At 31.1% G+C, this 143,453-nt stretch overlaps 14 protein-coding genes, 1 long non-coding RNA gene and 1 pseudogene across 26 annotated transcripts; 7 read left to right on the top strand and 9 right to left on the bottom strand.

The window, feature by feature from the left end:
* Nucleotides 1-14,093: 14,093 nt before the first annotated feature.
* Nucleotides 14,094-16,734, bottom strand: LOC100819022 (BAG family molecular chaperone regulator 3). Of its 2 annotated transcripts, none has more exons than XM_041010616.1 (4): nt 15,806-16,734; nt 15,178-15,434; nt 14,883-14,942; nt 14,094-14,762 (listed from the first exon to the last, which is right to left on the bottom strand). In XM_041010616.1, the coding sequence occupies exons 1-4, from the start codon at nt 16,065-16,067 to the stop codon at nt 14,364-14,366; spliced, it is 978 nt and encodes a 325-aa protein (XP_040866550.1). In that variant the 5' UTR covers nt 16,068-16,734; the 3' UTR covers nt 14,094-14,363. The 2 variants fall into 2 exon arrangements, with proteins under 2 accessions (XP_040866550.1, XP_006599634.1); XM_006599571.3 differs by having other exon boundaries at nt 14,883-15,029; nt 15,806-16,720.
* Nucleotides 16,735-28,920: 12,186 nt separating this feature from the next.
* On the bottom strand, nt 28,921-31,422 carry LOC100818492 (BAG family molecular chaperone regulator 3). The gene is made up of 4 exons (XM_041010615.1): nt 30,524-31,422; nt 29,933-30,189; nt 29,647-29,793; nt 28,921-29,559 (listed from the first exon to the last, which is right to left on the bottom strand). Exons 1-4 carry the CDS (start codon nt 30,780-30,782, stop codon nt 29,173-29,175), a joined length of 1,050 nt encoding a protein of 349 aa, XP_040866549.1. The 5' UTR covers nt 30,783-31,422; the 3' UTR covers nt 28,921-29,172.
* Nucleotides 31,423-40,863: 9,441 nt separating this feature from the next.
* LOC100817953 (protein COFACTOR ASSEMBLY OF COMPLEX C SUBUNIT B CCB2, chloroplastic) lies at nt 40,864-46,670 on the bottom strand. Of its 6 annotated transcripts, none has more exons than XR_001385436.3 (7): nt 46,339-46,670; nt 46,006-46,124; nt 45,812-45,883; nt 44,355-44,498; nt 43,625-43,778; nt 42,465-42,642; nt 40,864-41,426 (listed from the first exon to the last, which is right to left on the bottom strand). XR_001385436.3 is itself a non-coding variant. In XM_003548172.5 (7 exons), exons 1-7 carry the CDS (start codon nt 46,508-46,510, stop codon nt 41,416-41,418), a joined length of 864 nt encoding a protein of 287 aa, XP_003548220.1. In that variant the 5' UTR covers nt 46,511-46,670; the 3' UTR covers nt 40,864-41,415. The 6 variants fall into 6 exon arrangements, 4 of the variants coding, with proteins under 4 accessions (XP_003548220.1, XP_040866547.1, XP_014624286.1 ...); XR_005889076.1 differs by having other exon boundaries at nt 40,864-41,340; XM_003548172.5 differs by having other exon boundaries at nt 42,465-42,656.
* A 48-nt stretch (nt 46,671-46,718) lies between these two features.
* Nucleotides 46,719-53,908, top strand: LOC547529 (probable transcriptional regulator SLK2). 2 transcript variants are annotated; one of them, XM_003548171.5, is made up of 10 exons: nt 46,719-46,801; nt 47,802-49,077; nt 49,279-49,410; nt 49,699-49,747; nt 50,323-50,537; nt 50,622-50,690; nt 51,361-51,461; nt 52,311-52,404; nt 52,528-52,597; nt 52,772-53,908. In XM_003548171.5, exons 2-10 carry the CDS (start codon nt 48,064-48,066, stop codon nt 53,665-53,667), a joined length of 2,640 nt encoding a protein of 879 aa, XP_003548219.1. In that variant the 5' UTR covers nt 46,719-46,801; nt 47,802-48,063; the 3' UTR covers nt 53,668-53,908. The 2 variants fall into 2 exon arrangements, with proteins under 2 accessions (XP_003548219.1, XP_040866546.1); XM_041010612.1 differs by having other exon boundaries at nt 46,738-46,801; nt 47,869-49,077.
* Nucleotides 53,909-55,718: 1,810 nt separating this feature from the next.
* LOC100816886 (probable transcriptional regulator SLK2) lies at nt 55,719-62,630 on the top strand. Of its 2 annotated transcripts, none has more exons than XM_003548170.4 (10): nt 55,719-55,875; nt 56,675-57,836; nt 58,051-58,182; nt 58,479-58,527; nt 59,149-59,363; nt 59,451-59,519; nt 60,045-60,145; nt 60,999-61,092; nt 61,222-61,291; nt 61,472-62,630. In XM_003548170.4, exons 2-10 carry the CDS (start codon nt 56,865-56,867, stop codon nt 62,377-62,379), a joined length of 2,610 nt encoding a protein of 869 aa, XP_003548218.1. In that variant the 5' UTR covers nt 55,719-55,875; nt 56,675-56,864; the 3' UTR covers nt 62,380-62,630. The 2 variants fall into 2 exon arrangements, with proteins under 2 accessions (XP_003548218.1, XP_014624285.1); XM_014768799.2 differs by having other exon boundaries at nt 55,758-55,875; nt 56,599-57,836.
* Nucleotides 62,631-66,191: 3,561 nt separating this feature from the next.
* LOC100786763 (F-box protein At4g00755) lies at nt 66,192-70,747 on the bottom strand. 3 transcript variants are annotated; one of them, XM_006599567.3, is made up of 7 exons: nt 70,441-70,747; nt 70,234-70,349; nt 69,677-69,828; nt 68,965-69,375; nt 68,670-68,845; nt 67,169-67,287; nt 66,192-66,706 (listed from the first exon to the last, which is right to left on the bottom strand). In XM_006599567.3, exons 3-7 carry the CDS (start codon nt 69,810-69,812, stop codon nt 66,430-66,432), a joined length of 1,119 nt encoding a protein of 372 aa, XP_006599630.1. In that variant the 5' UTR covers nt 69,813-69,828; nt 70,234-70,349; nt 70,441-70,747; the 3' UTR covers nt 66,192-66,429. The 3 variants fall into 3 exon arrangements, with proteins under 3 accessions (XP_006599630.1, XP_040866545.1, XP_003549121.1); XM_041010611.1 differs by having other exon boundaries at nt 70,234-70,734; XM_003549073.4 differs by lacking the exon at nt 70,234-70,349 and having other exon boundaries at nt 70,441-70,734.
* A 2,217-nt stretch (nt 70,748-72,964) lies between these two features.
* On the bottom strand, nt 72,965-76,902 carry LOC100816360 (F-box protein PP2-A13). Its single transcript, XM_003548169.5, has 3 exons — nt 76,323-76,902; nt 75,994-76,112; nt 72,965-73,745 (listed from the first exon to the last, which is right to left on the bottom strand). Exons 1-3 carry the CDS (start codon nt 76,650-76,652, stop codon nt 73,325-73,327), a joined length of 870 nt encoding a protein of 289 aa, XP_003548217.1. The 5' UTR covers nt 76,653-76,902; the 3' UTR covers nt 72,965-73,324.
* Nucleotides 76,903-87,158: 10,256 nt separating this feature from the next.
* On the bottom strand, nt 87,159-90,139 carry LOC100815823 (1-aminocyclopropane-1-carboxylate oxidase homolog 1). The gene is made up of 3 exons (XM_003548168.5): nt 89,481-90,139; nt 88,491-88,812; nt 87,159-87,613 (listed from the first exon to the last, which is right to left on the bottom strand). The coding sequence occupies exons 1-3, from the start codon at nt 90,008-90,010 to the stop codon at nt 87,356-87,358; spliced, it is 1,110 nt and encodes a 369-aa protein (XP_003548216.1). The 5' UTR covers nt 90,011-90,139; the 3' UTR covers nt 87,159-87,355.
* A 215-nt stretch (nt 90,140-90,354) lies between these two features.
* On the top strand, nt 90,355-92,489 carry LOC100786237 (pentatricopeptide repeat-containing protein At1g62910). Its single transcript, XM_006599565.4, has one exon. The coding sequence runs from the start codon at nt 90,539-90,541 to the stop codon at nt 92,285-92,287; it is 1,749 nt and encodes a 582-aa protein (XP_006599628.1). The 5' UTR covers nt 90,355-90,538; the 3' UTR covers nt 92,288-92,489.
* Nucleotides 92,490-93,070: 581 nt separating this feature from the next.
* Nucleotides 93,071-95,999, bottom strand: LOC100814764 (1-aminocyclopropane-1-carboxylate oxidase homolog 1-like; annotated as a pseudogene).
* Nucleotides 96,000-96,835: 836 nt separating this feature from the next.
* Nucleotides 96,836-99,155, bottom strand: LOC112999813 (1-aminocyclopropane-1-carboxylate oxidase homolog 3-like). The gene is made up of 3 exons (XM_041010610.1): nt 98,134-99,155; nt 97,974-98,060; nt 96,836-97,329 (listed from the first exon to the last, which is right to left on the bottom strand). Exons 1-3 carry the CDS (start codon nt 98,139-98,141, stop codon nt 97,176-97,178), a joined length of 249 nt encoding a protein of 82 aa, XP_040866544.1. The 5' UTR covers nt 98,142-99,155; the 3' UTR covers nt 96,836-97,175.
* A 3,064-nt stretch (nt 99,156-102,219) lies between these two features.
* On the top strand, nt 102,220-104,746 carry LOC102665115 (uncharacterized). Its single transcript, XR_418909.4, has 3 exons — nt 102,220-102,895; nt 103,350-103,450; nt 104,092-104,746. It is a non-coding gene; the product is annotated as an uncharacterized lncRNA (long non-coding RNA).
* An 8,504-nt stretch (nt 104,747-113,250) lies between these two features.
* Nucleotides 113,251-120,246, top strand: LOC100814235 (probable methyltransferase PMT16). The gene is made up of 6 exons (XM_003548165.5): nt 113,251-114,384; nt 116,946-117,156; nt 117,868-118,168; nt 118,629-119,021; nt 119,126-119,203; nt 119,676-120,246. Exons 1-6 carry the CDS (start codon nt 113,701-113,703, stop codon nt 119,905-119,907), a joined length of 1,899 nt encoding a protein of 632 aa, XP_003548213.1. The 5' UTR covers nt 113,251-113,700; the 3' UTR covers nt 119,908-120,246.
* A 2,411-nt stretch (nt 120,247-122,657) lies between these two features.
* On the top strand, nt 122,658-123,445 carry LOC102664846 (stamen-specific protein FIL1). The gene is made up of 2 exons (XM_006599564.4): nt 122,658-122,968; nt 123,287-123,445. The coding sequence occupies exons 1-2, from the start codon at nt 122,698-122,700 to the stop codon at nt 123,295-123,297; spliced, it is 282 nt and encodes a 93-aa protein (XP_006599627.1). The 5' UTR covers nt 122,658-122,697; the 3' UTR covers nt 123,298-123,445.
* Nucleotides 123,446-127,974: 4,529 nt separating this feature from the next.
* Nucleotides 127,975-133,616, top strand: IQD57 (protein IQ-DOMAIN 57). The gene is made up of 4 exons (XM_003549070.4): nt 127,975-128,509; nt 131,801-131,998; nt 132,431-132,496; nt 132,610-133,616. Exons 1-4 carry the CDS (start codon nt 128,087-128,089, stop codon nt 133,354-133,356), a joined length of 1,434 nt encoding a protein of 477 aa, XP_003549118.1. The 5' UTR covers nt 127,975-128,086; the 3' UTR covers nt 133,357-133,616.
* Nucleotides 133,617-139,840: 6,224 nt separating this feature from the next.
* LOC100813345 (RHOMBOID-like protein 2) lies at nt 139,841-143,015 on the bottom strand. 2 transcript variants are annotated; one of them, XM_003548163.5, is made up of 5 exons: nt 142,476-143,015; nt 141,348-141,511; nt 141,007-141,170; nt 140,388-140,638; nt 139,841-140,121 (listed from the first exon to the last, which is right to left on the bottom strand). In XM_003548163.5, the coding sequence occupies exons 1-5, from the start codon at nt 142,769-142,771 to the stop codon at nt 140,007-140,009; spliced, it is 990 nt and encodes a 329-aa protein (XP_003548211.1). In that variant the 5' UTR covers nt 142,772-143,015; the 3' UTR covers nt 139,841-140,006. The 2 variants fall into 2 exon arrangements, with proteins under 2 accessions (XP_003548211.1, XP_040866543.1); XM_041010609.1 differs by having other exon boundaries at nt 141,007-141,511; nt 142,476-143,004.
* Between the last annotated feature and the right edge of the window lie 438 nt (nt 143,016-143,453).

Below are 143,453 nucleotides of genomic sequence, written 5' to 3'. Positions count from 1 at the left end.
TTAATTTTCATGCTAATTATAGTTTATTGAAATTTAGTTCATGTATTGAATATTTGATTTTTTTTATTAGACATATTTGATTGTGTTAATAATGTTTTTGATTGGTAATTAATTGATTTATTGAGTATATTTAGTTTCAAAATTTATTTAATAAAAGACATACTACCACTTTTCATAGGTTAATTAAATCAAACAATTTTTTTTTATCATTCTACTTGTGATTTTTTCTCCTTTTTTATTTTCATTTTCAATTACTTTCTATATAAAAAAATATCTATAAAAATTTGAAAAATTATATAAATAATTAAGAAAATTACCATGAGCCTATATTTAGTTTAATTAAATCTCTAAATCTTATATGAATTTTTATTTTATATAATACTTTAATTATTTTATTAATTTTTCTGGAATATATTTATAATTACAATAATCAATTATCATGTGATCAAAATAATAAATAAAATATTTTATTTATTAATTGTGATATAATTAAAATATTAAGAATATGCAATCAATTACAAGTGTAAAATATAAAAACATGTGTGTAAATCATACTAAATATAATTAATTAACAAGACATGAAATTCTATTGTAATTAAACGACTTTGATTAATTTTGTTATCCCAAATCAGACATGAAAAAGAGATAATTAACTTTTTTTAAAAGAAAGTTTAAATGAAATATACAATACATTTTTAAATATAAAAAATTATTCTTATAAATCATAAAATATAAATTTAGTATCCGGGCAATATACAGGAAATTAAGCTAATAATGTTAACGTAAAATTGACTCTAAGTTACAAAAGTTGATGCTACATTTGACTTTCGTGTGAGTCAAATGTCGACCTCATGCCCTATGTTACTTTTGTAGTAGCTGTATATGTTTTAGTGTCGACTAGATACGATGTAGTTGGCGCCAAAGTAGAAAAATGATTGTATGGTTGATGTAATAATCATGACAATCACACGACATCTCATATGAATTACTAATTTGATTTAACAATCGTGTGATAAAATATTTTATCACATGATTGATTTGAAATTTTTTCTAGTGATAAAAGATGAGGAATTATAAAATATAATTTACCACAAAATTTACAAGTAATACTTTACATCATGTTAATCTTATTAATAACATGATAAATCATGTAATTTGTTGGACCTTGTGGCCTTAATAATCTTAAGAGGGATAGGTTTAGAATACAGAAGAAGTAACAACAATCAATTTAACAATGTTTTTTAAACATGCAAGACACAATTGATTGCAACAAAATAAATAAGATAAGGGAAGAGAGAATACAAACACAGTTTTATACTGATTCGGCCACAACCTGTGCCTACGTCCAGTACTCAAGCAACCCACTTGAGATTTCCACTATCTTGTAAATTCCTTTTACAAGTTCTAAACACACAAGGACAATCCTTCCTTTGTGTTTAGAATTCCTTTACAACAAGAGACTCAGAGTCTCTTAACCAATCTTATTGAATAAGAAGAATGAAAGAAGAATTCTCTCTTCAAGAGAAGAATATTACAATAAAAGATCATGTAGGAATCCTTATAGATTTTGCAAGTGTTTAGCCAAGGATTTATTTTGAGAGAGCATTTGATAATGAAGTTCTTTTGGAATCTCTCTCATTGTCTTTTGAGAGGATAAGACATTTTTGTCAAGCAAAACTCTCTGCATAAAATTCGTGCCCAAGTCACACATATATATAGGCCTTTGATGGCCATTCAAAATTCAAATGATAAGATGTGACTGTTGACGATATTCCTTGAAAATCCTCTCTGGTAATCGATTACAGAATTAGTGTAATCGATTACACAGTTGTTTTTCTTGAACAGTTGTGACCCTTCATTTAAAATTTGAATTCCCAACGTTCAGAGTCTCTGGTAATCGATTACATATGATGTGTAATCGATTACACACTTTCAAACCATTGGTAATCGATTACATGTGTCTTGAATGACTTGAAACCTTTCATTGTGAGGCAAGGCTTGATCTTGAAGAAATCTTGAATCAAAGCTTTGTTTGTTGAAACAATCTTATATTAATCTTGAAGTAAAATGAGCCTTGTTTGATTCTTTTTTTTGACATCATCAAAATCATGTATACATACATTCACATAATTGTCACACATCATCAATTTAGATTATATTTAACAAAATTAGTTAAAAATTATAAAATTAATTAATAGTTAAAAATTGAAAAATTAATTTATTAAATTATAAGTATTTGATAAATTTAACTATTAAGTTAATTGAAAAAGTATAAAATAATATAAAAATAATAAAGTCATAATTTATTTTAAAAAAATAATTAAAAAAATTAAAATATATATATTAAAAATAAAAGAAAAAAAATATAAAAAATTAGAAATTAAAACCTAACGTTTTAAAAAATTTATTTCAAGTGAAGTAATACTTTTTAAAGAGCTAGAAACTATTATAAAAAAATTTATTTATCGAATAATTAAATAAATTTTTTAACTAATAAAATATTAAAAATTAATTAAAATATTTTATCAAAGATAGTCTTCCTTTACAATAGGGAATAAAATTGTTAATAAGGGAAATATATATATATATATATATATATATATATATATATATATATATATAAAAGTTTTGTTTAAGAATTAAAAGTGATTTTTAAAAAAATTAGGTACAAAACATAATTAACTATTCGTCTTTTTAAGATGTATATTCATTTTATTATCTTAATTTTCCCTTAAGATTGTTTATTTAGAAATATATATTTATGCAATACTGATCATTTAAAGAGCCTGAGAAAAATAAAGATCAGGAAATAAAATTAACAAATGTGATCGTTGAAGATTTTTATATGTAATAAATAAATTATAACAGTACATTAACAACTCATGCTTATCGGTGTGGTTTTGCTTCAAAACTATGACACGTGCTATGTGTAGTAGGAGCCTAAGCCTATGTATACGATTATTACGAGATAATAACATATAAATGCGGATTGTGGTTGAAATTCCTCTTGCATTAATATACTATAATGATTATGATACGATATAGACAAAACTAAAGCTGCATGGATCTGCGTCCTGTGTTAGCTCACCCTACAAAACAAGCAATATATGTACATCGATCCTTTGCATGAACATAATCTAACTTATCTTACACTGATCCCTAATAGCATATTCCTCCAAACCAGTATGGGGGCTGGACCACTAAAACCAAGTAAACCTAAAAAGTATCTGAACTTTCAAGTATAGTTAAATTTATCAACGGTTGGCATCATTTCATAGGAGAAGTTAATGTTAGTTTAATTTATTACATCATTTTACACTAAATACTATATATATACATAGATTTCTGTGCAAGCCTGACTTGTATGTAGATAGATGCCTACCTCATTTACAAATTTAATTATATAGTAATAGTGGTATAAAAGTTAATCATCATCAAATGTCACTATTGTTTTCATAGTCATCTCACTATAGAGAGAGAGAGAGAGATAAAATTAAAATCAACTATCATGATCGTGATTTTCGTAATCATCTCACTATTAAACACGGGAAAAAGTGACCCATTACGTGGTGAGTGGCAACAACATAGGTAGTGGCTCCCTCTGGTGTAGACATATATTTATCTACGGAAAATTAAGCATATAGTATATATCTATTGAGGGTTGGGAATCAAAGGTATTAATTGGTCAACAATCAATGGTTGGAAGAGAAAGAAAGAAAGGAAGGGTTCAAGTTCAACATCTAGGTTTGGTCGCTTCTGAATGTGAGACAGCTGCGTTTTCAGGGTTTTCTTTGGTAAACCACGTTTCCGTGTCAACTTGGAAGTTCTAAGTACTTCTGCTGAAAGTGGCATACACTGTTCCTTGATGGCTTACATGTGCAGCCTTTTCCACCAGTGCATTGCACCTATTGAAAAGGGGACCAACTCACCGTTTTCTCTTTCAATTTCCTTGTCTCCTGATTGGAATAGTAACATAAATTTAAGGAATTTATAACATGTTGCTTAGTTGATAATCTTGTTTATCAAGAATATGATAAGTTTGATTTCTAATTTTTTGTACAATAAAATATTCATTAGAAGAGGTTAATTTTTTTAAAATAGATTTCAGTATTTTAAAAAATTAGTTATTAATTCTTGATCGAGAAAAATACTCGAATTCAACCAAAAATAAATAAATAATTTAATTTGTCATTAAAATGGATATATAAAATATCAATATAGAATATGATAATTGGTAAAGAGTTGTGTTTCTTAAATATATGGTTAAAAGATTTTATCTTCACGATATGTGCATAAAGGAGTACATGCGGAGAAGTGTTAACATCTTAAATCAACTTCTGTATTTTGAAAAAATAATCTTTAGTTTTCAACTGAAAAATACATAAGGCAGCCAAATAAAAAAGAATGTGTAAAAAGAAAAATTGAATATAGACGTAATTGTCTAGGATTTGAATTGAAGTGTTTTAGTGAAATATTTTAATTTAGACGAATGATAAATGTTGTTATTTTTTATTTATATTTTTAATTTAAAATAGACAAACTCAAATTTAAGATTACTGTTTTGGCTTCTTGTTAAAGATGATATTTATTATTATAATGGGATACAAATTTGAATCCACTATTTGCTCATCAACAGTGTCTAATACCTTTTGTATCATCATGGATTACATAAGATTGTTAACTGTAATTGAACTTGGTGCAATTTGTTCATACTATAACATGAAAAAGAGTGGAGTCTGAATCAACTAAATCACTAATCTCACATCTTGACTGTGAAAGGAAGACATTAAATTCAATCTCATCTGCTGATCAAGACACGATATCATTACTTTTATTCCTTTCTTGTTATTAAGAAAACATGTTTCTTGTTAGAAAAACATCGACCCATGCATTTGAAAAGCTTCGGCTGTAAAGTAAGACGTAAGTATAAGTCATTATTGACTTGTCTTTAGATTCATTTAAATTCAAAGCATGATTAAATAAAAAATTCACAATTTACTTCATATCTAAGAAAATAACAGCTATAGTGATTCTCAGAATATTCTGCTTAAGAAAAATCAATTTCAAATGTTGGGACGATTTAAGAGCTGGGATCCAGAGATAGAGTTTATGAAAGGAAAATGACTTGCTAGGCTACATTCCCCCACGTTGTGTTTAGGCTTCATTGAAGCAACTGTAAAATCCTAATTATTTATGCCAAAAATGATCCACTTAAAAATATCAGTTACCTATAAAATTATTAAACTCACTTATTTAGCTCCACAAGTCCCAAGACTAAGGGTGTATTTAGAATAATTTATTTAGAGCTTAAATTATCTTATAACATAAGTACTTCTGTAAGCATTTGGGATAACTTAATTATATATAAAAATAACTCATAATGTGACTTTTAAGTTTTTTACATTTTATTTCAATGAACTATTTGGGATGCTAATGAAAATAATTAGTTGGAAATATGAATTTTTTTATAACAATCTATGAAAATTAATCTCTAATAGATACTAATAAATTATAAGAATATAAAATGAGAAATGGAGAAAAACGAATATTCCACTAGCAGAGGAGGAAATGGGAAATCAAATGGGTTCACTAGCAGAACCTCAGCAGCAGCCGCAGAAAACTTTTAACATCAATTATATGCCTGCTGTCAGGAATGACTAGGGTTTCGATTTCAAAGTGACCAGTATTGCTGCACGTTAAATGCATTCATTGTTTTATACTATATTTGTTTGTATATGAGCATATTAATTTATTATTATGTACTACATGCAATTAGTTTATATGATATTGGTTTTGAATATTATATATATACTTTTAAAAAAAAGTAATTTTGTATTGAAAAACCATCTCAATAAGATTGAATTATTAGTACTAAAATAAAAATAATTTGAAGAACATTTCATAATCAATTACGTATTTCACACATACACTTATGCAAATCCAATATATTTAAACAACAGATATGTATATCTCTGCACCCTTTTAAAAGTTATGGATCAGTAGCAGTACTATTTATTCTTAGGGGTGATGATTTTGGATAGGGAAGTGGCAATGACGGCTTAAATTGTTTCCATTCTCTCTTTGTGCACAAAAATGTACAGTGTTTATATAGAGAGTAGAATAGTTTTGTGAACAGTGTGAAAATTTGTTGACTATAGGTATAATAATAATAGGTACGCCATCATAAAGATCTTGACGAGTGAAAAGAATGCTTAGTACTCTTCCCTATATAGGGAAAGTCACCTAACTATTTTGCTGCTTGATATATATGCATGCACTCTTTGCCCTTTACACGTTAGAGGTAGTAATTAAAATAGAAAGTTCCTTTCCATCGTCTATAAAGGTTTTGAGCTGTGTCAAAAAAAAAAAGGCTTTTAGCTGTTCGATGACGATCACCTGCATTAAATAAAAGTTGAAGGATGATGCAGTTCTTAACTTCTTATCGAACAATTCAAAGTTTTTTTTTTTCACAATTTACATAATTATTTCATGAAAAAAAAATTCAGGATGATCGAAAGTTTTTTTGAGTAAGTGATTTTCACTCCCTGTAGTTTAAGGCATTTGGTTTATTTTTTGCTTAATTACATTTTTATTTAACATGATATTATAATTGTGTGATTTTGATATCTAAGTTTCAATTGTCTCAATTGAATTTTTCATGTTTTCTCTCATTTATAATAAGTAGTCTTTTTATATTGCTTTCATTTAATATTTGAGTCATTAATTTCCTAAAAAAAAAGGCATTCCTTTTGCTTTTTCATAATTTACTCACAAAATCACCTATACAACAATAAAGTTAATATAATCACAACACCTTTTTAGGTTATTAATTAAGTTCATATATTTTGTTATAGCTACTGCTTTGTGTCTATTTATTATCCTGTCATGTTCAATTTGTCGCGTAAACCAATTTCATTAAACACTTGATAGAATCAAGATGCATGGAGAGACATAAATGTAAATATGAAAAAAGTTGAGGAACTCATGCATTGGCCCAATTAAGACATAGGAGACTAAAATTGTAAAATCATGATGCTTAAAAGAGTCTAAATTATCGTATTAACTTAGAAAAAACTCCATATTACTCTTTTTTTAAAATATTGTAAATAATATAACTTTCACCATTTCTTTAAAATCTGAAAGCAAAAAAATAAATAATATCCAAATTAATAGTGTAGATATTTTTAACTATTATTCAATTACAAATCATCACATATGATAAAATTATTAATTTTTATAATTTTTACTTGAAAATTTATGCTAAAGCTAAAAAAAATTTATTGATGGATAATATGAAATCTTTTACACTGAAAATACATATCTATTAAACTCAATCAGAAAACTTGATAAGAATATTGAGATGATATTCTTATAATTTTAATAAAAGCACAGCTTAAAAGAAATTAAAAACAACTAGCCTCTTTAAACTTTCATATTCCTGGTGATTTGACTGAAGGATTTCAATTATAGAGTAACCAATACAATTAGATGTTAGCAATACTAGAGGCAAAAGGTATATATGCTTAACGAGAAAGAAAGAGTTCCATTCTCTGAGAATCAAATTTTGAACCACCAACTCGTTATATGTTTTTGAATTTGTCAACCATTTAATGTAAGAATAAAGCCAACATGGATTTTAAAAAAAATTAAAGGACTTAAAATTCGAATCGAACGTCCCAGTGAGGAATACATGGAGACTCTTCAAAGAATGCACGTGTGTTTGCTCCTTTTTGACAGAAGATGGAAAGTAATTGTGGAAAACTCAGATATTTTTAATAATAAAAGAGCATATATGCTTAACGGAAATGCTAAACATCACGAATTTTTTTAATAAATCTCACTTCAATTCAACTTGGCGTGCATTTATATATTAAAGATAATTCTCTTTATCCCTGTCACTCATCAATCTCCACCTCACAGTGATTGGTAAACAAAGCTTCCGTAACACTTTTATAAAAATAGAATTTACACCAACAAAAAAAAAGTTCCATCCATAACTTTGGTTGCTAAGATAAATTTTTATTATAAATCGTTCGCCTATTGTGTTTGAATTCAAGATATTTGAATTTGGTATTTTACTTATAACAACGAACGGGTGGAATGTAGATATAATAATCTAATGATTCCAACCAAAGTGATATGCTTCTAATGCAAATGCAGAAAAAAAATCAGATGAGCCATTTCTCCCTTAATTTTTAGCGCTAAAATTGTTTTTACCAACTATTAAAATTTAAAATTGATGTATTATTAATATTTAAATTAATTTTTTATTAAAAAATTAAATTCAAATTAACTAATCCTAAAATATTTACCAAAAAAAATCCCCTAAAATTTCACATCAACATCAAAATCTTATTAGTAAGTTAAATATCTTGTGCCAATATACCAAATTCAAAACTCATTATCAATAAAATCTTTTAAGTATATCTATAAGAAAAATAGAATCTCTTTAGAAAATTTTATTTTAATTTTTTTCTGTTGAAGTAACAAATATAAATTTTAAATAATAACATATTAATATTTTATTTGAACAATAATAATATAATAATATTTAATTTAAGAAAAATGTACATTAAAGCGGACTATTAACTAATGATAGATATATCTGTAAAAACAACAAACAATATATTATTAATTGATTTTTTATTAAATTTAAAATACTTGAAAAACTTGCTAATTCAAAGCCCCATCTCTCCGTGAGTTAATTGAAGGCTTTAAGCCCAATAAGAAGTGGGTTGCACTATATTGTCAAATAACTTTGTTTATTTGACAGAATATGGATGGTCAAATAACTAGTAACTCATGTAGTGGATTATAACGAAATTATGATCTTGTATAATGGAGATAAGTTCCTTTTTGTTCTTCAATATGAACGAATCATATTGAAGATAAAAATCTGAACGAATCATACAATCGGTTCCTTGGAAGTTGTAAGATTCCATAGAGTTCCACTTAAAAAAATTTAAAAAAAATAAAAGGTTTCTACAGAGAAAACAATAAATGTTATTTTTTTATAAAACAACAATTTTAATTCTTAATTCGTTTTTTATTCGCAATTTTTATGTGGAGAGATTTATTTATTTTCGTTTGGGTTTTTCGAACCAAATTTCTTAATTTTATTTTGGTAATACAAGGTTCTATAAACGGACTATGCATAGAGGACACAAGATGCTTTTTTTTGTTTAAGAGGAGCCCGAGCCACTAATGAGATGAATCCAAGTTTTAATAGGACTTTGGGAATTGGTATTCCAACTACCACTTTTACTATTTCCACTATCACTTTTTGAACAGTAGTAAAAATGGACAAAAGTGTCCTTCTGTGACTTTTCCCCCACCCCTACCCCTTCCCCTTCCTTCTTCCTCCTTCCTCCTTCTCACCACCATCCCTTTCCCTCTATTGTCTCTCTCTTCTTTTCTCTTCTCCTTTCCCTTCTCATATGTCTCCCTCTCCAAATTGCTCTTTCCCAACCCTTGCACCCAATTTCTCCTTTCTCATTCTTCTATGGTTGTAAGATTTTTTTTCCATTTTTTTATATACACAACAAAATCATACTTCTGTTAGGGTTGAAAATCACATTGAAATCATATTTTATCATTTTTTTTGTTTTAGAAAATATCACAACGAAAGTACAATTTCATTGTGATTTTTAACATATAACACAATGAAATTACGATTCCATTGTATTATTGGATGAATAGCACAACAAAATAATACTTCTGTTGAGTTGTTTTAAAAAAACATAATGGAAATATGATTTCATTGTGTTATTTGGGAGTGGAATCAAATAACACAATAAAATCATGATTCCGTCTTGAATCATGTTTTCGTTGTGCAATTGGAGAAAAATAACTGTGGAAGTACGTTTTCATTGTAAAGGGTACAACATAACACATATTTGTGACTTCATAGTAATATTTTTATGGTTTGACCAAACAGTTTGATGTTTATTGTTATTTTTTCCCGAGGAAAACTCCATGGAAACATAAGATAAATGGCAAAGCCCAAATGCAATGAAGAGGAACACAAGCTTTATCACACAAAATGGGTACCATGACTTTTTCAATCATTTCACGATTGATGAGGGAGGTTGATTAGTTGACAATTGATTTTATATTTATACATGTTGCGGAAGTGAAGAAAAATATTTTGTTTTTAGCTTTTGCAAATCAAGATGATTTGTTGCATTGGGTTTGAAATTTCGGGAAGAGCCTTAGATTTGTTGCAGTGGGTTCGAGTTGTTTTAGTTAACTCCTCTTTTATTAAGTATTGTTATGTGTATTCATTTGACACTTGGTAAAACTCTAGTTAATGTTATTATTCATTTAATGTGAACTATAAAGTTTGATAATGTTGTAAGTCATGACACTTGGTAAAACCCTGATTAATGTTTTTATTCAGTTAATGTGGAATATAAAGTTTGCTAATTGTTGTGAAATTTCATTACACACAATGCATCAACAAAAAATATAACTATGGAAACACATTTTTATTGGACAATTTCTCAACTCAACAACCTTGCATAAATAAAAATGACTAAAAAATAGTATAACAGAAACACATTTCTGTTGTGTAACTATTAAAATGTACAACAAAAACATATTTTCACTCTTTACAAATAAGGAGTGAAAAAAATTAACCGAATCATAATTTTACTATACACTTAAATAACAAAATCATAATTTTGTTGTTAATTATTTTTTCACCCTATTTGCAAGACGGAATCATATTTTTGTTTTTTTCCTATCAAAGGGCTATTTGGATGCATCATAAAAAGGCACCCAAGTACATATTACCAATAACAAATTTAGTAGGATCAATAACAATACCCCCATCTACCATATGCTTCATCCAAACAAAACACATTGTATTCATTACTGTTTGTCCAAAACTATATTAAAAATCAAAAGGACGTAAGTGGTGCTGATGAAGTTCAGGCCAGGCTCAAACGAGGCAAAAAAAAATTAGTTTGATTTGGGACTTATGCTTCCAGCACCTAAAAAATGTTTCCTGGACCTTTTTTAACCTTCTAAAAAGGTTAATCCAAAATATAATTTTATATTTTTTATTGGAACCAGAAACAATTTATGGAGTGAAGGACGCATTGATTTTGTTTATGATGTGAAATGCTTTATCACCATTTTTGAAAACCTTAGACATGTAAGGAAGAATTGAAAGGTGAACCTAGACATTGTTACCTAAAAGGAAAGAACTTAGTCTTTAGATCATGAAAGTGAGTTTAATCCTTTGAGGAACAATTGAATTAACAAAGAGTTTAATGAAGCTAGAAATCATTTTAATTAGATACATCTTTATATTCTAAAAGGAAACAAAGATTACCTTAAATTATTTCACCTTCAAAGAGAATAAATTAGAAAGCATACATAAAAAATTAATCCAATAGAAAGTCATTGAGTGAATCCCCAATCTTGAAAGTTTCCTCTTATTAATTGATTTCTCCTAAAAAAAATGTTTAAACCATAGATATTTTTGTGTGAAAATAATTTTGTTTGAGTTAAGTAGGACCACTATGTGTAACAAAAAAATTTCTCCAAGTATTTTATGCAATTGTATACCCAACTCCTAATTTTAATTGATTGCTTTTATTTGAATTTCCAATCTCAAGCAATTTCAAACACAAATATTTTCTACCTCTTTATTTCTTTTGGTTTAGTTTTCATTGAATAGCATGCACCCCAAAAAAAACATTGAATAGAGATAATTTACTAAAAGAGGAAATTATACAAATCTTCCTTAAGGTTTTAAAAAATTATACATGTATTTCCTTCTTTTTCAAAACCTACACAAACCTCCCATAAGATTTAAGAAAATTACACATCTTCCTTAATTTTTAAAACCCACACAAATCTCCCTAAATGTCACCCAAACATTTGACACTAAGAAAATTTTGATATAAAAAAAATAAGTTACAAAAACTTCAATCAAGTTATCATTCCAAAAACCTATAAGTCAAATGAACACCGTGAGTAATAAAATCATTAAACCAATCTCACTCTAGTAAATTTATAAGTCAAATAAACAATTATAACTTTCAAAAACCAAAATGAAATTACTCTAATCAAGTCATTAATGACCTAACGCACAAAATCTGAATCAATTTTATACCAACAATAATAATATTAAATCTAAATATATTTTAAAAACAGAAAAAAAAAACATAATTTTTTAAATCTTTAGAAAGGTTTGTGTAGATTTCAAGAAATAAAAAAATATATATAATTTCTTTAAACCTAAACAAAAAAAATTGTATAATTTAGTCTTTACTAAATCAATTCCTAACTTTCAAGGAGCAGTTTGGTCATGTGAACAAACCACCCACAGCACGAACCTTGTACTTTGTTATTTCAAGTTCATACAAGATTGTCTTTTGCAGATGTCATTCCCGGGGAGGATTGCTTTCTTCCACATTTGTGTATCACGATCATTACCTACAAAAAAGTTGATGATTCTATAGGCTTATTAGGACAAATATGTTGATGCTCTCTACTACGTAATCATTGCATGAATTATTGTTGGTTTAAATTAAATTGCAGTGCATCAAACTCACGAACTTATTCTTCACTCCACCGTTCTCACGACCTTTGCTTGAGGTCAAAGAAGGAAACTTTCTAATTTTGGAATAGCCTGTGTAGAGAGGGTAGCATTAGCCAACTTTCTGATTTATTAATAGTAAATTTCTAATCCACAGTTATCATTTCATCTTCTCAGCTTTCAAAACACTTTTTCGTGACTTGGCTTCCTATCATTGGACGGATTAGTAAAAAAAACCCTTTCATAGATACGAGTCTTTTGGCCAGATATGTATGCGCCAAAAATTTGTTATTATGTTGCTTCACCAAAAAATAGCAATTTGTTATCATTTCATCTTCTCAGTTTTCAACCAATGTTTGCTTCACTAAAAAATACCACAGAAACCTATAGCAATCATAGAGATGGAAAGAAAGCAAAGGCATGCTTTAAATGGCATAAGCAGTTCGAAACAATTCAAGACAGTTCGGTTTAGTTCGAATTCAACTGTCTTAGCTACAAGTGCATAACTGCTTATTTCATATATTTAACTGTTGAATTATAATGATATACTATCTTATAAATTTTGAAAAAATTGATCAAATATAAATATATCATCAAAGCCTGGTTTTTGTAAAGAAGGTTAAGGGAAAACACAAAGAAAGAGAACAAAGGGTGTTAACATGCAGAACAAAGAGTGTGAGCTTGATTTAATAAGCATTGACAGTTGCATCTTAATTGGTGATTGAATTAATAGAACCATAATGTAATTTAAATTAAGCAGAAAACATTTTTATAACCCAAACTAATAGAGCAATAATTAAGGTGCACTGAAGAGTAGGTTGCTTGGAGAAAGAGTTGGGTTATATGTCTAATTTTTCAAATTGTGATTTTCAGCTTTTCTGAGGTGGATATGAAAATTTCAATAATTACCATTAACATGAGCCCTGCACTTTGTTATTTCAGGTCCATACATGATTATTTATCCAGTAATCATTCCCGGGGAGGATTGCTTTCTTCCACATTTGTATATTACGATCATTACCCACATAGAAGTTGATGATTTTGTAGGCTTACTAGGATAAATTTCAATGTCTCTACTATGCAATCATTGCATAAATTATCATAAGCAGTTTAAATTGCACTGCAGAAAGCTAAGCAAACTGAAACAGGCTTATTGTTGACCCCTCCATTCTCACGGCCTTTGCTTGAGGCCAAAGTAGGGAAAGTTTTAAATGTGGAATAGCATGTGTCCGGAAACGGTAACATTATCAAACTTTTTGATTTGTTAATAGAAATTTATAATCCATTGTTATCATTTAAACCTCTCTGCTTTTTAAACACTTTTTGCACTTGGCTTCCTATCATTGGATGGATTAGTAAAATCCTTTAATAGATGCTAATCTTTTTCTCACTTGTAGTCCCCACAAGAAGCTAAGATACTAATTTGTTATCTATGTCATCAACCAAATGGTCCAATGCTACTTCACCAAGAAATAAATGGGACTTTAGACTCTGAAATTCAGATGTGGTTAAATCCTAATGTTTCCAATAACAAAGTGGCAAATGCTTATAATAATATTACATATATCCATCAAAAATAGGCCCATACATTTGGTAAATGAATTCGGTGGACAACAAAATCACAGAAATTTATCTTCTTTTTTTTATGATAATCACTATCATAGCAATCCCATTTATTTTTCAAGTAAATGACAGATTATAAGGGGGTTGCTAAACAAATCTAAATACAGAAAAGAATGTAAAACATATAACACTCCAAGTGGAAGACAAACCCAAATCACATCCACACAAGTAAAAGCACGTGATATGGTACTTAGTCGAAGAATTCCCAATTGAACTTGGGAGGACCTGAATTATTGGTCACTGAGGAGGGTGGGGATGTGGATTGCACAGGGATTAATGGTGGGACAGAATCAAACAACTCCCAATTTGTGGTAACTACAACTCCTGAGGTGGAATTCCTTGAGGGTTGGTGTTGTTGCTCTTGGTATAGTTCCAGAGAATTCTCATTTGAGTTCCTTGGTTGTTCTTGTTGCTGCTCCTGAATTGGTACTAAGGCTAATCTATGATGTCCATTTGAATACTTTTGTTGTTGCCCATTTGAATGCTTCTGTTGAGGCTGCACTGGGGCATGGTCTCCATTGCTACTAGGCATAGAATTCTTAACTTTCAGCACATCAAGAGTTTCAACATACTTTTGAACTCTTTTTACCTTCAAAATTAATGTTTCACTGCCATTAGAACCATGAGTGCATAACCAAATGCAATTTCAGATATACTAATAAGTAATAACACAAAAATAAGTAAAATGCACCTAAGTCTCCATCATTACCTGCATCTTCCTTTGTAGTTTCACATCCCCATCAGCCATTATACCATCCAATTTGAGCAACTGATTCATCAATAACTCAATCAGATTATGCACATCTGTTTCCACAACTTTCCCACCTTTGCTAATAATTGACTCAAAGGCTGATACCTAACCAATTCCAATCACTTATCAGCTTCCAACTACTCAAGCATTTAATACAATCTCACCTCAATCATAATTAAGTGTTCGAAAATGAAAAGAAAAAATTCACAAAAAAAATAATAATAGTAATATCAATAGCAAGCATAATACATACCCTCCCTGCAAGTCTATCTATTTCCAAGCTGATTTCTGAGATCGACTTTGCAGCTTTCTCCATCTTAGCATTCTTTCTTCTCTCTAACAACCTCTTCTCTTGACTAATAGGGTCTTCCATTAGCACTATCTTGGATTTGTCCTTCACCCCAACCATGTCAAGAAAAGCCTTTGAATCCCTCTCCTTGTCTTTGTATAACAGCTTTTGATCTTCATGGTGTAACCCAGTTGGCCCAGACAGCATTTTCTTCAACTCCCCTGCAACCCCAGAAATTAAACACATACACAATAACCGACATAACCAAAAACAAGAAAGGACAAAACTTAGACACAGTTCCTTGAGTGCTTTTGGTATTGTTCTCAATCAGAACCGGAGTTTCACCCCAGTAATCTATGTTGACATTTAAATTTAATGCGAACCTTTATTACACAAATTACATGGAGAAACTCTAATTTCAATCAAAGAACAGCAACAGCACCAAAAACGCCTAAACATATGTATCTAAGTTTTGTCAATCAAGAAAAAGGTAAAGAAAACCAAGAGAGAACATAAGAGGCAAATAAATATAAATAACATTAAAACTTGAAGAAAGAAAAAAAATAAATTAAATAAAAGAGTGAAGTGTTACCAAATGTAGCTTGTGAACTAATGTTGACTTCATGGTAAATTGAACCATACTTGACCCTAACTCTAATTGTGGGCACAAGTGCTGGGTTCCGATCAGAGTCAGCAGTTCTCATCTGAACCAGCATTCCACCTGGCCTCATCTCCCATTCCTTGGAACCAGGCTCAGATCTACAACCACCTGAGCCTCCTCCATTCATGATGGAAGAAAGACCATTTGTCCTATTATTATTGTTGCTACTACTAATATTCTTCATCTTCATCATCTTCTCTCACTTTTTCACTTTCACAACTATGCCACAGCAAAAGGGTCTGTGATGAACAAAACACCAGACAGAGAGGCTTAGATCTCTGAGGACTCAGATTCTCTACCACCCATGACAGAAACCACAGTGACCCAATTCACCAAAAGTCTGCTAGAACATGTCTCAGAAACCTCTGACCCCAGCATTCCTCAAGTCCACCACAAGAGAGAGAAAGACACGGGGGGAAAACAACAAAAACTTTGAACTTTAGAGAGAGAAAAAGAAAAACATGGACTAATCAATGGCTTATGAGGAAGAAAAACTCCAACCCCTTCAAAAGCTGAACCTGCCAAGGGTCAAAGCACGGATCTTTAGACCAAAATGTGGCTGAAACAGTGAGTTTGAGAAATTTACAGCATAATATTGAACATGGAAAAATGAAGAGCTAGAATAATCTGAAGCTACGTTTTTTAATTTCTTTTCTGAAGGGTATAGAAGAGAAGAGGTTGGAAGAAAGAAAGAAGAGAAACTAGAGAGTGAAAGAAGAATTGCAGCGATGAGGAATTGATTCTCCCTTGCTGTTCTGGAGAAATCGGAGGGAGAAAGTGGTGAAATGGAAACACAGAAAAATAATAATAATATAAAAACGAGTGGCCAGCTAACTATGCTGACACCCTGTGATATTCATATATACTATGCATTTAATTAATTAATTTAAATAGTTAAGTTTTTAATAATTGTCCTTAAAAAATATCATATGATCAATTATTCTTTTGTTTCTTGTGCCCGACTAATGAAATGAAGATGAAGAAGCATCTCACGCTGATCAAATTATAATTATTTTTGTTTACTTTTTAGATCATTTTGACTTTGTGCAAGTCTGAAATAATTTGTTTTGAAAATAATTAAAAGTAAGGATGCACTTAATTTTAATTTTCACTTCCCTTATGCTAATTAATATGTACCATGTGCAAAGTAACCTATTCTACACTTTAGAAAAAGCATCATAGTAGTATAAAAATAAGAATTAACAATTTAAATGAACTGACATTTTTATCTTAAAAGTGACATTAATTATTTACTTTTAAATATTTTTATTTTCCTTATTAATATATCCCTATGCTATTGGAGAGAAATTAATTTCACTCCAAACATACTTTTAATTAATTGACGATCATTGTAGTGACAAATTAATATTTCTTTTATAGGTGATTTCTCTTTATTAAAAATTTGTTTAGTCCATGATAATTTTTTTGAAAAAAATAGAAGAATTAAGTTATGTATAAATGAAAAGAAAAGAAAAATAATGGTTGGAAAGAAAGAAAAGGAGCCAGCAAAGCCGGCAAAGCAATCTTAATTTCTTCATAAATGGTTAAGAAAACCGACGGAGGGAAGTGAATTGTGTTGTGTTAGAGTTCTGGTGCTGTTTGGTTCAGCATAAAGATGTTGTGCCCCTTGTTATCTGGATGACACGTGTCTTTGTAGGGGTAGATAGGGAATTTAGGGATAGACCAATCATTGTTGTTGGGCAGTGGAGAGTTATCTTTTGATGAGGGGAGTAGTTCAAACAGTCAAGTTTTACCCGCCAAAGCCTCTCATTGGTCACTCGCACGTGTGCTGTCCCTCCTTGCAAAAGGACCAAGTGGGGTGGGTAACTTTTAACCCTTGGTGAAAACTTGAAAGTGAAACCATCAAGAGTTTTATTACTTGCTTCTAGGTGTTTTTTATTAGTACATGCATATACACGTGCTGTTTCCTTCTTTTATGCCTTTTTTTGTAACAATAGTATAATTTAAGGATCAAAACTTTGCTTTTGAACCAATTAAATAGTAAGCCATACTCCTACTTTTCATGTTTTAAAATTACAACAGGGAAAAATAACCATTGACCCATTTGTTTCCTGTATTTAAAAATTATTTTTTGTTTTTGAAAATAAATAAAAACAGGAGTATTTTTTAAAAAATTTGTAAAATTAATGTCTTTCTTTTAGTTTTAAATACCAAAAATTCATAACAATTCTAAGTTATTTTGATTTTCCATTTTAATTTTTCTATTATTATATTTTTCTTGCACTTCTACATATTTTTCTCTCATTTTCTAAAAAACAGTTTTTGAAAATTATTTTATAAAATATTTTAAAACATTAATAATAATAAAAACGCAATGAAACACAACTAGATTTAACACAGCTCATGATTTATTGTACTTAGAATAGTTTATAATAAAAAATATGTATTTTCTTTCACAATAATCAAAAGCAACCACACTATAATACTCCATGAGAACTAAGATCTATTACTTTGGGCAAATATTGCTTGTGTTTGAAATGTATAGTTTGTACAAAAGAGAATGATCAGATCAGTCAAAACTTATGTAAATATATATTAGAATATTATATGAGATCACCCACTTATTGTTTTCTGTGATTATATAGTACTTAACTAGAATGAAGGGAAGAATTCAAAAATGGAGGCCAAGCACTTTGGTCCCTTTCGATTCGGGTAAAATTTCGTTTTTGATGGAATTGCATGCCAATAGCTTCATTTAATGGAAACACTAGGTTAGCTTGTCTTTTACTCTATTAAACAGACAATTATGATATCTGTCCTTTTTTACCATTTTATAGTATTTTCAAAATTTCTGTAAACTAAACCACTTGTGCATGTCTTTCTCCATCGTCGGTTAATGGTATAATTGATTTAATTTGGACTAGTTATCTTTGTCGTTAATTAAGTCCAATACTTCATCCTCATCAATGCTCAATCTAATTGCGAGCAATGCAAATTTGTCCATAGAGTAGAGAAAACAATAAAGGGGTGTCTATATATATAATTGCATGTTATTTTTATTTAAAATTCTCACAATATTTTTTAACAATGAGAAAGAGATAAGAAAATAATAGGAAAATATAAAATAATTAAGATGAGTGTTGTGATTAAAAAAATATTATAAAAACATTAAATTAAAATGTATCATTTTATCAAATTGTTCAATTTCTTTTTTATGATGAAAATAGGGACTATACATTATCAATTGTTATTTATAGAACTCAACAAGTTTTGGTGTTTAAAAGCGAAATCGAAATGACAGGTCTTATTGATAAAATAGACAAGCACTATATTTCTTTTTGTTTCTTCATATACATTTAATAGTTTTATGCTATAAACAAAAATAAAAACATTTTCTTTTTGTGATTGAAGCATAAATATATAAGTAGCGTACAGTTAGTAAAATCTGGTATAATACATAAATTTATTTTCCAATGCAACCTAACCAACAAACTATTGGCTTTTGCTTTTTCTTTCAGAATCAAAGATATAAGACTTCATGCATGTAAGTAAAAATAAGAGGATGATGTTAATTTAGGTCTTAGATTATTGGTTAAAAAAATAAAAATATATATTTATTGTGTAAATCACAGGAAAATATTAAAAAAATTATAAATAACATAACTTTACGTATATCAATAAATTATTTTTTTAATTCATTAATCTCCGAATCATTAGTTAGCATTTGTCAAAATAAAAAAGCAACCTATATGAAATTTAATTTTAAAACTAAGTTCTTCATTTTTGTGAGATTTGTTAATGTTTTAAAGCAAGCTCTTGGAATGGAATATCTACTACTAATAGGTTTCTTAGGGCAAGAATAATTATTACTCTGATTGAATAAATATACCAAACCAAAATTGTGAGACAAGAAAAAGAAGAAGGACATCAAGGAATGTAGGTACACGTGGCGCGCATCGGAGGCATGACTAAGATACGAAAAGACAAGCAAACTACAGCTTTTTCGACATAATGTCACTGCTCAAATTCAAAGGGTGTCTCCTCCATTTAGGATCCACCGACAGTTTTGGCACGCGCGAGCTTCGTCGCACGTGAGAAAGTGCTACGAAACGGTGACGGTTCTACCTACTGTGGTTGTTGGCTAACTATGCATGCAATTGCAAATTAAAAAATATATTCTTTTTTCTTTTAAGTTTTGCACATTTTTTAATTTATATAATAACCAATACTTTAGCCGTTTAGCAGCCCTTAAAAAAAGACTATTATAACTACTACTACTACTCCGGAGTAATATTTTAGCTTTTTTATTATGTATAATGGTAATAATAATGAAGTTTGAACTTAAGCCCTCGTATAAACTATCAAGCTTTCATTATTAAGTTGGTATTAATGAATTTTAGTATTTTTTCACTTATGCATTGAATACTTCAAATGCTTATTTTTTATATAGCTAAAATTTGTAACGAGTAAATATTTTAAATATCTGGTAAAAAATATTTTAAATATAGAAATTATATTTAATTAAAATTCATAACAAAATAGATATATTTTAGTATATAAATTTTATTTTAGATTCACAATAAATAATTTAAATTATGATATAAATTTATTTTTGAAGAGAGATAAAAAAAATGGATTAAAAGGGATCAACAATTAAAAATAATAAAATATATAAATAAAGATAAAATGTACTTGGAGAAAATTGAGAGTTTTTTTTTTCTTTTGTTAATTGTAGGGACGCGGGTGTGAAATGCGCATTCAAATAAAAGAAGAAAAATTTGAAGAATTTATAAATGAGTAAGTAAAGAAAGTGAGGATCTCATTCTATAGGTTGTGTGTATTATAGTTTATAATATTTGTTTAGATTTTTTATTTGTAATAGTTATACTGAGATTAGAATTTATGACTCTGCATATTATTCGATCAAATCTCTCAATAAGCCATCTCTAATGAATCATTTTAGTTAGAGTTTAATTCTCATGCAATATTAGTGTAAAACCTTAATACTATGAACCAAACTTTGTATTTAAACTTCTAAGGTAATTATTAAAAAAAATTAATAAATTTATTATACATAGAAAGAAACACGAGTTTGTCTAACCACGTATTTTATTTCTTTTAAAAATACTATATTTTTTAAAAATTTATTATATTTTTAAGTTTAATATAATGAATTTGACACATGAGAGTTTATATTAAAAAAGTAGTAGGTGATTTAAAGAGTGATAAAAATATTTTTGACCATATAGGACCAAATAAAATTATATATTGTTATCATAGATTACAATATATAATTACACCACAAAATAAAGATGTGGGTGTATCTCTTTTTATATATCAATAAAAAAATATTTTTTAAATTTTTTTATATTATTATGTGAAGTAAAATAGATAGGTATGCAATTTAAGAATATTATATATATCATTATTAGTGCGTCTCGATCTGAGTATTAATGGAGATTAGATATATGCTTTTTCTAAGCATCGATGGGAATTAGTTCAAAATATAAAATTGTTGTTTAGGGGACTGGGCAGTTCACAATGAGACATCTGATGGTGGACAAGGTACCGTCCAATTGCAAATAACTAAAGACTTTATACACGAATTTTATGAAAAAAAATATACTTAGTTCCATAATATGTGATGTTAAAGATTTTTATATAAGTATTAAAAAAATGTAATTAATTTGTTAAGTTTTAAAGAAAATATTAGATAATTTTTTAATACATCTTTTATCTTTAATTAATGATTTGTTTTTATTTTTTATGTATTACTCCTATTAAGTACTTATTAAATATATTTTTAGAAAAAAAATTGATTTATGATTAATTTTATAAAACGACATATTTTAAAATAATTTTTTTAAGACGTCATATATTCTCGAGGTGGAGGAAATACAAAATTAGATTTCTTAACATAAAGTTAAATCACTCACTTATTAATAAGAGTTCATTTTAACGGAAGTAACTAACCTCTCACGTTCTAAAGAAAAAATACACTCAAAAACAAAACTGAATTCACTAATAAATATGATTATAATAACTTTGGAACACGATTTTCTTTTACTTTTTCCTTGCCTGGATAAACGTTGAGATCTAGAGTGTAGTTTTATACTCCTTCTTCCGTTCTTAATTATAAAACAATTTTAACTAATTTATGTCTTTTAAAAAAATAATTTATTTAATTAAATTAAATTAAATATGTCAATTATTAATATTATTATTTTAAAATTATTAATTTTTATTTATTTATTTATTTATTTATTTATTTTTCATTAGTATTTAAAAAGAGAATAATTAAGTAAAATATGTAAAATAAATATTTAATGTATCTAAAAATTAGAAAATGATTTTATAAAAAAGTGAAACAAATATTTAAAAAATATGTTATAATTAGGAACGAAGTGAATAACATTGAACCCCTATATCACAAATATTATGGACTTGGTGTAAATTTAAGAATTTTTAACAATTTTAGATGACTTAATTTCCTAATGATAATAGTCGTTTCTGATTATTGGCACCATGTTAAGATAGAAAGACGAAAATTGTTGATTAATTATTTTTTTATATAGTTCTCGATTTCACAATATGGTCACGTTTATTTTAAATTAATGACATTTTAAATCATTTCATGAAAATTATTTTTAAAAAAAAAATCTAGACAAAACACTATCTAAAAAATACTCTATAATTAACCTTCTAAACATAAAATAATTAATATTAAATAATATTATTGTACAGTTACTCTAGAAATATATTTCAATTTTTGTTTGCTAGCTACTAGCTTTAGAATTAACTTCTAAGTATAAGATTATGAGTGATTTTTAATGCATCAATGGTACTCTTATGCAATGCATCATTATACATTAAATTTTGCATTAAATTTATCTGTGTTATTATTTTTATAAAAAAAAGAAATAATAAAATGTAGATAATTTTTATTTAATGTCTCTTTTTATACAAAATAGTGTGATGTTTACAATAAGAGGCACCGGGGTATCAAGATCGTCAATGTCATAAAGCAAGAGGATTATGTACGGAAAACCTTATACATATTAAATTTTAAGCGATAATATGTTTGGTGATGAATTGATATGATATTACTCGTCAACTGTTAACATATAGCTAGTATATCTTATAATAAATTCTTATAAAAATTATACATGTTTAACATTTAAAAGAAAAATTAGAAAAGATGTATCAATGGAATCACAACGCTTGAACTGGTTTTTCTGTATATGCAGCCAACTATAACTGTTCATATATTTGTAGATATTACTTTATTTTATTTTTATAGATCACGAAAATAACAATTATATTACGAAACATCGTTTTAAGTTGACCCTAATGATCGATATGGTCAGTTATTATATCACCCTCCGTGAGTTTTCTTTTGTCGTCACTATATTATTTAGGGAGATAAACTAGAATGTAACAAGTCAAATTAATCTTTTATATTCATGACCAATCACTAAATTCATTTTTAATTATTGAAACATGTAGTTTGATACTGAGATAACTTGAATCTGCTGTAGTACTATTGTAAAATATAACTAATTTTCAAGCGTGACATAAAAAATTAAATTAATTATTATAATGTACACGTTAAAATGGGTTCCATATGAAAGATATACATAAATAAATAAATAATAAAAAATGCTTCTTATTACATAGACAAAGGGACTCAGTTCCATTATATTCGATTACCAGGGCATATATAGTTCCATGTGGAAGAAATGTATCACACACACATAAAGGTAAGAGAAAAATGAAAATTAAAGAAGACTAAAGAGAAAAAATAAAATAGAGGAAGTGCTTTATGGGACAATACTGATAAAGATAATAATAAGTTAGGTAGAACTAGAATGTTTGTATAGCTTTTTGTGCTAGCGTATGGTTAGTGTCGAAGCCATATGCATGTGTAAGCATGTGGAGTGGGGTGGACTGTGGAGTGTGGTCAAAGGGAAAACCAGAAACACAACAAGTCTTATAATTTAAGGGAATAACAAAGGAAACCTCTACAAGATGCATGTTGTTGTTGTTGTTGTTGTAAGGTGTTACTGTTAGTGATTTTGGCTTGTTTTTTGATTCACTATCACAACAACTACACAAAACTTGGAAACTTCTGCACTCACTTTATTTCTAAAAAACAATTTATCAATGTCCAAGGCAACAACATCACGGGCATGTCTAGGTTTCAGTCTGCTTTGTCCATTCTTCCACCCTTAATGATTATTAGTTGGAGTATGTGAGTAACAGTTTATTGATTGTCTATATCTTTCGTTGTTACACATATCACATGTACAAATATGTTTATTAATATGTATCGGTTCTCTCCCCACTACCAATTAGAAAATAATAGGGAGAATTTTATTTTGATTCTAAAGTATAACATAATTGGTTGGCAAAAGAAAGTTAGGATGATTGATAAGGATAAGTCTCATATCCTACAAATAAAGTTGTGCATAATTCGGTTTATAAAAATAATTTGATTTGAATATAAAATTATTTAAAATGATTCAATTAGATTTTTTCTTAAAATTGTTCGGATTTTGTAGGTTGGCTTGGTTTATTTTCTTTTTCACACCCTTGCATTGTTTGAATTGAACCATTTTATGCAAATAATTTTATTCGAATCTTTTTTATAAATTAATTTGATTCAATTTTATTCAAAACAAATTGATTATTATGGTTTATTATGGTTTGGTTTAATTTGATTTTAGAATAGTTAAATTTAATTCAATTTTTTACACACCTCTACCAATGAGGATGTAGGTTTCATTTTAAAATAAAAACTAGGATGTGAGTTTAAATTAAATTTCACCAAGAATATGAGAATTTTATTGGAAGTAATCTATAAACATATTTTTAATTACTATTTGACACGGGAAACTTATCTAGATCTTGATAAACTTTTAAAATTCAACTCACCTTAACTTTAACAAAAAAATAAAAATAAATAAAGGCTAGCATTTTTTTAGTGGATGAAAAATAACATGGTAAACATTTCACATAATGTATATATGGCTTTGGTTGGGATGGAAATTAAGCTACATTTTCTAGAATATTTTAACAAAATTTATCTTATGATACAAAACAGAGGGTTATGCATTTTGGAAAGACAACTTTTTCTCTTCATTAGTGAATGATTATTTGTGCTAAGTTTGATTAAATCGATATACACTTTGGCTCAAAGTGTCAAATTAAAGCGTTGTAAAGCTAAAGATATGGTAGGGTGTCTATGTACTTGCAAGTAGTACTGTCACCTTTGAAAAGAAGAATCTAACAACTTTTTTTTCACGAAATATGAAGACATAAAGAAAACAAAAGTAGAAAATCACCGAAAATAACATTATAACATAACAATAATCATAAAATTAGAAATAAACAGAGTATATAGACTAATTTTCGTCTTTCTGTCATACCTAGGGAAACTTAGGTTAAATAAAAACACTGTCGGTACAGAAATGTCCAAAAAAGAAAAAAAAATAGACCAAGAAGGGGGGGGAATAAAGAAGAAATCCTTCACTCTGACAAAGGAAAAAAGAGATGTTTGATTTCAGTGGACAATTCCTTTCTTTGTGATGCAGAAATAAATGACTGTGTACATGTAATTTGCAAACATTCAAAACACTGCAGGCCCAAGTGGGTACTTTTCAGATGTTTCAATGATCATGAATTGCAAAGACGTTTCTAATAAACTTGGAAATTTAAAATTTTCACCAAAAATGGTTGTTAATTGCTATGTATAACCAAAACCCAGCTGCTATGAAAATGATAGAACACCATGCAATTGCAAGGCTAAGATGCTTCCTTCCCATAAAGGCATGCCCTATGCCATTATCAATACGCAATTGGCGTCATATTATTATTATTATTATTAAGTCAAACACCCACCGGATTTGATGCTCACTTCCATTTTCCAAAAAATTGACATATTAACATTTTTTTCGGTCACAAATTGACACATCCACAAACAACAAGCTCTTCATCTACCACAACCATAAACAAATAATGCATATGGATCACACTTTTGGTTAATGCATGCTCCTCAATCTTTAAATTAAATGTAATATGCGTGACAATTTCTAGCTAGTCCCATATTAATTAGGCACACATACGCCTTACTTGTATATCTTATCGCTTACCTAAAAAGAAAATAGTTCTTTCTTTTTCATTTTGTTAATGAAGAAATCAAATTTGAATTTAAGGTGTCGGTAATACAAATTCTTATAACTTGTACTAAATTTCAATTTGGTTATAAAAAATGAAAGTTGCATAAAAAAAATACTTGAAAGCACTCGGGCATAGACTCATAGACACTCTAATTACATAAATGACCAAGTAACATAAAAATTACAGTTCTTGGAGGCAGATTAATAATAAACGTTTTCATATTTTCAACAACTTTGGGATTAACTTTCAAATTCTATAAATAGGAAATTAATAAATATATCTATTATTAATATAGTATGATATGATTGGTAAGTAATCTTGTTGTTAAATATGTGATTAGATTTTGATCTCAAGTTTACACCTATGAAAAATATTTAGTATGAGATATTGGTATCTTACATGCATCTTAGTATTTCGAGGAATTAATTCTTAATTCTCGACTAATAAATACTTCAAATTTAATTAAAAAATAACAATAAGTATATCTATCACATTTCAAAAATATGATAAAGTGTAATTATTTGGGTATTATGTAATGTTAGAAGGCAGAATATGTGAAAATTTATTTGTTTTCATATCATGTTTTCAAAAGCAAATTATAAAACAAGTTATTGAGTGTTTTATTGCACATGTAACACACTGTTAGTTTAACATAAATTTTAATATTTTTTGTTATCATCAAAATGTTTTTAGAAGTTGAATGATGCATATATGTCTTTGGTTACAACAAAGAGGTTTACTCCAATGAAGTGACATCTTTCACTTCACTGTTGCTCTTTTCTCCATCCTCTAGCATAGTTTGTATTACATTATCTTAGCAACTTGAAATCTTATTAATTTTTCTTGTAAAACAAACTCAAGTTAGTTACACTGGCTAGATATTGAAAGATCTTTTTTACACACACTACACATAATAACAAGTGCGTAAGAAATCTTGTGAAAACATTTCGAAACAAATAAAAATGTTTTTGAAAGTGTTTGAAATCATCAAAGGAGTAAAGATGATTTTTCAAAAGTTAGGACGATGTAGCATCACTATTTTATGTAGTGTAATAGAAAAATGTGATAAGAAAGAAAGAGAGAAATAGAAAGAAAAAAATGGAGGTGTTACAACAAATAAAATTGTAGAAAATCATTATTAAAAAATAAAATATACATATTGTGTGTATTTTTTTGTTTTTGTTTTAGGAGGTGATGTTATATATAGATATTTTTATGCATAAAATATATTCGCTAAAGATAAATATATTCTATGTGGTAATTATGGTGGATCTAAGTTTGAATACAGTATTCAATGACAATTCCAAAATAATCCAATTTTGCACGAAACTAAATAATTTGGTTTAAATCGACAGTTTGAGGATTGATGTTCAATTACTCGCAAGAAAATATAATTCAAAGAGCAAGCAATAATAGTGTAAGAGATTAACAGCTAAAAAAGCCTAAGGTTATGATTCTAATCATGCAAATAAATTTCCCAATTCCTAACCTAATCGAATTTCTAATTAATCTTGAATTACTGACTTCTCTAAAATTAGTTAATAGGTCTGATCAAACACTATTAGCAGTCTTTCCCCTAATTCAATTCCAACTTGGTCAGTTAGGGTTCAAATTTGGTGGAAGCATAAGTTCATAGAGAATGATTATAAATGAATAATCTGGCCAAAACCCCCTAAATTATGTTTTATCATTCGCTATTTTAATAGATTCATTCTAATTCCGTCAATCATAAGAAGTTGGTCACAAATACATAAAAGACTGATAAATAGAGTGGTAAATTCTAAAAAGAAATTAAACGTAGCAAAACAAATTAATTGTCTGATGAAAGACCAAATATCATTAATAGAAATTGAGGTCCATAAGTAGATTACATTGTAACCCAGAAAAGAAGAACCAAGCCAGCCATGGACATAGACAAGCAAATGAACAACCTCATACACATGAAGAAATTAAAAGAAGAGAGTTAAGAGATTTTACAATTCGAAACTCCATGATGTTATTCATGTACTTTCCTATCCTAAGAAGCTCCTTCGGAGTCACTCACAAAGTATATTTTAATTTCAAAAAAGAGTAAAAGATAAAATAACTTCCACTCCCTTCTTCTTTTTTTTTTAATTTATAACCAACTCTCTGACTTAAGGACGCAGACTCCAGGAAGACCATGTTAAAAGTAAGGACTTTTTTAAATTTGAATTTGCCAGGTACCTTCATGGATCAGCACAGCTTGCTCTTAGATAGAAGGAGGATCGTGTTTGAAAATTTGCTTTTATTTCAAGTCCATAAATGTTCATTTATGCAGTTGTAAATTACGATCATTACCTACAAAAAAAGTTGACTATTTTGTAGGCTTACTAAGACAAATTTCAATGCCTCTACTACGTAATCATTGCATGAATTATCATAGCCATTTTAATTGCACTGCAGCAAGCTTAGCAGATTGAAACACGCTTATTCTTCACTCCTCCGGCCTCACGGTCTTTGCTTGAGGCCAAAGAAGGGAATGTTTCTAAATGTGGAATAGCCTGTGTCCAGAAACACTAACATTAGCAAACTTTTTGATTTATTAATAGTAATTTCTAATCCATACTTATCATTTCATCTTCTCTTCTTTTAAAACACTTTTTGGACTTGGCTTCCTATGATTGGATGGATTAGTAAAACCCTTTAATAGATGCGAGTCTTTTTGTCACTTGTAGCCCCCACAAGAAGCTAAGATACTGAAAAACTGTTATTATGTCATCAACCAATGGTCCAATGCTGCTTCACCAAGAAATACAACAAAACCTAAAGTAATAATGGAAATGGATAGAAAGCAAAATCATTTTTAAATGGGATTTTAGACTCTGAAATATACCTGTCCTTAAGATGTGGCTAAATCCTAATGTTTCTATTAACAAAGTTACAAATGCTTACAATAATATTGTATATAATATATCCATAAAAAATAGGCCCATACAGGTAAATGAATTCGGTGGACACCAAAATCACAGAAATGTAACTTTTTTTATGATAATCACTATCATATCAACCCCATTTATTTCTGAAGTAAATGACAGATTATAGGGGTTGCTAAACAAATCTAAATACAGAAAAGAATGTAAAACATATAACACTCCAAGTGGAAGACAAACCCAAATCATATCAACACAAGTAAAACACTATGGTAATTGGTTGACGAATTCCCAATTGAACTTGTGAGGACCTGAATTATTGGTCACCGGGGGGTGTGGTGATGGGGATGTGGATGGCACAGGGATTAATGGTGGGACAGAATCAAACAATTCCCAATTTGTGGTAACTACAACTCCTGAGGTGGAATTCCTTGAGGGTTGTTGTTGTTCCTGCTCCTGAATTGGTGCTAAGGCCAATCTATGATGTCCATTTGAATGCTTTTGTTGTTTTTTCTCTTGAACTGGTCCCTGCCTTTGCCCATTTGAATGCTTCTGTTGAGGCTGCACTGGGGCATGGCCTCCATTGCTACTAGGCATGGAATTCTTAACTTTCAGCACATCCAGAGTTTCAACATACTTTTGAACTCTTTTTACCTTCAAAATTAATGTCTCACTACCATTATTAGCAAATGCAATTTGAGATGTACTAATAACACAAAAGTGAGCAAGTCTATACATTACCTGCATTTTCCTCTGTAATTTGACATCCCCATCAGCTACTATACCATCCAATTTAAGCAATTGATTCATCAATAACTCAATCAGATTAAGCAAATCTGTTTCCACAACTCTCCCACCTTTGCTAATAATTGACTCAAAGGCTGATACCTAACTAATTCCAATCACTTATCAGCTTCCAACTACTCAAGCATTTAATACAATCCCACCTCACTCATAATTAAGTGCTTGAAAATTATAAGGAAAAATTCAAAAAACATTAAAACAAATTAATAACCATAATACATACCCGTCCTGCAAGCCTATCTACTTCCAAGCTGATTTCTGAGATCGACTTTGCAGCTTTCTCCATCTTAGCATTCTTCCTTCTCTCTAACAACCTCTTCTCTTGACTAATAGGGTCTTCCACTAGCACTATCTTGGATTTGTCCTTCACCCCAACCATGTCAAGAAAAGCCTTTGAATCCCTCTCCTTGTCTTTGTATAACAGCTTTTGATCTTCATGGTGTAACCCAGTTGGCCCAGACAGCATTTTCTTCAACTCCCCTCCAACCCCAGAAATTAAACACACACATAAACACACAATAACCAATGTAACCAAAACAAAAAAGGACAAAACTTGGATACAGTTCCTTGAATGCTTTTGATGTTACACTACCAAAATAGATGCTTCACCTCAACAATCTAGGTCGACATTTAATGCAGACTTTTATCACACAGATTACCAGGTACCTTTATTTCTGATAGAAGAACAATCAGAAACACCTAAAAATCTGTATCTAAGTTTTGTCCAATAAGAGAAAGGTAAAGACAACCGACAGAAGAGAGAACATAAAGGGAAATAAATAACAATAAGAACTGAAAAAAAGTGAAGAGTTACCAAATGTAGCTTGTGAACTAATGTTGACTTCATGATAAATTGAACCATATTTGACCCTAACTCTAATTGTGGGCACAAGTGCTGAGTTCCGATCCGAGTCAGTTGTTCTCATCTGAACCAGCATTCCACCTGGCCTCATCTCCCATTCCTTTGAACCAGGCTCGGCTCTGTTACCATCTGAACCTCCATTGTTAATGATGGAAGAAAGACCATTTGTCTTATTGTTATTACTACTATTGATATTTTTCATTTTCATCATCTTCTCTCACTCTTTCACTTTCACGACTATGCCAGACAAAAGGGTGTGTGATGAACAAAACACCAGAGAGAGAGGCTTAGATCTCTGTGGATCCAGATTCTCTGCCACCCATGACAGAAACCACAGTGACCCAATTCACCAAAAGTCTGCTAGAACATGTCTCAGAAATCTCTGACCTTAGCATTCCACAAGTCCACAGCAAGGGAGAGAGAAAGACACGGGAAAAAGGAAACAAAACTTTGAACTTGAGAGAGAGAGAGAGAGAAAAAAAAGAAAAACTTGGACTAATCAAAGGCTTATGAGGATGAACAACTCCAAAAGCTGAACCTGCCAAGGGTCAACGCGCAGATCTTTAAGTCTAAAATGTGGCTGAAACTGTGAGTTTCAGAATTTTACAGCATAATCTTGAGCAAGAAAAAATGAAGAGCTAGATATACATATAATATGAAGACATGGTTTTTTCTGAAGGGGTAGAAGAGAGGAAAGATGAGAATCTAGAGAGTGAAAGAAAAATTGCAACGATGAGGAATTGATTCTCCCTTGCTGTTCTGGAGAAATCGAAGGGAGAAGAAGAAAATAATGAAATGAAAACAGAGAAAATATGAATATAAAAACGAGTGGCCAGCTACCTATGCTGGCCCCTCTGTGATATTCATATACATTAACCATTTAATTAATTACTTTTAAATCATTCAGTTTTTAATAATTGTCCTTAAAAATATCATATGATCAACTATTCTTTTGTTTCTTGTGCCCGACTAGTAAAATGAAGCAATTCATGAGCCAATGATCAAATTGTTTTTTTTTTTTTTCATTTTAGATCATTTTGACTTAGTCTTTGTCAGAATTAATTTGATTTAAAATAATTACTTAATTTATAAATATTTACACTTAAAAGACGTTCCTACAATAGTATAAAAATAAGTATTTAATTCTAAGACACTAACAATTTTATATTATTATTTAATTGTTATATTATTAGTTTTTATAATGACTATTTTAAAAATCAGACTTAAGATGAGTTTTTGGTATTGACAATATAAAAATATACCTATATCAGTTGAGGAAAAAAAATGCTCAAGTCATGCTTTCAATTAGTTAACGATAACCCAAATGAAAAATCTTCTACCTCTTTATTAACAACTTGTTTAATCCTCAATGAGAAAGAAAGAAAATGAAAATGGTGGGTGGAAAGGAAGAGAACGAGACAAGCAAAGCCGGCAAAGCAATCTTAATTTTTTCATAAATGGTTAAGAAACCGACGGAGAGAAGTGAACTGTGTGGTGTTATTGTTTTGGTGCCTTTGGATTCATCATAGAGATGTTGTGTCCCTTGTTTGCTAGATGGCACGTGTCAATGTAGGGGCAATAAGGGAATTTAGGGATAGACCAATCATTGTTGTTGGGCAGTGGAGAGTTATCTTTTGATGAGGGGAGTAGTTCAAACAGTCAAGTTTTACCCGCCAAAGCTTCTCATTGGTCACTCGCACGTGTGCTGTTCCTCCTTGCAAAAGGACCAAGTACGGAGGGTAATTTTTAACCCTTTGTGAAACTGAGATGAATCCAACAAGTGTTTGATTCTTTGATTACACGCTTCTAGGGTTTTTTATTAGTACATATACACGTGATGTTTCCTTCTTTTGTGCCTTCTTGTAAGAATTTATAATTGAAGAATCAAAACTTTGCTTTTGATCCAATTAAATAGGGAAAATTAACCATTGACCCATATGATTCATATTTTTAAAAATTATCGCAGTCAACCCAAAATTAAGTAACATTAAAGTAAATTTTAAAACACTTTTTATTTAAACAAAAAGAATTACATGTTAATATATGTGACTTTTTCTTTTTAACTAGCCTTACCATTACCATTGGATTGACCTTGAAATTATTTTTTGTTGTTGAAAAAAATCTTATTCTTTTAATAAAATAATTGATAGATAAGAGTGGTTTTTTAAAATCTATAATCTTTTTCTAATGTAAAAATCGAAGAATTTACCATAACTCAAAGACTCAAACACAAAATTTATAATCTATATACTAATTATAAGCAATATTTCTCATTTTAGTTTCTACTTTTTGTTAGAAAATTTTATCTTTAATTTTTATAAAATACAGTAACTACTATACTCCTTAAGATTTTATTTTTTTATTTAACTCGTTTTCATTCTCTATAAAATTAACTACGCTCACTTTTTATTAAACCTCCCTTCTCTTTCCTCCTTTATTTTATTTTATTTAAAAAAGTAGATAGACACTCTCCTAGCTTATTTTCATTTTGTTAATGAAAAAATCAAGTTTGAATCTAACATATCAGTTATATGAGAGTTTAATTATATGTACTTGTTTAAAAATAATAAAGTTATCATTTTTTTTATTCTGGCATACGGAATAGTAATGCTAAACTTAAAAATGCTAATGTTGGAATAACCATTGTTGTAAAGTTTTAATTGAAAAATTAATGGAGTTAAATAAATTATTTAAAAAGGAGAATTTTGAAAATTTCTAGGAATCAAATATAATGGAATTATTTTAGGAGGATTAAAATCAATTGAGTCAATATTTTGGAGGATCAAAATCATATTTAATCCATTTTAATAGAATAAATAATTTTATGCTTTTTTGATGTGTTTGTCTAGACAACTTTTATAAAAAAATATTTTTTTAAGAAACAATTTCTATCTCCTTAAAAAAATATTTTTTTTAAAAAATTACGTGTTTAAAATTACTTTTTTAAAAATTTTAAACATATTGGCCAACAAATGACCTAATAACATAAAAATTGAAGTTCTCATGTGCATATTGGATCAATTTATTTGAACTTAAAATATAAATAGTGAATTAATAAATATATCTATTACATATAAAAAAAAAAATGTTATCATTTGAGTATTACGTAATGGTTGAAGGGACATTATGATTGGAGGTGGGATTGCCTTGTGTCACTTTTGGATTTGTTGCACTTTATAGTCGTTAACATATAAGATCTGATGATATCATGATATTCAGCTATTTTGTGATGGCCATTAAGCACGTTGTGCACCAACTCATCCTTTTTCTTTTTTACAGCAGTACCAACTCATCTCAAGCGGATATATGATGGATTTTTATAATAAGCCATCCTTAAGAAAACTAAACTAAACTAAAAATCTTTTTTTCCTTGTTTATTATTCTGGTATATTATTCAAGACTTAAATCTCCCTCGGATAGGAGTGTTTATGGGTGTTAGTTTATGGGTCAACCCATTCAATTATATTGGATTAGTTTTTAAAGTATTAAAATTGTATTGAATTAAACTTAATTAATATATGATCATAAATAGATTGAATAACGAATTTTATTTTTTTAATTTGATCTAACTCCTATCATATAATTAAATTTATTATTATTTTAATTATTAAATACAAAACATATTAATTTTTAGTCTATATAATTTATTAAATAATTAAATTAAACTACTCATATTTTTTTCATTTTAAGTTATTTTTTATGTTTATCTTGATTTTATTTATATTTTCTTATGCTAATATAATATTTTATTTTTATCTAAAATAAAAATAATATATTAGCATTAAAATCATTAATTATATTAGTCAAATATTATTATAATTTGATTTTTTTAAAAATATATTTAGTTATTATATACTTATAAAACTTTAATAAAATTAAATTATTGTTCTAAAATTTTTTATTTTTTACTAAATAAAAAATATTTTTAAAAATATTTAGATTCAATTAATCCAATCCGTTTATTATTAGATTAGTTTGGATCAAATTTATATATAAAAAAAAATACATAAACCAGACTCAACTTAGTCCATTAAGTTTTAATCAAATTGGGTGACAGAATTAAGTTAAACCCGATCGAATTCGACCCTTAAACACCATACACTCAGCCTTAGTTGGATGCTTCAGCAAGAACAGGTCAATCCATCCCATAGCCTAGCCTATACGCGGGCTTTAGCAATTTCACATCAAACCTTCATCTTTTTAGATAAATTAAAATTTTAATAAAATTTATACGACTTTTGAAACTATTAAAACAAATTTAAAAAGTTATTAATTCTGAACAACAAAAGTGATTAATTAATCAAATCCAACAGAGGCTTTTACAATAAGCCTTGCAGGGAGTCACAAATTAACAACTTCTATTAACAGTAGTTAGTAATTACTAACTTAGGAGATATAAATAATTTAGTTCCAAACTTATCAATATTAATCGGTCTGACCAATTCAATTTAATATGTGATCAGGCATATTAACAACTTTTTTTTTTTTTGAGGGGGTATATTAACAACTTAAACTAGACCAATCAATCATAATTGAGTTAAGACGACGTGTAACCAGACATTTAAAAAAAATATGGAAAAATATTAATAAAAAATCATATAAGACTGAAATAAAGTTGTTGTACTATCTCAATATTATAGAATTATATAACATAAAAATTATAGAAATATAAATTATACAATATATATATATATATATATATATATATATATATATATATATATATATATATATATATATATATATATATATATATATATATATATATATATATATATATATATATATATATATATATATATATATATATATATATATATATATATATATATATATATATATATATATATATATATATATATATATATATATATATATATATATATATATATATATATATATATATATATATATATATATATATATATATATATATATATATAATGATATAGATTTGGGTTGGTTTGGGTTTCGTGTGTGCCCGACCTGATACCTAAATGATGACTAAACTGAATAATACTTCATCATACAATCATGAAGAGGCACTTGAAACTGCTTATATTTGCCTTGGCTAGACGCAAATGCAAAAATAGATCCATGTAAATTCTAAGCTCTTTGAAATGCAAAAGAAAAGGTATGAACATTTTTAGAGGGTTTCAAAATTTTTGTCAATGAAATCTCAAAGCTCGAGAGGAATGAAGATATCTTTCAAAAAATCTTGTTAGCAAAAACTGTAAGACTCGTCCTTATTGTATATGAAATTAAGACTATTTTCTATGCACTTTTCAATTGATGAAAATACTTTCATTCTTTCTTTTCCAATACTTTGTGCATGAAGTTGGAAAAGCATAGGTATTAAGTTTCTTGCACGAAGTTTAACTCCAATTTCGATTTTCATGATTGATTCATCCTATCATAAGATCAAATATGCATTCCATATTGGTATATTATTTGCTATTGACAATTGATCACCCCATAATTTTCTTTCCTTTTTTATTTATTTTGCAACCCCCTAGCTGAAAGAATTCTTAAAAAAGATATTAGTTATTTCCCGTTTTTAATAATTTCCAAGCATGTGTAACGTAATGTTATATACATCTTTGGAAGACCAAAATAAACACTAGTGCTATTTTTTTTATCACATGCAACACAACGTATGTAGGTAAGATAGAAGGATCTCGAAGACCCACCAAAAGAACAGAAACCTGGGATCTTTGAGAAACTGGATTTCCACTCAAAGAGTGCACAAAAACATCGGTGAGCCCTCCCTTCGTGTTTGGTTACCAATGTTGGAAAATGGAAATGAAATGGTGTTTCCAATGGCCATCATATGAGTAACGTGTAAGAACATTCCCTTTAGACTTGCTAAATAAGATGATGTTTCCAATTGTTGAAGCATGTAACAATTTGCCAATGACCAAGTTTGGAAATCACGCTGCCCAACTTTTGAATCAGTTTCAAATTCAAATGTTAAGTGTGTTCAAGTGACTCTTATTCACAAATCATGACAAATATCAATATGGTGTAATATGATTGACAAATAATCATGTCTCTTAAATATATGATGAGAGATTTGATCTCATGCCCGTATATATGAAAAACCATTTGTTGAATTAGTTCAAATTGTAACCATTCAAATATTAAATATATTCAAGTTAACTGTGTTAAGAAATCATGATATGTATTAACATGATATATTATATGATTGATAGATAATTTTATCTTTGAGATAGTGATCTCTTAAAGCATGTAGTTAGGGTCTTAAGAAATTGATCTAAACTTAAGTCTATGTGTATAAAAAATATTTATTGAGATTTTAATCTCTTAAATAAATCTTAGTAATTTGAGGAAATACTCTAAGTTGACCCATAAACAAATCATGACAAGTTTGTGAAATACAATGTCTTTACTTGCATTCAGCAAAATATATACTTTATCTTAGGGGGTGCCAAATTGAGCAGAACTTTGAATTATTTTTGTTTTTTTCCCATTCAATATCTCATGTTTAGTATTTTTGGCCGTTTTTGTTCTTTATTTCTGGCCAAGTCTAGTGTGACATATATTGATATTTGACTACTCACATTTGATATCACACATGGACCACTTGGCATCTGCTTCAAGGCAAGCCTGCCAAACATTTTGTCTGAATCACTGGCACAAAATCCCCACCTATAAAGTTCTACTCTATCAATCAATGAAAAGTCCTTCCTTAAAAACAAAGAGGGGAGAGGGGGCATATGCTCTACATGGTCGCGTAAAAATAGGATCTTCTCTTGGGGCAGAAGACTTGAATTCTCAAAATGTCCAAGAATTTCGGTTCCTGCTTAACATGATATATGCTGCATTTTCAATAGTATTTTGCTTTGATTCAATGCTAACAAATGTGCTCCATGCATTCTGCATCCCTTTGGGAAACTGATAGCAATAAATGAAGCAGCCAATGAAATAGGGGTGTAGCTTGTGGTTGAGGTTAATTTAATGCCAGAGGAATGAAGGCAGATGGTAGAAGCAATTTGTATACATTTCTTAACAAACACTTATTGATGAGAAAATTAAAATAAATTAAAGCAACATAATAAACCAAATCTTTCGCATAAATTAAAATTGACTCATGCATATCAACTTTTCCAGAATCTCTGGTCTAACTTTTTTGTAAACACTTAGTACCTGTTTGGATTAGCATCTGTGGTCCACGGATGATCAAATTTTCCTGTTAAGATGTACCAAAAGCAATTAAAAATTGCTTCTGTGATCCACGTTTAAATTGTGTGAATGGAAATCCAAACACGTAATTACAAATCTTACAAAGTTGAACATTCTTGTCTTAGTAGTAAGATTATACAATTGTAAAGCTGTCATGAGTTAGAAGCTAATCTAAATTTGGCCAAGGTGTTTTGCTTTGAGTTTCTCTTCTGATGCAATAAAGCCAAACCAACTTCTTCAAGTTGTCTTTAATCTTTAAATAAGATTGAATTCTACTAGGTCTGTGACTGTGACCTGAGGGTCCCCCAAGAAATGCCAATAATGAATATTGCTTACTATGTATGGTTTTGGGTTATCTATATCAGTTAATGTGAAGTGGTAACAAACTTAGAATTATTTAATCACATCTGCTGTCATCCATTGTGTCTTTGAATGGCGCAATTCAGCAGTCCAAGGCAACAGTTGTAATTGATTTTATGATTTCACTGACCCCTCCTTAATTCATGACAAGTTGGGACTTGTCACCATAGCAACTTTAATTAGTTGGCAAAATTTGTTATTTTATAAGATTCAATTAATTAGTTTATCAAGACTAAAAAAATAATTTATTTATTTAGTAACATTAAATTTATCTCATATTAATATTTTTTTTATAATTTTTTTTCTAACATTAATGAGATATGCTAGTATTCTTTTTTTAAATATTTTTATCAGTTTTAATTCTTTTAATCTTTCTCTCTATTAATATATTCGTTTTCAATTTTTATTGGCTATGCATGTGAATAATTAAGATTTTCAAAATACTCTTCATACAAGATAAAGTTAGACTCTTGAAGAGTTGAAGACACTAATATATTTCACTCACTATTTATTAAATTCAGAAAAATGACTCATTATTGAAGGTATTTTTCTAAACAAATAATTGATACAGAAAATATTTAAATCAGTTAGTATAAAAATCACCGAGAATATATATATATATATATATATATATATATATATATATATATATATATATATATATATATATTAAAATGCTTATATGAATTATTGGTGAGAGAAATATTACTTAGAGCGCAATTTGTTTTATTACAAGAAAAATACAAATGTTTTTTTAAGTGGGATTCTTGTGCAGATGACATTATAATGGATCATATCATTGAATCAATACTTATATATGATGTTTTATGTTGAGGTAATTGTATCCGTAATATAATACTTTTACCAATTAAATTAGCAATAGATTTATAGATTAGCTTTAAAAAGAGAGAAAATTACTATTTCATATTAAAAGAAAAATGCTTTTAGACCGGGCTTGAGATCCAATTCGTATAGTGAGTCACCTCAACCCAAATTACAAGTGTTCACTGAAGTCAATATTCACTTACAGGACATCTAATGTATTATATATAAGAGCAAATTACACACATCTTTGTTGTGTTTTGCACTTATTACATTCACCTCTCCTCATAGTTGAACTTCTATACAAATTTCTCCTAATTTTTATAATTTCATTACACATGCACCCTAACATATATTATATTTGTGTTGAATCTTTACTAACATAAGTGTCGAAGTGTTTTTCATGAGTATTCATCCTTTTTCATAGTCTTAGCCTAGCTAGAGAACTCACAAAATTCAGAAGATCTCATACCTCAATCCACTCAAGAGTCTTATTTATCCAACATTCATCAGAGTTCAGTTCCAATGAACAATTCACCTCAGACAAGTCAGCTTGGTCCATCTCAGGCACGTAAGAAAATAGGATGTATACTTAAATAACCTATGAAAGGCATATTTAATGTCAGACTTCTGACTTCAATAAAATAAGATAATGTTAGTGTGACGTACATCATACTGCTATCTTGTTAAATAATGATTCATTCTTAAATAGACAACAGAATTTGGCATGAAAAACGCGTTACTTGAATGGTCTGAATCATAAGTTAGTAGCTAGTAGGCCAAGATGATGACCACAAGATGAGAGACATTAAAAAGTTTCCCTGTTGTTATAACTTATTTCTGCTTTCTCTTTAATAGTTTCTGGTCAATGTAGTTATGGTTGAAGATTTTCGGATGAAACTTGCTCCTAAACCTGCTGTTCTTTTGTGGCTTTTAATTAATTTTAGTGTTGTCTGTTGCACCAACACTATCCATAGGAACAATATTGCTGCAACGAAACCCTGAAGAGTTTCATTAGATGGAAAAATATGTGATTCACCAACAAGAATGGAAAAATATGTGATGTCGGAGTAGTAACTAGTGAGATGATCATAAATTTGAATCCTAACCTTATCAATAGGCATAAGTTACGTTTTTTTTTCTGTTTTTTTTTTTTTACATTTAACCTATTTGTTTACATGTGTGTTATTATTGACCCCAACAAAATTGTTCTTGACTCCTATCAATCAAGCATAATTACTAAACTATCCTTCTCTACCCCACTTGCACTCACACAGTCATTTTTTTTTTTGGTAGAATTACAATTTCATTTTGTTACAATAAAATCATGATTCTACTATGCAATATTTCACATTTTTGTTGTATATTTTTTTTATAAAAAAAGATACTAAACAAAAGTGTGAATTCATTGTAAATTTCTTTTTTTAAAAATAAAATCAAAAAAGAATCACACTTTTATAGTATTGTCATGTTTTAACACCCCCTTTACAAAGGAATCAAGATTCTATTGTGTGTATTCTGTGATTCCGTTGTGAAAAAATTTATACCTCCTTTTGTGAAGTGAAAACACGATGTTAACTTTTCAGAGAATGATATCTTGGAATTTTGAGGATTGTAAGGACCAATAGCAATTCCCCTACAACATTCATTACAATAACCAAAATAGTCGTGCCTGTGTGGAATAACATCCTCACACATCTACTATAGATATCACATCAACATGTCCACATAACACATGCTGAAGCTATTTCTTATAGACATGGAGAGGTGACAATCTGCATTAAAGATCTAAACATACACTTAAAGCTACGTTTGGAAACCCATCAGGCCACCCTAAAAGTACGCTCAATGGAAAAGTGACAAAAGAGTTGCTAGCATGAATGAAAGTTCATTAGACAAATCAACAATGATCCAATGAAATTCATGAATGATTATTTCGTATATACAAATAGAACTCAGAGCTCATGCATCATGGAGCATTTTGTTGATATGGTGATAAGAGTATAGAGTAGCTAGTATGGGACTCGGACAAAAAAAACTAGAACATGGCTAACCCAAATTTCTTATATCATTAACAAGATAACTACAACAGGAAGACCAAGTTATATATATGCATAATGTTAATTTTTCAAATTTGAGATGCCTCCTTTGATTCAATGCGCCGACTTTTCCATAATTATTGATTCAATGCACCCACTTTTCCAAAATTCACAAGTACTGTTCATAACACAAAAACTGCCACTGACGACCATCCACATCCTAATTCTTGCAAATCAACCTCGCCATCACATATTCCACACGAGTCTTCATTTTCTAATTTCTTCCCTTAATTTAACCGAGAAAATCCGGATTTTGAGCTGTTAAATCCTATGCAATCCATTGCCCTGTATCACATAGATTTCATGCTTCATTTTCTTTGTACTCCAGATACTCTTGCATTGCAGTAGGTAATCAGATGGTTAAACCTTTCCTGTATATGGAATTGTATAACATATATGGTTCAATTTTCTAAACCAAGTAAAGCTTTCTCATAACCATACATGATCATAACCGTGCTAAAAACAAATTGATTGAGGTATTCAAATCCTTCCAATAGTAAAGATTGTACAAACATATGATATGGCCTAAAAGGTATCAACCAAATAAATGTTCTTTTTCTGTTTTTCATTATATATATATATATGTGTGTGCAAAGCTTTATTAGAAAATAGATTGCAAGAGGTACTCCAACCTGTATTCAATGATTTCACCAGGTTTTATAGAATTGACAGATAGAGACGAGCTAAAGGATCTATACACCAATCAGAAAAAAACAATGAGCCCTACCCTTTTTGGACTTATACCAAGCCAAAGATCTAACTTATATCAAGTCCAAAACACCATTAGAGTAAAAAAGAATACCCTGCAACACAACCTTGTTTCACATAATCCAAATAGACACCAAACCACGAAGAATGTTCTTTGTCTCTTTAATTTTTTATTCTCATCATTGAATTAGATTTACGGTTATGTCGCTTGTAATCTTTGATAAACAGAAGGCTTTGCTTATTAATTGCAAAATATTATCAATAAAAGAAACACATTAGGTGGGTGGAGAGAATACCTATATGCTAAATAGATTTACAGCTCATGGAACTTCAACTCAATTCTCAAGCATATATAAATTAAGATATAAGACAATGAGTTGTAAACAAACCAATATTTTCATAGTATTTCCTTTATATCTTGAAATCTACAAATCAACTAAATGATACAATTGAAAAACACATCTTATGAAATATTCAAATGCTTAGAATCATTTTCATAGAAGGTTGTAAATATGCTATAGGCCACCTATTTCAGTTTCACATGAGCATAAAAAAAATCCATTAGCTATACCAACAATAAAGCTACATGACAGTCATACATCTAAATAGGAAGAAAAAGGCCTCCTATGAAATCCAGACTTGTTTATTAAAAATGAAGTGTAAACTCTTCTACAAATCTTCAAACATGCTAATGCTATTACCTCTAAATTTGTTTGCCACGGCTGCAATCCAGGCTTTGTCTTTATTGCTAAATGCATATCTTGTAGTTGAGGCCAGCAGAATGAATCCCCCAGGTTTTTGCAAGCCAGTATCACTTTCATTAGAAACTTGTAACACTGGTTGGATTAGAAGACAGCGAGTCCCTATAGGTACCAGATCCTGAAATTCAGAATCTGAAGCATTCATCAAACTTTCAGATTTTTGAACAAAAGTACAGAACCATACAATGTTAAACATGAAGTGAAATTCATGCCAGTAAGGATTCATTTAATAAAGTAAGAAATTCATGCCAGTAAGGATTCATTTAATAAAGTAAGAAATTCATGCCAGTAAGGATTCATTTAATAAAATAAGAAATTCATTGCTAATATTATTAATTGCAGCCTTATATTTTCAGTCAAAAAAATTAAAGCCTTATATTCAGTTGAGTAATAAGTTTTTTCTTAGACTCGACTCAGTCAGCTAAAGACCCTTGTACAGAAATACATAGTAAAGATTTTTGTAAGAGTCGTAAATGTTTAGTAAATAACAAAACACAACAATGCACATATCTCCTAATAAGAGTCTAAAAGATCTACAATTTATGTGGCAGTTTCCATATGGCGTTCTACATCTTTATAAATATTTCCAGTTCCTGATTTTTTTTGTTGAATCAGTAAGTAGGGAAAGAAGGGGAAAGTCAGGAAAAAAGCTGAAGCACAAAATAGAACTTTAGCATATATATACTCCATCCAACCAGAGGCATAAAAAATATTACGATACAGCATTACTGTGTATTTGAAATAAAATCAGCTATCCTTTTCAAGTCAATGAGCAAAGGTTGGATAGGCATAGGCTTCATGATCATAATTTTCAATTTGGTCAAATACCTTTCAAGATAAAGGAAACACTTCATAAAATAACATGTTTGTTCCAGACAGAGTTGTTGTGGGATATAACCTTAGGTAAAAACATTTTTTCAACCACGTTTTAGTTTAAGATTTTAATTGGGCATATATTCTAGTTCTAGACAATTAAAAAAAATCAACTGAATGTGCAGATGCTTTTCTAGCTCCTAGCAATTAACTGGAAAAACCAGCTACTTTCATAATTCAGCTTCCATATACTTACTTAACCAAAACTTAAAAAATATTATCAATACCTGCATCTTGAGGAAAATATAGGGTGTCTTTCAAATCATATAGGCCAGCATTTTCAATTTTTTTCTTAAACCAACCAGGAAGAATTTCTTTTGATGTATCATCCGGTATGTTCCAGTATCCCCTTGCACATATTTCTCCTTGAATAAAAATTAGCTGAACAGATTGAAAATTGTGCAAGAATAAGGTAGAAGAATAAATGCTTAACAGCAGAAAGAAAGAGAGCAAGATGGAGAAAATGAATAGTAACTCTGGATTGAACTGATGAAAGAACATCGAGTTTGCTATGTATATTTTACATGATAACCTTTATCTACAATGTAAACATCTAACTGTATGGGTAGCTAACTTCTGACAAATCTAATCAGTCCTAATAACCTCTGTCAGCTCAGCAGGCTGAGTAATCCATATACTCTAGCAGAAATGACAAGCAATTTACACATTGATTACTTGACAAGTTTACCTTTTGAACTAGTAATTTCGAACTTTCACCTTAAACAAATATAGTTCAAATCAACACAACAAATATTATTGTATGATCACAACCATCCATATCATTGCCCCTTTTGGCTTTTTCCTTTTCTTCATTTTAGGGTAAACCTATCATATGTTTTTGGTTTTTCATTCACAATAAAAGTGGTATTTAAAGGTAACCTACAAATGAAAAACCCCAACAGCAATCAACCTACCATGAGTTTCTTTAAATTAATAATGATAATATACAAGACATACCATAGCTATGGCATTTGTATTGCACAACAGAACATATGATGCCCAAGCCAGGTCCTCCTTCAGGCCATCCACTCTATCTGTTGACATGACAAATATTTGCTCTGTACCATCCGGTATAGTCTTTTCATCCACTGGTTGAGCACCCTAACAGTTTCCCAGTTTGGGTTGAGGATCAATATCTTAAATGAAAAAATTCATATTTGAGCTCTATATATATTTATATTTACTTACATACAAAAGCAAGGTTTTAAAAATCAGTACATAACTACAATTGCAGCAACAGCATCAAGGTTTTTCACACCTCTGCAACCACAATTGCAGCTACATACATTGGCCACATTTGTCTGCAATTTTCAGCAATATTAAGGATTATGACAAAATTGCAGACACAACCACAATTTAAACCGTGAAAAAAAAAGTAGAGTTATTTAATTGTTATACATATCAAAAAGGAAAAAAGAAAAAGAGTAGTCTTCTTGAAACTGGAAGGCTGATGAATTTATGGAGCCCAAATAGGACGAAACTTAAACACGGTTTCTTAGGTGTTGATTGGATTAATCTCTAATCAAAATTGGAGTTTCACTTCCGTAATCTTCATAATCCTTAAATGCAAACTTTTGTTACCGATGTGAAACTCAATTCAAACCACCGGAAAACAACACAAACAATACTTATAGAACTGGATCTAAGTTTTTTCCCTCCATATATATCTCCAAGTCTATGGAGGGAAAAAACTCAGAGGTGAAAATAGGAGACCATATTATCCCTCAAGTCACACGGTTTAAATATCTTGGGTCTGTAATACAGGATGATGGAGAAATTGAAGGGGATGTGAATCATCGCATTCAAGCAGGATGGATGAAATGGAGAAAAGCATCGGGGGTGTTATGTGATGCAAAGGTACCGATCAAGCTAAAGGGAAAGTTTTATCGGACTGCGGTAAGACCGGCGATATTGTACGGAACAGAATGTTGGGCAGTTAAGAGCCAACATGAGAATAAAGTAGGTGTAGCGGAGATGAGGATGTTGCGGTAGATGTGTGGTAAGACTCGACAGGATAAAATTAGAAATGAAGCTATTAGAGAGAGGGTTGGAGTAGCGCCTATTGTAGAGAAGATGGTGGAAAATAGACTTAGGTGGTTTGGGCATGTAGAGAGAAGACCGGTAGACTCTGTAGTGAGGAGAGTAGACCAGATGGAGAGAAGGCAAACAATTCGAGACAGAGGAAGACCCAAAAAGACTATAAGAGAGGTTATAAAAAAGGATCTCGAACTTAATGATTTGGATAGAAGTATGGTACTTGATAGAACATTATGGCGGAAGTTGATCCATGTAGCCGACCCCACCTAGTGGGATAAGGCGTTGTTGTATATATCTCCAAGTCTAACTGAAATTATTAATTTTATTCAGGGTAGAAACGTTGAATTAATTCTACATGGACAAAGCTAGTTAATTACCTTGAGAAATTTACCAAGGTAAGGCAGCACAATCGAGAAGGAAGCCAAAGACAGACCCAAAACCTCTGTACTCTACACAACAAGGAAAAACACAACTGAAACACACCCCAGAAAAGTAAACAAACTTAACCAAACAAAAAAAGAAAAATATAAAACAAAAATGCAGTTCAGTTTCAATCTTCAAATTTTCTTACAAGCTGAGCCGGTGTAACAGTGGCTGAGTCAGACCCAAGAAAGTGATTCAAGAGCAGAAGTGAACCAAAGCCATAACCAATCCATCTGGGCAAGTAAGACTCATCCAACCCTGGAATCCCTGCACCAAAGCCAAAATCACCAATTCACACAAAGTATAATATTATATATATGGATAAGAAAAATTAGTTATTATGGTTGGATAACTAAAATTGATTCCTCTAAGTGTCATAACAAACTGATTAAAATTGATTTTATTTTAACCATGCATTTACCTACAGTTGGTTAAGTAAGATTAGTTATTTATTCTCTTGAGAGAGAGAGGAGAGAGAGACCCAATGTGAAGCGAAGAACGGAGAGGTTGAGTTGTTGTTGTTGTTGTTGCTGCTGCTGCTGCTGAGAATCTTGAAGACTGAAACGTGGAATTGTTAGTGGGAATTTTCTGAAGCTGGTTCTGGGGCATAGTAATGAGGAAGGAATGCAGGGTTTGAAACAGACTATGTTCATGTTTGTGTCTGGCTAACGTTTGCCAAAGCAAGCAGAGTTTGTGTGTGAGAAACACTTGGGTGGATAGAACCCCAACTATGAGTTGTTGGACACGGGTGTTCACATGTCGGATGGAGTTTGGATTCACTGGCCACTGCAGGTAACCTGATAGCCCGTGACCGGTTGAACCGGTCACTCCCCACTCTGATATTAATAAACTCTTCTCACTCCTTTCCTTTTTTTATTCTCTGCGAGTTCCCTAATTCCGAAAAGCGACGCTTCGCTTTCTTTTTTCAGCTCTGCGGTTTCTATGTGAGTAGTTCCTAAACGAATCGTTTTTGCCACTGAACGGTTCATTCAAGGGTTTTCAATTTTTTTTAACCTACTCATCCATCTTGAACTGAACCCTTTAATTTATATGTTTTAATTAAATTCCTATTTAGAGTTGTAATTTGTTTGCTTTCCTTTTAATCTTTTTTGTTTCTTTCTTTCAATTTTTGCTGTGTTGGGTTTAAGGTTTTCGTTTTCCGTTGTTTGGGGATGCGAGATGGGAGTTTCTGGTTTTTGGGTATTCTGAATTCGAAAAATGCTAATTCTTACGAATAAATCTTCGTCAAAAATCGCACCAGCGTGGTTCCTGCCAAATCTGATCCTTTCTTTTTCTTTTTTTTTTTATTAATACTTGTTATTTTTTTAGAATGTCATGATTCCACGTCACTTTTCGCGTTTTTCGTGCGTTTTTTCGTTGGTAACAAACCGCAATGCCCTTTTGAATTTTGGTGCAATTTGGGTTATTTTTTCTCTCTTTCCATGCGGTTTCTTTTTTAGGTCTTGCTATTTGATTTTTGGGTTTTGGGTTTTGGGTTTTTGAACGTGTGAATTGAGAGCTTTGGATTTTGTTTTTGTTTTTCTCTGATTTTGTATTATCCATCTTTTCATGGAGACCACTGTCCTAATGTTAATTAGAATTTGATTTGGGTTCTGATTTACTTTATGCATCCTCATTGTTTGTCATTGGCATGCACTATATTACAATCTTACCTTACTTTTCTCTTTGAAGCAAATTCCACTCTTTAGAGGAGGTAAAGCCGTTAGAATTAGGTTTCGGTTCATGAAATTGTTGGATTGGGATTTTCTTTCCTGGAAAAGGGTATTGGGAAATTATTCCATTTGTGGCTGCTTTTTTTTTTAAAAAAAAAATGATGCTATTCAAGAGTTTATTTGGTCATTTAATTTTATTAGTTTTAGCTGGATTTTAAGAATTTTCCTTGTGCTGATGAATATGTGTATGTCTTTTTTTCTTTGTTGTTAGATCTATATCGGCAATTGTCCAGTGTTGAGAAGAAAATAACAATTCTGGGTGCATTTGGTTGAAACAGGAGTTTGTGGATTTGTAAAAGATTGTGTGGTAGAGTGAAACTCAGATTTAAAAAAGAGAAGAAATACTATCAGGGGTTGATACTCAATCTGTCTGTTACGTGGAGTTCTCAAGCAATTTAAGAATATTTGAAGTACCAGTTGTGTCAGGCTCTGGTCAGTTACATAGATTCCAGTCACCAAGGGGGCTGCCCCCTATGACACCTTTGCGAGTGGCAGGTGGATTAACCCAATCATCATCAAATTCTGGAATTTTCTATCAAGGAGATGGGCAGTCACAGAATGTAGTTAACTCTCACTTAAGCTCATCTTTTGTTAACTCGTCTAGCACGGTTTCTGGAGCTTCTCGTTCAAACCTGGGTCCGGTTTCTGGGGATATGAATAATGCAGTTTTGAACAGTGTGGCAAACTCAGCACCAAGTGTAGGAGCCAGCTCTTTAGTTACAGATGCAAATTCTGCACTCTCTGGTGGCCCACATTTGCAGAGAAGTGCCAGCGTTAACACAGACTCATACTTACGATTACCTGCCTCACCTATGTCATTTACATCAAATAATATCAGTATTTCTGGATCATCAGTGATGGATGTTTCCTCTGTAGTACAACAGAGCTCTCATCAAGATCAGAATGTTCAACAATTGCAGCAGAATCAGCAGCAGCCACAGGGTGCTTCAAGTGCTATGTCTTTGTCTGCATCTCAAACTGGCCCTTCTATGCTCCAAATGGGTGCACAAATCCCAGGATCTTTCATTCAAGATCCAAATAATATGTCTCATCTGTCAAAGAAACCTAGAATGGATATCAAACAGGAAGATATGATGCAGCAGCAGGTTATACAACAGATTCTTCAGAGACAAGATTCCATGCAATTCCAGGGTCGTAATCCCCAGTTACAGGCTTTCCTTCAGCAGCAGCAGCAGAGACTGAGACAACAACAAATGTTTCAGCAAATGCCACAATTACACCGAGCACACTTGCAGCAGCAGCAACAACAACAACAAATGCAATTGAGGCAGCAGCAGCAGCAGCAGCAACAACAACAACAACAACAACAACAACAACAACAACAACAACAACAACAACAACAACAACAGCAACAGCAAGTGATGCAGCCCTCTTCTGTGGTCAAGCGTCCATATGACAGTAGTGTTAGTGGGGTATGTGCCCGTCGATTGATGCAGTATCTCTATCATCAAAGGCAACGACCAAATGTGAGTTCGGTTTAATTGCTGCATCTGCTTATTGAGATTCACTATATCATCCTTTTGTTTTTATTTTTTGTTAAGAGTAGTCCTTTTATTTCAGGAAAATAGTTTATTATGTTATATCTGAACACACTTGTTTTATATTTTGGCTACTTTTGAAGTTCTTGATTAGTTACAACTATTATTCAATTTTTCTTTTTGCTTCAGGATAATAGTATTGCCTATTGGAGAAAATTTGTGGCTGAATATTACTCTCCTCGTGCAAAGAAACGGTGGTGCTTGTCATTATATAGTAATGTTGGGCATCACGCACTTGGTGTTTTTCCCCAAGCATCTATGGTAAAACTAGTTATTTATCAAATTATTGTTGCATTTCTTGCTTAATAAATCAGATGATGCCTTCATAATTGCTAATGATCAATTGCGCATTCAAAATGTTAATAGATTGCATTAGCTTACATGTAATTGTTGACAACTCCTAATAATGCCTCTATACAATAGTTATATCTAAGGTAATTGCATTTGTTTTGTTTTCTATTTTAGGAATGCACTATTTTGCCCTTCTAATTTGTTAGTGCACTTCAATCTTTGATGAATGCATACTGACATGGATAGTACTTTGTTCAGGATGCATGGCACTGTGACATATGTGGTTCTAAATCTGGAAGGGGATTTGGTAAGTATATGAAAATATTGAGGCCTATCCCGCATATATGGTTTGAGGAGTGTGGACTTTCTCTATTTTCACTTCCTGTTCTCCCAAATTACAATAATATGTCATCTTGTCTTTACTTTATTTTTTGTTTTCAAAGATTTGTATATAAAACCAATTTATAGGATTTTTGTTGTTTTCACTATTTCCTATGCTTTTAAAATTAGGAAATGGAGTGAAACAATGATATTTTTTTAATCATTTTTGAAAAAAAGATTTGAAATCAGAAAGTGCTTTATCAAACCATGCTGGCCCTTATGTTGTTATCCTATTATGGTGCTGACTACTGCTAGTTATCATTTTCTGAATTGTAGCTTTAGTTTAAACCTAAAAGTTTGACGAAACTTACAGAAACGAATGTGGCCAATAATTAGTAAATCTTGTAACTGAGTGTTTTTTAGTGGGCAATAGTGGTAAATGTACAATTTGTATACTGCATTTACCTGTAAACTAGATCATTAACATGTTATTTCTTTTAAGTTTCTGATGATGTAAATCTCGTAATCTAATAATATGTCTGTTCTGGGTTTCATTTGCAGAGGCAACTTATGAAGTATTACCTAGACTTAATGAAATCAAATTTGGCAGTGGAGTAATTGATGAACTATTGTTTCTGGACATGCCACGTGAAATGAGATTCGCTTCTGGTGCGATGATGTTAGAATATGGAAAAGCAGTTCAAGAGAGTGTATATGAGCAGCTTCGTGTTGTTCGTGAAGGTCAACTTCGTATCATATTCACTCAAGACTTGAAGGTTACAAAATTGTTATTTGTTAAATATATTTTCCATTTGAACATTTTCTATATAATGACCTTGAATTCCTGTTAATTTGCACAGATATTATCTTGGGAGTTCTGTGCAAGGTGCCATGAGGAACTTCTTCCTCGAAGGTTGGTTGCACCACAGGTATGATTCTGCATTCTTGAATGCTTTTCACTTCTGCAGCCACTCTTTGTTTTGAATAGATGATGGGGCTATTTGGTAGAATATTTCTGTGAAGTAGATCCTTATTTATTGCCTGGTTTTAATCAAAAGTTGGGACTAACCTGGAGTTGTCTACTTTGTATCTTCAGCATATTTCCGTCGGAAATTCTGCATGTGCACATTGTTGTATAATTGACTCCTTGCATGCATGTATTCTTCCATCGTATTTCTTGTGATTGTATGCACAATTGAATACTGCCGAATGGTGACAAGTAGTAATATGGACATTTGGGTGTGGAAATTGGTATGCATCAGTGAAACTTTCTTTCTTATTAAGGTGGAGATCAAGAAAAGTAAAGGTGAACGCCAAAACCTGTTAGCTATTAATGATAGTCTTGGAAAATGAACTAAAAGGATTGAAAGGGAACCTCTCCTAAACCAGAGAATTATGAAGAGCTAGAATTGTGCCCTCTAAACTGATTCTCACCTGAAACACCAAGAGCCACCAGCTCCTTCTGTTGCATTGCCTCATTTCAGCACCTCTAATTACACTGATAGAGATAGTGCAATTCCAAATTTATATTTACTTAATCCTTGTAGCAATACTAGAGATATTGTTTTGGAAGCTAATTCATGATTCTCACATTTGCAGGTCAACCAGTTAGTTCAGGTAGCTAAAAAATGTCAAAGTACAATTGCTGAAAGTGGTTCTGATGGGGTTTCTCAACAAGACATCCAAACAAACAGCAACATGTAAGATTGTTATTCCTCAACAACTGTGTGTTTACTAAATCTGCCTTCTCTGATGATATATTTCTCTTGATTGCATGCCTTGGGATGATGTAATCTTGGAATGGTGCACCCTGTTTTTTGGCTAGATGGAGAAACAACTCCAGAAAGAATAAGATGATGCAAACTATATAGTTTCTACATATTTATCGGATTCTCTATGTTATCTTTTCTTTTTTGTTGGGGTGTGGTGTTGGTGCAAAAGTTGTTAGAGATAAAGTGATGCAGGCCCTTTTGGGCTTTACATGTTTTATTTTACTTTTTACACAAAAGACAACTTCAGTAAATGTTATTGAACATTAATTAGATTTTCTAACACAATATGGTAATTATAACACAGAAAAGGAGAAATGGAACCATGCTAAAAATGAGATAAAATACAAGTTATTGCAAGTCAATAACAAAAATTGGAAACAAAATGATCTTATAGTAGTATAAGATTTTCCTTTGTTGGCACATTTGCTTGCATTCTGGTGGTCCTCTAAATTAACATTTTTAGCACATACAGATGTTTAAGTCATGCAATCAAATTTTGACAAGGAGGTTATTCAAGATTAGAGCATCTCACTGCATTTTAAATATGGATTATAATTTGAGATTCTTCTCTTTTGTCTAAACTTTATAACCATATCTCCTAGTTGGGCATTCTATAAGCTTGCTTTGGTTGAAAAAGTATCTGATTAAAACAGTCTGTGTTACATTTACTAGTTCAATTAATAAGGAAAAGTACATTTATTCTGTTAAATGTATTTATCTATTTGTTTGGTGGGGTGAGACTGACTCGGGCTTCAAATAATGTTTATTTTGCATCAGGTTGTTGACAGCTGGGGGTCAGCTTGCGAAGATTTTGGAGATGCAATCGCTAAATGAGTTGGGCTTTTCTAAAAGATACGTGAGATGTTTGCAAGTATGTTGTTAAATTCTACTTCAAACTTCGAAGTTTCTGTTGAGTGTTGAGTAGTATAGAGAAAATTATTCATTTCTTATTCTATTAAGGCTTCTAATAGTTGCCTACTCCAATGGTTTACAGATTTCGGAGGTTGTCAATAGCATGAAAGACCTAATAGATATCTGTGCAGATCACAAAATTGGTGCCATTGGTAATTTTGCTTGTGGTTTTTATGACTATACCCGATTGAGTTCTAATTTTTATCTTTCTCTCTCATTGGACTCCTAATCTTTAGTTGTATGAAGCTGTTTCAATTTTAGATTTTTTGGAAATAAATTTGTATATTGTCAATGGTCTTTGTATATTGATCCAACATTTACTGCAGAGAGTTTGAAAAATTTTCCTCGTCTAGCAACAGCCTCAAAGGTCCAGATGCAGAAGATGCAGGAAATGGAACAGCTAGCAAATGTTCAAGGTCTGCCAACTGATCGAAACACACTCAATAAGCTAATGGCACTGAATCCTGGATTGAACAACCATATAAACAACCCTCATAATATGGTTAATCGTGGTGCTTTGAGTGGGTCAGCCCAAGCTGCTTTAGCACTGAACAACTACCAAAATCTTCTCATGAGGCAAAATTCAATGAACTCTAGCCCTGGCTCACTTCAGCGCGAAGGGTCCTCTTTCAATAATTCAAACCAGAGTCCATCTTCAGCTTTGCAAGGAGCTGGTCCTGCTTTAATTCCAGGCCCAATGCAGAATTCATCTGTTAGTGGTTTCCCAAGCCCCCGTCTACCCCCACAGCAGCAGCAACACCACCTACAACAGCCCTCATTAAGTGCAAATGCTTTACTGCAACAAAATCATTCACAGGGTTCCCAAGGAAATCAAGCTCTGCAGCAGCAGATGATCCATCAACTACTGCAGGAGATGTCAAATAACAACGGGGGAGTGCAACCACAGTCTCTTGGTGGACCCAGTGCAAATATGGCAAAGAATGCACTGGGGTTTGGGGGCCATTATCCATCCTTAAGTGGAGGTTCTGCCAATGTTACAGGAAACAATGGACCTATGTCAAGGAATAATAGCTTCAAAACAACTGCAAATAGTGATTCTTCTGCTGCTGGTGGCAACAATGGATTAAACCAGAGAACATCTGAGATGCCACAAAATCTACATTTGCAAGATGTGGTTCAGGATATTGGCAATGAATTCACGGATAATCCCTTCCTTAACAGTGATCTTGATGATAACATGGGTTTTGGCTGGAAGGCATGACTAACACAATCTTGGACATGAAATCGGCATATCATGTGTTGATGAAGTGTTTATCTTATTATCTTTGTACAGGACACTTTAAATAGATGCTGTTTTTTTCCTTGTTTTTCCCTGTTATTTTCTTGATGGAATTTGTTTGGACTCGGACTCGGACTCGAGTAGGTTTTTAGAGATTTTATTTGAGGGTTTTTGTCCTGCAAGTGTAATCTATTGGACAATTTAATGAACAGTTAGTTTATTATACGGCACTCACATTTCGTGGCAAGTTTAAATCAAATACCATTGATAGCACTCGCAGCGTTCCAAATAGGCACATTGGAATATTTGCCTCGTATTAAGCTTACATATAATGTGACATCTTAATTTGGGCTATTTATCTTAACCTGTTACATTGTAAATGCTTACTAATTTTTATTTCAATGTTACCACTCATCTTGATTTCTTAACTTAAATCCTATTTTTGTTGCTTATTTAATCAATTTTTACCAGAACAGATTTCTTAACTTGTTACACTTTTTTTTTTTATCTGTCCACTTAGCCCTTTTTTTTGGTAAAAAAATACGAAACTAGTTTCCGATGTTTAATAAGATTGACATCCCTTATGTCAATTAACTCCCCAATGGAAACTAATTTCTATTATGCATTTAAATTACTTTTGTGTAAAGTTTTTTTAATAATAGTTCTAATGAGTTAAGTTGTTAATTTTTTTTGTTACAAGTTAACTTGTTACATAATAGCAGTAATATATAATTTAGTGACACAAATTGCAAGTGTACGGGTGTCATTAAGTAATAAATTGTTATTTTGACAAGGATCGTGCATTTAGCTACGTAATTGTTGCTAATTTTAATGGGATTAAAGTGAGAATTAAAAAGTAAAATAAGAATTGAGATGAGAAAACTGCAGGTTTAGAATTTAAATTAGAAAGAGCAAATAATTAAAATGAATTGAAATTCAACTTACGAAGACTTCCAGGATTGAGATTCACACTGACAATAAATAAATTAAATCAACAATCTTTGTACTTTAGCGAGTTACTGTTGAAGGTGAATAAAAGTAAGGTACACTTTCTTCACTCTCGGGATACAATTAAATTGACCCCCACTCTCAAGGTGGGCTATGTACAATTAGACTCTAGTTAATGTATTATTTAAATTATACTTTATTCCCTCTCTATATAATAATTATTTTTTAATTGCATACAAATTCTAGATAAGAGCAATTCATTTATTTGGTGTACATAAGAGTAATTCATTTGTCTTTAGAAGCAAATGTTTTTAATATAAATATGTGCCGCAAAATTTATATTGTGAGTGCCATGGTTAACATTTGATTTCTCCCAAAAATTTTACATGAACAAAATTGAAATATTTTTAATTTAAGGAGGATGATTTTATTAATAAATTCTAAACATATCAGTAAGTTTTTATAGTATAATGCCACACAAATTTTTAATGTAATAATTTTTAGCGATAATAATTATTTAAAGTTTAATTAGTTAATATTTAAGTTACACACAAATTCTAGATAAGAACAATTCATTTATTTGGTGTACCTAAAAGTAAGTCATTTCCTCAAAAAAAAAAAAAGAGTAATTCATTTGTCGTTAGAAGCAAATATTTTAAATATAAATATTCCCGCAAAATTTTATTCTACCATTCAATGTTGATTAGTTTACAATATTTATATTGTAAGTCTTCTTGTTAACATTTTGATTTCTCCTTAAAAAAATTAAAAACAAAAATAAAAAAAAAAATATACCACGCCCCAAAAAATTGTAAGATAAGACATTGAAGGACTTTTACACTGGAAAAATACATTGGAGTTATGGATGTTGCGGGAAGAGCGAATATTACCTACCCACAGTTTCTCTCGTGCTTAAAACTTTAGGCCAATGAAAAGTCGCCACGTCATCAATGTGGTCTCCAAGCGTCTGCGGATCTATCACTCACCGACTAAGTTCCACAATCACTTTCGCGGCGCGTGTCTCAGTCGTGACCGGCCACTGCAGGTAACGCGATAGCGCGTGGCAGGTAAAAGCGGTCACCACACACTGTTATAAAACACCACTCTCTTCTCTCACATTTTCTTTTCTTTTTTCTTCTCTATGATTTCAATTCATTACACGCTTCGCTTTTTTTGCAGCTCGCAGAGTAGCTCTAAACGATTCGTTTTGGCTCTGAACTGTTTTGCGAGCTTCATTGGGAGGTTATTCGCTACTGATCGATCTCGAATCCTTTAGTTTTTTTTATCTTAATTTATTTTTAGAGAATTGTGCACAATTTACTTTTTTTTTCTTTCGTTTTTTGTCTTTTCAATTTTCGTGGTGTTATGTTTAAGGTTCGCGTTTTCCCGTTGTTTGGTGATGCGAGTTGGGACATTCTCGTATTACTTAGTAGTTTTTTATGATTCTGAATTGTTGTGCATGCCGGGAATGGAATTTGGGGCTCTTGTTTGTTTTTCTCAGTTCCTTTGTTAGGTTTTAAAATTTGATTTTGGGTTTTGAATGTGTCAATTCAGAGCTTCGGATTTTTTTTATCCCTAAAATGTTGATCCTTTTCGTGGAGATCATTGGATTTGGGTTTTGATTCACTTTAAATGGAAAAGTGAGTAGTTATAGCTTTCATGAGAAAATAAAGGGAGTGGATTTAGACATCTTAATGTTTTGTCACTGGCATTATAGTGTTAACTGTTACCTTACTTTTCTCTTTGAAGTGAAATTCTCTCTTAAGAGGAGGTAAAACTGTTAGAATTAGAATTTGGTGTGTTAAATTGTTGGGTTGTGGTTTTCCTTCCTGGATAAGGGTATTGAGGTGTTGGTCAATTTGCAGACGTGTTTGTTTGCTGATTTAATTTTTATTAGTTTTAGCTGGAGTTTTCCTTGTGCTGATGAATATGTATATATGTTTTGTTCTTTGTTGTTGTTGTTAGATTACTTAGATTCATATCAGCAATTGTCCGGTGTTGAGAAGGAAATAACAATTTTGGGTGCATTATGATTGAACAGGAGTTTGTGGATTTGATAGAAGGTTGTGTGATAGAGTGAAGCTTGGACATTTAAGAAGAGATAGAAGAAATACGATCAGGGGTTGACACGCAATCTGTCTGTTACGTAGAGTTCATGAGCTATTTGAGAATATTTAAAGTACCAGTTAGGTTTGGCTCTGGAGAGCTACTTAGATTCCAACCAAGGGGGGATGCCCCCCATGACACCTTCTCGGGTGGCAGGAGGGTTAGCCCAATCATCTTCGCATTCTGGAATTTTCTTTCAAGGAGATGGGCAGTCACAGAATGTAGTTAACTCTGACTTAAGCTCATCTTTTGTTAACTCGTCTAGCACGGTTCCAGGAGCCGGTCGTTCAAACTTGGGTCCGGTTTCTGGGGGTATGAATAATGCAGTTTTGAACAGTGTGCCAAACTCAGCACCAAGTGTTGGAGCCAGTTCTTTAGTCACGGATGCAAATTCTGCTCTCTCTGGTGGCCCCCATTTGCAGAGAAGTGCCAGTGTTAACACAGACTCATACTTACGATTACCTGCCTCTCCTATGTCATTTACATCGAATAATATAAGTATTTCTGGCTCATCGGTGATGGATGGTTCCTCTGTGGTACAACAGAGCTCTCACCAAGATCAGAATGTTCAACAATTGCAGCAGAATCAGCAGCAGCCGCAGGGTGCTTCAAGTGCTACATCTTTGCCTGCATCGCAGACTGGTCTGTCTCCCCTCCAAATGGGTGCACAAGTCCCAGGATCTTTCATTCAAGATCCAAATAATATGTCTCATCTGTCAAAGAAACCTAGAATGGATATCAAACAGGAAGATGTAATGCAGCAGCAGGTTATACAACAGATTCTTCAGAGACAAGATTCCATGCAATTCCAGGGTCGTAATCCCCAGTTACAGGCTTTGCTTCAGCAGCAGCAGAGACTGAGACAACAACAAATCTTTCAGTCAATGCCACAATTACAGCGAGCGCACTTGCAACAGCAGCAGCAACAGCAACAACAACAACAGCATCAACAACAACAAATGCAATTGAGGCAGCAATTACAGCAACAAGTGATGCAGCCCTCTTCTGCTGGCAAGCGTCCATATGACAGTGGTGTTAGTGGGGTATGTGCCCGTCGATTGATGCAGTATCTCTATCATCAAAGGCAAAGGCCAAATGTGAGTTCTGTTTATTTGCTGCATGTGCTTAGTGTTAAATCTATTTAAATCTATTTGAGATTCATTATATTATCAGTTCATTTTTGTTTTCTTTTTCAAGATTACTCCTTTGGTTTCAGGAACATGGTATATCTGAACACATTTGTATGTGTTGAGTATTTTTGAAGTTCTAGATTAGTTACAACTCTGCTGTTGAATTTTTTGTTTGCTTCAGGATAATAGTATTGCCTATTGGAGAAAATTTGTTGCTGAATATTACTCTCCTCGTGCAAAGAAACGGTGGTGCTTGTCATTATATAGCAATGTTGGGCATCATGCACTTGGTGTTTTCCCCCAAGCAGCTATGGTAAGTTTTTGCACTTCTCATTTATCCTTGTTTTTCTTGCTTCATAAATAGGGTGATGCCTTAATATTTGCTAATAGTCAATTGTTCAATCTTGCATTCAAAATGTTAATCGATTGCATTAGCTTATCATGTAATTGTTAACAACTCTTAAAAATGCCTCTATACCAAAGTTATGTCTGAAATTATTGCATTTATTTTATTTTCTATTTTAGGTCTACACCAGTTTGCTTTTTTAATCTTAGTGCTAGTGAATCTTTGATGAATACATAAATTGACATTGATATTTCTTTGTTCAGGATGCATGGCAATGTGACATGTGTGGTTCTAAATCTGGAAGGGGATTTGGTAAGTATATTGGAAATTTAAATATTTAGTCCTATATGGTTTGAGAAAACCTTTTTATATCTTCATTCACTGTTCTCATAATAATTACAAAAATTTTACTTTGTTTCCTGTTTTCAAAGATTTGTTTAAGAAACTATAAACTGGAGATTTGCTGTTTTCGCTATTTCCTATTCAAATTTCTAAAAATAGGAAACAGAGTGAAAACAAAGTGACATATTTGTGAATATTTTGAAAACAAATGAAAATGGAAACTGCTTTATTGAACCAAACCAAAGTGGCCATTGTGTTGTTATTCTATAATATGTTAATGTGAGAATTTAGTTTCATTGTAAAATTCCAATATGTGTTTAACTTTCTGGCTTATAAGTACCCTGTGAACTGGCCAGCGACCACATTCTTAATTGTAACTTAGTTTTAAACTTGAAAGTTAGACAGAACAAAACAAACTTGAGCTAAATGCGATCAATAATAAGCAAGTCAAATAACTGAGTGATTCTTAACTGAAGATGCATAATTTGTGCATTGGATGTGCCTGTAAGGTAGATGATTAGCATGTTATTTCTTTAAATTTTTTATGTAAATCTTGTAACTAATACTATGTCCATTGTGCATTGTGTACAGAGGCAACTTATGAAGTGTTACCTAGGCTTAATGAAATCAAATTTGGAAGTGGAGTGATTGATGAACTTTTGTTTCTGGACTTGCCTCGTGAAACAAGATTTCCTTCTGGTGTGATGATGTTGGAATATGCAAAAGCAATTCAAGAGAGTGTATATGAGCAGCTTCGTGTTGTTCGTGAAGGTCAACTTCGCATCATATTCACTCAAGACTTGAAGGTTACAAAATTGTTATTACAGTTAAATGTATTTTCTAGTTGAATCTTTTTTATAATGACCTCCTGAAATTCTTGTTGATATGCACAGATCTTATCTTGGGAGTTCTGTGCAAGACGCCACGAAGAACTTCTTCCTCGAAGGTTGGTTGCACCACAGGTATGATTCTGCATTCTTTAGAATGCTTTTCACTTTTGCAGCCACTCTTTGTTTTGAATAGATGATGGTGCTATTTGGTAGAATATTTCTTTGAAGTAGATCTTCGTTTATTGCCTGGTTTTAATCAAGTTGGGATTACCCTGGAGTGGTCCACTTTGCATGTTCTGAATATTTCTGTAGAAAAAATTCTGCATGTGTACATGATTGTATAATTAACTCCTTGTATGCTTTTATTCTTCTATCATATTTCTCGTGACTGTATGTGCAAATGAAAATTGGTGAATGGCAACAGTATATGGACATTTGGGTACAAAAATTGGTAGGCACTGGTGAAACTTCCTTTCTTATTTTATGAAGTGTAGATCACGGAAATTAAAGGTGAATGGTACCCATAAGGCACTAGGGGGTTTGAATGCGTCAGAGGCAAGGCATGAAAAAATGCACACCTCTCCGAAGTAAAGTTGATTGGTATGGCAATATAGAGGTTGATTTGGAAGCTAATTCAGATGATTTACAATGTTTCAGGTCAACCAATTAGTTCAGGTAGCTCAAAAATGCCAGAGTACAATTGCTGAAAGTGGGGCTGATGGGGTTTCTCAGCAAGACTTACAAACAAACAGCAACATGTAAGTTAATACATTGTTGTTCTTTAATGATTGGTGTATTTAGTAAATCCTCCTTAGCTGAGATATTTCTCTTTACTGCACACCTTATATGATGCCTGCTATCTTGAAATGGTGCATACTGTATTTTGGCTAGATAGATGGAGAAACAACTCCAGAAGGATATGATGCAAACTATATTTCTTCATATTTTTTAGATTCTCTGTGTGTTTTCGTTTTCTTGCATTGGGGGGGGGGGGGGGGGGGGGGGGGTGGCAAAGGGTGTTAGTGATAAGGTGATTGGGGCTCGTTTGGGCTTGAACATGTTTTGTGTTGTAATTACTTTTAACACCAAAAACTACTTCAATAAAATGTTATTAAGCATTTTTATTATTAGCTTTTTTGAACACAATTTGGTAATCGAAATGTAGAACCTTATTGTAAGTCAATAACCAAAAAACAGAAACAGAGAGATCTTATTGTAATATAAGATTTTCCTCTGTTGGCATATTTGCTTATATTCTGGTGCCCTTTTTTAAAAAAAAAATATATAGAGATGTTTCAAGTTATGCAGACAAATTTTGACAAGGAGATTATTCAAGACTATGAGCGTCTCACGGCATCTTTAATATAGAGTAGATTTTTGAGATTCTGCTTCCCTTTTGTTAACCACACTCTCTAGTTGGGCCTTTTATAAGTTGTTTGGTAAAAAATTATCTGGTTAAAACAGTCTGTGTTACATTTACTAGTTCAATTAATAAGAAAAGTATATTGTGTTACATATATTTATTGATTTGTTTGGTGGGATGAGCATAGTTCAAGTTAACAATTAAAACGACACTGGACCCAGCTTAAAATAATGTTTATTCTGCACCAGGGTATTGACAGCAGGGCGCCAGCTTGCAAAGATTTTGGAGTTGCAATCACTGAATGATTTGGGCTTTTCTAAAAGATACGTGAGATGTTTGCAGGTATGCTGTTAAGTTTGAGTTCGAAGTTTATGTTGAGTGTTGAGTGGTATTTACCATAGAGAAAACTATTCATTTTTTATTCTATATATTTTCTCTAACCTTATAGTTGCCTGCTACGATGGTTGACAGATTTCGGAGGTTGTCAATAGCATGAAAGACCTAATAGATATCTGTTCGGAGCACAAAATTGGTGCAATTGGTAATTTGCTTGTGGTTTTTATGACTATATTACCCTATTGAATTCTATTTTTTGTCATCTTTTTCTCCCATTGGACTCCTAATCTTTAGTTGTGTGAATCTGTTTCAATTTTAGGTTTTTTGGAAATATATTTTTATATTGTCAATGGTCTTTGTATATTAATCCAACATTTACCTGCAGAGAGTCTGAAAAATTATCCTCGACTAGCAACAGCCTCAAAGGGCCAGATGCAAAAGATGCAGGAAATGGAACAGCTGGCAAATGTTCAAGGTCTGCCAACTGATCGAAACACACTCAACAAGCTAATGACACTGAATCCTGGATTGAACAACCATATGAACAACACTAATAATATGGTTGGTCGTGGTGCTTTGAGTGGGTCAGCCCAAGCTGCTTTAGCACTGAACAACTACCAAAATCTTCTCATGAGGCAAAATTCAATGAACTCTAGCCCTGGCTCACTTCAGCGCGAAGGGTCCTCTTTCAATAATTCAAACCCGAGTCCCTCTTCTGCTTTGCAAGGAACTGGTCCTGCTTTAATTCCAGGCTCAATGCAGAACTCGCCTGTAGGTGGTTTCCCAAGTCCCCATCTAACCCCACAGCAGCAGCAACAACAACTCCTTCAACAGCGCACATTAAGTGCAAATGGTTTACTTCAACAAAATCATTCACAGGGGTCCCAAGGAAATCAAGCTCTACAGCAGCAGCAGATGATCCAGCAACTGCTGCAGGAAATGTCAAATAACAATGGGGGACTGCAATCACAGTCTCTTGGTGGACATAATGCAAATGGGAATATTTCAAAGAACACAATGGGTTTTGGGGGCCATACTCCATCTTTAAGCGGAGGTTCTGCCAATGTTCCAGGAAACAATAGACCCATTTCAAGGAATAATAGCTTCAAAACAGCTTCAAATAGTGATTCTTCTGCGGCCGGTGGCAACAATGGATTCAACCAGAGAACATCTGATATGCAACAAAATCTACATTTGCAAGACGTGGCTCAGGATATTGGCAATGAGTTCTTGGATAACCCCTTCTTTAACAGCGATCTTGATGACAACATGGGTTTCAGCTGGAAGGCATGACTAGCACAACTTGGCCATGTAATTGGCATATCTTGTTGAAGTGTTTATCTTATTATCTTTGTACAGGACACTTTAAATTTATGGGTTTTTTTATTTATTTTCCTCCTTGGTTTTCCCTGTCATTTTCTTGATGGAATTTGTTTGGACTCGGACTCGAGTAGGTGTTTAGAGATTTTATTTGAGTGTTTTTGTCCTGCAAGTGTAACCTATTGGACAATTAAATGAACAATTAGCTTTCTATACGGCACTTACATTTCGTGTCAAATAAGTTTAATCATTCCCATTGACAGCATTATTAACGTGACGTATGCAAATCAGTATTAACCTGAAAAGCTCAGAATAGCATTTCAATTAATCAAATATATGCCTTGAATTGCACTAGTTTCAGTGACAGACCCGAGGAAGAAAAGCATTTCAATTAATCAAATATTTGCCTTGAATTGCAGTTTCAGTGACAGACCCGAGGAAGAAAAGTGTGCCGTGTGCGTACTGTGGGACGGGTTACAGAAAAAATGAAAACAAGTGGTCTATTGCAATACATACATAAAAAAAACCAGGATAGTTAATGTGGTGCACGAAGTCTAAGTTTTGGACAGCCAAGGATTTTAATTGAAGGGAATGGAAGACAGTGAAGGGAATTGTTCAGTGTGTAAGGATAGAGAATAAGGGATACAAATAAAATAATAAAATAATAATAATTGATAATTATTTGGGAATTTATTTTTTCTAACATGATAGTTATTATAAGATAGAGGGAATAAACTATACAAAATGATACTATTACATGAATTTTCTGGTACATTGCCTTTCTTCATACATATACTATTACATAATTTAAACTAATAGCAAAAAATATATTATATTAAATGTTCTTAGTTAAAAATTCTTAATAAATAGTTGAATAATAGTAATCACATTAAGTGTTCTTTTAGTTAAAAATTCATATTAAATAGTTAAATATTTTCTTAGTATTAATTATATGGCTCAATTACTTAATTCATTAGTATTGAAGAGAATGATTAATTTAATTGATATTTAATAACAATAAATTTATTTAATTTTAAAAAATTATCCTTATCATTAATATTTCTCTATTTCTCTTTTATTTGTTTGTCATTACATTCTCTTTTTTAATTAGTAGTATTTTAGTTTAAATAATTAATATAAGAGACATTATTGAATGAATTTTATAAAAACCACCAAGCACCAAGGAGTAATAGTTGAATAACAACAGTAATGCATATATAAATATCTTTCATAAGCCTTTATGTATAGAAAAAAATAAAAATAAAATTGGGATAAAAAAAAGTTAAAACTTATTTTCTTTGCAACCAAATTTTACTCATAGTCTCCGGAGTTGTTTGAATTTTGATTCAATCCGGTGACTAGTTTCTATTTTAATCCCCACACCAAATTCGTAGCATCGACAGAAATTTACTCAGTTTTATGTGTTTCACTTATTACTAATAGATCAAACTCATAATTTTGTAATTTTTAATTTTGTAATGATAAAAAGTATGGTATAAAGACTTAGAAATTATGTTGTTAACAATCCTTTCTAGAATAAAACCATACTATCCACGAAACATCTTAATAACATTCCTATAAATAGAGTATTAGCTAGTTGCGAAAATTTTGAAATTAAAATAGCATTTGCTCGTAGGCATAATTGAAGCAACCGTTTCCCCACATAAAAAAAACAGTTTGCTAGATTTACGTTAGCACAAAGGTCTATTTCAGTAATTGATAAGTTTCAAATTATCCTTAATTACTAAAAAAAAAACTCATCTTTATAATGTTAAATGCACATTATAACAATCAATACATAATGCATACACTGTAATTGCAGAATATTATGTAAGAATTTGTTGTCCGTCCAACTTGATTAGAGACATAATCAGACAATCTGAATGTCAACTTATCAAATGAAAACATCACAAAGTTACTTGCAAGTTGCAGCTACTCAAAGATCATTTTACTACTATGTAAATCAAAGTGTACAAGTTGGAGAGAGCCTTGTGCACAATGATAGTCTTCTTAACATCTCGTGCTTTTCCCCTTCATTTACTTTATTACTGCAGCTAAGTGTCATGTCTCGTAATGATCTTGCATTCTGCTTAACATATCTTACAAATACAAATTCCCACTCAGAACCACCGTAATCTTTTAGACAGCACACTTTGAGGTGCAATAATGACATGCATCTAGGAACAAATTGGGGATAAGATAAGCTTTCATCAATGTTGTTGTTATGCTCATTAACAATTCTCCTCCATAATTAATTATAAGAACTTTTTATCTAATTTATGTTTTTTAAAAAAAGTAGTTAATTTAATTAATCATATTAAATATGTTAATTATTTGTATTATTACTCAAAAATTACATTTTTTCTTGTCCTTCTATCAATTTAATATTTCTCATTAATATTTAGAGAGATAATAATTAAGTAAAGGTATGTAAGAAAAAAATAATTAATTCATCTAGAAATTAAAAAAAAAAATCCTATAAAAAGTGGACAAATAAATTTATGAAAAAATCCTCCTCCAAGAGGGAACTGAGCACCAGAGAGAGAGGGTTGCATCTCTTTGAGAGAACACTCGTTGCAATGGGAGAAACGAGAGAATGTGACAGAGGAAACAAGTTTAGAAGAAATAATGTTACAATGAATGGAATTTATAGGCTTTGTTTATGCAGTGTCCACTCAACAAAGTGTAGATAGCCGCTTAGGAAACCTAAGTGCCATTCATCTTAGAACATGTGTAAGTGATTTGAATTGGATTAAATTTTATTAGATTTAGGTTGGTTGATTATCAGATTGGGTCATTAAAAAATAATCCCTTCTTTAATTTTTGAAAAGAAAATTCCAAACTCAAAAAAAGTAAGGGATAAAACACTGTATTTCTCATAAGAAAAATAGAAAAAGATAAACCATAAATATATTATTTTACAACTCAAATTGTTTTACAAAAGATAAGCCAATTAATGTCATTCCTTTGTTCCTCTGCTCCATGCCTCCTTCTATTATGGTTTTACAATTATGGTCGTGACAACTAGCAACTAAGATGATGCTGATTTTAGGAAGAAACTCTACTGCGGCCTGCTGAGAATGAGTGACTTTTAGAGCTTTCTAATTTTCATATTAATAATTTACTACTAAGTTTTAGTACATAATATATAATTAGTATTTTGTTATATTTGTTTTAGTATACCATGATTAGATTGGATTTTGATGAAGCCAAAATTTTAAACTAGTCACTCAATCCAATAACAATTAGATTTATACAAATAAAATAAATTTTAATCTAATGACCCAATCCAAACTATAAAATTCTAATAAAATGGGATGGAATCGAATTAATTGACAGACTCGGTCAGATCCACCTAAACACCTAATCCAAGAAAACGAAACGCATTTGCACCCGATTGCCATGAGAAAGCAAAAGTTTCAGAGTATGGCGTTATATGAATCAATTTTTTGTTTTTGGTCAACAAAATAGAATATATTATAACGTATGGGAAAGCCAATCAGTTACAAAGGAGAGAGATTTATAGACCTCCAATTGGTTACATAGCATTAAATGATTATAAGATTAAATTCTAAGTAACCAATCCCTACCAATATGACCAAAGACAGGAACAACATGATGATGATACTTACAATTATTTTGCATATGCACATATTTCATCATAGGGACCCAATCTGAATGGCATATTTTAAAGGTTCAAACAAGAGGATTGTCTGTATCAGTTGCCACCAGGTTGGAACACGTGATTATGTAGAATACGTGGTAGAAGTACTCCATCATCCTTCTTATCATCAATACAAATTTCGTTATCAATTCGAGCCGCCAGAAAATTTGTGTACAACCTATCCTTAATAACTAGCCATGAAGACAAGACTTATGTAACAGAAAGAAACAAATAAAGATGAAACTTTGCCTCTTCCCCCTACTTATTATTGTGCTCAACATATTCCATGCTATACAGATATTGGGACCAATATCTTCCATTTGAGAATGGAAGTACTTTATTACTTACATTTTTTTTTTTCATTGATCTTCATTATCAACTACAACAGGACCAGTACCAAGCAATGCACCCAAGAGAAATTGCTCCCAACGTCTCACACCCCTCTGCATTATGCTTGAGGTTATGGTCCGCAGGCGTGACGGATTACTCGAGTTGCTTCTCGGTGATGATGTTGGAGAAGACATATAACAATCTGTTTGAGGGCAGTATTTCAAGGTACACTTTCCTGACCAATGATGAATTTTGACATCAAATTCCGGAAAAAGCAGTCGTCCCATAACTTGAACATGAGAGATGCTGCACCATATATAGTAATCCAATTTATCAAAGATGAAAAACAGATCAGCAAACAGATGGCAATTGTTTCTCAAAATAAAAAATCATTCTACATTAGGAAATCAAGACAAGTAACTCGTGGACTGGAAATTTTGATCAAGTTAGAAACAACTGAAAAGCTAATTAAGATGTAGGCAATGAACTAACAAAAAGAACTCTTAAAGAAAGAAGCTAATTGACATGATGAAATTATTCAGCATCCAGTATAGATAGAAGTATTGCATTTCAATAAAATATTATCTGTTGTTGCATTAGCTTTCATCTTTCGAAGATAAATGCAAGGAATAATATGCTGAATTTCCATCAAAACCCGTGAATGGCATGGATATCATGAAAGAACAGATGGAAAGGAAAGAGATCAAGTTCTCTATTCTGATTCAGCGTTAAATTGAAAGAGAAAAACAGAAGGTTTGAGAAACAAACCATATATAGAATAATTCATCCATTTCTTGCTTTTGAACTCTACCCAACAGCTCAACTAGCAGTACACCTCCAATGCACAGAACAGGTTCAGGTAGCTTGAATTTTTGCAAGCGGTTTTCCTGTAAAGTCAGTATGTCACTAACCTATTGCAAGTGTCAAACACATGCATAGAATACTGTATTGTAAAAAAAAAAATACATTTTCAATCTAAAATGGATAAATGTCTAATCCATGCTTGCTATATTCAGCAGGTAAAACATGAGGTCACTCCGCCAAAAAAAAGAAAGAAAAAAAATAGACTTGAGTGATAATCCAGCGTTCATTTCATTAAATATTAACATTTGGTCACTTCATTCATCCCAACCTGCCAATTAATCAAACTGAAGATTTGCTATTACTAAAACTGTTACAAACCCACAACAGAAAGAACTGAGAAAGCTTGAGAGAAAGAGAACAAAATTGCAAGGGTTTGTTGAATCTCAACAGAAAAGGGATAGAATTCTGCTTCCGAGTTTCACGAGTTTTCCCTACAACAACGTGTTGCCCCTTTCACAACAGAGTCCCTATTCTGTTTCCAAAACTAACAAATCTGATTGCCCTCTTTTACCCCTCTTCTACTATATATACAAGACCCTAATGTTAACAATTTTATCCGCCAAACCACTTAACTATTTAGACATTACTACTCATGTGAGCCTATCAGAACCATAACCTCAACCTTGTCCACAATGGTGAAATTGGGGAACCAAGATCTGATAGTACTATAGTAGCCATATCCTTCACACTGTCCTTCCTCCCAGAATTACCATCTTTAACAATCCCCCCTTTTCACACACATTCATCTGTCAAAATCATGACCCTCATACTTACTTTGAGGCACCTAGGCATGAGACCAAATGGTAGGCCACACTGAAAACATCTACCCTTTTCCCTTCTGCCAAATTCCTGATATGACAGCTCCCTAGCTCGCTGCTTTGTTGTGTGTATCCCCTATGGCTACTGGGCTTATGAATGGTGGAGCACATTGTAGCTCTACTTCCCTTTTGCACACTATTTTTTTTTTCTGAATCATTAATTGAATCAGTGTTATTCTTGAATAAGCCCAACAAAAGTGTTCCCTGAACCAGAAAGGGTACCCGTACATCCACTATAGCTGCCCTGACTGATCCTGTTCTTGACATAAATTCTCCATCTGAATGATACCTGAAGTGTGCCTCAGATCACAGGACTCAGGTCCCAAAGGATGCAAGCAATTCCTCTTTGCTATCTAAAAGCAAGATTTAAGGCTTTCAGAATATTGTTAGCATTACTACCCAGTAATTAATATAGCTGCAGTCTGCAACTACCAACTACCAGTAAACCAAGAATGAGAATTTCATAAGTGGATGATTCCCAGAAAAAAGCCAGTAGATGAATCTCAACTTCAAGCTTCCTCTTCGTTGAATAAATTGAATGGATAAAAAAGAATATGCAAAACCTGCATTTTGATAGTGCAACTCACTTGAAGCATTGGAAATTCAGGTGATGTATATGTCCATATGAATTGATTATTGCCCAAGACGTGATTAGCAGCCATGTTGTCCACAGGACTCTCTAATTCCATTGGGTGTTTCGAATGGCCCATTCTGAATCGGACAGCCTTAGCAGAATATATAGGGAAGCCATGCTGAAAATATGCTGACAAGTAAACATAGATTCTTTGTCAGATGATTAAGCAAAAGTTCATGATCCTCAACATACCCATTTTTCAGATTAACTTGATACACAATGGAGTTTAATTTAGCTACCAGGCTAACCTTGGAATGGATGGACATAAATCTCCGTAACAAGACATAATTTTGAAGCTAGCTCATAAACTAAAGTCTCAGGAACAGAAGGATCGCTTTCCCCTTTGCTTGACCAGTATGATGCTCTATATTCAGTTCTATCCCCAGGCTCCAACGTATGTAGAATGCTTTCTTCAGGGTAGTTATCAGTGCTGGATGCACTAATGGCTTTTGAGATGCAATTTTTCCTCATAGGAGTAAGACCAGAAGCCAAAAATGCATAGACTCTATGATTTCTCTTATGAGACTCCCAACTTACATAACTGCCAAGAGTGTTGCTTAGTGGTTCAATAATGTTGTCAAGCTCAATTATATGAGCAACACCAGATATTTCAGGAAACATTTTCAAGCAAAGTTGCTTGCAGAGGCCATGTTCAATAACTGCAGAATATTTAGACTGGGTATTAATACCATATAAATAGCATAATAAAGCCAAAGAACAATGATTACTCAATGCACTATATTTCAAACTTCAAATAAAAAATCAGAGCATATCGAAAATAAAACATACAGGACAATATAGCATTATTTAACTTAAAAAATTTAGAAGCCATAACAAATTTAATATAGCATAAACAAAACCTTTCCAAAGAAATCAGCATTCAAGCAATATGCACTTTTTGGACAAAAAGTCAAAAACACAAACGCTACCACTACAAGTAATTAAACTCTAATGGCTTACCAAATCGGTGCCAAGAACTGGAAACAGAAGAAACCCGAATAAGATCACAAGGGTCATCCAAATGGGTGAGAATCTTGATTGACATGTCAGGTCCAAGCAACTGGATGAAATCCACTTTGTTTCTCACTTCAGACATTTCCAAATATCAAAGCCTGATAACAAACAGAACAGCCAAAGATCAATCATCAATGCCACCCATACTGATGCCAAAACACTTGGTGATTTGGAAGAAAATTTCTTCAAGCAACTAGCATTTCACCAAAAATCAATTAAGTTTGGTGGAATTTAAGGAAAATTCCACATAACGAGTTGAAATTATTTCCTTCATTAAAAATCATAGACCCTATCGCAATTAAAGCACTGGACATCAAAAACTTGAAAATTTTGACTACCCCAAAGTTTGGCAAGCAGAGAAATTGACTTAACGAATTGGCTACCCAAAAATTATTCAACTATACAAAAATTGTGTCACTTGAAAATTGACTAAATTATGAGCCAAAAAAGATTTTTTTTTTAAAAAAAAGGAAAATATCTAAACATGTCTATTTCTAACTTACTATTTTTCTTCCAATAAGCTTCCTACAAATCTGAACTGTCATGGCATTTCAACAAAGCAGAAAAGGGAACGAGATGGTTACTTTGGTCAGGCAATTAAATTGATGACCAAATAAAGCTACACCCAAGTAAGGAAACATGAGAAAGAGACTTTATATATACATACAGAGAGAGAGAGTTTGAAAGGTAAAATATGGAAAAGGGGTAACCTTTTTTTTCTGCAAAGAGAGTGATGGATCTGAAGATATGAGAGAGGTGGGAGAAAGAAAGAGGAAATGGAATGGTGGGAGCAGGTGAATGATGTTGGGTTTGGAACAGCTGTCTGTCAAGGACAGAGAGTGTTTGTAGTTGCAGATGAGAATGGGTCAACACTTCTCTAGATTTATGTGTGATACCTTTTTCAGAAGAAACAGAAACATCATCACGATGATGAATTTAGCGTAGATATTGTTGAGTAGAACAATCTATTTAGATCAATTTTAGCGTAGATATTGATGATGGGAACAATCAATTAATTTTAAGGCAGGTTCGTAGAGGATAAGACAGGATCGAATAAATTATTGTATACTATTTTGTTAATTCTTTATTGTACCATTATTTTATGAATAAATAATGGATATACTTACAACACAAAACTTCAATTACTGTAAATTACACTAAAATACACTTTTATGTTCTTTTTGTTATATTTTTTTCTTTTATCTTTTAAAAGTTTATTTTAATATTTTTATGTTTTTAAGGTGAATCAAAATTATCTTTTTATGATAATAATTGTTTTTGATTTGGAGACAAATTAATATGAGGTATAAAATTTATTTTATTACATTCATTTATATAAAAACGATGTATAACTTTTTTCTTGATATATTTATTTAATTCTTATAAATAAAAAATGTGATTTTTGCTTGTACCACTATGCTATTTGATACTATTAAAATATTTTATTTTTCATAAGTGTTTTGTTATAGTCCAAGCGTGATTTATTAATTAATTGTGATTAAGTTATTTTAGATTAATTAGTGGTATCAGATTTAAGTCTTAAAAAAATATTTTATGTTCATATCTATCTTACTCGAATAGAATTCCTCTATTTGAGAATACTTATGGTTTAGAAGAAAAAAACATATGATAATACAATCAACATGAAAAGGATGAAATTTGGGAGGGAGAAGTACAGAGGAAAAAATGTAGTTTTTTTTTTTCCAATTTTTTAGGTTAATTTATAATTTTGATTCTCATGCAATATTTAATTTGTGATTTTGATCTTCTTTTTTGTTTTTGCGATTTGAGTGTTCCTATTTTAAATTTTTTTGCAATTTTGGTTCAGTTTACAATTTTAGGTACACTTTTATATTTCAATTAATTAAATTATTTTTTATGCTATTGTAAGTGAATATGCTGTGTCTAGAATACAATTGGACCAAAATAAAAAAAAAAAAATATATATATATATATATATATGTAAAATTGAAGAATGAATTAAAATTGTGATTTTTTTTAAAAATAGAGGACCACAATTATAATAACAATTAAAGCAAGATGATAAAAAATACATATTAAAAATTATAGGAAGATTGAAATGGTAATTTAACCTTTTTTTAAAGAGAAGAATGTTGAAGAAACATATAAATAACAAAATAGGTTTTTGAGAAGAAGGACAAAAAAAAGGTGGGAAAGGTGAAAAAGAGAAAAAAGAAAAATTGAGTAGGATAAAATTGGTTTAATTACTCTATGGGTTTATGAACTTTTATTAAATTTTAACTATATCCTTGAATTTTTTTATTTTAATTGAGTCACAGATCTTGTATTTGTCATTTAATTAGGTCTTTGTATTTGTTTTTTTAATTACATACTGCATTAGGACTTAATTAAAAGTACATATAAATTTAAGACCTAGTTAAAATAATTAATAACTTAAATAATTCAGACATATAGAATCTAGAAGTTAATTTAACCGGTATTTTTTTTTTCAAATTCTGAGTTTTTTGGATCACAGACCATGTGATTGTATGATTAGTTGATTACAAAAATAATTAAAGTGATTTGACTTGGCTAACTTATCTTAAACAGTAAGTACAATATTCAGTGTATGTTTAGATAGTTTATAAATGTAAATTGAGAAGTGTATTGATTTGTTGTCCATTTTCGCTTCCTCTCGACAAGATCACCTTGTATCCTCACGACGTCAACATAAAAATAAAATATTATTTCCCTACAGTGAAAAAATCAATTATTCGTGTAATTTACAAAAGTATTTTTTATTTTATATGGAAGTAAAACACTATTAAAACAATTTTAAGTACATTATTTTTAAAATATTATTTATTATTAATTAAAAATTATTAAATTATAAAATATAAATGAGATTCATTAAATATAATAAAAATTACATTATTTAGTAGTTTTGCTTAAATTTTAAATAATAATAGAAACTGTGTTACAAAATGTATTATTAATACGTATTTTTGTTTGATATACAAAAGAAAGACATTAGTAAATTTGATAGAGAATGGTTTAAAATATGAAGGTAAAGAGAGTTGCCATTCTCACATTTCTTTTTGCTATTCCCATCCCAAGCTTTAGTGTATCTTTCTTATTCCAAAAATATCCTTTCCAAAGGAAGGAAGTGGGAATAGCAAAAATGAAGGGAAGGGGTGAGAATAGCAGTCCGAAGGTAAACAATCACAAACTTCACAAGTTACTCCATATTATATAACATTAAATGCAACAGTCAAAACTCAAAACTATTTCACATATTTTAATTTTTTTACAAACAAGCAAAGAGATACTCACAGCTGCACAAAAATAAGAGCACCCAGTACAAGAGTTGTGGTTTAAGTAACACAAATCTTTGTCCCTAAACTGTTTGGGCTCAAAATTCATTATTCTTTTCCACTTTCTTTTTCTCTTCCCACATCATTTAAGACTTCCTTTCTAACAAAAATAGAGTGCCCCTAAGTAAGTCTTCCTAAAAGAGCCAATAATTTGAAAATTCTAAAATAATTAAAAAATACACAAAAGAGAGAGAGACCTAGACCTAATTTTGCTCTCACAAAAGTGATTGATTAAAAACACAAACTAAATTATACTTTGCTAAAATTGTTTCAATCTTTCTGTGAACTCCTTCGGGCAAATCACTACCCCATCTATGCAAAGACCACCTTTGGTGTGAGTGCAATCAATTTGGGCCAAGGAGAAGTTGATGTTGGTTGGCCCATTGGGCTTATCGATTGCAAAGTCACCAACATGGTAGTGGGCCCACTCTCCGGACCCACGCAAATAGCACTGGGAGAGTGAACGCTGGCCGTCCGATGTAGATAGTTGAAATCTAACGGGCTTGATGTCCCATCCATGCACTTGATCAAGGTTGCACACTCGCCGGCCCAATCTCTTTGAGGGCTTGCCCAATTGAAGCTTGAAAAATACACTATAGTTCCCTTTTGGAAACTCAAACTCTAGCTCCCCTATTACTTCAACCCACCACATTTGTTGAAGATATGCAACACTCTTGAACCTGCATGATTATAAACAATGTTAAACTAAGCTTGTTTTATTTCGACTCAAAGAGATTTAAATCAAATATTTGCAATAAGTAATGTATTGCATAAAATTGAGATTTGGATTCCTTGTTCTAATTAAGAGCTTCTTAGTTTCATATTAAGAGGGCAAAGATAATTATTGTGCAAATTTTCACCAATTTTGCGCATAAGTATTTCTGTTTTTTTTTGTTATAATAAGATAATTTCATCTTTAAAACTGACATTTTTTTGGGAATGAATTATTGTATAATTTCTCATATAAAATATATTATTAAATTTTTATTCAAAAATTTTAAGGAAAAAGCAAAATAACCTTAATATGTAGTGGAGTTGGAATCCTTGTTTAACCGTGGAAAACAGAACCTTTTCTTTTTGCTTTCGGCTCATTAGCTAGAGCATCTCCATAGATATCATTTTATAAAGAGGGTAGGGGTTAAGACACAAAAGGAGTTCTATTTGTTTTATTGATAGGAAAATTTGTAACTTGTAAACTAATTGAGATTGCATGTATCCAAATACGAATGTAATGATAATTTTACATAACATGCTACAAGTATGCGATAATGTTTTATTGGAAAAAAAATTCCTGAGCCAATTTTATTGCATGTTTTCAATTTTATGAACAATTTTTACTATAAGTAATTTATGATAGATGACTTTTTATTAGTAAAAGAGAAACAACAGAACAAAGATGCTTTCGTTGTGTTTGGATATATGATCTTCAACTACCATGCCTTAAATATACAATGTTAATTGATTAATGTTACTTTTCCTTGAATAGAAGTCCTTTTCAGCTATTTCATAACATTTTATAAATGCAACTTGCTTGCACTCTTGTTCTTTGTTCTTTATTTATCTACAAGATGGTGACTAGGAAGAGTTAGTAGACAATAGTCTGATCTTTAATAATTGCTTGATTACTTTTCTATAGAAGTCCTTCTCAACTTATTTTTAAGGAATTCTCTAAGTGCAAATTGCTTGCACTTTCGTTCTTTGTTCTTTAATTACCTACAAGATGTGAATGGCTGACTAGGACGAATCGCTTTCCCGAATATGGTAAAGCAAATTGCCAAGAGGCTTTTTGAGAAAAATATACCAAAACAAGCCACTTGTCATGGATTTTCTATCATCAAGAGTCATAAAACATTTTATAAGTGTTCTTGCCATCGTAATTAATAAAAATATCAATGTTTCCCTCAAGCAAATAGTTTGAATTTCTTACAAGGTTATCAAAGGGGGGACATTAAAATAAGGTCAATTATTTTTATTAAAATATGGGCGTATAATCATATGCGAATTCTTTCTTTGTCCCTAAATCACGGTAAGTAGACTCTACACCTAAACTTTTTTGCTTGTATTAATTAATAAGGTTGAAAATGAGAAAATTTCTAATACTCTCATAAAGTGCAATGCACTCTGATAAAGAAAAACGTATATTAAAAATATAAGTAAAATAAGTCAAAGACGAATAGTTACTTTAAGAAACGATGTGCATAACTGAAAGAGAGGTTTTGATAATTTGTTTGATAAAAAAAATGAAAATAATTGCAAAATTTTATGATGAAAGCATTTCAGAAAAGAAATTGCCGTTTACTTTACAGTATGTATACTTAAATCACAGAGGATAATTTGTTTGGAGTTGAATTATAGTGGATGTATGGTTCAACTTATTTTAAATAAATAACTATTATTATTTTATTCTTCAAATAATTAATTAAAATAACCATTTATTATTTTGCAGAAAATAAACGTTTACTATATATATGTGCCTGATTGTACTTATAGAAAGGACGCGCCAAATGCATATATACAACAAGAAAACGACTTTCCCTTCCATGTGTTGATGATGGATTTGTTCGAAAATGACTTTTACTGAAAAAGTTCTATTTAAAATTTTATATATTTACCTCATCGATGAAGAAAACAAGCTTAATGTTGATTGCAACATGAACCATAAGAAAATAAATTATATAATCAAAAGAAATACACGCGTAATGATCTGTTTTTTGACTTTTCTCTTCATATAGACATATACCTTAATTTTTTTTTCCTTCCAATTTATGAAAACACAGGCAAGCCTATCTTACAACCTTAACCAGTTACACGATCTTAGTTTCTTGTATTGCGTGTATATATAAAATTTGATTAAAAAAAACTATATTTGGTAAATTTTCAATTTAAAAAAATTGAAATTCATAAAAAAAATATCTGCTACTCTCTCACCTGGATTCCTCAGTTGGAATATTATTCCAATATCTTCTATCATCTATTCCTGTAATCTTGAAGGATTTTGATGAAATGAACATACAAACTTGTCCTCTGCTTCTGTCCAGCCAAACTTCCTAAACAATCATATCACAAAGGAACAAATGTTACAAATTAAATCGAATCAAACTTGTCAATGCAATGAAGAGAAAGTGAAAATTGAAAACACAAAAATAAAATTTGAAAGGGAAAGGCACACCACTAATCTGAAATTAATCATTAATGAAAGATAATGATGCTGAAGAACCGATCCACTATATAACTATGAAGATTATTGAGCAACTTACTTTGTTGGCACCATCAAAGAAATTTGGTCTACACAGTTTGGCATAGATCTCTTTCTTGGTCATGGAACCAAGATTTTGTTCACCAAGTACTTTATTTAGAAGGAATTTATAGCTTGGGGGCAACTTTGATTCCCACACAAAGTCAGCAGAGGAAGCTCTGTGAAAGGCCTTATTCACTCTTGCCAATGTGCAAATCTCTTGTGGATCAAAACTCATCATCATTGAAGAGATGCAATTCTCAGGGATATCATCAAGGGTAGTCTTTGTTGACAAAGAAAAAGTGCCCCCATCATCATTTTCTATTGCAGTTGTAGAAACACCGGCCCCCATATAGTTTATGAAAATTGAGAACACAAAAGAATGATATATGTGTTGGGTTTGTTGAATTGAAGAGATTGGAGAGTATATAAAGGGGTTGTTGTTGTGTTGGTTCAGTGGTAAAGGAGAAGGTGATAGAGCATAAGAGAGAAAGAAGGAGCAACTGATGAAGGTGTTTGCATTTTATTGTGTTTGAGTTTGGATGAAGAAAGAGAAGGGGTTGTGACACATTGAATTTTTGGCTTTATAAGAAAGACCACTTGTGGTGGGGAGCTTGAGCAAAAGTATAGTATAATAATTAAAAGTGAAAATTAATTATTTGGGTCCATTTCTTCTTCTAATTTGGAACATGAAAAATAATTGGTAATTAAATAAAAAAGTGGACGTGTCCATGAGTGTGCACGAATATCATATGGGGGACTTTGTGGGGTGTTGATTAATTCATTTAATTGCATCCTTTTTCGATTATTATGTGTGGAGACTGTGGGTGGCCTATTCGGCTAGCTATATTCTCCCTCCTAGCTGATGTTTTTTTCTTTCTTCAAATTTGTATTATTTTTGTTGTTGTGGATATGGATTAGAATATGGTATTCGATGCCAATAATCCCTATAAATCTCGTCTCATTTTTAATAAAATTCAGCGTTCAATATTCTAAGTTCTAACTTCTACGCAACGAGAGGTTGGAAGCTTTTGTTTTTGTAGAAGGTCGATTTACATTGATTTAAAGCATATATAATATTTTTAGGCTATTTAAAAGTTTATTAAATGTTTTTTTATTGATTTAATCATTAAATCGTAAATATATGTTATCTTGATTACTTGCATTAGATTTTGTAACAGATATGGTTAATAATGATATAATATAATTAATAATATTATATATATATATATATATATATATATATATAATATGTATTATACATTAATTTTGATATATAATATATATTATCAATTGGTTTAAAAATTATAAATCTTACTCATATGATAAAAGCTTTTTATCTTTTTTGTTTTCACTAATAATATCCCAACATATAGTTGAAAGAATAATTTCTTTTGACGCATAAAAATATTAAAATAAGTTTTGTTTTTCTCAACAATTTTTTTCCATACATATGACGAGAATCTAATCCTTAACAACATGCTCAATGAATTTAATTATCTACTAATTGTGTTAAACCCCATTTGGTTATAATTTTTTTTGTTTAGTACATACAACAAAGAACTTTTATCTAAAAGAAGAAGAACTTTCTAATTAATGGGTTCATGAACTAATTTATTGGTTAAGAAGGATGTTCAGGGAAACTTTCAGTCAAACAATTAAATGAACTAACAAACTTTTAAATATTTAGTAAACGGGTATGTAGTTTAAGTCATCCAAAAAAATAATCTCAATTTGCACTTTAGAACAATTCAATGCATGCCAACTTTGGCTGATGTTTATGTAGCAAACTGTGCCGTCGCACTTGTTAAGATCAAAGAGCGATAGATTTGAAAATTGAAAGAGAATTAAGTTATGGGGAGACACTTATCCAAAGTGCATGGATTGAATTAAATTCATTCATTAATATTACGAACTGGAAAGTCACATCGTAAGATCAGAAGTCTCGATTAGAAGATTTGGTGCGGTATCCATGTGGCAAGTTCATTTCAAGTTTCAACACATTAATTTTGGAGTTTCTATTTTATTTTTGGAAAGTCTTGTTTTTCGATGTTGAAAGAAATAATTTGATTAACTATGGCACAATAAAAGAAACCAATAAAACATTTGCAAAGCATATCAATCAAACCTTGCTTTTTAGATTATTCACTAGCAATAAATGTTTTTAGAAAAACACACAAATTTTGTTACGAAATAGTTTATTATTAGTTATGTAAAAAAATACTAATTAATTTTATATAAAATCAACTTATATATATATTATTTTTTTCTATAACAGACAATCTCTTAAATATAAATACAAGAAAAAAGATGTATATTCCATATGAAAGCTTAGCTTTCAAGTTATTTTTGCAATTATGTTTTTGTACATTGACAAGGATTTTTTTAAAAAATAAATTCTTTAAATTTAGACTTGGTTTTATGATTAAGAGTACGACTTATTTATTGTACTCATTTCTTGTCGATAAGGATTTTATCTTTTATTATATAATTGTTTGGAAGTCAAATTTATATGAAATTATTGAGTGTAGTATGTAGGAAAAAATAGTTTAAGACTTTGTTGAGTATGATTGACAATTTTAAATTTTGGAAAATTTAAAAATTAAAACTAATTTTCATTTTCATAATTATATTAGTTACAAATTTTTGGGCTGTTCAATTTTCATATTTTGAAATCAAATCTTAAGTAAAAATCAAAAGGTCATGGTTTGATCTGGGCGTTAACATGCAAAAGGTTAGTACAAATCAGGTTAATTTGAGCCTTATTCTAGAAGTTGAAATCGAGTATAAACTTTTCTACTACCTGCAATATAGCAAGTTGAGACTTAAGCATGCATGATAAACAACACATTATAACATAATAACACCTACAATACTCAATAACACCATGCATGTCAACACCATATGTATACCATTAACACTAGCTACCACACTCCAGACTTGCCATAATGCACGACAACACTCCACCATTGCCAACAAAATCCAATGAATCAACATCCCAAGCACCAAAATACCACCATAACCGTTCTGCATCCACCACCAAAAACTAAATAACAAAAGTTCCACACATACATTTTGCCATATGGCTCTCATTTGTGATAAAATGTGTGTGGAAAGTAATATGACTGACATATCATCATTTAAAAAGTAAGAGATATGGGAAGAACTAAATTTCATGATTAATTTTTTTAGAATTAAAAGCATTCATACTTTTTTTTGAAAGATAAAAACAAAATTGCAATGAAATAAAGGAGTATAAATATATTTTATATTATAATATAGACTAAATTGTAATTTGGTGTTCCACGATTTTTGTCTCTTTATAATTTAAAATTTGTAATTTTGGTCTTCTTATTTTTAAATTAAGATATTTAGTCTCTTTATATTTTTCAGAATAAATAATTTTGATTCTTTCATCATGTGACCGTTAGTTGATCATCCAAAATTAAATATTGACTTTGAAGTAATGTATTAGTAATAACATGTGCTTATGTGACAAGAGATTAAGTAAAATGAAAAATAAAAAAAAAATTGATAGGAGTTAAACTTATGACCTTTATTCAAGAATATGATAATAAATCCTTAAAGACACATTTAGTTAACTTTATAAATATTATTTTGTATGTATCACTAGTCAAGAGTTATTAATTTTTTTAAATGATAAAAATTGATAAATTAAAATTTAATATATAAATATTTTTAATTTTATTTCATATAATTTTATATATTTCAATTTTACGTAGTTTACATATTTTTATTTTTATTTTACAAATTTATGATTAAATTTCATAAATTAATATATAAGTTATTTACATTAATTATTTTATAATTTTATTTTAATATAAATATTATTTTTACTTTAATTATATAAATTAATATAATTGTATCAATTAATATGTATTTTTTAAATTCTAATTCTAATTATATAAATTAATAAAATTTTAGTATTTAATTTTTTAGGAAACTTATATGTTAATAGTTTTGTCTTAACTACAAAAAACTATTTAGTAAATAATTTTTTAATACCAATTATATAAATCAAGAAAATTACATAAATTAATATATAAATTATTTGATGTAATTTATAAAAATTATGTACATTTATATTTATATATAAATAATAAAAAAATTCTAATTATCAAAAGTAATAAATTTTTAATTTTTATATTATTTAAATATTATTTTAAATTTACAAAATTTGTATAAATTACATAAAGTAATTTTTTAAAAATCTATATATTAGTTTATATAATTTTTCTTAAAATTATAATAAAATAAGAACAATTATATATATATATATATATATTAATTTATATTAAAATAAAATTTTATAATAAAAATTCATGTAAAATTAAATATTAAATATTTTATTTTAATTTATAAATTTTTGTAATTAAAAAAAATAATAACTCTTGACTAATCAACCATGATACATATAATATAATATTTATAAAATTAACTAAGTATTTTAATGATTTATTAGTTTATCTTTAAATAAAATGACATAAATTTCAATTTCTATAAAAAAAAATTATTTTCACTTTATTTAATCTCTTATTATATATGCATCAAGTCAATTGTCTATACAAGTGACATATCAGCCATCCAAAACACTACATCAAAATTAATGTTTCACTTTTGATGATCAAATGATGAAAATGACTAAAAATATTTATTTTAAAAAATAAGAAAACTAAATATTTTGATTTAAAAATAAAAAACCAAAATTACATATTTAAAAGTACATAAGGATTACAATTATAATTTAGCATATAATATAATAACTGTGGTTTCTTTCTTCTCCTTCTTCATTTTAAATTAATCTTCCGAGTATTCTTATAAAAAAATTGTTTCCTATATTCTAGACTTGTGGCCAGAGTACGATCTTATCCACTTTGGGTTTCAGGCATAAGAAACAAAATAGTGTTGTTCGCTGTTACGTCTAGCAAGCACATCAAACAAAAACAAAAACAAAAACAAAGACATATATTTATTTACCTAATATATGGAGGTGTCGATGCAAAGGTCGTACATTGGCATCTATCGATTGTTTGAACCTAAAAGCATAGGCATGATCCATTGATACCTTAAAATAAAAGAATTGGTGGTCCTATCTTGCTGTTTTACAGAGAGAGACAAGATTATTAATTAATTAACTTCTATACATTACGTGTAATTTAGTATCTTTCACTAATTATATATAAAAAAGTATTTTCACTTTTTCTTTAACAAAAAAGTGAAAAGTCATCCTTTCTTTTGTTAAAATAATTTTAAATAAGTTATACTGGCACTCTATATAATTTCGTCAATTTTTTTTCAATATTTTCCATTTTTTACCTTTACACTAATTATTCTCAATTATTTGAGAAGCATTACAATGATATCATTTATACAATTATATATTATACTAACTCCTTTAATTATTATTTTAAATATTGCATCATGTTACAAACGCAAAAAAAAAAAAAAAAGAGAGAATGTATGCAATTTCAAGAATTCACAGAATAAGTGTAGTTTATATAATAATTTTTTTATAATGAATATCATAGATAAGTTGACATTAACCCAAAGGGTTGTGGTTGTCACAGTATAAAATCTTGATGCATTTATTAAGAACAATTTAATTACTAAAAAAAATTTGTATTTAATTTTTATTGTTTGTGAAGTTTTTTGAACGAAGGATAATACTGCATTTTATCATATATATCATCCCTAATTGACCTAATGTGTTGTGGGATATCTATAATTTTTTACCTAACTTAAAATAATAGTAATAATAATAATACCAAACTTTTAACATAGTCTCTCTTTCCTATTTCTTTTTTTTTTACTCATAAAATTTGGACCCCACAAGTCTTATATAAAGGTAAAAAAATTTAAGCCACAAATTTGAATATTATATATAATGTAGTTGAAGTTGATAGGAGATTAATAATTAAGTTTCTTTACCCCTTCAAATTTTCTTTAAAATTGCGTACATCCACTAGTTCTCTGGCTCTCGTGTGTTTCGTCGAGGAATGCAGAACAAATAATGCATACCTGGCACTGAGTCAGCATAAGGCTGAGTAGGCATCGAGGATTGGTTTGATTTGTCCAACCAAGTCATAAAACAAAGTGCTGATTAGGTCAAAATGCTAATAATTGCAAAATTTGGTTCTGTTACCTTTGAGAATATGCAATCCTCACTGGTGGAAAACAAAAAGGAGCACTAACGATAATGCTCACGATGAAAACTATAAAAAAAAATGTGTGTTTGAAATAGGAAAAATAAATGATTTTTTACATGAATTTTGTTTCATTTTTTTATTGTAGGTATTATTTCGACCTCAAGTTTATTAACATGGTTAGAGTTCCCATATTTTGTATCTTAAAGATATTATTTGGTTAGATATTCATTCAACTATCACGATATTATCTTTATTAAAAAGTGTTTTAATAAGTTGAGAAAAAATATATATAAATAATTATTTTAATTTTTAAATAATGTGAGACTTTATTATTATGAAAATAAGTATTATTTTATCTGGTTTACCCCATGCTCCTCCTGTCCCCTACCATCACTCATTTGAGCACCCATTATCGACTTAATTTTCTTAAATGGATTTCTCGAGGGATTGATCTTTATTTCCCTATCAAAGATACACTCAAACAAGATATGAATATAATTAGTAGATATATGCTGAGATCCAACAATTAGGCATCCCATGCAGAGAACAAAACTTGATGCACTTTTGTTCTTTCTAATTTACATTATGTGTAATTATATTTTATTGTGTTCTTTTTAAGTTAATTTATTTTTCCGATTGTAAATTTTATCATTTCATCAAATTTTTTACCTAAAATCCTCACATGATTATTTTCTACTTGAATACTTGAGAGTTTATGGTGGATTGAGAATATGAAATAATGTTAAATATTTAGAGGTCAAAATTTTATAATGAGAATTGATAAATTTTGAAAAATGCTTTATAATAGGTTCAATGTTAATTTTTTTCTTTATGTTTTAGTGTTTTTTTTTTTTCGTTTTGATACATTAAATTTTAAAATATTTTTTTTGAAGGGTGGCGTTTTACTTTTTGTTGAAGTGAAATGTCATATAAGTTAATTGAAATGATATCATTTTAAGTTGTTTTATTTTGGTTTTTTATATTTTTAAATAGTTCTAGAACTATTTTGGTACTTTGAGTTTTTTTAGATGATTTGAGTCTGATCTTTTAAGTTTACCAAATAATACATTTTTATCCTAATAATTATATATGATGTTATTTAACGAATGTAATTGAATACATTCTACCAAAATTGGTTGCACTTAGATATGTTGAATGTTGTAATATGTTTACTACTTATAATTTTTTAGCATTACTAATTGACTAACGTGCCTGTGTGCATATGAAAATTATTTTAAAGTTAGATACATTAGTCATGTACATATCTGTATATAAATAAGTCAATTAATAATATTAAAAATATGAAACAATAAATATATTATAACATCCAACCCGAAAACAAATATAATAAATTAATATAAGTCAATTAATAATATTAAAAATATGAAACAATAAATATATTATAACATCCAACCCGAAAACAAATATAATAAATTAATATTATGTTGCACCATATTCAATCTTCAATCTCCTAGGCAAGACAGTATCTTCTTAAGCAAGCTAGGATATGTAACAATCCTCACAACATTTGCTCAAAAAAGTAATTCTTGAAATTATTGTACATGTATCTATAATAAAACTTTTGTGACAGTTTTGGTACCTCTGGTATTGCAATTAGGGGAATTTCTTTTGACTCTAAAATTAAGTATTAGGACAAAATATTAAAATATAAAAAATAAATAAAAAATTAATCTTTTTATAAGAATAAAAAGTTGTTTAAATTAAACTTGAAAATGAACCACACTTAGTGATAGGAGGTTCGGATTGTATTTATGAGATTTTAGGTATGGATTTTAGTGTGATTATTGAAAAAAAAACTTAAAAAAATATTTATGTTTTTATTCCTAATATTAAATTAATATGATTAATAGGGAACCAAATCATTATTTTTGCGTGTATCCACATAATTGTAATTTGTCTCCTTATTTCCAATTTCTCATGTCACCATCATTTCTCCTTTTCCTCTGGCCTTGATTTCATTTTATTGTTCCGTGCTGCTAAGCTCATCTTCCTTATTTCTAAATTATAAAAATAAAACAATATATATTATGAGAAATTTTGAAATATTACCTTTCTTTTCCTTACATTTTCCATCTTAAGTTAAAAATTAATACCTAGAAATTTCCTCTCATCCTTGGCCCCTTTCACGTAGAAGAATGTTTTATGTTCAAGTCATTGAAGGATATCGAATCTTCAATTAGAATATGTGAAATCAAGATTAAAGAATAATGCTACACTTCACCTGCATTTAAAAATTTACATGGGACTTGCCAAAGATTTTCCTCCTTGTCGTATCTCATTGTATATTATTAATAACAACTTTATATTATATAAATACGTGGCAACAGTTACAAGCAGATTAATTAAGAGTTTAAAATTAAACCCACTTACGGAAGTACATTTCGGTAGAGCTGGCAAATCGAGAATCACATATGGTTACTTTTAAAAAATTACACTATGAATTATTTAATCTCACATCGGTATCACGTTCTATTTGATACAGTATTTCTTTATAAACTTAAGAACAATTATAAGTTGTGTCGTAATTAGTTCTATTTAGTTTTTTTTACAGCTAATTAATTCTAATTAGTTGTCCTCATGGTATTAATATTCGCATAAAATGTCAGTAGGGGCTATTATTTTGTTCATATACACTTCACTACTTTATTTTTCTTTCTTTTAAAGTCAAGATATTTTCTGTCAAAAACTGAAAACTAACATGTTGAGCATATTTCTAATTAGTGTTTTAAATTGGTTCGGATTGATCGATCCCACAAAATGGATCAAGAATCAGTGGTATAATCAATCCAAATCAAATTACCACTAGATTTCACCATGAATAATCACTAAACTTATGATACAAATAATATATATATATATATATATATATATATATATATATATAGTTATATTTTATATTTTACTATTAAATACTAACTTTGACTGAGTTAACAACTGTTCCCATCTTCAAAACACCAAATATTGTGTACAATAATAATAATAAAATTTAAATTTAAATTATTGTACATCTATTCAACCTTTTACAATAGGTGTTTTTACACCCTAATCTTCTATGTAAAATTTAATCTTCTTAAGATCTGTTGTTATTGGAGTAAAAACATAAATCTCCATCGTGAAGATTTGTTCTTTTACAAGAACAACAAGGATTTACCCATGAACCCAGAAGATGTTATTTTAAAGCCTCTCTCCACAACTAAAGCGGGAAACAAGAGAAGAAAAAAAAAACAAAACAAAACGAAGGAAGTATAAGGAGAAGAATAACAACAATAACAACAAACCAAAAATTACAAATTTGAGGGAGGAGAGAGAGGATGGGGGCATGGAGGGAGGACGGCTTAAGGGGAGGGGGAATTGACAAATATTTTTGTAATTAAAATATATAATTAATTAGTTTAATTATTTTAAAGTAAATTGTAAATAAATATTTAAAGATGTGTTTAATGTGGGAGTTACAAAAAATTATTTAAGATGATAAAATTTAATTTTCTATTAAAGTAAAAAGTTAGAGAAATCTCCATAATAATGTGATATTGCAGGATTTACCAAAAAAAATTAATTAAGATCATAAAGTTTGATCTAGGTTCAATCCATTAAACCTATTCAAATAATCACAATTCATTTCTTTTTTATTCAGGTGAATCATGATTCATCGAATTGTAACAAATCAAGACATTTTCCATTTCTTGAAAAATGTCAATATGGTTCGTACTTAGTAGGCCTAAAGGAACTACGCCGCAGACCCAAAGATTCACCCTTCATCTATTTTCTCTCTCGAGTCACCTAAAATTTTGTTTGCCCATGTTGGTCTTCGAAGTAAATTCATCGAATAAAAAAGTTATTGACTTAATTACTTATAAGTTGGAACCATTCAATTGTAAAAATGAAACATTGGAGGGAGATCAAATCAATATAACATATTTCATTTTCATTTTAATGCCTATTTAATTTTTGTTTTACAGAGTTAACTTTTTAGTGCTGAAATACCATTCAGCCTTTGGCATTGTAGTGTTCTGCATAGTGTTCCAACTGTGATGTCCTAGTAAACTCGAGTGTTTTTCTCTGTCAGCAACTCCCTTCTAGGTCCATAGAGTCTTGAATTGTTGGATGAAAGATGCTACCTGATAAAGCATGCTACTATAACTCGTTGAGCCTGCCATGAAGGGTTAGAAACTAATTCATGATTAGCTATGAGACAGGTTGAGACATTAAGTCAATGAAGAGAATGCCGTTGGCCTTCTTTAATTGCTACAATGTGTAGTTTCTATAGCAGTCGATGTTTCAAATATTGGCTGCTGTGGCGTTGTAGTTTTGTTGCGTTTGTTGATATCGCGACAAATGCAACCGACGAGGTTGTAGTTTTGTTGCGTTTGTTGATATCGCAACAAATGCAACCGATGAGGTTCCAACTGCCGTGGCAGACAATTAAAAAACCTTGATGTTGCAGCCCGAATCAAGGTCAAGGTCACAGACCGTTTTTTTTAAAACCTTGATAGCAATCAAATTACAAACACACACTTTGCAGTGGGAGTATGAAGTCCACTAAAATAGCTATCATATTTTAATATGATAATTTCTTCCATATGTAACTAAAATAAACGAATGCAGACAGTATTATCTTCTGGCAATAAATTATCACAAAAATTAAGAAAACCAGCAAGCAGATCTGAAGGTTGGAGCCGAAAGTTTGAGCTGGATTGGATTTCTCATTTAGAAGATACTTTGTATGTCAAAGTGTGCACAAATTTACATTCAAAATTATGTCTGTAACCGGTTGATGTTGCTCATAAGAAGCATGATCATTGCAATTTAAGACAACTTAATAACTGATTGTGAAAGCCAATGAATAATCAGACTTACACTTCCATATTTAACGCGATATCATAAAATGGTCAAGAGCTGAATTCCCATCAAGTCCCTTATTATCATAGTAAGCAATGAAATCTTTCAGTGATGTTTCCCTGTAAACCGGGGGTTTTTCTTCTGACAATAGTTCCTTGATGGGCCCATATATTCTTGTTGTTGGGTAGAGATGAAGAGTGAAAAAACATGCCACTGATACTCTAGGCCCTATGCGGTTTGCAAGCACACGGTGCTCCACACTTTTGAATTTGTCATTGGATATTAGCTGCAATTTTGCAACATAAAATCCACTTTCAGCCAATCATTTCTTCATTTGAATAACTGAATTCACAAGCTTGCAAGCTTAAAAAGACAGAGAGTTGTGTGTGATAAGCCAAAAAGGAAAGGAAGGGTAATCTTTAGCCCTACAAATTATATAGACAGACGCTGTTGTTCATCAACATCTACCCCATGGAGCCTCATTATCCGATCATTGCAGTTGATGCCTAATCCTTATATTCATAGGAAAAAAGTGAAATGATGGTGCGAGTAATGCTCAATTTTTCTTTTACCATGTTGAGGATCTGAAGGATAAGGCATGGATATGCTTTAATGCTGTATGCTAAGGATATGGCTAATGCTGTATGCTGAAGATGAACAATAGAACTTGGACTCAAAAAATGAACTGATGTTGTTGTGATTGTTAAAAGAACTTCTAAATAACTCATCTGATGTAATTCAATGAATTCACATCTATACTATATGGCAAACATTGAGATTTAGAATGTTCAAAGCATCAAACTGTACAATGTTTTAAAAAACAGTCCAGGACCATGATTTTAGCTACAATATCAAGGTTTTTGGGGGTAAACGCAACCACAATGGTGGCTGCATTCGTCCGTAGTTGCCCACAATATTAAGGATAATGATGAAACTGCAACTACAACTGCAATTTAAAACCTTGTGTACAATGTTATCTAATAAATGGAAAGAAACCAAAGTACGTTTTCATTACTATATATCTTTCTTGTGCCTCCTCCAAAGTAAACCTTGTGAATTAGGTCATACAACTTAGCATGTAGAAAGATAAGTAGTTCTTACACCAGACTCATTTTATGTTTCATTCCTTGACTAGTAAAAGAGAAAAAATAGAATGAAGTTACCTGTAGCAGATCTCCAATGTTTACTACTAGAGCTCCAGGAACAGGGGGAACATCAACCCATCCATAAGGGCCCAAAACTTGGAGCCCTCCAATGTGATCTTGAAGCAGAATTGTGAGGAAATCAGGATCAGAGTGCCTGGTAGTGCCCATAGTGAGTTCAGGCTCAGGACATGATGGATAATAGTGAAACAAAATTGAGTGGCCCTTTGCACAATCCATGCCTTCAAGATGGTCAGGGTCGAGTCCAAGTGCTTCTGATAGTAACCCAAATAAAACTCTCCCCAACAACTGAACTTGCCTAGAGTATTCCATTGCTACATCCCTACAAACCAAGATCAAATCACCCAATAAAAATGTCTTTTTAGGTACAAAAATATTGCCTTTTCATTTTTCTATTATTACATAAACCCATATTCAAGGATTCTTTTTTTCTATCCTATCCTATGTACTAGTGCTTAAATTAAAAGGCTAAAATAAAAAAGTTTTTCAATTCCAATTGATATTCACTCACAACCAATTCTGATACCAATAAGAGCCCAAACACTTGGGAATACACCCTTAAAAACTAGCTGTTTAGGAGAGATTCAAGCACTTAAATACTCAACGAGCATCTTAAACTACTCCATGTGAGACTTAAGCACTCCATATCCAAGTCCCTAACCTTAAAAGTCATATCAACCATAAATTTTGATTGGTTAATAGTGTAATTTTTTTTACACTAACCGTATATAGAAATTAAACTAATGAGATCAGACTTAGATGCACTTCCTTAAGTGTATTTTTGTTTACCCATCATCAGAATTAGATTTTCACCTCATAACATAATGATATTTAATGCAAACTTTTATCAAGTGAATGATCGAGTCAAAACTCCAATTGAATTGCATCCAAGTTTGTTTTGTTGGAGTAAATAATCTCAATAACATGCAGATGGAACTTGAGTTCATCCACATAGATACAAAATTTTGAATCTTGCAAGTCCAAAGTTACCTACAGATCGGAGGCAGTTCTTGAGGATCAAGAGGGTCAGGACCCATCACACAGAAAAGAGTGTCCCTCCAATTAGCATACTTTGACTGATACAAATCAAAGTTGCTCCCATACTTCACCTTCTTCATCTGCTCCCTGCTATAATACTCAGCCTTCAACTCTTGTGGCAGCTCGTGGAACTCATGGACCGCCGCCATCGTCTCCTCCAGCACCTTCAGCGGAATTCCGTGATTCACCACCTGGAAGAACCCCATTGTCTCCGCCGCCCGCCGGACTCCAGCCACCACGCCGGAGCGCTCGCCGGTAAGGCCGTCGAGGTCAATTACGGGGATCGTGAACTGGGCACCGGCAGGGTTGTCGGATACTGGGTCGGCGGCGGCGAGGTCCTCCGGCGGCCGGACGAAAATTTTTGGGAGTTTGGTGATGCCGGAGTCGACCAGGCCTTTAACTCCAGCTTTGGATTCGTCGAAGGCCTTTAGTTCTTGCAAACGGTTATAGGGTGTGGAGTTTCCGGCGACGGCGACATCCATTTTTGGTTCGGTGTGCTACGCTACAACCCAACTTTCTCGTGGAAGTTAATGTCGCTGTGTGTGCGCTTTTGTTGCGCTACGTACATATGCCTGGGTAAGATTTAATTTTCAACCACGCTGAGTTATTTAGAATAATTTCACGGGCTTAACCTCTAATATAATTCTTTCTGTGTTTACAGTCTACAAGATATATAATTTTTATTATATATTTTTAAAATTTTAACTTTGTCACCTACTATTAATTTAATTTAAGTATGTTGATTCATGGTGTCACCTCATTATTTAAATTTTGTCCATATATATATATATATATACATGCAATTATGGCATTAATATTCAGGTAAAACTACATTTTATTATTTAAATTCAGTTAATATCAAAATTTGAAAGCATAAAAACATATTAGAAAAACCCGGAAATTAATATGCTGAGAATAACATATTAGTGTGGAAAGTAGTAGGTCAGGAACAACGCCGCCGATCCTGAGATTCATCCTTCATCTATACTCTCTTTCCTTTTCCATTAGCAATGCCATCTTTCTCATTCTTAAGAACACTCAGGCTCTCTCTTTTTCCGCCTTATCCCCCAATTGCAATTCCAACTGCAACCCTCCATTATCAATCCCATTCTCAACCTCACTATCACCATCATGCTGTTGCCTCATTCAATCTCATGCTTCTTATGCGCCCTCCCCCACCCACCTTCCTTTTTAACAACATTCTGAGTTCCCTTGTCAAGAACAAGCGTTATCCCACTGTCATCTCCCTTTTTAAACAATTCGAGCCAAATGGGATTACACCTGACCTTTGTACTCTGAGTATCCTCATCAATTGTTTCTGCCATCAGGCTCACATCACTCTTGCTTTTTCTGTATTCGCCAACATCCTCAAGAGGGGTTTTCATCCGGATGCAATTACCCTCAACACACTCATCAAAGGCCTCTGTTTTCGTGGGGAGATTAAAAAAACACTTTACTTTCACGATCAGGTGGTGGCTCAAGGGTTCCAGTTGGACCAAGTCAGTTATGGGACGTTGATCAATGGTTTGTGCAAAGCAGGAGAGACAAAGGCTGTCGCAAGATTACTGAGGAAGCTGGAAGGACACTCGGTTAAACCTGATGTGGTGATGTACAATACAATAATTAATAGCTTATGCAAAAATAAACTCCTGGGAGATGCCTGTGATGTGTACTCTGAAATGATTGTTAAGGGAATTTCCCCGGATGTTGTCACCTACACTACTCTGATCCATGGCTTTTGCATCATGGGTCATTTGAAAGAAGCATTTTCTTTGTTAAATGAAATGAAATTGAAAAACATCAACCCCAATCTTTGTACCTTTAACATATTGATTGATGCATTAGGCAAGGAAGGTAAGATGAAAGAAGCATTTTCCTTGTTGAATGAAATGAAATTGAAAAACATCAACCCGGATGTTTATACCTTTAGCGTATTGATTGATGCATTAGGCAAGGAAGGTAAGGTGAAAGAAGCATTTTCCTTGTTGAATGAAATGAAATTGAAAAACATCAACCCGGATGTTTGTACCTTTAACATATTGATTGATGCATTAGGCAAGAAAGGAAGGGTGAAAGAAGCTAAAATTGTGTTAGCTGTGATGATGAAAGCATGTGTTGAGCCTGATGTTGTTACTTATAATTCTCTAATAGATGGATACTTCTTGGTTAATGAAGTAAAACACGCAAAATATGTATTCTATTCTATGGCTCAAAGGGGAGTGACTCCTAATGTTCAGTGTTATACTATCATGATTAATGGGTTATGTAAGAAAAAAATGGTGGATGAAGCTATGAGTCTCTTTGAAGAAATGAAGCACAAAAATATGATTCCTGATATTGTGACTTATAATTCTCTTATTGATGGTCTGTGCAAAAATCATCATCTGGAGAGGGCAATTGCATTATTAAAGGAAATGAAAGAGCATGGAATTCAGCCAGATGTATACTCATACACAATACTTCTTGATGGGCTGTGCAAGGGTGGAAGACTTGAGATTGCAAAGGAGTTTTTCCAGCATCTTTTGGTTAAAGGCTGTCATCTGAATGTTTGGCCATATAATGTTATGATCAATGGGCTTTGTAAAGCAGGCCTGTTTGGTGAAGCGATGGATTTGAAGTCAAAAATGGAAGGCAAAGGTTGCATGCCCAATGCTATAACTTTTAGAACAATTATTTGTGCCCTATCTGAAAAAGATGAAAATGATAAGGCAGAGAAAATTCTCCGAGAAATGATTGCTAGAGGCTTATTGAAAGAGTAAAACTAGGTGCGATTGTTTTCAATTACTATTGAATAACTGGTTCATTCATGGCAACAAATATTCAATCGTTTATTTTCTTGATTTATATAAATTTTTTATACCCATTCTGTTCAAATGACTCAATTTCACTAGTCTACTTATGGTATTTATATTTGTGTTTTTTCTTCCTATTTTTATTTATATGAAATGATGCTAGAATTTGTTTAGGTTTATTTATTTAAATTTGAGGTTCAAAGTATGCTTCATATCAATTGGGAGGAGGCCAGGAGAGTGAGTTATATCATTTGACTATTGGAGAGTATATAAGCTTTTTATATAATCTTAAAACTTAAAATATATGATTTGCATTTCTCTCGAGTCACCGAAATCTTTGTTTGCGCAAGTTGGTCTTCGAAGTAAATTCATCGAATAAAAAGTTATTGATTTAATTACTTATAAGTTGGAACCATTCAATTGTAAAAATGAAACAATGGAGGGAGATCAAATCAATATAACATATTTCATTTTCATTTTAATGCCTATTTTTTGTTTTACAGCATTAACTTTCTAGTGCTGAAATACCATTCAGCCTTTGGCATTGTAGTGGTCTGCATAGTGTTCCAACTGTGGCATCCTATAGTAAACTCGAGTGTTTTTCTCTGTCAGCAACTCCCTTCTAGATCCACAGAGTCTTGAATTGTTGGATGAAAGATGCTACCTGATAAAGCATGCTACTATCACAAAAATTAAGAAAACCAGCAAGCAGATCTGAAGGTTGGAGCTGAAAGTTTGAGCTGGATTCGATTTCTCATTTAAAAGATACTTTGTATGTCAAAGTGTAGCATAAATTTACATTCAAAATTATGTCTGTAACCGGTTGATGTTGCTCATAAGAGGCATGATCATTGCAATTTAAGACAACTTAATAACTGATTGTGAAAGCCAATGAATAATCAGACTTACACTTCCACATTTAACGCGATATCATAAAATGGTCAAGAGCTGAATTCCCATCAAGTCCCTTATTATAATAGTAAGCAATGAAATCTTTCAGTGATGTTTCCCTGTAAACCGGGGGTTTTCTTCTGACAATAGTTCCTTGATGGGCCCATATATTCTTGTTGATGGGTAGAAATGAATGGTGAAAAAACATGCCACTGATACTCTAGGCCCTATGCGGTTTGCAAGCACACGGTGCTCCACACTTTTGAATTTGTCATTGGATATTAGCTGCAATTTTGCAACATAAAATCCACTTTCAGCCAATCATTTCAATAACTGAATTCACAAGTTTGCAAGCATACAAAGGCAGAGTTGTGTGTGATAAGCCAAAAAGGAAAGGAAGGGTAATCTTTAGTCCTACAAATTATAGACAGATGTTTTGTTCATCAACATCTACCCCATGGAGCCTTATTATCCGATCATTGCAGTCGATGCCTAATCCTTATATTCATAGGAAAAAAGTGAAATGATGAAGTGAGTAATGCTCAATTTTTCTTTTACCATGTTGAGGATCTGAAGGATAAGGCATGGATATGCTTTAATGCTGTATGCTAAGGATATGGCTAATGCTGTATGCTGAAGATGAACAACAGAACTTGGACTCAAAAAATGAACTAATGTTGTTGTGATTGTAAAAGAACTTCTAAATCACTCATCTGATGTAATTCAATGAATTTTCACATCTATACTATATGGCAAACAATGAGATTTAGAATGTTCAAAGCATCAAACTGTACAATCAAGGTTTTAAAAGACAGTCCATGACCACAATTTTAGCCACAATATCAAGGTTTTTGGGGGTAAACGCAACTGCAACGCAACCACAATGGTGGTTGCATTCGTCTGTAATTGCCCGCAATATTAAGGATAATGATGAAACCGCAACTACAACTGCAATTTAAAACCTCGTGTACAATGTTATCTAATAACTGGAAAGAAACCAAAGTACATTTTCATTGCCATATATCTTTCTTGTGCCTCCTCCAAAGTAAACCTTGTGAATTAGGTCATACAACTTAGCATGTAGAAAGATCAGTAGTTCTTACACCAGACTCATTTTATGTTTCATTCCTTGACTAGTAAAAGAGAAAAAATAGAATGAAGTTACCTGTAGCAGATCTCCAATGTTTACTACTAGAGCTCCTGGAACAGGGGGAACATCAACCCATCCATTATGGCTCAAAACTTGGAGCCCTCCAATGTGATCTTGAAGCAGAATTGTGAGGAAATCAGGATCAGAGTGCCTGGTAGTGCCCATAGTGAGTTCAGGCTCAGGACATGATGGATAATAGTGAAACAAAATTGAGTGGCCCTTTGCACAATCCATGCCTTCAAGATGGTCAGGGTCGAGTCCAAGTGCTTCTGATAGTAACCCAAATAAAACTCTCCCCAACAACTTAACTTGCCTAGAGTATTCCATTGCTACATCCCTACAAACCAAGATCAAATCACCCAATAAAAATGTCTTTTTAGGTACAAAAATATTGCCTTTTCATTTTTCAATTATTACATAAATCCATATTCAAGGATTCTTTTTTTCTATCCTATCCTATGTACTAGTGCTTAAATTAAAAGGCTAAAATAAAAAAGTTTTTCAATTCCAATTGATATTCACTCACAACCAATTCTGATACCAATAAGAGCCCAAACACTTGGGAACACACCCTTAAAAACTAACTGTTTAGGAGAGATTCAAGCACTTAAATACTCAACGAGCATCTTAAACTACTCCATGTGAGACTTAAGCACTCCATATCCAAGTCCCTAACCTCAAAAGTCATATCAACCATAAATTTTGATTGGTTAATAGTGTAAATTTTTTTACAACTAACCGTATATAGAAATTAAACTAATGAGATCAGACTTAGATGCACTTCCTTAAGTGTATTTTTGTTTACCTATCATCAGAATTAGATTTTCACCTCATAACATAATGATATTTAATGCAAAGTTTTATCAAGTGAATGGTCGAGTTAAAACTCCAATTGAATTGCATCCAAGTTTGTTTTGTTGGAGTAAATAATCTCAATAACATGCAGATGGAACTTGAGTTCATCCACATAGATACAAAATTTTGAATCTTGCAAGTCCAAAGTTACATACAGATTGGAGGCAGTTCTTGAGGATCAAGAGGGTCAGGACCCATCACACAGAAAAGAGTGTCCCTCCAATTAGCATACTTTGACTGATACAAATCAAAGTTGCTCCCATACTTCACCTTCTTCATCTGCTCCCTGCTATAGTACTCAGCCTTCAACTCTTGTGGCAGCTCGTGGAACTCATGCACCGCCGCCATCGTCTCCTCCAGCACCTTCACCGGAATTCCGTGATTCACCACCTGGAAGAACCCCACCGTCTCCGCCGCCCGCCGGACTCCAGCCACCACGCCGGAGCGCTCGCCGGTAAGGCCGTCGAGGTCAATTATGGGGATCGTGAACTGGGCACCGGCAGGGTTGCCGGATACTGGGTCGGCGGCGGCGAGGTCCTCTGGCGGCCGGACGAAAATTTTTGGGAGTTTGGTGATGCCGGAGTCGACCAGGCCTTTAACTCCAGCTTTGGATTCGTCGAAGGCCTTTAGTTCTTGCAAACGGTTATAGGGTGTGGAAGTTCCGGCGAGAGAGTTTCCGGAGACGGCGACATCCATTTTTGGTTCGGTGTGGTACGCTACAACCCAACTTTCTCGTGGAAGATAATGTCGGTGTGTGCGCGCTTTTGTTGCGCTACGTACTTATGCCTGGGTAAGATTTAATTTTCAACCACGCTGAGTTATTTAGAATAATTTCACAGACTTAACCTCTAATATAATTCTTTCCTACAAAATATATAGTTTTTATTATATATTTTTAAAATTTTACCTTTGTTACCTACAATTAACACGTCATTATTTAATAAATTATGTGATATTTTATTATTTAATCGATTAAGATTAACACCAATATTGATAAAAACAAAATTTCAAAATGTGAAATAATAAAATAAAAAATACTTTTTGGATAATTTACAATCTCTAATATATATTTTTTTATATATTTTCAATTTTTTTACTTTTGATATTTATTATTAATTTAAATTTATTAAATGATAATATAATATTTTATTAATTTATCACATAATTATTTAACAAATTAGGTGACATTTTGTTAACTTGTCATATTATTATTTAATGAGTCAAGATTAATTGTCATTATTAAAGAAATTTTTTATAAATGTGATATAATAAAAAATATTTTTTGAATAGAAAACTGAGAAAGAGATATATTACAGTATTAAAAGGATATTTAAATTATTTTTATAACCATATAATTCATGAGAGTCGATAGAAACAATAATTTATAATTATTTATTTTATAGGTTCTCATAATATTATATCACCTTTAGTATATTGAAGTTGATAGAAAGGGTGCATAACGTAAAGTCAAATTAATAACATAAAGTCAGATTCAACTCATCTAAACAAAGTGTATATAGTGTAAATTAACAAAAAAGGTGTATACACAGATAAATTGAATTATTATTTATCTATGTATGAAGAGGCTTGGTCTCTTTATTATTTCATTACATGGTGTCTTTTCTTGCCTTCACTGTTGAATATTACAGCAGGTTATGGATTGACAACTCTATTTACTTTAAAATTTCTCATTGTGCAATTCTTTTGTTAATTTTTGTTGTTACAAAGAAAACAATAACAACCATGAATGTCACAAGAAAATAAAGATAATGATTATTATAACTTTTGTATTTACTTAACTGTAGAAAATCCCCAATGTTTACAAGAGATCTATGCACTGGATGAACATCAACACTTTGATTCTCATGAAGAACTTGAAGACCACCCATCTGGTCTTGTAGAAGAATTGTCATGAAGTCGCTATCAATGTGCTCTGAAGTGCCAAGAGTTAATTCAGGTTCAGGGAAGGAGGGGTAGCAGTGACACAAGAAATTGTCCATGAGCACAGTCTAAGCCTCTAAGGTAAGAAGGATTAATGCCAAGTGCTTCTGAGAATATCTCAAAGATTGTATAGCCCAATGCCCTTACTTTCTTTGAGTATTCATCACAATGTCTGTACAAACACATGATTATTGTGTCACATGAAAAGGTCCAAATTTGATAAGGTCTACAAGTGAAATGCATGAGTGAATTCCTGTAGGATTTAGGCTGCTCTAAAGTGAATAAGTGTATAATGAGAAAAAGTAAGAGTACTTTGACTCTTGATTTGAATTAAAATATTTCATAATCTTAACTAATTTTAAATCAACAGTATAGATGCTTCTAATTTCTTATTTTATACTCTTGTTTACTTTAGATGAGACACATATGTCATGTAATAGATATAAGAACTTTTCCATACTTATTGTTATTAAGGGCGAATTTTATTTTTGTGCAGATTTTCTTTTATTTTTTGTTGTTAATTAATACTTCTAAAACTGTCATCATATTTTTCACTTGTATTATCTTTTGTAAATATCAATATTAAAAAACAAAAACAGAATATTTTCACATGCATACTTATCTCTCGACTGTTTTCGTGTATCATAATTTTCTTTTTAAAGTGAATCTTTATTATAGTCTTTTAGGTAAAAAGTAACAAACTTCAATTGTTTATAAACAATATTATTCCTTGATGCTACATTCCAAAGTAAATCATAGATCTTTAAACTGCATGCTGTTAGAGGAAAAATTAGTACTAGTAAGTAGTAACATTACCTGCATACAAGTGGTATTGCTTCTGGATTGGAAAGATCAGAACATAGAAAAAATGAAATTGTAGACCTCCAGTTAGCAGCCTTGCCTCTGAAAGGGTTAAAACATTGGAGAAGTATATTTGACTTTCTTATTGCTGTCTCAGGTAAAAGGTTTTCCTTACCTCAGCATCTAGTTCATGAAACCTATGGATTCCGCATATCATCTCATCCAAGACCTCAGCACCAATACCATGATTGATCACCTGAAAAAATCCCTACTTTTTGCACGCACTTCGAATGTTGTCAACTAGTTTTGCTTGTGACCAAGGAGATTAGCTTTTTGGGTAGGAAAATCTCGTGGATTATTTACAACATTGAGCTTCCTTATTTGCTCAATGTTGAATATAATGGAAACCCAATTTGCATATATCACAGAGTGGAATAGAATTTGTGTCTCTGAAAAATTCACTTACTTCACCTTTATCCCTGGATTCTTAAGACTCAACACCAAGTTCTTCAAATAAATACCTAGGATAGAAAACACGCTTCAAGATGGTAATAGGTGGGGGGGACTCTTTCCAAGTTAGCATATATCCTTCAAAGAAGAATAACCTAATGGCCACCTCAGCAACTTAACCTGTCACATTACCATTTCCACTAACGAAAACGGACTCAACAAAATCCATAGACTAACATATTATACTGATATTTCAGGGACTTAGTGTTGGGTTTTAAGAATCCAGGAAGTGATAAAAAAAAAAGTGAAACTTTTCAATGACCAAAACTAATATTTTCACCTTTCATGCTCTTGTTGTTGGGGTCTAAGAATCTGAAGACTCTAATTTAGTACTGTGAAATAAGTGGATTATTTCAAAGACCTCGTTGTACTCTATCACATAACAGCCGAGAAACTAGAGTTCTGCCCCTAGATAGATATATAGTAAAGGGTAAACCTTAAGAGACATTTCCTTACGTCTCTTGTGGTGTCAGTCTTTAATAGTTTCATCTCGGTAACCTATGACACCTTTAATGCAAACCTTTATTATGAGAATTTCTTATTCCATTTCTGATTGGAATGGAAAACAGTCCCATATTCACTAAAAGAATTGCATCTAAATGTTTTCCAATTATAAATGACGATAGCAAAACTACCATCAAGCATGATCAGGTGCAGGTTTTATCCCCAGAACTTTTATAAGAAACATTACCTACACACTGCTGGTATATCTTGTGGCTTTGGGGGATCTGGATTCACATCAAATGCAATTGTGTCCCTCCAAGTACCAGTCATGTCTCTGAACAGCTTCCCATTAGAAAAATACCTGACTTTCTTACCGCTATCTCTTGAGTAAAAAGGGCTTCCTTGCTTCAGCAATTAGCTCATGAAACCTTCGGATTCCACTGATCATCTCATCCAAAACCTCCACAGGAATGCCATGATTGTTCCCTTGGAAAAATCCCCACTTCTGAGATGCACTCCTAATCTGGTCAACCACTTCAACATGCTGAATTGAGTTGTTGTTTATGTTCCAAATAAATAAGTATGTACAAGATCCAATTTATTATATTATCAATGTTAGTAAAAAAAATATTATTTATTTTATTATCATATTTATTATTTTATTAAATTGTTGATTTGATAAGTACTTGATTAAAATTAGAGACTTGTTATCATAATAAAGATTATGATAATGAGAAATAAGAATTTTATAATTTTAATTTAAATTATTCTTGATCGTAAAATTATTATGAATAAAACATCAATAATTCATATAGATCAATATATATGTAATGATCTTTATTCGATAAAAATTAATAGATCTCATTTATTAAATTGTATATATAGATGATGTATATGTAGATGATATCATTGAAATGACTTAATTAAAAACAAGTATTTTTTGTTGGTGGATTTAAAGTTTAAGCTTCAATGCTTTACCTTGGGTCAGTAATGTATCTACCTGAGGTTCTAGTGGAGATTAAGCATTAAAACCTAAACCATTAGAGATGTTCTACTTTTTAAACCTATAGGCCATATACCACAATCCTTATTATATCTAACTATATATCAATTTGTGTTTGGTACTCTACTATTTCCTTTAGTACAGTATTTGTCATTTTAGTTTAATATAATAATGACTTATGTAATCAATAGAACTATTTATGTGTGATTTTTTTTTCTCTTTATATATATTTCAGAAATTTAGTCCTTAAACATGCATAAAGTGATTTTAGGAAGTTGGGACAACAATTTTTTTGTTTTCATTGTGGTGGAGCAATCAAATCTAAGGTTTGATTTTTATTTTTATGTGCATGTGTAAAAAATGTTATTTATTTTATTATCATATTTATTATTTTATTAAGTTGTTAATTTAACAAGTGTTTCATTAAAATTAGAGTCTTGTTATCATAATAAAGATTATGATAATGAGAAATAAGAATTTTATAATTTTAATCTAAATTATTCTTGATTGTGAAATTATTGTGATCAAATAAAACATCAATAATCCAAATAGATTAATATATATGTAATGATCTTTATTAAATAAAGATTAATAGATCTAATTTATTAAATTGTATATATAAATGATGTATATGTGGATGACATCATTGAATTGGAATCTGAGAACAAGTTTTTTTTGTGATGGATTTAAAGTTTAAGCTTCAATGCTTTACCTTGGGCCAACCATGTATTTATGTGAGGTTCTAGTGGAGATTAGGCATTAAAACCTAATCCATTAGAGGTGTTCTACTTTTTAAACCTATAGGTCATATACAACAATCCTTAGTACATCTAACCGTATATTAATTTGTGTTTGGCACTCTACTATTTCCTTTAGTGCACTTGTCATTTTAGTTTAATATAATAATGACTCATGTAATCAATAGAATGATTTTAATGCAAAAATTCCTAATGTATAATTGGTGATAAGGACCCGCAAGGAACTAACATCCAACTTGGACCCAAACAAATCAATTAAAAAAATTGTTGTTTGGTGGGTTTAGGCAGGTAAATAGATTTGAATGGATTTCATTAGGGAAGTTTTACTTTGGATCTTTGTATTTATCGAAAACAGGGCCTTGTAACAAACAAAGAATAAAGTTAGGCCCAGGTCCATATCATGTCACGTACTTTAAATAAGTATTAACATCTAATCCTAAAACTTAATCCTCAAATTTTCTTTCTCGCTCTGAAACCCTAGCGCCGTTCTCATCTCTCTTGTCCCTTTCACCTCTTCTCTCGTCTCATCATGTTAAATCTCTTAACACGACTCACCTTTTTTTGAATCTGTAAACCAAATTTCTCACTCAATGAGATCAAGACGAACACCAACTTAGGCTTGATGATCGAAGAGGTTCTAAAGATGGATATTAAAGGTTTAACTTTTCTTCCTCAATCGTTAGTATCTGATAATCTAATTGTTTCTTATGAGATCAATTTTTTTTCCTTTATCTACTATTACAACTTTTTCCTTTGGCGTTCTCTCTCTCTCGATATATATATGATTATTTATTTGTGCAAACTTGCTTAAATCTTGTTATTATTATTAGATATATCTCCAGAAGAATCCATCATTGTTCAAATTGTCAATTAAGCAGCTTTTCACTTGTAAATTTTTATATTTTTGAGATGGCAATCAACAATTGAAAGCTTAACTATATGCATAAAATGATTTTAGAAAGATGAGGCATTGAAATTTTGTTTTCATTGTTGGTGGGATTAATTAGATCTGAGGTTTATTTTTTTTTCTCTTTATATATATTTAAGCAATTTAGTCCTTAAACATGCATAAAGATGAGACATTCAAATTTTGTATTCATTGTTGGTGGGATTAACCAGATCTGAGGTTTAAGGCCCAAACTAACCAAACCCAGCAGCCGTCCATTTCCCATCCCTAGTTGTTAGGCTTAAAAGGAATATTATGTCAGAGTTTGAAAGAAGGTGAAACATTAGGCAAAAAGTTAAATCTCACACAGCTTTTACGGATGGAAATTAAGACCAAAAAAAGCTTGTGAGTGCTTAATTAGAAACCTATTTGAGACATATGACCAATCTAGTTTCGAAACAACTAACACTTATCCATGTATTTTAATACTTTTTCCTTTGCTTTGCTAAAGGTGAACAACCTTATGAGAAGCAAAGCGTATTTTCTCCATGAAATAGTTAATTTCCCAACAATTATTAGGAAAATAATTGGAGTACATAGAACTACCACCATCAATGTCAACAGTGCACCCTCAAGAACCGAGTAGACCCACTTCTTATGATCAATCAACTACTTCACCATTAGTTCCATTTTCTTCACCTAACCCTCAAAGGCAATCAACGTCATACTTTCATTGCCGACACCTGCACTTCATAAGCCTGCAACTGCAATTGCTCCTTTGACTTGGCCAGTATCTACTCAAATAGCAACAACTCACTCAGTTGCAACTCCACCTCCATCAATACCTAGTTACCAACATCTCCATAACAAGGATAATCCGAATAGCACCATCGGAATGCCAAAGGACATGTTTTTGCAAAAAGATGCATTCTGCGTTTAGTTTAGTACTGTCTTTCCAATCAGCTGTCGTTAAAATGTTAACGATTATAAGAACCTTATTAGAGCACATGGTTCTCAGAAGCATGTTTTCTATGTGTTCTAATAAGGTTCTTATAATAGTTGACATCTTTAACTGCACCTTGGTTGGGAAGGCACTGAACCAGATACATAACACAACTTTTTGCAAAAAACTTGTCCTTTGGCATTCCAATGGTGTTGCTCGCATTATCCTTTGTTGTGGAGATGTAGGTAACTAGGTATTGATGGAAGTGGAGATGTAGGCTTTATAACTGAGGGAGCTATTAGCCTATTACTGCTTGAGTAGATAAGACGAAAGTCAAAGGAACAGTTGGTGTTGCAATTGCATGCTTGTCAAGTGTTGCTGCCGGCAATGTAGGTGAGACGTTAGTTCCTTGCAGGGGTAGGTGAAGACAATGAAACTGATGAAGTAACATGTTTATCATAAGAAGTGGATATAATCACAGTAAATTGAGGGTGCATTGTAGACGTTGGTGTTGGTAGTTTTATATACTTCAATTATTTTCCTGATAATTATTGGGTCATTAACTAATTCAAGGAGGAAAGTCGCAATGATTCTGCTAAGGTCTTTCAGCTGTAGCAAAACAATGAAAAAGAACAATAGGTATTAAAATATGTGGATGAGTGTTATAAGTTGCCTAAAAACTAGATTGGCCGGTTAGATATGTCTCAAATATGTTTCGAATTAAGCACACTCACAAGCTTATTTTGTCTCAATTTCTTTCTGTAAATTGTGTGACTAATTAACTTTTTGTTCCTTTTCCCTAACGTTTCGCATTCTTTCATATTCTGACACAATATTCTTTTTTTAGACATCAGAAATAAACCAAGCAGATGAAGCTGAACAAGACAGTGATCTTGATTCCCCGAGGAAAGGAAAATGTTTTGTGCTATAAAGAAATCTACTTGACAGGTGATAAAGCTGTAAATTTCATTCTTCTTTGACAGAAATTTCATCTCTCCATTGTTCAATTTCCAGTGTTTATGTTTCCTTAAGACTCTCTTATTTTTAATAATGCTCTTACTTTAGATTAAATGTATTATTGGTTCATTCATTTCTACTTTGACAGTGGGCTACTAAACCATGATAAGAAAAAAGTCTGAATGGTTCTACCTGATTAGAGTTCTCAAAAGTTTTAAGAAGTATGATCATATTTTGTTCAAATTATTAATATCAACTGCAACAAGACATGGTCGATATTGATACAAAGGTCTTTATTCGTATTTTATCTTAAACCATGATAAGAAAAAAGTCTGAATGGTTCTACCTGATTATATATATAATTTGTATATTTAAAATGATTATTTTCTTTGTGTGTTGAGTAAAATTCAAATATAAATAGTCAGGTAAAAATCAAATTCCTTAATCATTAGAGGCAGCGTGTTTAGATTCACATTAAATCATTAAAAATCATGTTAATTAACGTGATTTTGAGTAAATATCATGTTAATCATTGAGGGATTGATTTTAAATTTAAATTTGATTTTGGATTAAAGTAATTTTAAATATCTTTGGCATTAGACCATCTATTTATCCTATAACGGCGTGTACAGAAGGCTTTCATGAGTTTGTGTTCAAACTCCAAGAGAATATCAGCCATCACCAGCAGTATTTTTGCAATAGTGGCTATGCTTCTGTGGAGCACCATGAAAGAGTACTCAGAATGCTAAATTATGGGAGGTTAAATCTTTCTTCTGTGCCAGTCAAGTGGTACACCATGCCAAAGAAGTTCTACATAACTGGTTGAATTAATGCATTTGGACCATCACATCATGTGCAGGCCACCACCAACTGGTGTTCTAAAATGCAATCTCGATAACCAGCAATTGAGTTTTGAAGTTCTCATTTTTTTTATCAACAAATATTATTTTTTAATTTGTTAGTTTTTTTGTTAGCAGGAAAATTTGAACTTACAATCTATCCCTCTCTCTCTCTTTTTATCCTTTACCACCAAGTCAATTTTATATCTTCTTGAAGCAGACATGTGTGTGAGGGATGGTAATTAAAGGACACTTTGTCTCATCTGTGTTGATTAGTTGGAAACTGTTTTTTCCAAATTAAGGTACACGAAGGTGGGATTGTTAATAGCAATTAAATAGTTAAGAGACATGATGAATTTTGATAAGGTTATCAATGAAATGGATTACCAGCAAGTAGTTCACAATCTGTTAACTGATAAACCTGATGTTTCTCTATAGTTCTGCCTCATTGTAGGCACCTGTTAAGTCTTTAACAGAAAATTTGATTTTATTATTACTTCAAAATTTTCAAAAAGTTACTTTTAATTTTTTTTCTTTTTTAATTCTTTTCTATTGTACTAATGGTGTTATAATTTATGGTGATTTTTTATAGTTAATTTTTTTATTTAATTTCTTTAAAAATGATTTTTGACAATTTTAAACCATTTGAATGTGTAAAAAATAAACAAATAAATGTCTCAATTTCACATTTATGTTTTTATTTTTTTCTTTTAAAATCATCAGTTTTTTTTTAAATAAATTAACTAGTGAAAATTTAACGCAAATTATTAAATCATGAACATAATGAATAAAAAGGGACTAAGACTAACTTTTTAAAAATTTGTAGAACTAATTAAAACAAATTTTTTAATGACTAAAAAATAAATTATTTAAATTTAAAAGATTAAAAACATAAATTTTACTATTGATCCATTTACTTTTATAATAAAAAATTTAAATATAAATCAATTTAAATAAAATTCTTTAATTTAAAATACTTTTGTCTGAAATCAATTTTATATAAACTCAAACCTGATGACATATAAGAGGAACTTGGACAGAATTATAACTTATAAGGCACATAAGGCTGAAAATATGAGTACACAAGAAAATGTCTTGATAATGTAGGTTGTGAAAACTTTGAATGCTTACTTTTAAGTCCTGCTTATCTAGATAAAGAGTATATTATTATAGTAATATCTTATTAAGTGTGTCGATCAGTCTGTGTATGTTATTCTAGTTTATCCATCAATCTTTGATCTCAAATTCGTGTATATTATTCTAGTAATATTTTTTATGTTAATAGTAGTCTTATGAGAAAAAAATATTTTTAACTTTTCAATTAGATATAGTGTATTGGTTCCACGTTTAGAATCATGGAATGTAGAACTCAACCAACATAAACGTGATTTTGTTATTTTGAAGATGTTTGGAAATAAATTTTAAACTTGAGTCAACATGATAAACGTTAGTCTAACTTGAAGCAAGTAAGAGTTTAGTCTCCAAATTGATTTTTTTTTAGTCTCTTCAAAATGTTCTTGTTCATCTCTCCTGACTAATTTGTGGCAGTTTAAATGGTTTGAAACAATTTTTTATCATAGAAAAGACTAAAATAATATTTCGAAAACTTAAGGGTGTATTTGATTTGCATTTTCATTTTTTGAAAACTGTTTTCATTTTCAAAATATTATAATTCTGAAAACATGTTTTGTTTGATTTCTTGTTTTCTACTTTCAAGAAATAAAAACACTAAAACTGCGTTTTCAAAAGAAAATATATTTTTATATTTGTTTAAAATTACATTCCTTGTCATCGCGTTTTTATTTTATCCAAAATGAGGTTTCTGATTTCAAATGAAAACACTGAAAATGAGACTTTATTGCTTTCAGTTTTTGGTTCGTTTGAGAAAATATTTTCACTGAAAATATTTTCAAAAATCCAACCAAACGCATTTTCATCATCATTTTCTATTTTCAGTGAAAATGAAAACAAAAAACAGTGAAACCAAACACCCCTAAGATATTAAAAAGTTAAATGTTAATTAATACTTTGTGAGATATTGGTTAAAGAAAACGGAAAGGCATAAGGTTTTTATTGGAATGCACAAATAATTTCTTTTAGACTCCCTTATGATTTTCATAATAAAAAATAAAATTCTTATGAGTTCCTTAATCAATGTCTTTGGGAACAATGATTAGCAAAATCATATTAACAAATACAGAGGAAAAATCTTGAGATATTAAAAAGTTAAATATTTAAGAAGAAGAAAAACTAATTTTTTTAAATACCTATCCAATACTCATTAACTTTCTTTATCGTTCTTTTCTTTTTATCACATCATATTACCTATAATTAATACTCATCTTTCATTTTCTTTTATCATGCTATCACTATATGTAAACTAGCATGTTGAGTATCCAAGTATTCATTTCCTTATTATCACTCATCAATTTTTTTTTTCAAGTAAAAAAAAAAAAAGGGAGTCCAACAACTTATAGTCATTTCTATACAAGCGAGCCCACAAAGGCATCAAGGTCAAACTTTGTGGTTGAAAGCATGTTGCGTGTTCTAGTGAAGATTAGACACCAAACAAAACCCAATCCATTGGCGGTGTTCTACTTTGAAAAATTATAGGCCATGAATGATAGACCACAATCTATTAAATTAATGTTACATATATATGTCAATTTGTGTTTGGCACTCTTCTTTTTTTTTCCTTTGTGTACCTTATAAAGGCCATTCTATTGCTTCTTAAGTGATAATCTGATTTGGTATTTTTTCTCCAATAGTTTAATCGATTTCTTAATTGATATAAGCTGGTCGCGAACGATGCATGGAGGCGAATGATGCAGTCTTTGTTCTTCTTACACTTTTCTCACTGTTTAGTTATTTTATTTGTCTCATATTCTTTAATGACACTAACTTTCTTACCCCTATAGCTATCAGTATGGTCAACATATGTAACTACGTGCTTTTTCTTTTGTGACAAGTCACGTAGATCATTACGAACCCATGTGTTGTACAAAGTCTTCTTTTCTAATGGAGGAAAAAGCAGAAGTAGATAGAGAGATGAGCCACGACATCATAATGTCAAATTTTGAAGAAAACCATAGAATTCATTTCATTTAATGATTCCACTGAGCATACTATAATTTTTTTATATTTTTTTGGGTACTATTTTAATTAATGTTAATGATTCTAGAAATAGAATCGTGGTTGTGTTAAAAGTCATGAAATAGCAGAATGCTTCTAGTTTATATTAATAATTAGGATTTATTATTTTTTTAATTCCTAAACCTTTTAGAATTTTTACTTTTAGTCTCTAAATATTTTTTTAGTCAAGGGACTATAATTAAAGATAAAAAAAAGTTAAAGGACTAAAAAAAATTAAAAGATATAAAAAATTTGGGCAGTCACTGAAATTTTTATTTGAACATTTTCTACTTTATGGTCCCTAATTTTTGTTTCTGCAGATAATGCGTATATTATTAAGTTTTATGAAAAAGATAATATAAATTATACTTGTAAGTCTTAAATAATTTTAATAAAAATATCTAAATTCAAAATATAATAATTTGGTTTACTGCTTTAAGTTATAAACTAAATTAAAATTTAAAATTTCTAAAATACCAATTTTTACTATACTCTATTAAACTTCAAAATTTTCACAACCAATTTTCCTTACATTATTTTTAAGAAAGGTCTAAAATAATGCTATTAATCACAGAAGATTTCTGTCTAATCTTTTTGACAAAATTTTACTTGAAATGACCATTTTACCCCTAATCTTTAATTAAATAATAGAATGGTCATAATTAATCTCAAATAATTTAAAATTTGGACAAATAAGATTAAACAGGTTGTTTTAATTCAGAAAATAAATTTTAAAATTTGAAATTACAGTTTTATACTACTTTTATTTTTTTCACATAAAACTTATATTTAATTGGTTTTAATACTAAAATTCTTATTCTTTTCTTTTTCTTTCTATCTTTGCTTCTTTTTTTTCCGGCTTCTTGCTGATTCAACAAAAACTAGTTTATATTATATTATTTTAAAAAATTAACAAAATGCAAACTTGTTTGAGTTTTGTTAATCTTGCTACCAAAAAATATTGTTGAGTTAAAAAAAATTGTAAAATATTTATCACAACAAAAAGATATTTTTGTTATTCAATTTTTTATTTTTTTACACAAAATTAATAAAATAGAAATAAAATTCCGTCAAAAAGATGTTTTTTATAAAAAAAAATGGAAAGTGAGAAGATAAATCATGGGCGTGCGAAATCACAGCCCATACCAAACTCTCTCACTGTCAGCTTGTTGGATGCATGTGAGATATCTGTTCATACTTCCTAGGCAACAATCAACATGATGGTGCCCATAAATATCAATGAAACAGAGACTTGTGGGGAAAAGCTTATAGAAAATATTAGTAAATGAGTATTTTTAGAACATAGAACATTAATTAAAAACTTAAAAATAAAATTATTTAATAAATACGAACTTATTTTTTTTTTAAAAAAAAACATTGAACTGACATCCTATTATGGACTCTTTAAATATATATGACTCGAACACAAAACTCCTTAGATATATATTTGAAAATTTAGTGAAGTTATTAAAGTTTACGAGACAATTTAAACGAAAACTTAATAATAAAAATAATATATATTAAATGCTACGTTGTGAAATAAGTACCGCCACCACCGTCAAACAAAGAACAACTAAGTGTTATTAATTTAAATTTATTGGCCGCTATATATATTATTAGTTTGTAAACTAATTCGCTGGCTCTTTATTTATGATTTAATTAATTAACTTAGTTTGAGGTCGATATATTCCCCCATTGTATTCTTTACTTGACCTGTTGTATCTCTGGTTAGACGTGAGAGAAAATGTCCACATTCGTGAATAATTGATTCATTTGTAGTACTTGATTTAAATTGAAAAAACTAAGAAAAAAGAATATGGCTGACTGAATTTGGGATCAGGGTTAAATACACATTCCAGTCTTGCTACCGTCAGATAATTGTTAATTAACTCATGATAACACATATTTGAACTTATATCTAATATATTTTATCAAAGTTTCCTGATTTATTAAACAAAAAATAATATAAGGACAGGATAAAAGCACATTTCTCACCCTCTTGGCAAAATAAACACTTACATAGAGATACTCAATTATGAATAGTCAATTCTCACACATCACCACGTATAAATAAGTCTAACAAGATCATAGTGTATACACTCTCTAATTCTAATTCATCACCTTTTATATTATTTTTTTATATATGCTGACAACTGACTTAAATTTTGTAGTCTTTATAGCTGATATAAGGACACTAGAATTAACCCCCCCCCACAAAGATTTCAGAATTTAGATTCTACCACCTCAATTATATATTTCTCATCTTAGCCCAATGATGAACATGTACCTAATTTTCATCTTTGGTATGCACATGGTAGGGAGGACATAAACTGTCCTTTGATTCACTTAACCAACGCATTTCATCCAATCTGTTAGGCTTAAACCCAAATCACATGACCAAATTCCAAAAATTAAATCCTCATAATAAATAAATACACAACATTATTTGTCACTCTTTGATAGGTTAGCCTCTTAATATATAGGATATATATTTACCTAAATCATTATAATCTATCAGTAGAATATTTTTATTAGAGGAGCTAAAACGAAAAAGAAAAAGGAAGATAAGTGATTTGGATCCAAGAGTAATTAAACCATGATCACACGCAAGATGTCTCGTGAAATGTATTGGTTGGCATAGTTAATGTTTTTTAAAAATTATATTGCTATTGCAACTATTTTGTGTTCTTCAATTCAAAATGCACCAAACAAAAAACACATTTCATTGGAAATGAGTTCATGTTTCTCTAATTTCCATCTATTATGAAAAAGGAAGGAGCCATGATATGAAGTTTTGGGAAGTTTGATCTAACTATAACTTAAGAATAAAAATGAAAGGAAAATCATATACCAAATAAGAAAAAAGTTAAATGTCACGAAAATATTGTTCACGAAATTGTACAAACAGAAGTTTGAATTATTAGTGAAAAAGAATAATGCACTCAGACCCTACCGTACGGTTACCAAGCACCTAATTGTTCGTATGATTAATTCGTTAGTCTTCGTTTAGACTTTCTGGAACCAAATAGTGGTACTGTATTGAATAATTGACTATGTTCCTCATTTGAGGAAGAAAGAATTGCGATATTGAAGGTAATGAAAATGCATTCTTTCATGTTGAAGTTGGTAAAAGCTAAGCGTGGTAAAAGCCTTACTTTGGCGATTTTAATATTAATGAATTTGGTCTCTAAATCTTAAAATAAAATAACAAATAAACTTAGTCTCTGCTAACTTTTAAAAAAATGATGAATTCTTAGAGAAAAATTATTAAATTTGTTAAACAATGTGTATTTTATTAAAACTTATTCTTAAAGGTAATTTAGTCTTATTGTTTTTCACTTTATATTTCTCTCTTTTCTCCTTGTACATTCAGTTTTGCATTATTGGGATAGAGTTTAACTTTTTCATCTCCCTTTTGCACCCGTCTTTTTCTTCTCTATATTATCATTGTTAACAAAATTTACTTAATTTTAAAAAGTCAAAATCAAATTCATCGATACGAATATATAAGGACTTTTACTACGGTTTAATTGAAAGTATAAAGATAAAAAAAAACATGTTATCTCTTGAATTCATTACATCATGTGAAAATTGTGTATCTATATATCTCTCTTTATAGAAATTAAATAGACAGGACCATATTAACATTTAGGCCATGGCATGTGCCATTGCTTACGAGAGTTGTTTTAAGTTAAGGGTTATATATGACATTTTTTATCATCATTTATCTCATTTTTTATTTAATTTGGCCATATATATATCTTTTAAAAAGATTGTTTTAATTTTTTATGTCTTTAAAATGAATTGATTCTTTCCATTTATTTCTATTACAGACCTCAATTTTAATGTAAAAAAAGTTTAACTTAACGATTGTTGGCGGCTTAAAACCGTCAATAATAACCTTTAGCTTTTAATAAACACAAACCATTTTTCAGCGGTTTATAGTTGCTAGAAAATTAGTACAAACATATTTTTCTAATTCAATCATGTATGTTCCTTCTCCAATCCTGGATGTTTAATCCCAATCTCATGATGTTGGTTTTCAATTCCTAACTTTTACAATGAGACCCTAGCCTTGATTGATATTGTGACTTATAATACTTTCATAATCAAACTAAAATTCAGATTTCACATTTTCAAAACCAATTTCATCCTTCACAAATCCTCATCTTTTTTCTTTTTCTTAAATTGAAAATCACAAACTCCAATCTCTTGCAAACCCAAAGCTTGTAGTGCGTCATTTGCGCTGACAGAGATGGTTAACTCCACCAACAGAGAAACACAAATTTCATCGACAAGAGCATTCATGGCACTGGCAAACTCCTCACGACGAGCTCCTTCTTCACAACCTTAAGTGGGGCCACCATATTTGCGTTGTGTAGAGGCATGCAGTGGCGCAAATGGTGTAGGCACGAGAGGGGTGACATGCATCAATGGTGTTGGTGGTGGATTCCTCCTTTTGTGAATTGGATTTTGGTGATGGTTTACACATCTTTTGAGGGAGAGAGATAGAATATTGTTAAGCATATTAACATAAGTAACCACACAACAATCATAGAGACCAAATTAAAACGGTTGAAATATATAAAAAATCAAAATTAATTTTTAAAAAATAAAAAATTAAAGTGAATAAAAAGATATGTTAAAGAATTAAAATATCATTTGGCCTAGTTAAACAATGTTGCTTGTCAAAATTTATCATTGAAGCATATAACGTAGCATTGCTTATACCAGGGTCGGTTGCTTAAAAATTTGATAAGAATAAAAAATGCATTTTCATGTTATGAAATTGGAAAATTAATAAATTGTAAGACTCATAAAATTAAGTTAAACCTTTATTTTAGTAATTTTAATATTAAGTAAATTTTTGTATAAAGTAATTAAATTTATGTGTAGGTTATAAGACCCATGACAATAACTTATTTAAGTAGCCGTATATATTGGATAGTCATATACATTTACTAAGAAACAGGTCGATACAAAATTTTCGCATAGTATGGTTATGTAAAACTTAAATATTGGCGAATACATTTCCATTCAAAGATACGAGAGTTCTGAAATCTGAATCATTTTGACAACAATGGTTACTGTTGATTAAGATCAACGTACGGTTCTTAAATGGTTATTAATTAGAGCAACGGATCTTTGAAATCTGAAGTTGTTTTTTATTTCAAGTAGATCATAAATTATTTTAAATTAATGTGGTAGTATATAAAAATTCATTATTCAAGACAAATACTGATGAATATGAAGAATGAGTTAATATATCCAAATTTAAGCTATATGATCCATGGTAAGTGGTAGAGGAAGAAATGTAAATCGAGTTGCAGTTTAAGTAGCCAGAATTATATAGCCAACTAATTAGCATCTAATGATATAATTTACTAGTGCCTATAATATCTGAAAATTATGTAATTGTGAGAGAGCCATATATGTGTTCACAAATTCTTCGATGAATAATGTTGAGATATAAAATTTTTGATAAAAAGTTTTTAAAAAAAGTTACTAGCGCCTATAAAATTTTTGATGAATAATTTTTAAAAAAAGTTAATATGATAAAATTTCTTCAAATTCTTCGATGCATAAATTATTTTTTACAAAATAAATTAAAATAAGGATATAATATAACAAAATAAGGAGTAATATTTTATTATTTTTGAAATAATGTTGAGATACCATAGTAGTACAGTATACTAGTAATAATACTTCCTCATAAAAAAAGTACTAATAATTAGCAAACAAGTCTAACTTAATTAATTAAGTATAATACATGAATTATCCTACATTCTTTTATATTTGCCTTCAACTTCAACCTATATATAAAAAAAAAAAAAAAAAAAACTCCAGTAGTGTAGTAATTGTCATCATGCATCCCTAGTCAAATACATTATTATTGATTATATACTTGATCTAGTTAGTAAGAATAAGAAACAGATCTTATTCCAAAAGGACATAAATCCAATTTGTGCTACATAGTTATCAGCTGTAAAAAATAATCATCTCAACCCTTCCCCTCCAGCAACAGAAACACACCCAAGCATTGGCGAGACACACCCTTTCACTTTTCTCGAAACCAGGCCCCACTTCTGAACCCTCACACGAGCATAAGCATTCCATCATTCAACACACACTCAGTAACCCTTCCACTTCCTAATTTCCAATACTTAAACCCCCTCATGTCTTCCAATCATCACTACACATAACATAACACACTCTTACACCCAACAATAACACACACACACCACCACCACCACCACCACCACCACCACCATGCTCAACGCCGATTCCACTTCGCCTTACCACCCCACAGCCAAACCCTCCAAACCCACCACCACCTTCTTCAAAAAAACCAATCTTTACACCCTCCTGGCTTTTCTCTGCATCGTCTCCTACCTCCTCGGTGCATACCAAGGAACCACCACCAAAACAACAATAACAACAACAACAACAACACCATGCCCTCAAAACCCAACCTTAACAACCACTACTCACTTATTAGACTTTTCATCTCATCACAACTCCACAAACCTCAATCCTTCAACTTCGACCACCCTCCATTTCCCTCCTTGCCACGTGTCGCTCAGCGAGTACACCCCCTGCGAGGACCACGCGCGCTCCCTCCAATACTCGCGCAGAAGAATGGTCTACCGCGAGCGACACTGTCCGAGGAACAACGAGGTTCTGAAATGCCGTGTCCCCGCGCCGCACGGCTACCGGAACCCCTTCCCCTGGCCGGCGAGCCGCGACGTGGCGTGGTACGCCAACGTGCCCCACCGCGAGCTCACGGTGGAGAAGGCCGTCCAGAACTGGATCCGCTACGACGGCGACAGGTTCCACTTCCCCGGAGGCGGCACCATGTTCCCCGACGGAGCCGATAAGTACATCGACGACATTGCCGACCTCGTCAACCTCCGTGACGGCACGGTCAGAACCGCCGTGGACACTGGCTGTGGGGTACGTGCGCCTTTTCTTCCTTCTTTTTTATTATTTTGCGTTTTTTATGGTTACATTACAAAACGTTTTTTATGGTTACATTACAAAACGTTTTTTATTTGAAAAACTAATTAAAGAGGTCTTCTGAACCTCTTTGTCCTTGTTGGTGTTTTTACTTTTGGTACAAGAATCATGCTGTTTCCACCGTTTCGGTGATATTATAACAATACACTATAAGTTAATTATTATAAAATTAATAAATTTGTCACATATAATTTGATGATAGTCTAAAAAACATTAATAAACTTTTAATTAAATTATGATTACGTGTTAATTTATATAGTTATTTTAGTCGTTTGACGTTACTAAACGATTATTATTTTAGTATCTGAAATCATTAATAAAAGTGAGAACAAAAATTCTGATGTATATCTATTTGAGAAATACAAATTATATTATTCTTTTTTTTATAATTCAATTTATGCCTGAAATAATCAAATAGGTGAAATAACGGTTGCTTTGGTCTTTTGACATTACTACACGATTATTATTTCAATGTCTGAAATAAAAAACAGAAAAACAATATACTGACATTTAGCTATTGGAGAGATGAGAATAATATTTTTGTAATTTTGAAAATTAAATTGATCAGTGTTTAGAAACTAATAATTTAATAAATTGATTATATTTTTTCAATTGTTTGTGAAAAATGACATTTATTTTTTGGGTACAAAAAAATGGCATTTATTGTGTTAGCGGTATTTTTAGTTTCTCTTAACTACTATTACTAGAAAACAAACATTGAGTTCTTGAAGGAAATAGTTCAGATTAAAGGGTCTGTACTACAATGCACCATAAAAAGAAATGGCCCTTTACTCTTACAACAACTTATGAGGTCGTGTCTTTAATTCACGGGTGTGAACTATTATTGATGTTCTTTTATGTTTGTGGTAACTTCAGAAAATGGGTAAGTAGGAGACTCACTGTTTTAACTGTAATAACTGAGGAAAGGGACTCGTAGAAACGCATTAGATTCCAAATTTGAAATTGAGATAGAGTTTGAGTTTGTCTTTGTCTGAGGATGTTTTTTTGGATAATTTTTGTAACGATGTGTGTGTAATTTGTTCGTTTCTTTCGTATCAAATTTTCGTCTTTTATTTCGTTTTGAAATGAATGAATCCAAAGCAAGTGTATCTGGCTGCCTGGCCTTTACAAAAACGATTAATGTTATCAGCATGGAGTTAATATTTTCTGTATTAAATTAAATATTTTATCAGGGAGTAGAAATTTTACTCATCATGACCTAAATCAGAGGACCTTCAACTTAGATATGATCTTGAAGCTGAGCACATAAATGTAGGATTCTAATGTAATAAAATGAGTTATATATGTTCATTTAATAATATTTTTTATTTGTGGGAATATAAGAGTGCCAAAAAATTTATAATAACTCTGACATTTTGTTCCACCACTAAACACCCTTGACTCATTAATAGTTTAAATTTTAGAATTTATAATTCACAACTCATAAAATGACGTGGGAAAAAAATTGACATACCAATTTATTATTACAAGTAAAAATTAATTTTTTAACATATGATAAAAGTAAGTCATTATATAGTTGCATATTGAGTCATATATCTGTGGCCTTTGTTTCTTGTGCTTAATTTGCGCCATTGATTAAAAAGCAATATGAAAATGGACAAGAGAATGGAAGGTTTCTTTCTTATACTGTATTTTGTCTTTGCATTTGAGCGGCACCTAGAAATGAGCGACGCGACCCATTCGACCATATCATGACTATGCAATATGGATTAATTATTCCATCTAGAAATTTTGTTTTTCTTTTCTTTTTTTTTTCCTTGAGGATGAGTCCTGGTGCAGCGGTAAAGTTGTGCCTTGGTGACTTGTTGGTCATGGGTTCGAATCTGGAAACAGTCTCTTTGCATATGCAAGAGTAAGGCTGCGTACAACATCTCTCCCCCATACCTTCGCATAACGAAGAACCTCTGGGCAATGGGGTACGAAGTTGGAGTAGCGCCTATTGTAGAGAAGATGGTGGAAAATAGACTTAGGTGGTTTGGGCATGTAGAGAGAAGACCGGTAGACTCTGTAGTGAGGAGAGTAGACCAGATGGAGAGAAGACAAATAATTCGAGGCAGAGGAAGACCCAAAAAGACTATAAAAGAGGTTATCAAAAAGGATCTCGAAATTAATGATTTGGTACTTGATAGAACATTATGACGGAAGTTGATCCATGTAGCCGATCCTACCTAGTGGGATAAGGCGTTGTTGTTGTTGTTGTTCGCATGTTAAATTATATGTGATGTCCCGATCACATCTTGAGAAGATTATTTTTTAGATTTGGTTCATACTCTGCAACCTTGCTATATATGTATGGCAAAAACTAAACAAGTCTTAGCTAGTGACTCAAAATCTTCAAGTTATATTTTATATAAAAGAATCTAATTTTGTAATTATTCATATGCCAAGAACAAATCTACGAAACTGAATTTTATTGGTGATCGAACTGTGTAATAGGGCAAATTTTAATAGTATTATCTAAAACTTTGGTGGTGCAGGTTGCTAGTTGGGGAGCCTATCTTCTGTCACGTGACATCATAACAGTGTCAATTGCACCAAGGGACACCCACGAAGCACAAGTTCAGTTTGCTCTTGAAAGAGGAGTTCCTGCATTAATTGGGGTCCTAGCATCAAAGAGGTTGCCTTTCCCTTCTAGAGCTTTTGACATGGCACACTGCTCTCGATGCCTCATTCCTTGGGCTGAATATGGTATTACTATTCTCACTTATACCAAATTACAACTATTTATTGTTTGTTGGCCTCTTATCAAAAGAATAATAATAATAAATGTTTAATAGTTGTTTTAGTATTTGTAATATGGTGAATTTTGGTTTTGATTCTTTAAATTCTTTTTGGTTGGTTTTAATTTTTATAAATTTTAAAAATAGTCTTATGATATTGGGACATGCATGTATGTAGACATGTTACTTCACATATCATCTTGTTTATATAACACGTTTACATGCATATCACGTTATTACTAAATGATAATATAGATTATTTTTAAAAAATTAAATGTAGAAAGACAATTTTTTTTTTAATTTAAAGAACTAGAATCATTGGAGGGACTAAACATATTAAGAATAAATTATATTGACAATTGCTTAAGTATTTTGAGAATGCACATGATTTTTTACCTTTTTGACGCTACTTTTTTTTAGAGGTACATTTCTTGTATAATAGGGTATGCACTATAATGTTATAATGTTTTTGAGGATGTTAAGGTTATGTATTTCAACAATTAAGCAAAAACAGCGTAAGGATAAAATAATAATTAAGGAGAAGTACAGGAGATAATTTGACAAAATCTCGGGAGTGTCAATGAAATTTACTCAATCGTTGAAGCTAAAAAGAATGAAGTTTCATGATTCAACCACATTAACTAGTGTTGGTTTAATTTTTTCCCACTTGATGAATTAGATGGGCTTTATCTGAATGAAATTGATCGAATTCTACGCCCTGGTGGGTATTGGATTCTATCTGGGCCACCAATCCGGTGGAAGAAACATTGGAAAGGATGGGAAAGAACAAAGGAGGATTTGAATAAAGAGCAGACCAAAATTGAGAATGCAGCTAAAAGCCTGTGCTGGAACAAGCTAGTGGAGAAGGATGATATAGCCATTTGGCAGAAAGCCAAAAACCATTTGGATTGCAAATCCAATCGTAAGCTCACTCAAAACAGACCTTTCTGCAAGGCACAAAATAACCCTGACAAGGCCTGGTATGTGCTTCATTTTTCCATTATCCTTGTGTTGATTTCTTTCAAGGAAATATTTTCCATCTGTTTTATATCTTTGGTTAAATTAACTTGTAAATAAGTTTGAGAAAACAGTGCATGCACTGTAAAGAGCTTTTACTTTTTATGCTGTCATCTTATTATAATTTGACATGTCAAAAGTCATATATTAAATAAAAAAATTTAAATAAAGATTTTTTAAACCATCTGAACATACTTAAAGAGTAAATAGTCTATATATTATTAGTGTAAAGAGTATAACATCTAATTATAAAGATTGTGATCCAATTATAAATTATCATGATAAATTTATTAACTTTTATGATGACTATCTTATAAGTGATTATAACAATCATATACTTCTTAAACTCTTATTTTAAAACTCAAATGAAACTAATGAAACTTGGTGAGTTATTTAACTTGTTAATTTTTTTTCACATTTCAGGTACACAGATATGCAAACATGTTTGAGTCCTATGCCTGAAGTGTCCAGCAAAGAAGAAACTGCAGGCGGGGCATTGAAAAAATGGCCTGAAAGACTAAAAGCCACCCCACCAAGGATTTCTCGGGGGACCATAAAGGGTGTGAATCCCGAAACTTTCTCAAAAGATAATGAACTGTGGAAGAAAAGGGTAGCATATTATAAGAAGGCTAATAATCAACTAGGAAAAGCTGGGAGATACCGCAACCTTTTAGACATGAATGCTTACTTGGGTGGATTTGCTGCTGCACTTGTAGATTTACCTGTTTGGGTGATGAATGTGGTTCCTGTCCAGGCTAAGGTTGACACACTTGGTGCAATTTATGAAAGGGGGTTGATTGGAACATACCATAATTGGTTAGTTCATTCAGTATTCTCTTGTAGTCTTTATTTGATGAAGTTCTCTCCCTTTTCTTTTTCTTCTAAGTTCTGAAATGCTTGTGGCCACAATTATGTTTCAGGTGTGAAGCAATGTCTACTTATCCTAGAACTTATGACTTAATTCATGCTGATTCACTGTTCAGCCTCTACAATGACAGGTACTAGTATACATTTATTTTGTGTGACGTCTTTTAGTTTCTAAGATAATGTTTGACTGAAAATTACAACAAAGATTGAAAATTTAGCTATTAAATCAAACTCAAAGTTTGTGCAAGGTTTACCTTAGTCCTAATTTTTCCTAAACACCATTTACTTTGGTGCTTAATGTTAGTGGAAAATGTAATGAAAAGGACAAAATTGAATGATGATTTGTAAAGATTAAAGTGGGGGTTGTTGTAAAGTGATGAATTAAAGTAATAAAATGCTTACAATCTCATAGACTATAAAATAGGGGGATTATTCTCAAAAGTTTCACATGCATTAGATATAAACAAAAATAGACTTTTCTATATGCTATGGTGATTGTTAGCAACTGAATTTTATTCTATAACTTGAAAGTGTATATAATTTATTCTTACCAATGATCTTAGAAGTGCATAGCATTAATTGTAATCTACATTTTCTTTGTAGATGTGAATTGGAAGACATTTTGTTAGAGATGGATAGGATTCTTAGACCTGAAGGAAGTGTGATCATCAGAGATGATGTTGATATATTGGTAAAGGTAAAAAGTATAGTCAATGGCATGGATTGGGACAGTCAAATTGTGGACCATGAAGATGGGCCTCTTGAAAGGGAGAAACTTTTATTTGCTGTGAAGAATTATTGGACAGCTCCAGCCGCTTCCGACAAGAATAGTTAAATACACTTTTTTAGTTTTTTAGAGGCCCTTGTGTTTTAGGTTTTCTCTTTTGCTACTCTAATTTTCTTTTTTTATTTCTTTAGTTGTTTATTGTTATTCTTTTTGTTTTTTTACTTTTATTTATTTTTTCTTTTGGGGCTTGTGCAAGCACATTTTGTTGATTGCTAATTCAGTGTTAACTGTGCAAAACTCTGGATTCCAGAGTTTACCTGCCATATTTTCCTCAACAAATTAAGAGTTAACTGATCTCATGTTTTTTATTGGCGATGTTGTCATGATTTGAACAGTAGCTTAAATGGAGTCGATTGCCTGATATATAGCTATATATTATGGCACTGGAAAATGAAAACCCAAACGAAGATTGGATAATCATAATGTTATTATATATCCTTAGGTGGAGATAAAAATTATATATATCCTTTATATGTGCTTCATTTTACGTTTATAGATCTTTTAGTGTCTAATTTAGTGTTCAATTTTTATTTTTGCTGAAAAGTATCAAAAGACACTAAAGATATTTATTAACTGAACAAAAATGTCAAAAGTTAAAATAAAATTATTGCTGTTAATATAATCTTTAATTTAACGAAAATTAAATTATTAATATAGTTGCAGTACCTTTGCATTAATAAATCAGTATTAATTATACCAATATTTTATATATTGATTTATATATTAATCTTTACATTAATAAAATCATTTGTTAGTAGGACGTATTATGAAATCACTATAGACTGGTAATATTTACATAATTTGATTTTTATTAAACATATCTTGTAATAATGGAGGATAATCGGATATCAAATAAATTATTGAAATATGATTTTTTTTTTGTATTATTATGATTTAAGTTAAAATTTATATGTTTTAACTTTTATTAAAATCTTAATTTAATTTTTTAATTAGAATTGAAACACCAAATGTAATTGGTCCTAAATAACTCATATTTTGCATGCCCCACTTCAATTATGCCACCCAACCCAAAATGTGGGGATATATGATCTCAAAAGATATAACATTCATCATTTTCCAACTCGGCGGCGTATAAGGCATGCAAGACTAGAAAATTGAGTACCCAACAAAAGCCTATTTTGAACCTTTAAATAGATGTATATCTTAATAACTGTTCTGGATTGATTACTGTAACTCTGTACGGATATTAGAAAGTTTTGCTAGTATTATTTATTAAATTATTACAAATCAATCCCCAAATTGCCAAATTATTGATATATGATGTTATTTTTTTTTGTAATATTATGATTTACGTAAAAATCTATCTAATGATTTTATTTAAACTATAGTTTTGAACTTTTCCAACTGAAATTTCAACACAGTAATTATGGTTGCCTGTAACTCATATTTTGCAAGCCCCACTTCAATTATGCAGCCTAACCCAAAAGTGGGGATATGTGATTTCAAAGGATATATGCATCAATCATTTCTCCAAATTAGGAAAGTAATTTATATAAAATTAACTTGACTTTAAGTTAGAACTGCATTTTACTGAATAAAAGTTATAATTATTAATAAATAAATGGTTAAGATTTTAACGTTATAATATATTCATACAGTACAAATTCAAGTTTTTATTCTTGAAATAAAATTTTTATTTTAGGTATTTCATTTTTATGCAGTCATGTGTCTTTTTTTTATTTTTGAAACATATTTTATGGTCATTTATATCAATTCAAATTAGAATTTTCTTCCTCTCTAACTAATTATTCAACAACAAAAAAAAACTATTTTTTCAAGTTTTTATTTTACTCAGTGTTTTAATCAATATTAAGCATAATGAGTATTTATAAATCATTCTCAAAATAATATTTTACATGTTAAATAATTTTTAAGTATTTTTAAGAGTGTGTTTAATTGTGTTTTAATTTCTTAGTCTATTTTTTAAAAACTATTTTATGAAACATTTTTCATAAACTGATGTTTAGAGAGTAAAAGTGGAAAAGTAAGATGTGAAAATACAAGGAAGAACATGAATAATAGAAAATTAAAAGTAAAAAACCCAAACATCGATCATAGAGATGTTATAGTTTTTTGGTTTTGAAAAAACTAAAAAAAGAGATAGTAGTTTTAAAAACAGTTTTCGAAACTATTTTTATCAAACAACATAATTTTTTTAGCTTTTAAATAAAAACAGCTTTAAAAAATGTCCAGGTTTTTTTCCAAATAAATTCAATTCCATATTTTAATAAGTAATGGTTAATCCAGTGGTAGGTATATATTGTTTAACACTTGAAATTTTTTTCCATTCAATTTTTTTAATATTTTTCATAACACTTAATTTATTTATTACATATATCATATGTTATATTATTATTTTTCTCTATTCTCTTCCTTTCTCTCTAGTTATTTGTAAAAAAAAAAACATATAATTTATTTCCATTGCATAAATTTTATCCATGTCTATCCATGCCTATGTTTTTATTCTGCCACATATACCCTAAGTGTTAGCAAATATGTGCACACATTAACCTAATTAAACTATACTAGAACTATATATCGGACTTGATAGAAAGTGGAGATAAGCCAAGGAAGACAAGAAAAAGGATTGAACACATGATCATCCTCATGTCACATGCAGTTGCCATGGATCCAACACCAAAGTTATGATCAGAAAACCTCTCAAGGCAGGTGACTCACGAAATGAACAAGCCAATTTGCTTCCAAAATTCACCATAAATAGGGACACTACTCAATGCAAACCATGCATACACAATCATATACAGTGGGATTAGTAAACAAATTAATTAATAACCAAAAGTTATTTAAATTGAAGTCATGGCTGCAGCAACAAAGTCTCTCCTCTCTTTAATTCTTCTCTTGGTTGTGTCACATGAGACACAAATGGCCATGACACAGAGCAGCACCTGCTCAAGCCAGCTGAGTGACCTCAATGTTTGTGCACCATTTGTGGTGCCTGGTGTCAACACAAACCCTAATGCTACATGCTGCAATGCCCTTCAAGCTGTGGACCGTGACTGCCTTTGCAACACCATTAGGATTGCTTCTCAACTCGCTTCTCAGTGTCAAATTCCATCCCTTAGCTGTGGTATGCTTCTCACGTTCTTCTTTAACATTAGAGAGTGTTGGGATAAACTTTTCCATAAAAACTCATGAGAAAAGAAAATGAGAAGTAAAATGAATTGAATTTCTTTTGTAAGATGAAACCATTAATATTTGTGAGAGTGATAAGTTGATTTTAATTAATTAATTCATGGAAGAAACCCATTTCATTTTATTTTCTTATTTTCTTTTTCAACAAGTACTTGTATAGAAAAATTTATTTAAACATGATCATATTCTACCAAGTTTTTCTTCTTAATTTTATTCTTATTCAATATGATTACTCTTGAAAATTAATTTACAGGTGCAAATTAGAGCATATGAAGCGGATGGTAGGAGAATAAGGCTGAAACCCCATCTCTCTGTTTTCTTCTATATTTTAGTTATAATGTCATCTGGTTTCCATGTCCTTGGAGAAACATGCTATACCATGCATGGCAAAAGGAGATGAATACAATGAAATAAAGAAGTGAGTTTTTTTTGGCTTTTAGAAACATATTGAGTATTCTATAATTTAGTTTTATGTTCTTGGTGATTAATAGTTGTTGAATGGCCAAATGACAGGTTTTGATTAACTATTAGTGTTAAAACCAATGAAATAAAAATAAAAAAAAGGAAGAAATACAATTGAATACAAAAGAATTGCCTTTTTCACATCAAGAGCATTCACAAGGCAGGGAAATGAAGGTGACCATCTAACCTGAAATTATTATTGGACTAGTTATACAAAGTGAATTTTACATCGGATATATGAGACAAATATTTTAGTTTAGTACCAAACCAATTTTACGAATTCATAGCCGGTCATTTTATTAAAAAAAAACATAATGCATTTTTTAACCACCCATGTAGTAAGGTGATATATCAGTTTTCTATTTGTCACATTTTTGTGCCAAATACTTTCGTGCTGATTATCCCCTCTAAACATATGAATATTTTAAAGTGAACTTTTTCTTTGGTGAGTGAATTCGACACTAAGGGTAAATCAATGATTTGTCTTGTAAGTAAATCGGATTTTTGTACGGGTGAACGTTACGAGCCTGCAACGAGTATTGGGCCAATGTCAAGTAGAATGCACCGTTTACTATGTCATCAAGGCTTAATGTTGGACTTAGTAAAGGACTACATTTCATGAGCCCAGATGAAAACTTGTGCAATAAAATGAGGAATGTTATTCTCATGATCACTCCCATTTTAAGTTCATATCCTAACTTTCAATTGTGTTAAATTTTTACAAAAACAAAAATAACCCAAATAAAACATGTTACACAGAACCCTTTCCCCAGCTGCAATGCATGTTACAAATGACAACCAATCCGCAGCAAGAAAGGAAAGGATTACAGCAAAACATAACTCAGCTAAAGAAACAAAAATGATAATCCTACTACCGAGTATGTTGGAAGCAGTTAAAAGGATCAAGTCTCCAAGTATAGAACGAGACTTCAAAGCCTTTGACATTTACATGCATGGCACCCATATCTTTGCTTAAAGATATCTTCAATGAAGGTAACTGGAATCTGAATATATGCTCTAGCACCCGCTTGAATCAGGCCGTCAGGGACATCATTAACAACACTTTCCTTGCAGCTGATCTTCATGCAATCTACAATGGGCTTAAGCTGGCTTGGCAAACAGGCTTTAAAGACATCATTTGTGTAACTGATTCAAAGTGTGCTATTGAGTTGATAGCTTCCTCAACTCACCACCATGCTCCTCTCGTTAATGCAATTCGTGATCTTTTGGCTAAGGACTAGGTGGTCGTGCTGCAACATACCTTGCATGAAGGCAACTCGTGTGCTGATTGGTTGGCCAGCAAGGGATCTACCATGGAATATGGATGTTGGTTTCACTGTTTTACCCAACTACCCTAGTGATTTACATTTTTTATTAGTTGCTGATTCTATGGACACTACTTTCATTAAGCCCTAGTTTGTTCATGTTTCCTTTTCTTTGCTTTCCCATTGATAAAAGAAAAAAAACGGAAAATATTTTGTCAACCCAAACATGTTTCCACATATTTATCCTATTGCAGTCATTAATTTAACATTTGCTTGCGGAGTTAGGGGACCGCTACGTATTTGATGAACCAATGTACGATAGACCCACACTTTAAATGTTTCATATTTTTTCAAATATCCTTTATCACTAGTTGTTTTCGTTATTTAAGATATGTGGGTCCAATCCTTCAACCAGCCCAACAGCCCCTACTTATGCCATGACAAGTAGAATGATTCACCAAGTTAAATTCTCAGTTGCATAAGCATACAGGTTTAATTCTCTGTCTTTACTTTGTCATTAAAGTCCTCACTTTACAAATGAATATTTTCACGTTCTTTCCCCATTGAATACCAATATTTGTACTAATATAGACGCACCAGTGACAAAATAGGTTCAATAAAACTATTTGCTTCTTTCTACTAAATAAGAACTTTAAAAGTTTTTTTTAAGGAAAAAAAAACGAAGCTCGCTCATAACAAGGCTGGGGAGGATTACAATTAATGGTGGTTTCACTAATTTATAAAATAAGCAATTCATATTTCCAGTATAAAAAATAAAGAAGCAATTCATATAGTATCGTACTACTTAGCATGGACTATTAATTCAAATTCCTTTTGACAGATAATTTACACGGTTTCCTTATTTTAATTTATTGTGTAAAAAATTCAGTGTGAGGTTCAACATTCTTCATATTTGAAAAAGTGTATGTGGAAACTTAAATTGTGTAGTATCTACAGCTTTTCGGCTATCATCTTCATGGTAGATGAACATTAATTAGAGCAGAGAGTGAGGTAAGATAAAACATTGTACTTTGTCCCAAAATAAGAAGAAATGTTGTACCGAACATATTAATTAAGATCTCATTCCTCTTGCAGCAGGTGTAATATATTAAGGTGATTTATTTGATTTTTGTATTGTATTGTCTTTTTTCTTTTAAGCAAAATTGTTGCTCTGTAACTTTACATTTCGTAGTCTGAAATGGGCGCATAGTTTAGTTGAATTATAATTGAGACTTTGTACCAAATCATGTACATGTTTCTGGTCATACTCACCTAAAGTATCTACTTTTTCATTAAGTAATCACTTATTTTCGACCAAAAACGAGAGTTGGTATGAAAAGTTAATATCCATACCAATTCGTATATTTCAGCGCTTATCTGAAAAAGAGAAATACCTTAAAAAGAATGTTTTATTGTTTTTTCCTCCTTCTTAATATTTTTAGGGCTATACAAGGAGAAAGTTCCTCTAAAGTGCACTTGCACTCTAGAGGGTAATGTGCAATCATCTTAACTCTTTATTATATTGATGGTTCTGATCAAGAAATACATTATAAAGGAGTCTCTTCTGTTATTTAAACAATCTAATTGAGACCCTATACGTCTATGTTCACTTTGAGGTTTGAAATAAACTCCGAACGAGTGAAATGAGATACACTTTAATAATATTTTACTCCTTTTCCATAGCATACTATTTTACCGTAAATCCACAAACCCTATCTAATAGCATTTTCAACTCATTAGGATTATTTTTTTAAAGCTCTTATTAAGATTCTTAAGTGTTTTAACTTGTACATATCACTTATTTTTATCATTTCCACCTTAAGCATCTTATAAACATCCAATCTCTCTAACCCAACACATATGAATTTGTTACTAAATGAGTCTTACCAATAACTCCACATCTTTATATTTTATCAAGTTAATGATTAGAAACTTTAATTATTAATAATATTAATACGATTATTACTACTATTAATAAAGAAAAGGTGCATTTTGTGTATAAAAAAAAAGCATCGGTGCTAAATAAGAACTCAACAAAGATTTGTTTCAATGAAAAAATCTTGTTTGGAAGGTTGTTAATAAGAAAACAAAGATAGGAATCTCATGTTGCAAATGGCCTAAGTTTGTTTAGGTAAGTTTAAGATAAATATTAATGGTAATTTTGGTTAGATGGACAAAAAATAGAGAGAAAAAAATATGAATACTTTTTTTGTTGGAAAAAAGTGAGAAGAAAAGAAAAAGGAAAATTTACTTCTAGAAGTGAAAACTTAAAATTTCCATTCTTTCAACTTTTTTTTAATGAAAATTTAAAACTTTTTTCTCCTTCCCTACCTTCTTTTCCTCGTTCCAATAAAAACTTTAAAGGTTTGTTTGGTGAGAGATGAAAAAATGTGTGTATGAAAGTAGAAAAAAAGAAAAATAAGGTGAATGAAACAAATAATTAAGAAATATAGTAAATTTTTAGAATGTTTGGTTTAAGAAAAATAAAAAAATAGAAAATATAACGTCTAAGTAACAAGACTTTACTTTTCTCATGTATAAATAAGGATAAAAGGATTGATTATATTTTTTGTCTCTAAAGTTTTTTAAGTTTTCCTTTTAGTTTCTAAATTAAATTTTGACGGTGATAATCCCAAACTTTTTTATACTCGTTAATGATTTTAGTTTTTGGTCAAATATTTCTATTAAATAATGATGTGAGGTTTATTTTATTTTTTTAAAGATTTACTTTTATGTGGTTAAAAACAGCTCGAAAATTGCTTCTTGTGAATTTCTTTTCTGGATAAAATGATTTCTTAGCCGCCAAAAATTACTTTATTTTAAAAACTCAAGAACCTCAAAAGTGCAAACAGCATAAATTTTTTTTAACAAAAAGAACATTTTGTAATTTCTTTAGATTCTTTAATTTTAGGATGTTCTTCAATCAATTTTTCTATTAATAAGTACTTTTCGTTAATCAAATTAAAAATTCATCTTGGTAGTTCGCACAATAAAACTCCAAATTGTAATTAAAAAAAGAGGAGCAAAAAGTAATAATAAAACACAAATAACTACTATTCCAGTAAAAAAAAACACAAATAACTACATCTAGATTTTTTATTCCAAAAATATTCATTATTAGTATAGCAATTGAAAGAGCGCGTGGTGGCTAGAGTCGCGTGGCAACGAACACTTGAACATATTTCCAAATGTGCAACCTTCCAAACTTCGTCCTTTTAAGTGCTCTCTTCCCTTCATTCTCTTCTTCACTCTTCATCCCATTCCACTCCTTCTCTTATCTTCTATTCTCTCTCTCTCCACCAATGCCTTGAATTGAATTCTCCCTCATGGGTTTTCTCCGGCGACTCTTCGGCGGCAAGAAGCACCACAACCCACCACCCTCCTCCGACGCCTCCAAACCCAGCAAAGACAAGAAAACATGGAGCTTCGTCAAACACAGTACGAGGTACAAACCCAACACATTACCAACAACACTTAACAACAACAGCAACTTTGACCCTTCCACTTCCTCCTCTCCTTTCCCCGAATCTTTGGACGCCAACAAACATGCCATCGCCGTCGCCGCCGCCACCGCCGCTGTCGCCGAAGCCGCTCTCGCCGCCGCACACGCTGCTGCCGAGGTTGTCAGGCTGACCAGCAGCACCGGCTGTGCCTCCAGCCTGCCCGCCGCGGCGCCGCAGTCCCGGCGCGTGGCAAATGAAACCACCGCCGCCGCAGTGAAAATCCAGTCGGCGTTTCGAGGTTACTTGGTACGTGAAAAATCTTGTTTTGCTTTTGTTCTTCGGAGTGATTAATGTTCACAGTCAAATGTTGTGTTTAAGTAACTATGTAATTTATTTAAATTATTGTTTTCTAATTTAAAGGATTTTTTTTTATCATCGTTTAATTATAAATTATTTTGAGTATGATTTTTTAAGTATTTGTAGCAAAAGTTACCAATCTTTTGATGGGATGAGAATTTAAGTTCTTTTTAAAGGCATTTAAATTGAACCGTATTCTTTTAAATATGTTTTGGAAGTGAAATTGACACTTCTAAGTGTCATGTTACGTTGCTTAAGGTTTTAAATGATGAAAGATCAAATTAAATTGATGTTTATTGATGAAAAAAAAAGTTGAATTAATGTTGAAAATATTTGCTTGAGTTTTTCAATGATTAAATTTGAGTGTTTAAGACGTTTTATTGGAAAAATAATTAGAAATTTTTTTATTATTAAATTAAGTATTCTGTGTTTTGATTAAGAGTGATGAAGTATGAAGTAATTGATCCAAAATCTTCTTTGCTTGGTCTTGTTGATTCAGTTCTTTTAAGTTTAAAGTTCAACACATGTTTTTCTCATAGTCATCTATTTTTCTTAATTACCTCTCGTTTTATTTGACTTTGACCCTAGTAAAAACTTATTTTTCTTCATTTTAAAATTTCTCCCACGTTCTCAGCGCGTGAGCTAATTTCAAATTTGTTGACTCTCTATCTGTATCTGATTTTCTGTGCGTGCTTTTTGCCCTTTAATTTTTCTCGTTGAAATTGAAATTTTCCCCCACACTGTTCTTCTTCTCGGAAAACAAACCCTAGTCAAATATCATTGCTTCATTTTCAACGCTGTTTCTTTTTTCTTAAATTTTTCACCTATCCAAAGCAACCTGTTTCCTGCCACAAGTCACAACACCCATGCCTTTTCTTCTTCCAATAAAAAGTTAATCTGCATCGTTAGGATCATGTTAAAGAATTCTATTAGTACAGTATAATTTTTCACAAAATAAATTCTATTAGTAAATTTTTTAATTATTAGTGTCTTGAAGCTGGCTACATCCTAAATTTTTAATATTAGTTTCTTTTGAATAATTCTAAATTCCCTTATAATATTTTCTCACAAACCTTTTTACTTTTTAAATAAAAAATTTAAATAACAAGGTTATTTAGATTAATAGATTTAAGAAGTATAATGAGAATAAATAACACTCCTCTTTGTTTTTAGCTTGTGGTAAAACTTTGGTCTTTGGTAGATGTTGTGTGTGGACTCGGCAATTTTGGGTTCCGCCGACAAATCTCTACAGAATCCAACTTGTAACGTTAGCAAGATAGGATGGGAATATAAAAAATCGTAACTTGTCTATATCTATCGTTTTAATCTTAAAAACTATTTTTTGGTTTGAAAGACAAAAAATATCGATAATTTATTTAATTCTTTGGGAAAAAAATAAATTAATTTCCGTAAGAAATTAAATTAATTGACCTTTTCGTATTCTAAGACGAGAAATTTGATTTTTAAATTTGGATGCTGATGTATGATTTCCGAATCTTGTAGCCTGAAAAGATAATTTATATTTTATATTTATTTTCAATGTTATGGGTGTTGACTGCCACGTGTATTCCCATCACGAGGTGGCTGCAATTTTCATGTGTTGAGTCACTTTTGTGTTGTGGGGTGTGTTCTGTTCTGCCTTTTGTCGTGTACTTGGACTGTGCCGTATTGCTTATGTGTGATTTGGATCCTTGAGAAAATGTAGCAGTGTGACTAGACAAGAGTCAATGGACAACAAAGAAAGTTTCGAGAATTGGAAAATGGGTAATTTGTGGGAGTTAGCATCTTAGTGTGAGCCCCACATATTGGTGAGTTATGATACTTACCTTTCCGGTGGCCAAAGTAGAATGTCCCCAAATGTACCCAAAAATGACACCAAAGGTGAAGTGGCCCTGCACCAACACATGATCAGCTATGTTTCTTAGGTCATGGACCTAAGTGCCCGTGCTTGTTGTTAGGCTACCTATATTTTACTTAATGTAAGTAATAAGAGAGTCACGCGCAAGTTGGTAAAAATACTAGTTTTGTTTTTTGGCTTGGTATGGTATGGGGTACATTCATTGACTCATTCTTGATTCACGTAAGTTGTTAATGATTCAGAATGAATTCTCACACTTTTATAAGTGAGTTCGGATTTCCTTAATATCTTCTTTGTTTTTTTATGATGGACAATTTTGTCTAAGAAAATCTCTTAACCGGTAGAGCTGGTTGTGGTTAAGGTTTGCACTGAAATGTTTGTGTCTATTTGATTTTCTTCTGAAGGTTCCAACATGTCATTAGTACTTTGTCAAGTAGTGTTTTGAGTATGGGATTAGGGGGTGTCATACTTTCATGTTTAGAGCATTGTCCAAGTAATCCCTTAATTAGGTAGAATTGTTTAATTTGCTGTTTGGACCTAGTATTGGAAGTGTGTATGCATTCTACCGCTTTTGTTGATTAAAAAAGAAAAATGGTACATTGATGGATTCTTGGGCTTGACAAATGAAAAGCCGAAAGTGAAAAAGCCATGTTTTTTTGGGGGGTTAAAGTGAAAAGAGATTTTTTACACCTTACTTTTAACCTTCACGTGAGAGGAAACTACTCTTGTTGAGGACAACACGGACCAGCAGCTAGGTGTAATGTTTTTTGTTTTCTTTCTAAAAGAAACTGAAAGTAACATGAAGATTACATTATTCGTTCAACTTAAATTTTTCACCTTTTGTCTTCCAACCATTGTGGGGCATGCAACATAGGAAGCTTCAATGAATATGAAGGAGCATCAATAATGGATGGCTTTACACTGTGTATTTATGTTTACTAATGATTACGCCCATCAACCTCAACCCCCCTCCCCTTCTTTCTCATGTCTTTTTCGTTTTAATGTTCTCCACCTTTCTGACATCCTATGCTTATCTATTTCCCATATTTTATTTTAATATTATCTTGAGAGTATCTTTATTTTATTCTGGATGTAGCATTTTAAAGTAATATTTCCTAAAGTGAAGAATCTTACCATAGATAACAATGTATGATTAAATGACTTTGTAAAAACTTTACATGTTAATTTGTTCTAACTAAATTCTTTTACAATTATATAACAATGCAGTTACCCTTTGCATTATTTTTGTTTGTCTTCTTTAACTATTCTCTTTTTCTCCTGAAAAAATGTGATAGTTCAATTTCATGGATATGTTTTATGAACAGTACGATATGGAATAGAATTTTATGATTTACTTATATTTTTTTATGTGAATTTGGAAGGCAAGGAGGGCATTGAGAGCACTTAAAGCATTGGTGAAGTTGCAAGCATTGGTGAGGGGTCACATTGTGAGGAAGCAAACTTCAGATATGCTAAGGCGCATGCAAACCTTGGTGAGACTGCAGTCCCGGGCACGTGCAACTCGTGGGAACTTGTCAGATAATATGCATTCTTTCAAGTCTTCACTTTCTCATTACCCTGTAAGCAAAGTGGACATATATGTATATCTTTTTTGTTCTTTTAATTATTGCCATGACATGATCCTTATCTAATTAAGCTGTAGTTAACTTGTTACAAAGGCTATGTGATGGCATTGGCATGGCATTTCACTTTCTTCAAACGTGTTATCTTTATTAATGTACTTTTCTTTTTCTACTTTTTTCTTTCTTTCTATCACCCCACCAAATGTTTGCAATTAGGAATCTGTTACAGAATAACTTTCCACCCTGTATAAAACAGCGTGTTGCAAATTAAACCGGTGCTAGAGCATGCTTCTATAGATAATCTTTAGGTTGGATCGTGCCATTGTGATAATGATAATCATTCATATGTGACTAATCAAATAGCTCATAATAACCATTAATCCTTTCTTTGAACCTTTTTTTGTTCTTCTTTCTTTTGAATAATTGTAGGTCCCTGAAGATTATCAGCACTCACTTCGTGCCTATAGTACAAAATTTGATGGATCTATTCTCAAGGTACACATGGTTCTTCTTCATAATATTACTCCAAGCATTCTCCATTTTCAAGGGATCACTTGGATATGAATTTAATTTCCCCTTTAATTGCATTCTCCATTTTCAACTTGCAGAGATGTAGTTCCAATGCAAATTTTAGGGACATTGACGTGGAGAAAGCTCGGTTCGGTTCCCATTGGTTAGACAGTTGGATGGAAGAAAATTCTTGGAGACAAACTAGAGATGCATCATTGAAAAATGGACACCTTGATGATGAGAAGAGTGACAAGATTCTTGAAGTAGATACTTGGAAGCCACACTTGAACTCACACCATAGTAGTGGCAGCTCATTTCAGACATCATCACATCATTATTTGTCTTCTGATTACAACAATGAGAATTTTGTGGCCTATGAGTCTCCATCCAAACGTTCTTCCAAAGCTCTAAATCCAAGTCTATCTTCTAGGGAGGTTCTTCCCTTTGGCTCTTTGAAATCTCACAAAGGAAAAGAAGAAGCGGCTTTGCAAAATGTTGAGGATAGTCCTCAAGCATTTTCTGCCTCCTCTAGACTTGGAAGTGATGCAAGGAGAGGTCCATTCACACCAACTAAGAGTGAGTGTGCATGGAGTTTCTTCAGTGGCTACCCGGGTCATCCCAATTACATGGCGAATACCGAATCTTCTAGAGCCAAGGTTAGGTCACATAGTGCTCCAAGGCAAAGAATGGAATTTGAGAGATATGGTCATTCCACAAGAAGGTCTCTTCAGGGTCTTTGGGAAGCAGGGCCTAGTTCAGATAGGGATTCTGATTTTAGGAGCAAGGCCTATGCAACAACCACAAGCAGCTGTTTGAACAGAATTGGGAGTGCCAATTTAAGGTGACATCACAAAAAAGATAAAGAAAACAAAAAATGGAAGAGACATTAGTTTCTTTTGCTTGGGTCTTCTGAGTATGACAGAAGTTTTAGGATGTAAGTATTTGACATGTACTCCTATAGTCTTTGTCCCCACACGATCAAGGGCCTGGCTCATGATTGGGTTTTACTGAATTTTGTTATGTTGAAATATTACTTGTTTTGGATGTTTTTACTGAATTTTGTTATGTTGGAATATAACATGTTTTGAAAGTGTTCATTAATCAATGTTGGTGTTAATTCTGATTCATCAGAAGCTACTTAACATCAAACTAGTCCCTTCCTACGAAAATATCAATGATTATAAAATAAGGATAATGCTATATGAAGACAATTTAAAAATGAGACAGGCTGAACATGTATTGAGTAATAAAGATGTATAATGAAGAGTTGTATACGTGCAAGTCATGTTTATGTACCAATATTCCAATTTCTTTTAATAAATAGAAACTAACTATTGTGTGCGTTTCTTCTACATCAAAACTTCATAAAACGCTGCATTTTCCAAGCAGTATTTTCATCATTTAGCATGCAAGCATTAATTCAATATGATGAAGAATTGCAACTTTTAGCAAACGGTCTGTTCAACTTCATTTCTAAATTCCATCTGAACATGCATGTTAATATTCACCATCCTCTTTTACCTGTAGTTTGTTGCAGATCTCTGCAATCTTTTATAGTCTGCTAATCCTTTAATAGCTATTACTTACCAAATGACAAGGTGGTTGTTTGTGCTGGAATCTTCTGCAATAGGAACATGTTGTATTTATGATACAACGATGCTTAAACAGCCTTTACATGGACAGATATGAACTACCAAATCCTGAATTCTATATCTTGTGTAGATATCCTGTTAATTTTCTTATGAGAACAATCTTATCGAATAAGAGACAAAAACACATTAATGAAACTTTCATCTTTAACAGAACTAGTCTTATTCATTAGAGGACTCCATTATTGTAAAATAGTCTTTTTGTTTTTTCTCTTTCGATGGTTTCTTTAAGTATACGCCAACCAGTTCCTTCCAAATGAACTGCATAAAGGAGTTCAGAGAGTTTTCCTCAAATAGCTGAAGCCAGTTTCTCCAATTTGATTTCCCACTGCCATAAATGTACATGTTTGAAACAATTCTTGTATCAAAATAAGCAACATCGATGCATAAAAGTATTTATGATGTAACACAAGGATTAACTAGTACAGAGTTATTCTAACTTAACCAGCGATTTTGAGTTTCAGTCATAAGTACATAATTACATTAAATATTCAGAAAAGACTTTGCTGCTCATAATAATTTTATCTACCTTTATCAGCCTTGTTTCTAAAAAAGGATATATGTGGTCTAAGAAAAAAGTATTTATTGTGTGAACAAATAATGATGTGTCAAAATGTTGTAACCAATTAGTAAATAGAGATGATGATATGTTTTGCTAAGTATTCTTTTTATCTTTTTTTTGGAAAAGTTCTCCTACTTTTATTTATCCATTGTTGTGAATTCATCCCAGTTATATTTTTTCGTGAATTCAGGGAAACTATATCTTATCTTTCTTTATAGTTTTGCCTTTCGGTGGCCCATTTCACATAAATGGACACCAAACAAAAGGACAAAAGATTGCATACATGAGGTGAGGTGACATATTAGACAGCATGACTCCCCTCCTTCCTTTGTTTTATTCTGTTCCGTTTTGCTTTGTTTTGTTGTGGTTTTTATTTCCCTTGGGACTATGAAAGGGAACTGTGGCCTTGGATGCTCACCGTAGGCCATGCAGTTGAAGACAATTGATAATGAGAATGATGTAGAAGCAATAGACTAATAGTTTCTGATCTAGTTTTGTTTTGGACCACACCAATCCAACCCATTTCACACTTTTCTCTCTCAGCTATCACCTTTGTATCAAATGGCAACTTAAAAATGCATCTTTCTAACAAATGCCAACTTAAAAATGCACCTTGCTGTCACTGCTTTTATAGAGTACTGTGTCTTTCATTATGCCAAAATAATTTGTTTTTATCAGTCATCAAAGATCAATAAACTGTTCATTTGAATCACTTTGAAATCAACTGTTAAACTAGATTTTCTCTCAGCATGATTATTCACCTGAATTGAAAAATACAAATCAACACATAAAAGTAACAGTAGAAGAGAAAGAAAGAAAGAAAAGTTTATTATGGGGGTCATATAATCATGAATTAGTTGATTTGTTTTTCACCTGTCGTGAACATGTAATACCATGAGAAAAAGCAGTACTAACGAATTAAGAGGACACGTGAATCATACGATATAGTTTATTCATGGTGTGACATATACATGTACCTAAATAAATAAAATAAAGGTCCAAACATTTGAAAAGCTTCATGTCGCCATCATTAAGAATTTGATTAATTAATGGAAACACCTCGTAAAAAAAATACGACAGAGGCTTTGGGTAAGAGTGTAAGACCATAGTTTACTGATCCAACAACTACCAAACATAATAATTAATATGAAGGTGGGGCATAACAGTCCCCAGATAAATTAAGAGGGTTAGGAATAATTGGTAGGATAAATAGGACTCAATATGGTTGCTGTTTAAGTTTGGTGCTTGGAATTTTCATGTATGGCCACTTGTCAGATGATTAAACCAGGGAATTTATGGAATGAATAGCCTCCATCAACCCTCAAGGAAAGAAAAATTGGGTTAGATGTAGAGCTTGAGCGGAGATGAATTTGTGCTATAAAGAATGCATAAACCTTTGAAGCTCAATATATGGATTTTTTCTCTCTCATTAAAATCATAAAATTTCCCAATATATTAAATACAATTCAAATTTCCAAAATTTCAAGAAATAAAATTTTGAACATTATATTATTTGTTAATAGATGATGGTCCTTGATTGACCCTTTTTGGGATTATTTTATAACTGTCTAAAACATATTTTTTGTCTTTATAGAGTTCATGAAGTTTGGATTTTCTTTTTATTTTTTATTCCTATAAAATTATAATGTATTAATTTTTGGACTTAAAACTAGATTAGGATTCGGATGAATTGGAACCTAGGTGGTGCCTATAAAGCTAGTAAGCGCGATACCTTGATAATGAGATCAAATTACACATTGTCACAATCGATTTCTGATAAACCTTTTCTCCAGATTAAGATCTCCGTGCACCGAAATGCCACTCTTTGAAGTATGCAGCGATTTATACATGGTGGGGTTCGTTCTCTCTGTGGCCTTTGGTGCAGTGATTATGATGTTGATGGTTGGTGGGGTGGCATGGTGAGAAAAGAAGGGGTATTGCATTCTTGTTTTTTGTTTTTTAACTTAGATTAAAAAATGTCACTTTTGGATTTGGATGGTTTTGAATTACAAAATAAAACATTAAAAACTAACAAAATATTCTGTAGAAATTAAATGTAAACGTTACGAATCTTACATGACAAAAAATATATTTAACTTTTATAATTTGAGTTTACAAGTGAGAAATTGATGTCTGAATTAGTTTGATGCATTGAAGTCTCGTATCTATCCTTGTGATTTCTTCAACTTACTACTTGTTTATAATTATTCTTGCCTGAACAATTGGGATTCATGACTATTAATAAAGGTTTTCTTATCATCGACTGTGTGGGACAATTAGAGTAGAATTGTTATAACTTAATCAATCATCTTGAGTTTAAATCATGAATATACAATTTTATTAACATTAAGTCTTAATTAACTAACTCAAACTAGAATTTTATCTGAGAGCCCAATGACAGTATAACAGGACCCAGGAAACAAGGTCCTGCACCGAGACTATCTTGTCATATACCAAAAAAACATTATATTTCATGAATCTCAGCCATGTATACAATGGCGGATCTTGCAAGGAGGGAGGGGGAGCCATGGCCCCCAAATTTTTTTTACACCAGATATAGACATAGTGTATATACTTTTAAGTATCGCCCTGCGTCAATATATAAAGATATAAAAATAGATAATAAATAATTAATAATTAACTGCTAATATGAAACATTGAACTTAGGTCTATACATGCTTGAGTCAAGGAAAGAATGAACATATACTAATATATATATAAGTGTAATTTTCTAAAATCTCGAGCAGGTATGTGTAGGTTTTATAAAAGGAAGAGAAATATGTGTAATTTTTTTAATTCTATGGAAAAGTATGTGTAATTTACTAATCAATGAATTATTAATTGCAAATAATTTAAAATGAAATTACCGATAAAGGTGTGAACTATATGAATAATAAGCTGTGTGAGCTATTGCAAATAACGTGGTATTGTATAAGTATTGAATACCGGGTGTTCTCAGTCGATTGACTAAGTTGCGATACCTATCTTTGATTCCTAGAGATTGAAGGAAATAATTTTAATCCTTATGTGTTTTGAGAATTGAAAAATTGTACTAGTAAGTTTTGTAATTTTATGGTTGTACTTGTTTCAATATATTACTTTACAAATTATGATTTCATGGTTGGTTTGTTTAAATTTTGCAATTTTAATTAAAGGATGTGAGTTGACAACTTGAGTCACAATCTGACCATAATATGAAATCTTTATTGTCTCTTGCGTTAATTAGTTGAAATGTGAAGTCTTTAACAGCAGTATTTTTTTTTTAGACTAATTCTTTCTGTTCACATAGAAAAAAGAGGAATAGATATGTTGACATTCATATTAATGTATGCTTGATATCCATAGAGACTACTAACAAGTTAGTATATCGATCAGGAAGCAGATGATATCTAATCCATGAACCAGCCAAATTCAATTAAACTCAATTAAATATTTGTAGGTTGGATGAGGTCATCCAATTGGATTAAATTAATTTTAGTTTAAGGAATCCAATTAAAATTGAATGATAGATGTAAATTCTGAAATGTACTATTTGAATACGCACAAAAATATTCATGAGTATCTTAGTATCCAACTCTACACATACTCAAATAATAATAATAATAATAATAATAATAATAATAGATAACCAAGTTATATAATCCACCAAACATAAAAGGAATCATGTTGTTTATTTGTTAAAAGATAGATCATGATCTTTATTTTCTTAGAAATAGGTTACATTCCTTAATTTTAAAAAGATCTTTATTAGCTTCTTTTTTTTCAATTTTCTCTGTTGATGTTTTATGAATATCATTGTTATATTTAGAAAAAAGATATTTGAATAACATTTTAATGATGGTGTATCTGTGATATCGATGTTCTATGATTATATTTTATAAAAGATTTTAAATGGGATCTTAATTTAATTACTATTATATTTTTAATCAATATTTTATTATCAATTTTTCATAATTAGTTAAAGTACAAATAATGGTACATGTATGCACGGCTATGTAATCCAATGAGAAAGGACATGCGTATTAAAACTACTGTCCACGCGAGTATGAGTCTGGTTACAGGAATTTTTAAAGGATACGCAGATGGGTACTATAATATCTTAATTCTAACTATTGGCATCCCTAAACACCTGTTAAATTATTTTTTCCTCGTTTATTTTTTAGGTTCAAATGTTGCTTCTTTAATTTTAAAATGTTTAATTAGGTTTCTTAATTTTTAAAACAGATTCTATTTGATTCCATATTTCTTGTCACCTTCAAATATTTTTTTTATTTTAAAAATAAGTGACCTAATTAAATTATTAAAAAATAAACCGATCAAATTAAACCTTCAAAATAAGTCATGGAGAAAAAAAATAGTTTAATCTTACTTATTGTATAAAGAAAATGATGTTGATATGTAGACTAATATAAATGCTCCATAAGCCTACCCAATATATTTCTCATTTTTCTTTTATTCCTGCAAAATTCTTTTAAAAAATATTGTCATTGTTGTGAAAGTGAATAAATTGTTTGCAATCTCACATTCTAAACCCATTTAAGCCACAACTTTTACAAATCAACCCACGTAAATCTACAATTAAACACATCAATATTTTAATATTACCAAAGCTCGAGCCATTTCACCGAATAATTCATGAACATATATCCACCTTAAATAGACCTAATAAAAGATATAATCTTTTAAACTTCATTAAAATTGAAAAAAATTAAATTTTAGAAGAAAAAAAATAAAAAATATAGAACTAACCCATTAACTCTTACAATTTTATAAATTCATTTACATTTTATGAATTGACTCATGTATAAATTCTATTTATAGTAAATTTGATAGACTCAAATTTTATGTAAACTCAATAAACTTTCTGAGTTTATTTTTAACATTGGATGCTAACCAATGACCAATTGAAATAGTTTTTATTTGGGGTAAGTTCAAGTCGGTAATGGTTTCTGAAACACAGTAACTTGGATTTTGAACCATGTTTCCGAATTCAATATGCTTAAATTATCAAGGTGAATGAGAATCAAAGGAATAGGTAAAATTTATTCCAAACTATCATTGAAATACACTAGACTGGTGATTACAAAGAATATAGGGGCGGGATAAATGACAAATGAATTTCATGTACAAATAAATTTCTTTATATATTATAATACACATAAATCCGCAGTCAAACCAATAACTGACTTTTGACAGAAATTAACAGAAAAAAGTTACAAAACAACCCAATTTGTAAGAACTGTAGCTATAGCTATAAAGAGGACGATAGCTCATGCCCTTTTGTTTAATTGTCATTGCATTTCCATTTAGAAGTTGGAACACATGTTAGATAGTGACACCAATGGCAGTGATCATATCCATTCTCACCCCGGAATAACATCACTAGAGCAATAGATAACCTGTCATTCAACAAATAAAAGGAAAGGAAAGCAAATGATAGAATTAGCATCACTTGATATGGAGTAGATTAAGCAACAAATAACCAGCTCTCCATTTCCTAACAGGCCATGAGAACTAAAAACATCTCCAGAGATCAAATTTAAGGTTTAGTTTATACGATTATCATATAGCAAGTTAATATAATTACATCTCCTATACCAAAAACAGCTGAATCATGACAGTAATATTGCTTAATGAGTTTCAAGGATTTAAGGAAGTAACTCACCCAACAATTAGTAAAATGGCCGAGACAATCCATAGAACATATTGGTAAGCCTTGTATTTTGACTTGAGGCGAACACCAGCAGGGGGACGTCGTTGTTCTAACCACCCAAACTGAGGGCGGAGCAGCAAAATAAACCCAAGGAGAAATCCTGTGAGGAATCCCCCAATATGAGCAAAGTTATCAACATGTGGTAACATTCCAATGGCAAGATTGATGACAATAATAAACAGAAGTGTGAACAAAGCAGCTGCCTGCAAAATGCAGAGGAAGAGTGTTAGAAACTTAGAAATGGATGTTAAATGTACCATATAAGTATTACCCATGTGCAAGTCATTTAACCTAGTTGATGGACCGAATAAAAAAGAAAAGAAAAGACCCACAAGACCAAAAGTGTTTTTCAAATCAGCACAAATTAGTTCATGCAAATTATAAGAATATTAAAATCAACCAACCAGGATGTTTTGTAAATTCAGTTTTAGTGATTGAACAAGAAAAAAAAATAACAGTTCACGATTATGAATACAGGAATTTGTCAAAATCTTTTCATAACATTAATAATTTTCCTTTTAAAAAGAACTAACAAACACACAGAATACAAAAATAGGATGGGAACCAACACCTTATTAGTATAAATACTCCAATTTGTGATAAGTTCTGAAAGCATTGCTCCAAGAAGTCCAAAAAGAGCACCAGAAGCACCAACAGAAATGTTGTTTCTAATGAATAAGGAAGATAGTACACTCCCGCCGAATCCAGACAACAAGTAAATAATTCCTATCCTCACTGCCGTTTTGAAAAATGTCAGGTCATAACCATTCAAAAGCAAAATTTGAAGAACACAAAAGAACATGAACACTTCCAAATGGGGTGACCATGTCCAAAGGTATAAAACTAAAACTTGAATTTTTTTATTTCCTAATTTTGTGTATAACCTGAAATAAGCAGAAAAAAGAAACATACCAAACCCAAATTGTTGTTCAAGACGAATGCCAATGAAGACCAGGCTCAACATGTTGGCAGCCAAATGAACAACTCCAGCGTGCAGCCAAATGCAAGTGACGAGTCTCCATGCTTGATGATGATTCACAACATCATCCCACCGAAGTGCTCCCATCTTTGTTAAGCTTCAAAAATGAAACAAAAATTAAATCAATAAATCTGTACGAAATCTCTATACCAACATACTAGCAAGTAGTTTGGCCAAAGAACTTCAACTTAACAAAGGAAAAACCCAGTCATCAAGGCTAGAAAATAGGTGTTATTATTTTCCTTAGTGGTGGTTTTGAATGCACATCTTGTGCTTCGGCCACATTTTCTTATCAATAATACTATCTTTCTTTTGCCCTTTAAAATAAAATATTTTTCTTAGTGGGTCAATAACTTATTCTTCTCATATACACCAAAGACAAAATCAATTACCGCCTTTATTTTGTGCTAAAGGGTAAAAGGATAAGGGTGATTTTAAACTATCAACAGCAAATCAAGCATCCAAAATTGAAAAGGCTAAATAAAAACGCTGTTGATTGTGTAATAGAAGACAGCAAATCCAGCTATTCATTTAATTTAGGGTAAACTGTGTGCTAGGTTCTCATTTTTTATTTTTTGTCAAATTGGTCTTAATTTTTATCCTCCTATCTCCGATAATGGGTGAATTTCGTCCCTCATAGCTCACACTAAAATCCTAAGTTTCATAAAGAAAGACAAAATTCACCACATGTCAAAAAATACAATGATTTTACCTATTATAAGAACTAAGACCAATTTTAGCCGGAAATTGAGAGACCAAAAACACATTCTAACTATGTATGTTCATTAATCAAAAATGAAAAATTGACTTCACTTAGCACACTCAATGTTCACGGAGACACATGAAAGACAAAAATTCACTTAATCCATTAAGAGAATAGTTCGAAATTGATGCCACGGAATCAAAAACAAAAGCAGATCACAAAAAACCGACACCCAATTCATCAAATTAACCGGATTTCAGCACCAAAACAAAGCCAAAACCAACAAAACAACTAATTCAAAAACACAAACAAAAAATTAAACCACTGAAAAAGAAAAGGCCGGTAATTGAGCTCTTACGTGGACGAAGAGGGACCAAATAACGGATTCTCCCTAAGGGGCTGAAAGGAGAACCGACCCAGAAACCTGGCGACACATTCCCCTTCAAAGCCGAGATTTTTCCTGGGACAATCGTTGAGATACATGGCCACAACGAACACCACAACGTTAACCGCCACAAACAGCGGCACGAGCCATGACGTCCAATGAACTTCGGGATCGTAAACATAGGAAGTGGGAGCAGCACTGTAGCTTATGTTGTTGTAGTTCTTGTTCGCCCCTCCACTTTCTAGATCTCTCCGTGTTGTTGATGACATGGTTTCGTCTTTGGTCTGAAAAGTTTCAAAGAAAGACTCAAAGTTTCAACGCAAAAGGGTGAGTTGGGAAGAAGAAGGTGGAGAAGGGTTTGGAGCTTATATCGGAAATGGGAAAGGAAAGTGATTGGGAAGGTTGGTGTCACCGAGCAGTGGAAGGAGACGTTTCAGGCTTCTAATTGTAACTGCTGCATTATTATTACTACCAAACTTAGGATTAATTGGTTGCCGGTGGCTTCAGAAAATGAGGAATCTATAACAACAGAAGGAGTTTTTTTTTTTAATCACCTTTTTTATCTTTATTTTTATAAGGATTATTTTATCCTTTAAAATTTTATTTTTTAATTTATCTCAATATTCTTCTTATATAATTATTTTTTATCTTTTTTCTTATTATTTTTATATTTCTTTTTATAATATACAAACATCTCTATCTCTCTCTAGCATCAATATATCCCATCATCTTTATTAAATCAAATTTAAAATCATTTATTTTTTATTTTAAAATTCATTTTTCATTTTTTTATTTCTTAATTTTAAAAATTATCTTAATTTTAAAACTAATCATATTTTAATGTGTTCATGTATCATTATGGTAACATAATTGTCCATTTTAAAACTTCTCATAAATCAAATTTGCAAATAATTAATTCTTTTTAATCTCTAACTTCATTTTAGTTTTTTA

The sequence above is a fragment of the Glycine max genome, chromosome 16 (assembly GCF_000004515.6).
Source record: "Glycine max cultivar Williams 82 chromosome 16, Glycine_max_v4.0, whole genome shotgun sequence".
In the NCBI taxonomy this organism is placed as follows: Eukaryota; Viridiplantae; Streptophyta; class Magnoliopsida; order Fabales; family Fabaceae; genus Glycine; species Glycine max.
The sequence above is the reverse complement of the archived record's forward strand: the minus strand, read 5'-3'. Positions and strand labels throughout refer to the sequence as shown.

Coding starts and splice junctions, on each gene's coding strand:
- LOC102664846 (XM_006599564.4), top strand. CDS start 122,698: ATGGCTGCAGCAACAAAGTCTCTCCTCTCTTTAATTCTTCTCTTGGTT.
- LOC100816360 (XM_003548169.5), bottom strand. CDS start 76,652: ATGGGGGCCGGTGTTTCTACAACTGCAATAGAAAATGATGATGGGGGC. Junction 76,113..76,322: donor TCTTTGATGGTGCCAACAAA/GTAAGTTGCTCA, acceptor ATGATTGTTTAG/GAAGTTTGGCTGGACAGAAG. Junction 73,746..75,993: donor ATTCCAACTGAGGAATCCAG/GTGAGAGAGTAG, acceptor ATAATCATGCAG/GTTCAAGAGTGTTGCATATC.
- LOC100814235 (XM_003548165.5), top strand. CDS start 113,701: ATGCTCAACGCCGATTCCACTTCGCCTTACCACCCCACAGCCAAACCC. Junction 117,157..117,867: donor CATTCCTTGGGCTGAATATG/GTATTACTATTC, acceptor TTGATGAATTAG/ATGGGCTTTATCTGAATGAA. Junction 119,204..119,675: donor TTCAGCCTCTACAATGACAG/GTACTAGTATAC, acceptor TTTTCTTTGTAG/ATGTGAATTGGAAGACATTT.
- LOC100818492 (XM_041010615.1), bottom strand. CDS start 30,782: ATGATGAAAATGAAAAATATCAATAGTAGTAATAACAATAAGACAAAT. Junction 30,190..30,523: donor TAGTTCACAAGCTACATTTG/GTAACTCTTCAC, acceptor CTGGGGTTGGAG/GGGAGTTGAAGAAAATGCTG. Junction 29,794..29,932: donor TAGATAGGCTTGCAGGACGG/GTATGTATTATG, acceptor GGAATTAGTTAG/GTATCAGCCTTTGAGTCAAT.
- LOC100817953 (XM_041010613.1), bottom strand. CDS start 46,510: ATGAACATAGTCTGTTTCAAACCCTGCATTCCTTCCTCATTACTATGC. Junction 45,884..46,005: donor CTGTTACACCGGCTCAGCTT/GTAAGAAAATTT, acceptor CTTGTTGTGTAG/AGTACAGAGGTTTTGGGTCT. Junction 43,779..44,354: donor ATACAAATGCCATAGCTATG/GTATGTCTTGTA, acceptor CAATCTGTTCAG/CTAATTTTTATTCAAGGAGA.
- LOC100819022 (XM_006599571.3), bottom strand. CDS start 16,067: ATGATGAAGATGAAGAATATTAGTAGTAGCAACAATAATAATAGGACA. Junction 15,030..15,177: donor TAGATAGACTTGCAGGGAGG/GTATGTATTATG, acceptor GGAATTGGTTAG/GTATCAGCCTTTGAGTCAAT. Junction 14,763..14,882: donor AACTACAAAGGAAGATGCAG/GTAATGATGGAG, acceptor TTAATTTTGAAG/GTAAAAAGAGTTCAAAAGTA.
- LOC100816886 (XM_003548170.4), top strand. CDS start 56,865: ATGCCCCCCATGACACCTTCTCGGGTGGCAGGAGGGTTAGCCCAATCA. Junction 58,528..59,148: donor TAAATCTGGAAGGGGATTTG/GTAAGTATATTG, acceptor CATTGTGTACAG/AGGCAACTTATGAAGTGTTA. Junction 61,093..61,221: donor GATACGTGAGATGTTTGCAG/GTATGCTGTTAA, acceptor GATGGTTGACAG/ATTTCGGAGGTTGTCAATAG.
- LOC100815823 (XM_003548168.5), bottom strand. CDS start 90,010: ATGGATGTCGCCGTCGCCGGAAACTCCACACCCTATAACCGTTTGCAA. Junction 88,813..89,480: donor GAACTGCCTCCGATCTGTAG/GTAACTTTGGAC, acceptor CTTGGTTTGTAG/GGATGTAGCAATGGAATACT. Junction 87,614..88,490: donor ACATTGGAGATCTGCTACAG/GTAACTTCATTC, acceptor GCAAAATTGCAG/CTAATATCCAATGACAAATT.
- LOC100786237 (XM_006599565.4), top strand. CDS start 90,539: ATGCCATCTTTCTCATTCTTAAGAACACTCAGGCTCTCTCTTTTTCCG.
- IQD57 (XM_003549070.4), top strand. CDS start 128,087: ATGGGTTTTCTCCGGCGACTCTTCGGCGGCAAGAAGCACCACAACCCA. Junction 128,510..131,800: donor CGGCGTTTCGAGGTTACTTG/GTACGTGAAAAA, acceptor TGAATTTGGAAG/GCAAGGAGGGCATTGAGAGC. Junction 132,497..132,609: donor TTGATGGATCTATTCTCAAG/GTACACATGGTT, acceptor TTCAACTTGCAG/AGATGTAGTTCCAATGCAAA.
- LOC100786763 (XM_006599567.3), bottom strand. CDS start 69,812: ATGTCTGAAGTGAGAAACAAAGTGGATTTCATCCAGTTGCTTGGACCT. Junction 69,376..69,676: donor CAGTTCTTGGCACCGATTTG/GTAAGCCATTAG, acceptor AATATTCTGCAG/TTATTGAACATGGCCTCTGC. Junction 67,288..68,669: donor CTGAATTTCCAATGCTTCAA/GTGAGTTGCACT, acceptor CTGACTTTACAG/GAAAACCGCTTGCAAAAATT.
- LOC547529 (XM_003548171.5), top strand. CDS start 48,064: ATGACACCTTTGCGAGTGGCAGGTGGATTAACCCAATCATCATCAAAT. Junction 49,078..49,278: donor ATCAAAGGCAACGACCAAAT/GTGAGTTCGGTT, acceptor TTTTTGCTTCAG/GATAATAGTATTGCCTATTG. Junction 50,538..50,621: donor TATTCACTCAAGACTTGAAG/GTTACAAAATTG, acceptor TAATTTGCACAG/ATATTATCTTGGGAGTTCTG.
- LOC100813345 (XM_041010609.1), bottom strand. CDS start 142,771: ATGTCATCAACAACACGGAGAGATCTAGAAAGTGGAGGGGCGAACAAG. Junction 140,639..141,006: donor GGAGTATTTATACTAATAAG/GTGTTGGTTCCC, acceptor TGCATTTTGCAG/GCAGCTGCTTTGTTCACACT. Junction 140,122..140,387: donor GCCATTTTACTAATTGTTGG/GTGAGTTACTTC, acceptor GTTGAATGACAG/GTTATCTATTGCTCTAGTGA.
- LOC112999813 (XM_041010610.1), bottom strand. Junction 97,330..97,973: donor GCAATACCACTTGTATGCAG/GTAATGTTACTA, acceptor GTGTTTGTACAG/ACATTGTGATGAATACTCAA.